At 40.3% G+C, this 113,085-nt stretch overlaps 1 protein-coding gene across 1 annotated transcript; it reads right to left on the bottom strand.

Annotated features, from left to right (window-relative positions):
• Positions 1-4,661: 4,661 nt before the first annotated feature.
• Positions 4,662-74,211, bottom strand: PLPPR1 (phospholipid phosphatase related 1; the record flags this gene model as incomplete). Its single annotated transcript, XM_082782635.1, has 7 exons — positions 4,662-4,811; positions 6,842-6,973; positions 8,569-8,745; positions 15,062-15,312; positions 24,358-24,490; positions 39,288-39,476; positions 74,149-74,211. The coding sequence occupies 7 exons, from the start codon at positions 74,209-74,211 to the stop codon at positions 4,779-4,781; spliced, it is 978 nt and encodes a 325-aa protein (XP_082638761.1). The 3' UTR covers positions 4,662-4,778.
• Positions 74,212-113,085: the final 38,874 nt, after the last annotated feature.

Below are 113,085 nucleotides of genomic sequence, written 5' to 3'. Positions count from 1 at the left end.
ACCTTTCCCTGTATCCCAGCTGGCAGTCAGTTAGCCTTCCTAAATTAAAACAGATCAATTGTTACGAGTTATGAGCACATCTTGTAACAACTGGTAGCTGATTCACGTATGCAACATGTAGAGCCTTATTTTCCAAAACAGTGGAACAATCACTATCCAGAGAAAGAGTCTTTTCATGATTATTCAGTGACAACATTAAAAGCCGTTACATCAGGTGAATTAAATCTGAGGACTTCCTTCCTTAGATAGGAACAAATATAAATTTACTTTATTTAATAGTTAGAATATTATCTTATGCACAATTAGTACGAGCTCTTGAGGTCCAGCCTTTGCCCTAGAGTATTAAAGTTTGCATTTCTAGCTTCTGCAACAATTCTGTGTTTTGTAGCTTGGTAGTAGATGGAGGAAAACAAATGGGACCTGATTGGATGGTAATGATTGCAGTCCATCACTGCATAGCACGTATCATTGATCTTCAAAGTTTTCATGTGATTATTCTCTTTGCTTTGGCTCAACATTCTGGGAGCTGTCCTAAGCCTTGGGTTTGTGCCTCAAGTGAGCTTGGAAGAAATAATGAATTATGAATAATGAAGTGCTTACCAAGAAATGCAAGGTTGCAAATGAGATGGGGCTTGTTTGGATCCATGTGAAATGTGGTCTGAGGTGTCTGTAGCATAAGATGCTGACCAGCACCTGACGCTTTTGAATGAGAGCAGTTTTGTTGGACATGCCCATTCAAGACTGGGGGAGGACAAACACTTTGTACCGGTTTTGGTGAAATGTGCCAATTTACCCTTCATACAGGTACTCAACCAAATCAGAGAAAGGTTGTTACTGATATCGGGTCATGATCCAGAGCCTTTGCCCCGCATGAGACACAACTTACATGCCAGGAGGAGCCAGAACAGTTGTGGGTACAGGAGAAGAGCTGCCTAGGGGACAGAGAGCTCTCTGGAAGGGTCACTTCTGCCCAAACAGACAGTTCAGGCATTGCTGCCAGTATTTATTTTGGGTAATATGTCTTTACGGTAGACTGCAGAAGCCACTGTTGAGTCCCTGTATGGAAGCTGCCTAAACTTCATGGCACACTGAGATAAGTCTGCCTTAGAACAGGAACTGAAAAAAAAAAAAAATCCAAAGGCTGTTTAGAGTCTGATTTTTCACTGGGTCACAGATTCCAGGAGGTGGATACATCGTTCCTGAAGGGAGAAATAAAATGCACTGTTAGGTTTCAGCTGCCCATACAGGAGGGCATCTGTCAACTGGAAAAGGCTGGAGGCACTGTAAATCTCATGTAAGACAGGCCCAGCTTCATCTCTTCAGTCATCCAGAACATAGCTATAAGCATGTGTGTGCCTATGAATCTGCATCTACCTGCAGATTTCTCTAGGAGGAGGCATCTCTATGCATCAGGGCTCGTTTGTTTCACCGTGGAGAGAAGGGGCCTTCTTACAACACTGCACGTTAACTGTAAGGATAAAGCACTCCTTCTAGAAGAGGAAAATCCTGATTCAAATACTTCTTCATCCTTGAGGATGGGGAGGAAACTCAAAAACATATTTTCCATCTTCAGGAAGACTGTCCATGCCATCATGCTAAAGGCTAAACAGTGGAGAATAGCGTCACTACCAATTTTGTTGATGCCATTAACCAAGAATGCAAGATGCACACTATGCTAACAGCACACTCAGGAGACCCATAATGCTGGGCACTACAGCTGTGAAAAGTACACTACAGAGTATAAGAGACTACGGAACAGAAAGAGTAGGCTACAGAACATAAAGAATATAAAAGATATAGTATATTCTTTATTTCAGAGTTTAATCCCACTGGTAACCTCTTGCAGTGTGAACGGACTAGGTGCTGCTGACTGGGCATATTAAATGGAGTGTTCATTGCTGATGAGCTTTCATAATGTCATTATCTTCCTAAAGCAGCAGGACAAGGACAAATTTATTCAGCAGCAGTCTTCCCCCAGTTTCAGTGGAATTTGGATCAAGGTTGTAGTGGGTGACCCAGCACACAATCAGTGATTCCTCATGGTTGCAGAAAGCCTGCATGGCCCAGGTCTGATCTTTATATTCCTAAGACTGAACCAGACATCAGTAGAGTTACAAGAAAATACCAACCTAGAAGAATCACTGCATGTCAAGACATAGACATCCCACATTTTCTTTGTGTCACAGTGTAGTGGGTTTACGTGGCAAGGTTTTGGTAGCAGGGGGCTATAGGGGTGGTTTCTGTGAGAAAGATCTAGAAGCTGCCCCATGTTTGGGAAGGGCCCCATTGTTTTCCAGATCTGAGCCAATAAGCGATGTTGTTTTGCGCCTCTGTGAGAGCATATTTAAGACAGGGAAAAAACGCTGCGCCACACAGCATCTGGGAGAGTCAAGGGAGTGAGAGAACAGCCTTGCACATGTCAAGGTCAGTGAAGAAGGAGGGGGAGAGGTGCTCCAGGCGCCGGAGCAGAAGTCCCCTGCGGCCTGTGGTGAGGACCATGGTGAAGCAGGATGTCCCCCTGCAGCCCATGGAGTACCACTGTGGAGCAGGGTTCCACGCTGCAGCCCGTGGAGGAGACCACGGTGGAGCAGGTGGCCCTGCACCGACGGAGGCTGCCGCCTGTGGAAGACCCCTGCCGGAGCAGATTCCAGGCCGGACCTGTAGCCCGTGGAGAGGAGACCACGCAGGAGCAGGTGACCCGGCAGGAGCTGCTGCCCGTAGGGGAGCCAGGTTGGAGCAGTTTTCTCCTGAGGGATGGACCCCATGGTACGGACCCATATCTAGAACAGTTCTGGAAGAGCTGCTGCCTGTGGGAAGCCCACGCCGGATCAGTTTATCAAGGACTGCATCCCGTGGGTGGGACCCCACAGCACAGGGGACGAGAGTGACTGAGAAGGAGCGGCACAGAAGAAGTGCTGTTGACTGACCATAACCCCCATTCCCCCGTTCCCCTGCGCCGCTCGGGGGGAGGAGGTGGGAGAGGGTATATGGGGGGGAAGGTGCTTTTGGTTTCTTTTCTTTTTTTCTCACTTCTCTAGCTTGTTAGTAATGAGCAATAAATCTTACTATCTCCTTATGCTGAGTCTGTTTTGCCCGTTACAATAATTACTGCGTGATCTTCTCATCCTTATCTCAACCCTTGAGCCCTTTTCACATATTTTCTCCCCATTCCTCTTTGAGGAGGGGGAGTGAGAGAGCGGCTGTGGTGGAGCTCGGCTGCCCACTCGAGCGGAACCACGACACACAGGCAAATAACTGAGACCAGGCTACACATTTTTTTTTTTTGATTTTTTTTTTCATCTGTTTTGGAAAAAATATACAAAAAAAGCCAAGAAGAACCAAAATGGAAATGTGAGGTAAACATTCCAGTAAAAGTACAGACAGAAGCTCCATTCTTTAAAGGAGACACACAGCAGTTATCACCATGCTAGAAGAATGAGATGCAGGAAAAGCCTAGAAACAGTGAAAAGTCATGTAATGAAGCCTTTGCCCCAGTACAAGCCATGGCATATGGGCTCTTTTTTTTTTTTTGTGTGTTTTCCTCTGCATGTGCCCTCCCACCCCCCATTATCTTTTTATTCTTTGAACAACACTTCTGAATTTTAAAATAGCAGTATTGATATAAATTCTGTATGGCAGGATTTACAAAATATGCAGACTGCTATTACAGACTGTGTCAGTTTTAGTATTTTTTGTTTGTTTGTTTTTGTTTTTGATTTGCCAAAGCCCCTCGGTGAAAACTGCAATGTTGGGGCAAAATTGGCTTCTTGGTTATGCCAATCTGACTGCCCGGTTATGCCACTTCGGCGAAGAAGTGGTGTCACTTTTCCTTTGCACCAGTGTTACCAGTTACCCCACAAATCTATGATGAAGTTATGAAACACTTAAAGCGCAGCCTCTGCTCCACAGTGATGGCTGTATATCCCCATAGTCAATTCCTGAAGCCAGGTTTCACTGGGAGCTTTAGCTGGGCCTCAGGGAGGAACAGAGATCTAGTGACATGATATAGTCAGCTCACATGCTATCAGCTACTACTATAAATTTTCACGTCCAGTCTGTCTATATTGCAGACTGAGTACGTCATTTTAGTTATTCTTCAATAACTAGCACAATCACCCACACCAGAACAATCAGGCTCTGATTCAGTAAGATGCTTAAGGATACACTTCCAATTCTGGAAACTGCACGGCTAACAGAAGTTCATAATGCTAAGGGATGCTTAAGCAGCTCACTGAATCAAGGCTGGATGCTTATTACTTGTTGATAGTATCATTTTCATTTGGGTTAGATTCCTGATCACCATTATTTTCATCTGAATTAAATATACGCAATTACTTCAGATCTATGCTGAGCTTACTAAGATCAGAATCTGACCCACTTGTAGAAGCACTTTTTATGGTAAGAAAAGGTAAAAGTGATTTTTTTTTTCCTCAAGATATATAAATTCAAAAATGAAAAAAATCTGTGTACAAATATCACATAACAACACCAACAATTCCATAGATGTAGTTCCTCAGTGCACACTTGAAACAAGAAAAGTTTTTTTTTTTTTTTTTCTTTTTCTATTTTGCTTTTAAATTCTGGCATAATAATATTAAAGCTGACAAAAAATCAGGGCAAGCTACATCACTTCCTCATACAAAAAATGTACAAAACATTAGCCTCTAACTAGACATAACATAATACTGGTCATCACAGTTTGACATTTAGTAACTGTGTGTCTTGAAGTATTGTACTGGAGGGTAATAAAAAATAGCTTCTGTTGCCAGTTGTCCATCTCAGGTTACTTCAGTCATAGAGGCAGAGTGGTTCTGCAAAGAGGAAAATGTGAACACATGAACATTTGTAAACATTTTGTCACTTACATATACTAGTGTGTGAAATGGATGCAAAAACCCTTTGCTAAATGCAAAGGTGTAAAATCTGCTGCCCAACTAACAAAGCACCTTAAAAGCAAGAAATGACTGCAAATATGATGTCTATTCTGAGCTCATGGTAGGAAAGGCTGAAGTTGAGCCCTGCTTCTGGGCTATGAACCCTCACTACCAGGCTTGAAAAAGAAGGCGCCACTTTTTCACTAAGGATTTTCACACCGGACTGGATTCTGTCCAGAGAAATGTGCCACTATAGGTTCAAAATACTACATAGTCACACAACTGATGCCATCTAGTGTGTGTCCTCAGTCACCAAGAGTCTAAAAATACCACGATGTAGTTTCACATAGTTCAGCTTCATGTGATGCGTCCATGTAGTTTGTAGTTCCTATGTTCCATGCCTACTAGGCAACATACAGAGCTTAAAATCATACATGGGTGGGGTGGGGAAGTATGCCAAAACACAGGCAGACACAGATATATTGTAACACAGAAGTCCTCTTTGGATGGAAACTGTGTTGATTCTTGGAAGCCAAAGTCGAGGACTTCATTGGCAGCTCAGGGTCATCCCCGGATCATGCTGCACCTGCAGTGTGTGTGTGTACAAGGTAAAACAAGAGTGGGAACAGATGGATAAATCTGCACAAGAAGGACAGTGCATCCCCTATATCTGAAGAAACACTAATTAGCAGCCACTCTGAAGGACTTATTTATAATAACTTATTTATAACAGTAGGATGACTCTTTTCCTGATCTACTCCTGCATGTATGGCCATTTAGAAACTGATACCCTGAATCAGACAAAATCATCTTCTTGATTATAGAGGACATCAACAGTTAAGGCCTAGTCCCCACCTGTACCTCACAGTCCAGAAGCTATAAATAGCTGATGAGACAAAAATTTCTCAGGGTGTGAATATTTGTATCTCTTCAGCTCTGTTGTCATACGCAGTGCAATGTGAATGCATAAGTAGGACTTAGTTTCTGGACTGTAAGTCCACCTGTGATGTTAATGTTATGTTAAGAACTGTTAGTGTGCACAGTTAAGCAGGATCATTTAAAAATCTTCCAGTAAATCTTTGCTGAAAGTCTATCAAAACTGACTCTTCAATTAAGCATGGTATTTCCAGGTGTTAGAAACAGCATCTTCTCCATTTTTTTTTAAATGCCTATTTTCAGTTAACTTGTCAAAGGGTGTGACAAAAGTTTTAGTATTAACCCTGCCACACATCCAGTACATTGCAATGACATGCCACCCAACACAGGAAGTATACCTTAAAGGAAAAACAAATTACACCAAGGCATTTCCGACAATTCCTCCTGGTTTCCAGAAATTCTTGGCAGGTGGCATTTTCTTAGTTTGCTTAGGGTACAGTTCAGTTGTGCCAACACAAATCATTCAAAATTAGTAGTTTAACAGAAACATGATCAACAATGATGCCCATGGTAGCTTACTTTTTTGCAGACTTCAGAGAATGTTATTAGCATCTTCTCTGATGGCTTAGAGAGTAGTTAGTTATACGATTTCTTCTTATAGAACAATTACTGAACAGTAATAAGAATAAAAAACTAATTACTATTATTTGTTTATCCTCAGGGTAACAAATCTTAAATGTTCCAGACCTCCTCAAAGCATTCTTAAGTGTAATTACAAAGAATTATCTTCACTTTTTTTCTCAATTATCTATTCTCCTAAGCAAAAATTTGTTATTGCACAGGACACCTGAAATTCCTTAGCTTTGGAAGTGCAGAGGGGCATGAGATCTACAGAATTTGTTGGTTTAAAAAGATAAATTAAAAAAAAAAAAAAAAAATCTCCCCTTTGTATCACTTCTGTTCAATGGGTTTAATGTTGGGAATGAAACAAGCTCTCCGTGTAGTTATGTATACAACTAGTTTTTAGTTTTTAGCCTGTCATAACAGAAAATGTGTTTTGGTGATGGCATGAGTGAGTGAATTTACAGCACCTGTGCACTCAATGTCTCCAGCGGACTTTCCACCCTTGGAAAAGCCATGAGTGGCATTCCGCGTGGGTCTTCAGGCTTCGGTTTAGAAGGAGCTCCATGAGTGCCTTTAAAGTTATGGACAACACATATCCCCTGTGTAATGCAGAAGAAAAAAACAAAATGAGGTTAGCATGTTCTGTCCACAGGAGTAACTCAAAGGAATTCCCACCAGGGTCTCTCAGCTGCCAATTTTTGCAAAGAACTTCAGCTGGGGTTTTGGTTAAAGGCATCACCTGTCTCAGCCTTGGGCAACAGGGCATTTAATGATACAGCTGGGTATGCCAGACCATCTCAGTAAAACAGCTCATCTTTCCTGGCTGAACCATCCCCAGCCTTCTTATGTTTTATACAGCGCAGCATCCTACGCTGCTTGCTTTTGCATGCCAGAAACATGGACCATCCTTTTGCACATGTTCTCAGCCAAATATCCCCTTGAGACTCTGACTAACATTTCCAAACAATGAAAAGAGCTCATTTGATGGCTTAATCTACCTCATATCTGGATGCCACCAAGATCCTTCAGCATCATTACTTCATGTTAGCAGCACAACTCCTGCAGAGTTTATCCAACAAGGCCTTCCCTCGTTCATGACCAGACTCACTGCACCCACCTGGTGATGCTGGCATGACCATATGCTGCACATACCTTCTTGGAGGCAGGGTACAAAGCGAAAACAAGGCATGCAGGAGCTCACACATCAGCTGTTAGAGCAATTCCTGCAGCCAGTTCCTCACTGGCTCTTCCTCTTTGTTGCTCTTCACACCTGAGCAAGGAGCAGGCTGCAGCCTGGGTGAGTTTTGTGCTGAGAGCAGGCATCTCACAGCAGTCCTCTCCTCCGTGCTCTGGGGAGACCCCTTCCTCTGCTTGGCCGTGGAGCCTTTGCCACTTGCTGGTGGCAGAAGGGTTGCAGGGCCAAGTTGTGGTTGGGAGCAGGCTGCTAGAAAGAGGTACTGGAAGCACGTGGACTGTCCTGACCAGATGTATGCGGTGACTGTCTATCATATTACGTGGGCTACTCTTAAACTGACTTTCCCAGTGGGAATCAGAAAAAACTGCTCATATTAAAGCCATAGAGATTCATATTACAGGTTGGAGACAAATTTTTATTTAAAGGGAACATGGGGATAAATGATTTGTGAAGGTTTTTTGTTTGGGCAAAATCAGAGAGATTTTATCTTGATCTTCCTTTTTCCTGCTCATCTTTTATGGCTTGAAACAAAATGGAGAATGAGGACCATTGCTTAGAGCTCCATGCAACACCCTGTATCCTACATTTTTGTCCCACAGGCAGCCAGTGGGGCTTTGCAATACAGTGATGTCAGAGAACACGTCTCAAGCATTCCCTTGTTTTGACATTAATTAAAATCTGCACCATCTTCAAAGCATTTTTCCAGGACCGGTCAAGTAAGAGTATGTACAGTAATTAAAATAAAATAATCTTGAAACACTAATGGTAGCAAAAATGTCATCATACTAGTCTTATTAATTAATATCAACCTGATTTCATGTTAGGATTTTCTCTGATGGTACATTGATTAGATGGGGCTAGAATTAGTTCTTAGCAACTGGGTTAATTAGCTGCAGCTGGACACAAGGGAGGAGTAATTTTTATTATTTATTTATTTATTTATTTATTTATTATTAACATCTGCTATTAAAAGGAATGGGGAAGGACTGATAGGCTTACCAGAAACAAAGCTACTGCACTTCCCAAGATGAAGCCTGCAATCACGTCCGAACAGTGGTTCCGATACTCAGAAACTCGGTTTAGCCCAGTGAGGAAGGCAGCACACAGGGTACCCAGACACAGCACAGGTTTGGCTAGCCTGCTACTCTTTGTTTTAATTGTGCTTGTGATGTACATCTGAAAAAAAAAAAAAAAAAAAAAAGGCAAACCAAAAATGAAGAGATCTGCCAGAAATTAATCTTTTGCTATCCAGACATATCATAAGTCAACGAGGATGTGATTCACGGCTCATGAAAAAAAGAAATTGAGAAATGGAGGAAGAGGTTTAAGGTAACTCAGAAAACATTTTTAGGTGAATAAAACAGGTACTGGAAAGCGACATTTCAGGGTACCAAATATCCAATCAATTGCACTTACACTGTACTTTCTGAGCTGCTATACGCAGGCTCAGTTTTACTGATGTCCTAACTTGTGCAAGTGCTTGCTCTTATGCCAGTAAACACACCGAGTGTAAATGACTAAATATTTGCAAAAGGGAGTCGTGTTTTACTCCTGCAGAAACTAATATACATATGATGTATATATATGGACCTAGCGTCCATATGAACTACAGCTGCTCCAGCCTCCTAAGCAGTGTTCAGATTAAGAAACAGATTGTTGGCATTAAGAGAAACCACTTCAGATGTCTTCTCTTCAAGGTAAAATGAAATACAGAACACTAGGAATATTTCTTTCAAAACAAAGTTGATTATGAAATTGTCACTCTAAATCATGAATTTTCATGGTGCTTATAATACTGTTTAATGAACTTTACATGTTTTTGGCAGTTCATATTTTATTTTAAATGCATTTTGACAAAAAGAGTAAAACCATGTGGGTCACAATTAACAGCTATTAGTTTTTAATTCCAGAGCCAAAAATACTGAAGAGCAAGCAAACCAAGTCTGATGACAAAACAATACAATAAAATACTTTTCATCAAGTATAGATGCCTGTAAGTATTCCCAAGGTTTGATAAGCAAAGCAAATACATCAAAACACAGTCTTTTTTTTTTTCTTTTTCCTTTTTTTCCCAATATTGTCTTCATCATGCACAAAGATGACACATCGCCTCCCATATATCAATTTTCGTTTTTTTCTTGTCCATATTTATTTTCCCTTCTCACTGACTGGGCCATCCAATTACCCTATTGCTGGCCTCCTCTCTCTGGCTCAAGTTAGTAATGTCAGTCCCAAAATCATTGCAGTACATTAGCTCTGGAGAAAGGGATGGGATGCAGCAATAACCTCCCGGTAGGTGAAGTGGCAGGCCAGAGCAACTGACCAGGGGTCAGCAGGTAAGCTTGCCTCATGGCCTGTATCAAGGCAAAATTGTAAATTCACCTACCACACCACTGCAGCACTACTCTTAGCAGCTAAATTTGCTAGGTCTCTGCCTGGGCAAGTGAAGTCTTCATCCCTAAATGTGCTGTAGAGCACATGAATTAAAGGTGAATTCAATGCATGAATTGGAATATTATGGTGTGTCATAGCACTGGGAATGGGACTCAGATACTCCAGAAGTTCCTGCGTGCTCCCTTTCCCTTTCCCTTTTTTTTTTCTTTTTCTTCCTTTTTCTTTTTTTCCCCAATATGTGAACACAGCACAGGCCTTGAAAAGACACCTAGCAACTGAGCACTAGGCGGCAATGTTGCCCCAGTCATTGCTGCTAGCGTGGGCTGCGCCTACCACAAAAACTCGGCAAGGTTTTTTCTTCGCAAACAATAGGAAAAAATATTACCGAAGTGGGATGCCACTATGTGAATAACTACTGCCCATCCTTTCACCCTATACATTTATTCTCACAGAGGCCTATGGAGCCGAGCAATACAGAGAAGGATTGCAGTCCCATTCTCCACAACAGCACTGCTGTAATTTACAACACCCAAAGGAAAATCAAAATGTCCTTAAAGTAACAGTGCATCCATGCTGTGACAGCTGCAAACCTGAGCTACAGAGGGTGGCATCCAGTCATGCTTGTTTTCTTAAAGGTATAAGATGGAACTGGATATTTGCGTTTCTCATGTGGGAGAGCTTTCTTTATTACAGATGGGATGTTACCTAATGCATTTGAAGTTTCACACATCTCGGCAGGCAAATGTAAACTTGTAGTAAAGAGAACATTTTTAGCAATGAGGGTAATTAACCATGAAAACAGATTGCCAAGGGAAGTGATACATTCTCTAGCATGAGGAGAGTTTAAAACAAGACAGGCTGTTTTTCCAGAATGTATGCTCCAGTTCATCCATAAATTACAAACTGAGCTCAGAAATAACTGGGTGAGTTTCTTCTTCCTGGTCACTGCAGTTTTTGATCTTCATTGCCATAGCCCTTAAAGCAAAGACATTTTTGAAGATTCTCACAATATGTTTGCCCCTGCACTTAGAGAACATTTTCAAAGCCTTGTGTAAGAGCCCAAAATCTCAGTGGAAGTCACTTATATTTGACTTCCTATCCTCTGCAGATGTTTTTGGAAATTTCCTATGCTGCTATTCATGGGGTAAATTTATTTACAGAATTTTAAGTGTTAAAACCAGTTGTTTGATGGCTGGGAGAAGGAGGGAGGAAATGAATATAAAAAGATGTGAGAAACAGAGAATAAGTCATTACAAAAATAAACTACACAAGATTTATCTATATAAAAAATCTATTTGGATTCTTTACTGCAGTAAAGTTTCTCTTATCAGTACACTCAAGCAGTGTGTTTAGCAATGTGCAATGTGTGATAGTAGCAAACATTCTCTGTGTAACTCCTCTTCCATCTATTCCAGACAAGCAAGGAGTCAAGGAAGCTTTTTTGTTCACAAGTTTAAAATAGACACACACACACACATATATATATATATATATCTCCTACATTTATATATGTGTGCAAACATACGCTTACATGTATTTATAATGTATACTATATCTATGTTGAGGAAGGCAGAGCAAAAGAAGTCTGTTCAGTCCTTTCAGTAGGAGGGGAAGATTTATTTTCACCAGAAAGATCACAATTTCAGCCCAGTACTGGAAAATTCAGTGTCCTACAATTTTTATAGATCTTTTCCTTTTCCACAGAGATTTCTACAGTAAGAGCCACTGACAACAATCTGTGTTGCAGAACATGATGCAGCCTCCTAGATGCTCAGTGAACCTGCCTGAGGTGCCAAAGCCTTGAATTTTGTCAATTAGTCTGGCAGGTGTTAACGCTGAAATGGAGGAAATTGACAGTGGGGTCACAGTGACCTGGGTTGCAGAAGGGCCTTGCTGTAGTGTTCTGTACTATTCAGAATTTCCCATATGTTGAAAGTTTCATGTCTAGATATATTGTAATGCTGTAATCTAGCCAAGAAGCAACCCAGGTGTAAACAACAGATGCCAGGTCGTGATCAACTGTCATGAGGCAGAGGCTTCTAGCCAGATGGAGGTGACAGAAAGCATTACTCGTGGATACTGCTAGGCTAGTGTTCAGCTTAACAATCCTAAAAACATTACTAAAATGTCAATGAGAGTGCCTAATCATAGCTTTTAGCCATAGAGACCCTATTTTGACTGTACAAGAGTTCTCCTTGCTTTCAGCCCAGAGACAAGCAGGAGGATCAGCAAGGGTGTCTCCCTTCACTCTACAATAAGAGGTCATTTAGTTTTACTTAAGAAATACTTCAATTTGGTATGTTCAAGTTGAATATCACCACCTCTTAGATGCCCTTGTCATCGGCTTTTCTATGACCTTTCTCACAAGTGCACGATGTAAAAATTGTTTGAAGACATGTAACTAGGATACCCACATGTAACGTAGGACTTTATCTTTTCTGTTTTTGACTGAAACGTTAATAAACTAAGGAATATTTCCAGCCTATCATCATCATCTCCCTTGGTCAATGTCTTAGCACGTTTTCTAACTGTACAGCAGCTTGTACTCTGTCCAGAGACTGTACTACTTCAGGAAGAGTAATAAAACTGCATTAGATATCATTCTAATTTTGATATAAGCATGGAACCAGGGTTGCTGACCTTTTTTATTTCTTTTTCTTCTTCTTTTTTTTTTTCTCCCTCCCCTGTTTTAGGCATATAAGTTTCATCACTGCCTGAAGAGATCACAAAAGTCTTGCTTTGGGTTTCCAGCGTATTTGGCAGGTGACAAGAAAAAGACTAACTGACTAAATATAACACCCAGATTATAGGGAAAAAAAAAAAAAAAAAAAAACAACAAATCAAATGAACAAACAAATAGAAACAATCAAACAAACAAAACAAAACAAAACAAAAAGCGGCCAAGCCAACCACTGTGGGAGCACTGTCACTAGCAGAATAATGAACAACGTACAGAGACATCTCTACAAGATACTTAAGGATCAGTGATTTGACAACATATTTAGTGCCAGAGGGTGTTTTCAGGCAGAGACCTGGGCTAAAATTGTACTGCAGACTGAAAACTTGTGGCTCAAAAAGAACTCCATATCCTGGCTCCACCTGTTATTTTCCTCTGTGGCCCTTTACAATCTCCTGCATTGGGTGAGTTGCAGGGGCTTCTGTAGCAGAGAGTGGAGATGAAGTGGGTGTAAGAGCTGTGCCTTAAACATTTGATGCAGTCCTCTGTTACTTTAAACATCTGTCCCACTGTGGCTCAGGGGTCTCATCTCTTTGTGTGCCATTCGCTCTCCACCAGAGCCATGGAGAAAGCAGCAGAAGTACTCTTGAAAGCTTAGGGCTGAGAAACATCGAACTACTAGGACCTTAAACCCAAGAAGTAAAAGTGCTATTCCCCTTCTGTAGGAATCAGCTGTTTGTAGAAGACGTGGCTGTCTAGGAACCAAAGGAGGTTGGGCAGGGGAATTCCCTGAAAAGCTTACCAAGCCTGGTCTCAGAGCAGTTATCTTAGAGTACATCATGATGGAAACAGCTTCTACAACAATGCTGACTTTATTAGAAACGTTATTTCACATATGGTTGCTTATTGTTCAGAAGTAATGCATGCAAAACATAATGGGCTTTCCAAGCACTTCTGAACAATTCCTGATCAAAGGAGTTAACGGTTTATATCTCTATCATTATTCACACAAATTTCAATGCAAACAGATGGTAAAAGAAACAGCAGTGGGTGGCCTCTTCTTTTCATAGCAATAATATGGTGTTTTATCATCTGGTACCAAAATCAGGGTAAATACCCTGTCATTAATAAGTTTGAGGTTTTTCTCCAATTCTGATGACCTACAGAGAGAATCTGCCACTCATTTGAGTCAGGCTACTGAGGGAAAATATTCCTAGTTAAGCCATTTTAATGTTGATGAGACAGGGGAAGGGAGAAGAGGTGGTTAAATGCTTACTCCATGGCCTCTGGGAAAATCAGCAGCAAAGACAAGATTAGGACCTCATTCTTCTACATTACACAGTGCTGCAAAAGCAACAAGAATTTGATTTCCTTATGTTGGGTTTGTGTGGCAAGGTTTTGGTAACAGGGGGCTGTAGGGGTAGTCTCTGTGGGAAGAATCAAGCAGCTGCCCCATGTTAGATAAGGGACAGTTTTAGCCAGCTCCAAAAAAAAAACAACCTGCTGTTGGCCAGAGCTGGGCCAATAAGTGATATTGTTTGTGCCTCCAGGAGAGCAGATTTAAGGATGGGAGAGAAGAACTGCTGCAGGTGGATGTGGCCTGGAGGAGGCTGCAGCCCATGGAGAGCCCCTGCAGGAGCAGGCCCAGGGCCGGAGCTGCAGCCTGTGGAGAGGAGCCCACGCAGGAGCAGGGGGTCTGGAGGAGCTGCCGCCCACCCGTGGGGGACCCGTGCTGGAGGAGTTTGCTCCTGAGGCATGGATGGACCCTGTGGTACAGAGCCGTGTGGGAACAGGTCCTGAAGAGCTGCTGCCTGTGGGCAGCCCCCGTGGCCTCAGTTTGGGAAGGACGGCATCCTGTGGGAGGGACCCCATGGGGATCAGGCGCAGAGAGGGACCATGAAGGAGCTGTGGAGACAAAGTGCCAGGGACTGACCGCAGCCCCCATTCCCCTGTGCTGCTCAGGGGGAGGTAGAAAAGTGTGAATGGGGGGAAGCTGGTTTTAATTCGTTTTCTTTGTTTTCCACTTCTGTAGCTTGTTAGAAATAGGTAATATGTCTCTCTAATCTCCCTATGCTAAGTCTGTTTTGCCCGTGACAATAATTGTTGAGTGATCTCCCTGTCCTTATCCCAACCCTTGAGCCCCTTGCATCGTAATTTCTCTCCGTTTCCCTTTGAGGAAGGGGAGTGAGAGAGTGTTTGTGGTGGAGCTCAGCTGCCCAGCTGAGTAAAACCACCACAACTAGCAGTGCTAAAACAGAGACAGAGCAAAGGGGATTTTCCATCACGGGAAAGAAAGAAAGCCGTTCCTGAAACAACCCTCTTTTTCTTAAAAAAAAAAAAGACACTGTAAGACAAATAACCTCATCTAGATGTACAGGCAGAAACCAGTCATACATATCAACAATCATCAGTGGTGCTCACCGTGGCATATAAAGCTGAGTAGATGCTCAAAGCAGCATGTTTGGATGGAAAGGATCTCCTTGCCTTTTCAATCACCTCCACATCCCCGGTGCAGATGTTGCCATTGTTTATGAACTGGTGGTGGGTCCGGCAGTCGTTTCCAGTGTAGTTGGGTTTACACACAGTCAGGAAGTATGGAGCCAAATTCCCAGTCACAACCTGGCCAGCATTTACAAATATATCAGTAGCAAAAAGTCCAAACGCAAACACTCCTGTGAAGAAAGGTTAAAAATAAGTATTATTCAAAGAAGTTTAAAACAGTCTTGGTACCTGAAAGGAAGATATATAATGAGAGATAAAGGAGAAAACTCTGCTGTCATTACCTGGAAAAAAACCCTGTTGACACCAGCAGAGCCCTGCATGGGATTTATGGCATGGAAGACTGCATGCTCAACTATGGCAGGTGCTTAACTCAGTGGCTCCAGAAGGACTCAGAAAAAAGGCTGAAAGTGGTAAGTAAATGCATAGGTACTTGTTTGATTCAAGCTCTGAACAGAACTGTGAGCTACATGTTTCACTGCAAACCCTGCATCTATACTATGCCTGCAATGTTTTCACTATGACAAGGGCTTGCAGCCTGCAATCAAGTGTCATGCACATGAGCTGTTAAGGTGTTTATGAATTTTTACTAAATGTGGGCGAAAAATGTTAATATAATAGCTCTGAACTACAAAATAAAAACCAGAGGAGCAGTGTAGTGCTGAGACACAATTAACCTTACCGTAGCATGTCACATATCTTTTGGATTGTGACTATTCACTATTCTGATATTGCAAAATTAAGATTCTGATCCAGCAATATTTGCCAAATCATTTGGGATACGTCTTCAATACTTTTGTCCAGAAGACCTTTCCATACAGTTGCAGTTCAGCTTATGCCAGTGGGAGCACATACCCTCATACACTACAGCTGAAAGTATGCACTTGAACCCAGAAGCTTTTGCAGGGTTGTGGAGCATCCCTTGCTTGAAACTGCAGTAGTCACATCCTCCAGTGACTCCCCATGAGCATTATCAGTATCTGCTATGGCTGCAATGAACATATAAATTCATAGATCTTTGCGTGCAAGTGCTTGCTACATACCAAAGGACAGAAGAGCAGGTTTGCAGTAATGTCAAACCCAAATGTTTCAAAAGACTAAATCACCTCAATTTTCCTCCTACACATCACTAAATGGGATTAAAGTATCATAGAAATTTAGAAAAAATAAATATTTTACTTATGGTCTGGGAATGCTGGCGGTCATATATTTTTTCCTCCTCTCTCCTACAGCTTTGTAGGCAAAAGTAATTTAAACTTTAACTGAACTGAGATTGATGTATATTTAAGTACAAGCAAAAGCTGGAGCTTCAGGGATATCCACATATCTTAGGAGAGCTGTAAGGGTTACTGTATCTTCACTGCTTACCGTATCTTCACTGCTGTACTGAGTTATAAAATGAAAAAAAGATTGATGTAGTCTGAGAAACAGAAATATCAGGGAGTCAGGAATATAATGCAACTGAAAATGCCTTACCTCAAATTAAGAAGAATCAAAGATAGTTCTGCAGATACTGTAACCCTCCATGTAGATAACAAAAGCAGGAGGGCCATAACTAGCAAGAGTTAGATCCTTTCAAACATGTAGGGCCTGTCTTTACAGAAGACAGTGACATGAAATAAAATCCTTATCTAGCAATGGATTAATTGTGCAAATGTGCAGTGATACTTTCTACTGCTGCTCGCTCACGCTTTGTGAGCATCCACAAGGTCAGGAAGGAGTGTTACCACAGTGAAGAGGATTTTGAGTACCGAGTTTATTACCAAATCTCCAGGCCATGGGTTAGAATCGAGCACTCAAGAAAAGGCACATCAAATCCATGGTGCTGCCTCAAGGAACTGGTGTGTGATCATGGGTTTAAGGAGATGGTGGAGATCAAGGAAGGCAGTAGCCTTCCTCCAGTTCTAGACTGCAGGACTGTCATGTCTTTTTACTGATGTGACAGTCTTCGTCCCCTTTATCATGACTTGCTTTGAACAGTACTGTTTTGATGTGCTGTGCAAATCACGGGGAATGCAATGAGGATTATTACCCAGCCCTTTACAATGCTTACAGGAAACCCAAGAGCCAAGGTGTTATCTGGCCCATGGTCTTTATTGCAAAGTTAGTACAAGTCAAAAACTGAAGTATTTCAGAAAATGCTCACAGGCTTCATAAAGTTATTTCAATCTCTATGCAGTGCACAGTTACAAAGGCAGCCTGGTGTTTTGCTCTGAAAGAAAGAAATTTCAACACCTGTATTTTCTCAATATTCGGCAGCACTGAAAGTGCTTGCCCAGAGTCAGTGCTGATGGCTGTATGCTCTGCAGAACAAGCCATGGTTGAAACCTTTATCATGTTCTCCATTGCGATGTACAGGGATCACTGTAATTCCCCTTCTGCAGCTCTGCCAAATTGTGCCTTATGAAAATTACAGCGATGTGCAGCAACAAATTCAGCTAGCAGGAATTTAACCCTTGCAGATTGATTACACTACATATACTCTCTGGAGACTTTGAAACAGGGTTCGTTGTAATTAATTTAAAGGCTATAACACCAGTGAGCCTTGGTAGCAGTGGAGAGTCAGTCCCATGATAGCTTTTGTACCTCAGGAATCTGTCTATTCAACTGATTTGCTCAATGGCCTACAGCAGCTAAGTTAACTAACCAGAGCATGGGAATGCCGTGAGGTAACTGACAGGTTTTTAGAGGCAGACAAGCCACTGCTGACAGGCTTCATGGGAAGGGTAGCTAGTCCTAGCTCTTTACGGTTATACAGCTGAAATTTGTGATATCATGCCACACAGAGGATGTGAGAGCTTGTACCTCTTGCATACTTTGATGCTAGATTTAGTGGGAGGTGATACCGTCCTGCTAAACTGTGGCACTTTATCATGCTGTGCTCACTCTGGCCTAGAAAACCTGGGAGTGGACTTTAGTCCGGAACTTGACATATGCTGAATAAGGATGTACACAGCACGAGCCACATTCAAAGGAGACCTGTGAAAACACAGCCTGCACAGATGGTTGTCAACACAAAGGATGGATACAAGCTAATTTAAGTTGCATAAAGCCACTCCTTCCTCTCATCCACATGTATCACATAGTCTGGCTGCAGGAGATCTTAAGCAAGGAGCAGAAGGCGTACTATTTCTGATAAGGCATTCTGACTTTTCTTCACTGTCCTGGCTCTCTGCTGTTTTTGTGTGTGTAAGGAGCTGATAGAAAGAAGAGATTGAAAGCAAACCAGTAAGCGCAGTGCAGTTTGGAGACACTCTAATTTAGACCATGGATACAGGGTAGACTTTACTCCCTGCTACTCCCTTTAGCTGCCCCAGATCCCAAGAGGAAGAAATCAAGGCTCAGATCTGAACCTCTCTTCACCTCCAGTGAGAAAGACCAAACAGAACAAAACAAAAAACAAAGAATGACTTTTACAAAAAAAAAAAGCTGAGGACAGACAAATGAACCCTAAGTCCTTCCAACTCCATCTCACCTGACCTAAAACTTGGCTTGGAGGAAGCATCTAAATCTTCAGCAGCTTCAATTTTTAATGCTTCAGTTTTATTTTCTCCATTTACACCCCCCATAAATTGCTGCCAAATAATCCTCCAAGCATGAATCCATAATTGTTGGGCTCTCACTGACACACAGCTCCAATGGTTTTTCTGGTACTAAACTCCCTGAGTGGCTGTTCGTCAGTGTTACCATCTCCAGCTAAGTCTATTGCTACTGCTAACAGAAATGCATGCCCTACAGAAGGGTGTAATTCTCCTCCCTCACCGTTAACATTAGCACTAACTCGTTTTCTCCTGGCAACTCTTGCTCAAGCTCTCTTCTTCCAGCCTGAATCTCTCTGACATCAGTGACTGCAGCTGCCTGCTGACTCCATGGAAACTCTCACTATAACAGACATTTAAAATGCCACTGATTTGAAACAAAACAAATAAATAAACACACACAAAAGGAACCATGGGAGTTGTAGACAAGCTGCTGAAAAGACATTGGGAAGAGAGAAGTGAGAAGCCAGTGGGTGGAAATGAGAATGAGGAGGCAGAAGCCTTTATTAGAGGAAAACCATGAATCCGTTAAGTAAAGTGAAAAAAGAAACAATGCATTGAAGTGCTTGTGGGACATCAGAAGCTGTGCTCTGGAGTAACTATTGTCATGTCTTCCTCAAAGTGTGTTTATTTAGGCACGCCTCCCTCTCCCAAGACAAATGCCCAGACAATTGTCTGAATTTGTCACACTCGACCTAATTTGCTGGGAAAACTTTCATATTACACATGCACGCTCACATTCTCACAACCTCTTTCACACTCCTAAGAGTTGTAAAGAGGATAAGAGTTTCAGTGGAGGAAGTCCTTGGAACAACTTCTGGTTCTACAGAAATGCTGATCTTCAGCCCATCTCTGCAGGTGTTCCCATAATTGCCCGATGCAGCCAATTAAGCCATCCATTGTTAGTCTTGTGACCCAGAATCTGCTAAACCACCTTCCATCATCATACCTGCAAGGGTGTTGTTAAAGGAGATCTGCATCATTTGCCATTTTACAGCTGGAGAGATGGGCATTGCAGGAAAAGGTACTGCTTGTTGCTGTGGCATCAGAAACAGGCTCAAGAGCAAGCTGTTTCTGAGCACTCATAATCTGATCACAGGATTGGTTTTAATCTCCTCACAAAGCCCACTGCTCCAGCTATCTACCACCTCTTACTTCTACCTGCTTCACCTGTGAGTGTCCTGCCTGGGTACTGTTTCTTCAAGACATAAGAAGCAAGATACGTGGTCTGAATACACAAGAAGAAATTCAGTTGCCAGTGCAAAACCACTCCAGAGCCTTGAGCCTCCTCACCACAGGTGTCCATGATTTCTTCCTGCTTTGCTGCTTCATAACTATCAGTTTTCATCTAGGCAACAGTCATCTCAAAGTCCCGCATGAAAGGGAGCAGTAACATTTGATTTGTCCCCAGCACAGACACCTCTCATTGTGGAGGTTCCTCAGTGATAAGAAGTGAGACCTATGGTAGTTCAAGCCTCACCCAAACACAGCTTGAGCCCTCCTGAAAGGCAGCCAGTTAATTACAGAACGTGCATTGTTTCATTATGAAGGCAGACGGAAGGATAAGGTCAGGCAAACTATGTCCTGCAGCTGCACAGGGAATTGACATCAGAGCTCTGGGGTTCATCTATCCTATTACAATAAACTCAATGTGTGTGTAAATCTTGTAAACCTTTATTTGCTGAACTAAAGCCTTAATTTGCCGAAATAAAGCCTTAATTTCATTATTTAGCTGCCCACTGTGAGGTGCCCCCATGGTTTAAATTAAGCTGTCAGCCGAAGCTGATCTGTGCCATTCGTTAACTGCAAATTATGCAGCTCCAAAGTAAAAGCCACTGGTAACAAATTCACAAAGCACGTTGCATTTCTAAATATCTGGAGACAGGCTACTTGCATGTTATCAGAGCTTTGCAGGTATACAACTTAATCACTGGGATTAGAAACCTAATATATTGAAATGCAACAAAATACACACTCCGATCACACTGCCAGACTGAGTCAGTGAGGTCTGAATCCATGATCCTGGGGGTGGTACAACTGCTGTATGTACACGTACTAAATCCTTGACTAAGATCATTCTCAAAATAACACTAAAATAACGTATAACCTCTATTTGGAATACAAATGGTGAATAAGAGCAAATGCAAGATGTTAACAGGGGTACTGATTGGGAAATTGCCACAAGAAAAAGTGAATAAACATACAAAAAGCTGTGTTTTTTCAGGCTGGGTGGCAGGGAGAAGTGGCAGAGGCCCGAGAAATAAACTTTTCTTCCTCACTGGTTTCTCAAAGGTTCAATACAAAACCTGTGAATTTTGGTAGCTTAAGTTCTTAATAAAACTCCTTTGAGGGATGAGGAGGGGAGGGAAGAGTGATGGTGGTACTAAAGAATAGCAGTACAGCACCAATATTTTAGACAGAAAAAATTACTCCAAAGCAACTGCATACCTCTTGTTTGAACTGAAAATCTTTAAAATAAATATCTGTGGAAGGAATATAAAAGATAAAGAGGAAGGTGGAACAAATTGCAACATATATCAAAGTCTGATGTTTCCAAGCTAAGCCAGCTTTATTCCACTGATAAAGGAATTGATTTTCTAAATACAGGGAACACAGCAGATTTCACCTATCTGGGATGCAGTAAAGGACTTGATATACACTGAAGTAAATTGAGAGACAGTTTTTTGCCACTGAAGGCAAAACGTGCAGAATTTATGTTTGGGCCAGGAAGAAAGAAGAAATTTTGCTCCAACTTTCTATGGATGAAGAAGCAGTGAAAAATTTAAGACAAAGCTCAACATTTAAGGACCCCACTAAACTTGCGAGGGGAGAACTCTAGAGACAGACAACTGCTGAGGACTTGAGGAAACAAAGGGCAAATAAGCAGGAAGCACAGCAGGCAAGGTACAAAAATGAATGAAAAGAAATATGGGGCATTGTCAACATCCCAGAAAAGCTATGGGGTTTGATTTTGCTTAATTCTTTGCACGAGCGCTAGAGTAAAAAAATAAATAAATAAATAAAAAGCCTCATTGTGAGGCACACAAAGAAAAAACATGAGGAGAAAAAGCTCAAGTCCAGCAACCAAATCCAAAAAGTCCCATGGTGATAATGTGACAAGCGTGATTATCTTTTACACCACCAAAGATAGTTTGAAGTTACGGAGTAAGGGACAAACAAAAAGTCTCTTTGCCTTTGTAAAATATGGAAATAACAACTCTCAGACACTCTCAGCGATGTGCCTTTCAAGGTCAGAAAGTTGTGTTAATTTTTCCTGAGGCATAAACATCCAGATACACTGAATGGTATTTCTCACCCTTTTGAGTAATATGAACTGTGATGACATGAGATAAAGCATTGTTCCACAGAGCTCAATTGCTATTTTTTGGAGGTACTCACTGAAGGCTCTTGCTCACTAATCTGGGCTAAAAAGGGTTATCAGATGTGGATATTCAAATGAATTTGTACCACGACTAAACTGGTTTTCTTGCAATAAGCCAGTCCACTTGCTAGGATATCTTGGGAGAAAAACTATTTAATATCTCTGTAACCTATGGTCCTCACGTTTAGCATGCGAGGAAATCCATGTACGAGCAACCTGTTGGTCTCTCCATATCCAGGTATCCTCCTTCTGGAGTGTATAGCTGTGTGAAGATAAATTCCCTTATCACCCAGCAGGAGCTACAGCTGGTCAGTCCATTTCACATTTTCAGATGCATTTGGAATTTCAATGAAATAAGTGTGGTTATTTTTAGTTCCTTTTATAAATGATTTCAGTCACTTTTCAACAAGCTCTGCTTCCCTCACTTCATAGCAGAGACAGGGAGGTTTCTGACAAAAACTTGCAATCAGTGGAGTTTAAAATAAGACCAACACTTTAAGCCATTTCTAATAAGGTTAACTTTCTTTTTCTCTGCAAGATAAATAAAGCTGCAAAGCCAAGATTGATTTCTGTAGCAGGTTCATATCCTGCTACTCTCCAACAGTCCACAGTATCATCATTGCTTCCTCCACCAGAAGAAAAACTATAGCATGAATGCCTAAGAATAAAGATAATTAAAATGAAAGCAGGGCAGAAAAATATAATTACAAGAAAACATATAGAGCAAGTGCTTAGCTGCCATGGTTTAAGCTCTTTTAGTGCTGACCCCGCAGGCGAGAGTATTTGATTAGGACTTTGCAAAACATGCTGAATGTGCTGCAACAGCCAAACAGCCCTGAGTGGCCCAGTGGACCTCAGTACCCTGCTTTTCTCCTAATGGCAGTTTACTATCCATCAATATATCCTAGAGGTTATCTGAAGTTCAAGGGTATTTTACTTTAATTACATTCCCATGTCTTTCGTTTTAATGAACAGCACACAGGACAGGCCTGGGTAATGAACCACAGGTGGTTTGTGTCTCCACCCCCAGTGTGGGAGAGGGTAAAAAACCTATTTCACTTCCTAACCTCCATGCAAAAAAGCAGGAGTTACAGAAAAAGGATAGGGAGAAAGAAAACCACAGTTTTTCATCCTATGCAGCATGTATTTTTTTCTGATGAAAACCTGAACAAATTGCAAGAATCCCTGCCTGCAGCCATGGCTACACTCCATGGAAGCCATAGTCACACCAGTCCTTTTGTTTTTTCACATATAAAGCTCAAAAATTTAGTAATGACAGGGAAGATGTGATTCAGATATTTTCATTTTTTTGTTCAGCTGTTTATTTTAACTCACACTGTGAATTCAGACCCAACCCTCCTAAAAGGGGTATATGTAAGGGTGATTTACCTCTGTGAGTACACAGGGAGGGAGGTGCAGAGATGGCCTGTGAATAAAAACTCATGGTCTGTGGAGAGTCATATTTACCACTGTTCTGTGCAGGCAGTGAGACAGCTCTCCCTACTTCTAAATGCTCGAAGGCACAGCTTGGGCAGCCTTAAGTAGCTTTGAACTGAGGAGCCTTCAGAGAGCAGTAAGATCCCCTGTCAGTGCCACAGCAGATATTCAGGCTGTGCTGCTGCTTCTACTCCTAAAGAACCATGAGATGGTCCCCTTGGTGAACGTCTCCTGGGCGTTTTTCCACTGATTAAGCTTTGTGAAAAGGGTGTAGAGGTCTTCAAGTACAATAGAAAGCAAACTCCAAATGGTTTTGTGACAGAATTTTTTCCCTAGTTTCTCAGCAATTAACTCAACAAAATCTCTAACAAAAACAACAGCAACAAAGCCAAACACAAATACAATAAAAATAAGAATGTTATTTTAGTGGGCTCTGGGCTTTTTTATGCTGTGCTCAGCTGAACATTATGTGCCAGAGCTATAGATGTTAAAATTAAACTTGAATAAAAAAATGCCGAAGAGATGGGCTGCTGAGAACCGATTTGTAAGTAAAATGGGTAGCTTACACAGAATAGCAATGATGGAATTATTCATATAAGGATTTGATTGGCATAACCTTTCTTCAAGGGTTCAGAAGAAGCATTAAGCTCAGCAGAACAGGATATAAACCAGGTCCAGACAGCATGACATGGCACATTTCAAACATTACCTTGCAAATCCCGAGGGGGACTATCCCTCTAAGGTGGAAAATGCCTGCGAAGATTTCACAGCTTAATTAATTTTGTACTGTAGTTGATTAGGATCTTTTGTTCTGTGTTAGTGGAAAGAGGGACTAAATTTGCAGTGCTAAAGATGCTTACCTATAAAACGTATTATTCTTCGAAGCAGTGGGTTCAGGTAACAGCACTCTCCAGTCAAAATAGTTTTCTCTTGAATAATTAGGGTTTCTCTGGTTGACTTTATGAAATACATGGATATCTCACCAATAAAAATCTGTCAGGAAAAGGAAAGATATAGAAGGTTAATAATGCAATAAGCAAACTTTAAAACATGTGAGCCAGGTTCCAGCCCACAGAAACTACTACACACCATTGTGTCTTTGGGACGCTGAACTTCCACAGAGAAGCTACACCATTCAGTTGGGATGAACTGAGATAGACCCACCTGCCAGCCAAGAAAAGGATCTGCTGTTCTTACACTCAGCGGCATGACACATCAAGTACGAGGCCTGCTTATACTTACTTCTGGGATACAGGAACAAACAGAGCTTTTACCTTTACCATGTATCACAAAAAACTCCTATTTTTACTGCAATTAGTTTACTGCAATTAATTTGTCATGTTCTTGGTTAAGCATATAAAATTTACTGACAGGATAGTTTTCATGGATGGAAGGCTTCTGCCCATGGAGGGAAGTGGAAGCTAACGCTGCAGACTTCTACCCCACCATTTTAGCAGCAAGCGTTGGCAACACTGGATGCTTTTTACAGCCTTCACAGCTTCTCAAAAATACACTTGTCTGAATCTGCCACAAAGGCAACAGAGCTCCTGCCAACTTTGAAAAGAAATTTGGATGAAGGACATCCCTGCAGTGGAAACTTATCAGAAGTCACAAAACTTTTGAGGAGGTCATTGAAAATTTTGGAGGTCATATGCTGTTATTTGTAATAATGACATAAAAAGTGCCAGGATATGGAGGCAGGACTGGCAATCACCCATGCTGTTAGGTTGTTAGTATGGTCCTTGCCATAGCCTGTCCCAATTTCACAGTTTCTCTGAGCATGCCTGGGCCAATTCCCACGAGGAAAGCTGGCTGCAGCCACTACTCTTTATGACAGAGTTTGGCCACTGATTTCATATGCTTGCCAGTCTGAAGGCCAGAGGATGATTTCTGAACTGTTTTGTTTAATAACTGTACAGTTTTATTTATTAAAACATCAAAATGTAAGTCTCCAGGGATTTACCTATCTTAAATGTGCTTATGTAGTAAGTATTTAGTTTGCCATCAGACCAGTTCTTTTTTGTGTGTTCTCTTTGCCATCAGTTCTTTTCATGAAATATGATAGATGTTCCCCACAGGGGCAGGATCACTATTTCCTAAATACTCGGAATTAATTTAACTCTGTTGCACAGAAGTCTATCTGCCCTAGCTAAAGCTGGACAGAATTTGATCATCAGCTTTAGCAGCAGTGATGGTCCACTCACAGCAAGCACTTCTGCAAATCTCACCTACCATGTTCTGTCAGCAGGCTTTAGAAAATGAAACTGAAATTTTGAAAGACAGAGTTTGTAATGGAAGTCTTTAGGAAAAAAAAATAAAAAAATAAAAAAGCCAGCCTGAAGTGGAAGAAATGAGCTTTTAAGAAGGGAGCACCCAAAAGAATTAATTTAACTTCATTCATAAGACACACAAGAGGAATCCATGATGTTAAGGAATGGTCAAAGAAATGCATTACAAAAGCATGCGCATGCATGCAGGCAGATACAGAGTTGGCATAAACCTCAAGGAGCAAGCCCTAGCTCGCTTTGCTGTAATGGTATGTATGCTGTTTCAAGGGCAACAATTTATCCTTATTAAGCCAGATGAGCATCCTTATTGATTATTGACATTCAAGCCAAGTATGCTCAACCTTTTTATAATTCTAACCGCTGATGGCGAGAGATGTAGAGTTGTAAAATGTATGTCGATAATGGCATCTGTGGGTAGGAGCCGATGCATGGGAGCCACACTGAAATATTGCCTTTATCCCGTTTCACTCCATCTGCTCTTAACAGAATTGGCAAGCAGTTCAATAAGCTCAGCTCACTAACTATGGGGCTGGGAATTAAGAAACAGACCATCTGCACTAAAGCAGTTTAAAAGTGACACTCTGTTTCAAACCATTTATTATATGAATTATGATAATGCTCAGAAGTTAGAGTTAATGCTTTGGCTCTTTGTCTGCCTGGGGCTGTACATACACATTGAGAGACAATTCATGCCCCGAGGAAATCCTAGTTTGTGAAGAAGATGAGTTAGTGGTGACAACACAAACTTTTCAAATAAGAGTTAGGTATAAAACATAGTAATAGCCCTTCTTTAAGAATACATCATTTTTAATTTCCTTTGCATCAAAAGTTGAATGAGCATTTTTCAGTTTTAGTTCCCACCTTCGTTTCCATGAACTTATCTGTCTGGCACACTCCTAGAGACCCTCATGTGGACAGATTAATTCTACTTAGATTCCGGAGTAAATTTTGCCATGAAATAAATCTGTTCAATCTTGTTCCAGTGATTTAATCACCACTATCCCAGATTTCCTCTGACATAGCAAAATTTGACTTTTTAAGTGACCAATTCCTTTGCTTTAAAATAGACTTTAGATATATAATAGTAACTGTATTTGTGAGGTGACATAAGATGATTCATTATAACTGGACTATTCTCATGGTTCTACCTCTTGTACTGAATTTAGTTGCCTGAATTTGAGGGTTTTGCTTCCTTGTATGCTTTATTTGGGCTCTAGAAAGTGGTTCAAGGCCAGGGCATGCTCTAAAAGCCCAAGGTGAGACTGGGAACTTAATTCTCATCTAGCTGTGCAAAATTGAATATGGTCTGAATATTCTCTCAAAAAAAAAGTTTATTTATTTTTTCCTCCAGGCATTTCTCAAATTGAGTAACTCCACTGATTTTCGTGATTTAAAGTGCATGATTCTGCATGAGCAGTGTCCACATGCAGCCAAGTTGTCCAGCTGGTCTCCCAAAATCAATCACTGACACTGTTAAGTGCCTTAGCATCTGCCAGAACAGGATCAGCAACCCGGGAACATGTACAATTAAGTCCTAAATACGAAATCTAAATATAGATACACATATACGGGTGGAAAAAGGAAAAAAAAAAAAAAAAAGAAACAGCAAACTACTACGTTAATGTCCATTTGGGAAAACAATGCAAGGTTCACTAACTACTTTATCATAGTGGTTTAATTATATAGTAGAAATGTCAAGAAAATCACAATGGAGGTTGGGTACTGAAAGCTCAGGTGCTCCACAGTCTGAGGTGATGTATATAACAGGGAAACTAAGGCAGTGTTACTAGATGTGATTTTATGCTCTATTTCATGAATGTAATAGCAGCTTAACACTGAGGTTGTCTGGCCTCTTTTGCTCACATTCTCTTTATATTATTGTTAGGTAAAAGTAATATGATGATGTCCCAACGTCCCCTCCCTAAATCAGAGATATTTACCCAGAGCAGTCATTTTTGCTTCACCGATTCAAGCAATCCGTTGAGAAAACTTCATTCAGTTTTACATGCCTTTCCACTATTGGCAGTGTCCCCATGTACTTGATCCTCAACAATCAGCTCTCAAAAAAACTCTGCTGTGTGTTTGCTTATTTCCTGGCTCCTACTTAGCAAACAGCTGAATAAAATAGTATCTCATGTTCCTCACCAACAGCCTTTTGTCCTTGACTGAGTTGATTTTTTTTCTAGCTGTAGCCTGGAAAAGTTAGTCCTCCAGCTTGTGAACTGACATATTCAGACAGTGAAATATCACATCTTCTCCACACACACACAGAATCACACAGAATTTCTAGGTTGGAAGAGACCTCAAGATCGTCGAGTCCAACCTCTGACCTAACGCTAACAATCCCCACTAAACCATATCCCTAAGCTCTAAATCCCTTCACGTTCTCAGCACAGTAGGAGCGTGTTATCCTCCTTGCACTCCTGAAGAGTTTTGCGTTCGTTAATTTGTTTGATTATCTATTTAATCTATGTAACTATTGATTTTAAAGGGATTTTTTTTTTTTTATCTTTTCTTTTAATCTTTGTTTCTTACAACACTCTATGTTGTGCTCATAGTCTCCTTGCCAAATGATTCTTTGCACTACTTCACAACCACAGCTAGTTGCCAAGCCTCCCTCCATCCAATTTGAAAAGCCTGGCCAACAGGTGAAGTCCCTGGTGGCTGGAAAAGGGAAACATCACTCGTGTTTTCAAGAAGGGTAGAAAGGAGGATGCAACTATAGTCTGGTGAGCCTCACCTCTGTGCCTGGCAAGATCACAGAACAGATCCTCCTGGAAGCAATGTCAAGGCACGTGCAGGACAAGGAGGTGATCCAAGACATTCAACATGGCTTCACCAAGGGGAAATCATGCCTGAGCAGTCTGGTGTCCTTCTGTGATGGAGTGACTGCATCAGTTGGCAAGGAAAGACAAACAGATGCCATCTACCTGTTCTTCTGTAAGGCCTTTGACACGGTCCCACATGACATCCCAATCTCCGAATTAGAGAGATGTGGACTTAATGGCTGGATCATTCTGTGGATCAGGAGCTGGCTTGAAGATCACACCCAGGGTGGAGGTCTATGGCTCTATGTCCAAATGGAGGCTGGTGACAAGTGGTGTACCTCAGGGTTCTCTCCTGGGACTGGGACTATTTAATGTCTTTATCAATGACATAGACAGTGGGATTGGGTGCACCCTCAGTAGGTTTGCAGAAGACACCAAGCTGAGTGGTGCAGTTGCTACAGTAGAAGAAAGGGATGCCATCCAGAAGGACCTGGACAGAGACAAGCTGGCAAAGTGGGCCAGTGAACCTAGTGAGATTCAGTAAGTCAAGAGCAAGGTGCTGCACCCGTGTCAAGGCAATCTCAGACAAGAGCACAGACTGGGATTGATGTTTACCTCAATGAGAGCAGCCCTGCAGAGAACTTGGGGATTCTGGTGGACAAAAAGGTTGACATGAGCCAGCAGTGGGTGCCTGCACCCCAGAAGGCCAACTGCAGCCTGGGCTGCACCAACAGAGGGGTGGGCAGCAGGGGAAGGAGGGAGGGGATTGTGCCCCTCTGCTCTGCCCTGGGGAGGCCCCACCTGGAGTGCTGCGTCCTCCTCTGGGGCCCCCAGCACCAGAAGGGTGTGGGGCTGTTGGGGCAGGTCCAGAGGAGGGCCATGAGGATGATCAGAGGGCTGGAGCTCCTCGTCTGTGAAGAAAGGCTGAGAGAGCTGGGGGTGTTCAGCCTGGAGAAGAGAAGTCTCTGGGAAGACCTCATTGCAGCCTCTCAGTAATGAAGGGGTCTTATAAAAAAGACAGAGAACAACTTTTTCCTCAATCAACCAGATAATGACAAGACAAGGGGGAATGGTTTTAAACTAAAAGAGGGGAGATTTAGATCATATGTGGTGAGGAAATTCTTATATGTGGTGAGGCACTGGCACAGGTTGCCCAGAGAGGCTGTGGATGTCCTGTCCGTGGAGGTGTTCAAGACCAGGTTAGATGAGACCCTGAGCTACCTAATGTAGTTGGTGGCATCACTGCCTATGGCAGGGGGATGGAACTATATGGTCTTTGAGGTCCCTTCCAACCTGAGCCATTCTATGATTCTGTGAAACATTCTATAACTAGATTAGGGGTAAACATCAAGAACAGTTGTTTCTATAATCTGTCCATAAATGGATGTGGGATACAACCATGAGGTGGTTTCAGAAGAGTGGCATCCTGGAGCAACCCTCCTGGAGGAACTATGCTGTGCAGTGATGGTGGGGAGCCTTGTGAAGTTGTATTCAATTTGGGAAATTAATTACTTGATGGTGCAGTTGGGACAGACAAGGATAGGATCAAGATTTAAGACTTGTGTTCCTTTCCTTTTGTTTCTGCCATTCAGTACACTAGCCTTGTACCTCACTTCAGATAAGTCTTCTAGTAAAGGTGAAGGCTCCAACTGTACGCTGAAGTTGTGTGACAGGGACTATGCAGTTTTCATTTCAGCTGCAGTTCCACACAGATACAGGTGGAGAAGCATCAGCCAGGGCACACATATGAGACACAGTGAGCAGAGTTGTGCCTGCAGCCTAGGGATGCCCTTGTAAAATGATAGCCTTTTGCTGCTTCCCATAAAAATCGTACAGCTAATGGCAATTCTGATCACAGCAAGCAGAGGCAGATCCCATATTAGGAAGACTTATTTGAAATACAGACAGGATCTGTGTTTTCTAAGCACAAAGTTTAGATCATTCTGATTTCCAGGAGTTTTAAAGTCTCACAGCTCGTTTGCTTTAACAACACTAACAGCAAAGTCAATCACTGTTAACACCATTTAATACATGAAAACCACACCCAGGGACATGCTATTCCACACAAATATCTCTGTCAGCAAGCAAATCTGTACTCGGCTCTCAGGATATCATCACTCATCTCTGGGCTGGCTTCAGCAAGCTGCATGACATTTCCTGAATCATCTACAAGAATGTGTGTGGCTGCATTTTTAATGTCACAAATAGAAAGAAAGAAATTAATCAAATCCACAGCATTCAAACAGCAGCCGAGGGGAGGAGCAGATATGCGAAAGGCACTGGCTGGGTGACAAACTATGTGCAGAGCACTCAAAAATGGAGAAAACAAGCAGCTGTGGGTTATGGGTACCCCGATCAGCAATTTTCAGAATGACTCCACACAACTCTCCCTGGGAAATGCATGCCTGTCCACTGAAAGGTGACCTTTGCAAAGTGCTCCAGCAGGCATTTCATCAGCACTGCCCTGAGTCGGGCCCAAAGCAATTCTGCCCTTTTGCACTATGGTGTATCTGAGGACTGCATCATCACAGTTGCAGGTCAGTAGGGACACTCCCCAAGTGCTGCACGGAAGCTCTTCCTCCACTCCTCTGCCATCAGTTAAGCAGCAGAACATTTACACAAGCACCACAAACCATAAAGGCTCAGGATCACACAGGGATTTAGCTGGGAAGGAGTGCCAGAGGTCTCCAAGCCTTACTCATAGCAGAGCCAGCACTGAGCAGGGCCTTGAGCAGACAATTTTCTAATGTCTTTGAGACTGGAGATCTCACAGCCTATAGGGGGGCACTGTTTCAATGTCTGACTGCTGCCAGCATAGAAAGATTTTTCCCTAACAAGCACAGTTTCTCTTCTTGCAGCTTGAGTGCCTCTAGTCCTTCAAACAGTCTGGTGGCATCCTTGTAGGCCCCCACTAAGAACATGTCTCAGATCAGCTTTCACTTCGTGTTTCTAATTCCTTAATTCCTTTGATCTCCCTCACATTTAGCCATGGGACTTGCGGGTTATTGATCTGCCAACCTGCCCGCTGCCTACAGAGCTACATATTGATGCTGCACAGCTTATACTTCTTAGTCAAGCCTGGGCAGCAAATGGTAAGCAGCATTCATGCTGAGAAAGACACCTGGGGTGGCGAGCAATCACAGAAGCAGTCACAGCCTTAGCACCCTCTCCCAAAACAGCATTTCTACTGTCTGTGGCAGGACCCTGGCCCAATCCTGCCCAGGAGGGCAGAGGTTTTCCCTAATAATACTAGCACTGCTGCTGCTAATGAGGACCATGGATCAGCCAAGAGTTTTGTCAGATGCTCTCTCAACTTAAATCTGTGAATCTGTGTTCAGGTAATTATTACCTCATTTTTTATTTTTTTTTTTCCAATGAAAGCAACATCAAAGAACAGTTTTAAATAAAAGTTATTTTGCAATAAAAATAAATTTGTTCCTTTCATTCCCCCAAAGTTGATAGGACTGAAGTCCACAATTTGGACTGCCCACAAAACACAATTCTTCAAAAAAGCAATTTGCTGTGGGAAAACTGCCTAAAATAATTGGATTCTGAAACTTCAGTATAATCAAGAGAAGAAATTTCCCACAGCTCTGTGGTATTCCTCAGAAACTGACACGTTGTGAGACCATTACTGAGTCCTGTGAGACACTGGCGGCAGAAGTGCCTGCAAGTGCTAGAACAAACAAACAAGGTGTAATTATTACTTTCCAGAATGGGGTGTCAATGCAAGGATACAAACTTTCACCCAGAGTAATGGGCACACCCTGGCCTGACTCCTACATATCCCAGCTTGCCAATGACAGGACTCAGAATGACAAGCCATGGCTTATGGATGACACCTGCCAAGCCATGAGGCTCTTTCTTTAGCCCAGCCCTGAGCAACCTCAGCTTTCCTACCCAACAGCAAGAGGAAGGAGCTGCAAATGCCCTCGAGTGGAGCTCTCCCTCTGCAGGTAAGCAGAAAGGGAGGTCATCCCTGAAAACTGGGACCATTGGAACATGGTGCGGTACACCTTGCAAGAGGGACATGCCCTCATTAACAAGGCATGAGGGATGCTCCAGGCACTGACAGTGCCCCTTGCTCTCCACTGCTGCCCAGCCTTCTTGCCTAGCACAGGGCAACCTTCTTATTTCTGCCTGAAAAAGCCAGGAAGCGCTGCTGCAAGAGGGCTCTGAGCAGCAGTGGCTGCTCCTGGTTTTCACAGCATCTGCTGCTGAGCAGCCACAGGGGACTCAGCCAACACAGCATGAAATTCCCTGGCTTTCCTTCTAGAAAAAAAAGATGGGAATAACATGGCTGCAATGAACCGAAGACAAGGAAGGGAAGTGGTACTAAGAACAGGAAAAACATCTAAAATAATAATGTTTTTAAAATTTGGGAGGTAAGGGTAAACTCTAGAGAAAAGTTGGAACACTTTCTTTCTGCTTCAGATCAGTTTGATCAACACTGTAATTCATCTTCTAATTAGTAACTGGACCACTGTTTGGCTTGACTGATTCTGAAAACACTATCTTAAAACAGATACTCCTTTGCAGAACTAAATTGCACCAGACAGTTAAAAGCTACCATGTAGGCTGCCACTTCCCTCTTGGAAACAGAAAGGAAGAAACTGAAGAATTGCATGAAAACAGCACAGGCACTTTCCATTCTACTTTAAGAAAATGAAAAATAGTGCCCTTGAAGCTTTCTGCTGCTGTTCCGTATTCATTTCAGTGGGCTGCCTCCATTCCTAAACCTCTCTGTTTCTCTCAAGTGGCCAGACAAATCACACTGGGATGGAGCAGTGCAAGAAGCAGCACTGAACTCTGGAATGATTGTTCAGTACCAGCAGGGCAATTGGCTGATTTGTACTAACCTTGTAATAGCAAAAAGCTAGGCTTGAGGGACACTAATGGATGTGGTTGAGTTGTACCAAAATATTAAAGAAATGGCTTGAAAATTTTGTGTTTATGCAAAACATTTTCCCAATTGAAACATTATTTTAACAAAATTCTCATATTGGCAAAAAAAAAATATTATTTCTCCTGCAAATTGGAATTACTGTACCTGCTACCATTCCTATTTTGGAACTGGTGATGCATTGGAATATTACACTTTTTCTCAGGCTTTGTGAAACATGATGGTGCTGGACAGACAACTTTTAAATTCACCAGACTTGTGATCATGGGACTCAGGTTTCTCTTTCAAGCTGCATTTAATATTTACATTCCCAACCAACCAGGAAGTCAGACGAGTGAAGTGTCTACGCTATGGTTATCTCCAGAAAAGGGTTTGCAGCCTAAGACCTCCTACACTGAAAAAAAAAAATAAATCAGTTATTTTCTTGCTAGTTTCACCCTTCCTTAAATACTTATGATCACCAAAATAGGAGCTGTCCACCGACAAATCTGTAACACGGAAGTCAGCTGTTTGAATGTGTTGCTGTAGGCCACCCCAATGCCAAGAAAAAAGCCTTTTTCTGACTTTCAGGATCTTGTGATCCTTTGAAATTGGCTGAGGCAAAGACCGAAAATCTGTGCTATTTTCCATGGAGGAGCATTTCCATGGTGAAAACGCTCCTTCTCACTCCCCTTCCCTTGTCCACACAGACTGGCTGGCCGCTCCCGCCCAGGTACTTGACACAACAGTCAAGGGACTGCCAGGGCCACCTGGGTTGCCCTGCCTGGAGATGAGGAGGCTGATAGGTGGCCTCATTGCTCCCTGCAGCTTCTGAGGAGAAGAAAGGCAGAGGGAGGTGCTGGCCTCTGCCTCCTGGTCATCCATGGCAGGATGCAAGGGAGGGCACAGTGCTGGGACAGGGGAAGCTCAGGGAAGATCTCTTCTCCATGAGGGTGGTCAGACACTGGGACAGGCTCCCTGGAGAGGTGGCTGGTGCCCCAAGCCTGTCTGTGTTCAAGAGGCATTGGGACAATGCCCTTGGTAACATGCTTTAACTTTTGGTAGTCCTGAAGTGGTCAGGCTGTTGGACTCACTGGTCTCGGCAGGGCTCTTCCAACTGACCTGTTCTGTTCTATTCTGTTCCAAACCACTCCGCTTTACTACGAGACGGGGTGAAGGCATCCTACACCCATCTTAGCATGTAAACAGGACAGCTGGAAGCAACAGTTTTTCAATAACCATCCTCCAATGTCAGCCTGCAAGAAGTGCAAAGTCTCTGGAGAAAAAAATAGGTACTAGAAACAAATGGTAAAAGTCATACAGTTTCACCTTCATCTCATGAAGCTCTTTTTGTCACCAGGACACACTGATAACCACAAGTTCAATCTAAAACAGACAGGACTGCAGTAATCCCATTTTTCTACCTATGCTGACAGCATTAATTTACTACTTGAGTTCGACTGGATGGATGAATGGATGAGGGGAGAACAGTAGATGTTGTCTACCTTGACTTCAGCAGGGCTTTTTACACTGTCTCCCACACCATCCTCCTGGAAAGCTCCAGAAGTGTGGGATCCCCTGGGGGTCAGTACTGGGTCCAGTCCTGTTCAACTTATCCTCTGTGACCTGATGAAGGGACAGAGTGCACCCTCAGCAAGTTTGTGGGAGAAACAAAGCATGGTAGAGTGGCTGACACACAGAGGCCTGCGCTGCCATTCAGAGGGACCTGGACAGGCTGGAGAGGAACCTCATGAGGGTCAACAAGTGCTTACTCTTTTCCATAAGGAAAGACTAAGCAAACTGGACCTGTTTAGCCTAGAGAAGAGGAGATTGAGAAAGGATCTTATCAACCTCTCTAAATACCTGAGGGCACAGTGTAAAGTGGATGGGGCCAAACTCTTCTCAGTGGTGGCCAGTGGTAGGACAAGGGGTAATGTTTCTAAATTGAACTGTAGGATGTTCCATCACCACATAAGGAAGAACTTCTTTATAGTTTGGGTGGCAGAGCACTGTAACAGGCTGCCCAGAGAGGTTGTGGAGTCTCCTTCGAAGATACTCAAAACCCACCTGGATGCAATCCTCTGTAACATGAACTAGGTGACCCTGCTTGAGCAGGGGCTTGGGCTAGATGATCTCTATAGGTCCCTTCCAACCTCAACCATTCTGTACTTCTGTGAATGTGCATGTTTCAGGGGATAAAACACTAAATAAGAAATAAAATGGCCAGATGTTTCTTTACAAATAAAGACAAGTTTGCCCTTTTTTTTTATGTGTTACTTATCACTAAAATGACCATTTCCGTACTGCTTTGCAGCGAAGATGCTAATACTGCCACACTCAGAGAATTAAAAATGAATAAGGCAGATGAAAGCATTTGACCTATTCTCAGTGAAACATTTGGGAGAAAAATGCTTTTCACAGAATAGAGTCAAGCATACATGATTTTAATTTATTTAACAGTATCATCATGAGATTCAGGAATCTGCCCTTGCAAGAAACTCTCATTATCAGAGACTAAAAGGTTATCAACAGGAGCAATAAAAGACTTTTGTAATTCTTAGGTATGATGATTAACTACCCAACTCAGCATAGCAAAAAAACAGGCTGGTCTAATTTATTTTGCTGCTACAGTGCAGGGAAATGCACATACCATGGTACCAAACAACAACAGCACTTCTGAGATGTGTTCTCAGGGAAAAAATAAAACACATATACTCATTTCCCCCCATGGCCACTGTCACAGCCAAATGACTGAGACACAGGGATATTGCAATACATTCACGAAGATGCTCCCTTTTGGCTTTCAAACATTAAAACACTCATAGCTACGCTAAAATCAGGGCTTGGAGCCCAGTTCAGAGCTGTGTACACAGGACCGCACTTAAACATTGCTCATGACTAATCAGAGTGAGCTTGTACAGACTATTAGAGTACTTTCCATAGCTCCAGAAAAAACTATTAACTATAGCCATGAGCTCTTCCCAGCTGCTGCCAGGCTCCTCCCCTTCTCCCTAGCAATAATCACTCCCCTCCTGCCATGAGGTGTCAGAGCAGTGGCAATATGCATGCAACAGGCAAATCAGACTCCCTGCTGTAAATCCTCTCAGGCAAACCAAGCAATTTGCTGTCAAAAAATGAAGCAGCAAGCATCTTATAAAAGAGAAAAACACAATTGTAAAGAGGAACTGGTGTTACCTTTGACTTAAGTCAGCCTTTCACACTGGAGCTGCAGGTTGTCAGTGATTATTCCTGACAGCAAAATGCACAGAGCGAAAGTACTGCTTAGCCCACAGTGAATGCATGCAAACTTCCCTCCCACAAAGCACAGCTGTGTTTTCTTCTTTTGCTCTTTTTATTTATTTATTTATTTATTTTTACTGGAGAGAGTACAATCATCACTGTATAAATAGAAATGGCTGCACTTGCTGCTTTCACTGAAATCTCTGGGACATTCAACTGTATCAGAAATCTTTGCCTAGATTGTGACTGTCTGAATAACAGTCAGCACCCATTTGGGTGCCGGATGACAGGTGTAAATACTCACACTCATACTCAGATTTGTAATGCAATGCAGGGACAGAGCTTATGGAGTCTCTGAGCTCACTTGCTATCTCATTTGCTTTCTATTAATGACCATTGACAAGTCAGTCTGCAGGGGGAAGACAGGGTGAAAACAGGTACCAGCTAAAGCAGAAATTTTAAATTAGCCTGCAAAGAGGGGAAAGTCTCTGAGAAAATGATGGGTATGACGAATAGAGTGAAACTACTTGTATAAATACATTGTGCTGAATACCTGTAAGAAGGACAGAAAAAGACTCCTTTGACATATTCTCTAGTTGAAGATTAGCCCAATACTAAGTATACATGAAATAATTAAATGATGTAATAACAATACATCAAAATAATACAATCAACACATTAAATAACGTATTAATGCATAATATACTAAGAATGAAAAGAAAAGTATTTTCCCAAGAAGTCTGACCTACTGTCTCCTTGAGGCTCTACAAAGAGATCATAACGACACATGGTGAAAAGAGCCCCGCAACATCCCTGACCAAAGTTTTCTCTAGATGAAGTGGTAGATGTCCAGTTCAACAGCAGAGTGTAACCCAAACAGCACTGCTTATTACCTTAGATCCAGCACTGGATCCTGTCACTTAATGTGACTGTTGTACTTCTGGACCCAAGCTGGCATCTCCGTGCAGTTTGTATTGTACAAGATAGACCTACCAGCTCCACATAGCACTTAGCTGAAGGTCTCTGCACCCAAAAACTTTGTTTGATGTTCACTCCAGCCTTTCACTTCCTATGTTTAACATGGTCTAAGGATTTACAAAACCAATGTTGTTCATCTCCCATAGAAGACTCCAATCCAGCTTTTCATAAATAACTAGGGAAAACTTCTTGGGCTTCTGAAGTGAAAGGAAATGTCGATCCAGTAGAGAAAAACCTGAAAAGTTTGCAATCCACTTTGCCAGAGGAAGGCTTTAAATAGAAGATCCGACTAAAGAGCAACATTCTCAATATTGCTTGCCCACCTAATGTTGCATCACTAAAACAAGGGACAAGCCTCCTACTAACTCCGGTGTTACAGCATCTAGGCATGGATACATCACTCGATTTTGCTTTAAAAGCACAGCCTGTGAAAGTTACTGTAAATATCTCTATGGAGAAATGTAGTATTTATTTTTGTCTGTCATTGCAGCACAAAGCAAAGCAAGCAAGATTTAACATTAAACTGAGTTTCAATACAGAAAAAAAGAACGTTACTACAGAGGATTTTCATAAGCTCACGACATAATACATTAAAAAATATTACTCATTTTCGTGAAGTGTCCTGTACAAAAACTGTAGACTCTTATGCAGATCCCTTTCACATTTCCTATCACGTTCTGTGTTAAACTATTTCATGCATTAATATTCATACAGACCAAAAATTGAAACTGACTACGGTCCAGCATTTATTTTTCATGCACAGTTTTCATCAACTTTTGAAAAGGTTGCAAAGCAAAGTTAAGAAAGAAATACTAAAGATAAAGAAATAAGTATAAGAAAACAAAGCATGTAAAGACAGAGTCTGGTAGGAATTTATTAATGTAATTACATAGGTAGGAAAATTAGCTATTGGTGAAATTTGTAACTTTCTACACAGAAAATGGAAAAGGGCCAATGTTTTGCTAATAAGTGACTACAATAACCATCTTGGAATTGCATGTACTCAGCTAATTGTATATTTTCACCTGCTTCAAACAGGTACATTGTAACTGACTGGTTGGATCAAGTAAGAAAAAAAAAAAAAGTTGAGAGGATGTGGCTGCCAAAAGATGAACAGATTCTAAATAATAAGGAAATATCAATCAAGCTTTTCCTCATATTGGTCATCTTTTTGCTCATCTAAGCCTTTTAAAACCCTTTAAATGTCCTCTTAAGATAGCGGCAAATAGTCCCAAATATGCTGCATGTCCAACCCAGGTTTTATTCCAACCTTATCTTTTTTTTTTTTTTTTTTAATATTATTATTATTATTATTATTTATTTTCAGTAATACATCACTTTTGCATTCATGACTCTCTGGAGCCCAAACAATTCACAGCTAATCACTGAACTGGGCAAGCTATTGTAACAGGCTTAACAAGCTCTACCTCTAAATCTTGCATTAAGATTACCTCAGAATAATTACACCTGGAGATAAGCAATGAAGATCATATTAGGCTAAGGCAAAACAGAGACCCAGCTAAGTGTAAATCAATTACAGCTGAAAATAGAGCAAAGGGGACAGAGCTATTACAAGACTGTTGCTCTTATTTATGGAGCGGTAGTGGAGAATTCAAACAATTTCTTATACTTACAATAGCTGTCGGAGTTGAAGCCAGCACACAGTAGAGCACAAGGGGTGAAATGAAGCTCTCATCCTCTGTTCCAGGGTAAGGTTTCATCAAATTGCCATCCTGACAGAAGAAACCTTGGACATGCACTTGAAAAGTATCGGTGCACTCGAAGTAGTAGGCAAGCAGAACAGTCCCAGCCATGATGACAAGCTGAAAATACAGCATGGTGACACAGAGGCATTAGTTGCTTTTTTAACAGATGCAGCTATGCCTTCAAGCTACTCTAGTCCCGCAGACCATCCTCCCTTCATCATCACCCCGACAGTCCTTGCAATGCTGGTGTGTGTGTGTGTGTGTGTGCGTGCGTGTGCGTCTCTGCGTGCCCGCTTTGCAACATCTGTTACATAAACCTTTTGGCAAACGACACTAATGAATGTCTCAGATAGGAGCGGGTCCGTAACGCAGCTTGTAGAGGGACGGGAGCTTTGACAGCTACTTTGTCAAAGGGCATGTGAGTGTCAACGGCAGCAGCGATCAATGGAAACTAGCAGGACAAGGGGCAGCACAGCGAGAGCTGACAGTGACAAGCTAAAACCTGTGCACAACAGTAGGCAGCTGGAAAGGATTGTTGCACGGGATAAAGGAAGCTAAAGCCAAAATGCTTCCTCGCTGCAGCTGCAAGCCCACAACGGGGAACGTGCACCCTATTCTAATCCAGAAGACCCCTCAGTGGGTCAGATGAAGCAGTCATGAGACCTGACAGATCCAGACAGAAATCTGACTCCTGCCACTCACCTTTCCTTTCAGCTGCATCTTACCAGGAAAGCTGTAGAAATCCTCAGAAATCTGTTCCCCCAGACAACTGGCTGGGTCTACTTTGCGTTGTCTGGGGTACAACACTCCAACACAACCACTTCTGGAAAAGGCTCTGGCTCAAGTCTGAGTCTTCACCTTTACATGTATAAACCACAAGGAGCCTTTCTTGTCTCTTTTTGGTAATTTACTGATGACTAACAGGGCTGCTTGGAAAATCTCAGCTATCAACATTTCCGTGCATATTCAGAGTTATTCAGTATAAGCTGTGTCAGTGTCTGTGTCAGCTTCCCAACACATCTCAAAACAACCTCTCCAAGGCTGTCACTAACCTAACCTCTGAAAATTAAGTGGATATGATAGTTCATTGCTCTTGTTCCCTCTCTGCCAGACTGCAAAAGAAATCTCACATCAAAATCTTCAACACTTACAAAAACAGCAATATTGACCTGGATATTATGACAATTCCAGGGTTGGATACAGGATGGTCTTTATAGAGAGGTAATAAGCCACTTACCACTAGTACGAGAGCTGACACATATACAAGTTATTTTAACATGCCTTAGGGGGAAAAAAAAAACAACAAATAAAAACAAAAACAAACAAACAAAAAAAACAAACAAACTAAAACAAAAACAAAAGTGAAGGAAAAAAAACAATTTTTTTTTTTTTTTGTACCATTTTGTCTCCAAGATACCTGCATCAAAACTGTGTTGCTCTGAGATTGTTATAAGAACATACCTTTAACAAATAATTTTGGCAACTTGTTCCCAAAGACTTAAAAGCTATCCATGGACTCCTCAGACTTAACCTTGCATGTAACACTGCTGCACAGGACAGCCGACCAAGTCATGATATCTTTGGGCATGTGTTGGACTGAAATTAGGACAAAAACCAACCAACCAATCAACTGAACAGATAAATCATTCATGAAAGTAGATCCCAGAATATCAGAATGGTTGGAGGGCATTTCTGGAGGTCACCTGGTCCCACCTCCTGCTCAAGCAGGGCCACCTACAGCAGGCTGCCCAGTACCATGTCCAGGCAGATTTTGAAGACCTCCACCACCACTCTGAACAGCCTCTATGACAGATTTAAGCAGACCAAACTGAAGCCAAACCTGAAGACTTCTGAAACCTTTCCCATTCAAACTAATAATACCGTTTTGTAACTAGATTCTGAGGTCCACAGATTAATCCCACCCCTGTAAAATACAACCTGGATTGTTTAACATTTTCAGCCCAATCAATTATCTGTATGGATTCAAACATCAGCTTCTGTGGGTTACAGAATTATGGTACCAACTGAAATTTGCATAGACAAAGTACACAGCCTTTTTTAGAAGTTCAAACAAGTAGTAATCCACATAATTATTTCCCCCAAACATATATATTCTTTCTTTCTCCCACCCTGATTTAGAGAATGAATTTAATATATAAAATGTTAATCAAACACTTGTTTTCTCACAATTTTTGCTTTCTTCTGACAATTCAGTAACTTTAAGATCCCAAACTCTGAAATCTACCACCCTGCAGTGAATTGCAGGTACGCTGACCCTGTACAGTCAGTACATGGTGGTTTCTGTTCTGTTCCTTCCCTCTCACACTTCGCCTGTGTCCTACTGTGGGTCCAGAAGAGATGGCTTGAACTGGCTGGAGAATCAAAAGATTTAGTCTGTGTATTCTTTCCTGTGCAACATCTACCTCTAAAGGTGTGTAAGCAAGTGCATTTTCTTACTTCATCAGGATTATATAATAATAGCTTTAGAATGAACTGCTCTGAGTATTTCACATCTAAAATGTGTACCTGAAGAAGTCCTTCGTTTGTTCAGCTTTCACTATTTATCCTGTTATTTTCAAGACACAAGAACTCCCTCAGTGGATTATTTTTATTTTTTATTTTTTTTACAAATGTAAAGCAATGTGCTATTATTTATATATTTCCCAGAGACCTTTACAGCATCCTGATTGAGTCAGTGGGATTCCCTATAAACAAACACATTTTGGTAATTAAGAGCCTAGAAGACATAAATTTACCTCCCTGTGCAGCTACAGATTTCCTTATCAACCTTGGGCAACTCAGTTTTATAAATTAACACCAGAGGAAGGCAATGACACTATCACTACTCTGCCTGACATAGACATAAATGCAGATTACAGAATACCTGGACATAGAGGCACTGAAGCTCAGTTCCAGCAGTGTCAGTAACAAATTGACCCATCCCCCCTATTCTAAACACACCTCCAAACATGCTTTAGGTTGCCAGCTCCAGCCAGCTTGAAAGCAGACAGTACTATAAGAGACAGGTCAACAGGAGCTGCTTTTCCCCTTGTCAATGGGAAAAGGAGAAAACATGCAAGTTATGCCCTTCTTTGGGTGTCACAGGAAAAAAAAGAATCCTATTTATTTTATTTTATTTTATTTTATTTTATTTTATTTTATTTTATTTTATTTTATTTTATTTTATTTTATTTTATTTTATTTTATTTTATTTTATTTTATTTTATTTTATTTTATTTTATTTTATTTTATTTTATTTTATTTATCCCCAAAGAACCCTCTAGCCAGCAGTTGTACAACTTACTCTGACCTTCCCAGGGCCGAGTATTGCCTCAGTGCTGCATGAAAACACTTCTTGCATATAAAATGCAGCTCTAGTCTGACTTATGTCAATACTGACCTACCACACAGACAACTCAGTAATAAATCAAATCCTGGTCACACTTCCGTTTGTGAGTGTGTTTTGGCCTTTTGAGAAAAAACAAACAAACAAACAAATTTTATCTATCTAATATTATTCAGATATCTAATATTATCTGAAAAAAAAAAAAAAAAAAAGAAAAAGAAAAAAAAAGAAAAAAAAAAAAAGATTGTAATCCTGAGAACAGTAGATACTGGAGGTATTCCCAACGTTTTAGGGAAATAGCAACAGCAGAACAGCAGAAATTAGACCTCCAGTTCAATGGACCCCTCCACAGACCCACTATGACAAGGGATGATATGAGGTACAGAACGGACAGGTCAGTTATTACAACAAATGTGGGCAATCTTTTGCTGGTCAAAGAGTCAGTGAAGTCCTGACCATGTGTGTGGCATATTCCTGTGCTTCATGTTGAGCATTCACTGCTGTCAGCAGGCTCTCCCTTTCCCTTTCCCTTTCCCTTTCCCTTTCCCTTTCCCTTTCCCTTTCCCTTTCCCTTTCCCTTTCCCTTTCCCTTTCCCTTTCCCTTTCCCTTTCCCTTTCCCTTTCCCTTTCCCTTTCCCTTTCCCTTTCCCTTTCCCTTTCCCTTTCCCTTTCCTAAAATGACAAGTGCAGAAATCCCTGATTTTTGTAGTTACAGTCCATTTGTAGCAGATAACTTTCCCTTTTCTCATTATTTTAAGGTTTAGAGTCTTTGAAAGAGGTGTTGAAGAAGAGCGGGTAGGCTGACAAGATAAAGATACAGAATGTCTAGTTACATAATTCAGAAAACTCAGTGCAGCTTAGCACTGACATTTTGTAGGGTTTGCTTATCAATCCCTATTGATACATTTCCTTGAATTTATTTGGAAAAAAAAATGCTCAGCTTAGAAAAGCAGCCAATGAATAGAATTGTCTAAGGTGCTAAATGGCCTTCATTACCACGGTATTTAAGCACATCATAATCCTTAATGTTTATCATCACTACTCCATTGTAAGATAAGAAAATTCTCTTATCACCATTTTACAGAGAGGAGACAAAAGCAGGAGGAGATAAAATGACTGCCCTTAGGTCACAGTAGAAGCTGTGGCATAGTCAAGATTTATCTTTCTGCAGGACTAGATTTTTCTGGTTTAGTCAATAGTATGCACATGAAAAAACTTGATGATGTATGCTCAGATCCTGATTCTGCAGAAGCTCACTCATGATGCAGTTAACAATACACATCATGTGTCTGATAGAGCCCCATTAAAAAATTCCAGTTTGACTTTAGATCAGGCTTGACAACGTGGATTTACACAACTGCTTTGTGTTTCTTCCTCGAAGCCAGCTATTTAAATGGATTAATTCTGTAGTACTTCATTCAACACCTGTCCCTCACCACACCATTAAATTCCGTACCTCTACAAGCCTGCAATGATTCTGTCCTTGCAGACCTTCCCATCACAACACTTATTCCTCTTTAAATTGTGGGGGTTCTATGCAATCAAAATATTACATTCTTAAATGCACCATAAATATGAAAGAAAGCTTGCAGTCTTCTTTGGGAAATCAGTAATTATTTGGTGCGGGTGCTAATCAGGTATTAGTGTAAGGGTGTGTCCTAAGTATAGGGAAACAGCATCTTCAATGTAAGAAATGTGATTCAGGCACATTAATCCCAGGGATGTTGCGATACATCCAGAAATCCTCCCCTTCACCCTAATACTGTGACAGTACAACTCGGAGACCACTGCAAAAACAAAACAAAAAAACTGCAACACCAGACAGTAGGACTCAAGCCCTCAATTTGCACACTCTCTTCATTTACTGCTATCTCTTAATCACAACTGGAAACCTCCATAGGAGTAGCACCTCCTTTGTGCTGCTGTGAACACCAGAGAGGCCACTACTTTGCAAACAAGAAAGCAAGAGGCTAACTCCATTTGGGAAAGGGGCGTAAAGCTATAAAAGACAGAGACTAATGGAAAGAGACAGTTGACAGCAGGAGGCAGAGCTTTTTGATCAGCCTACCCCGTAGACTCCCTAGAGCTCTTAATAAGGGACCAAGAAATTGAGTGAGAAAAGGAAGTGGCTGTAAAAATTTCTCATATACTTTCTAGCCATACAATCCTGTAAGACAAGCATACAGCCACTGCTAAATCTACTTCTGTTGTGTGTACTGAGATACTTTGTCACTCGTATAAATCATAATGCAAAACCATATGAATGAACATAAAAAAACAAAAGCCCTATTGTTCATATCTGGATATGAATAGGTACATTCTTTTCGCTTATCAGTCTTCCCACATGTTACTGATAATATATCTTACAATGCCTTTAATGTGTATGACTGATAATTGGAAAATTGTTCTTGTACATAAATGACACATAAAAGACCACATTTTTATTCCTTCTGAAAGAAGCCTTTCAAACTTTGTATGTTCCTTAGTGGGTAGTCAATCACATAACTACTGATACTCTTGCTTAGTTTATTTGTTTCTAGCAAGCTTCTGTGGTTGTCAGTTCATTAACCAAAACTCACAATATTATGAACAGAGCACCACAAACATGCCTAAGTGCTTTCAACTCGGGACACATGCTGTGGCTCACCCACAGCAGGAAAAGGTTCCAGTCTTTTTAAGCAGATTTTCATCTCCCCTTCCAAACAAGCTCTAGTGACCAATTGCAACACAAAGCCCAAAAAATCTTGTTGTGCTCTTTTAAGGCACCTGGTAAGAGCACATAACTCCCAGAATAGACACACTGGGGCATCTGGCAGACACGGTGTATGTATGTTGTGAAAACAGACAGGTTAACTATGCACAGCACTCCCGTGTTACTGTTGGAAGGAATTGTTAGGAGTGTTATTGCTCTCTACTGGACAGCATCAGTAAAGCTCAACTGTGTGTCCCAGAGCTGGGAGCTCTCGTCCTGCTGCTGCCGTAGAGGGGTGTTAAAAGCACAGACAATTGGAAGCAATCACATACATCATGAAGCTTCAGGACACACTTTCACCCTTCTATAAAAACAGAGCAAGCCTCCATCTAAGAGCTACTGAGACCATTTCCTGAAGCATCCTTATTAGAGTGAAGCCTCAGAAACTCAGACTGGAACAGGGGTCAAGAATTTTCTTTTAAGTGCTGGCTGTATTTATCTGTGGCCAATGGATATCCATTTACTAAATCATCCTTCACCTGATGTACATTTCTTACCTCTTGTGCTTGTGCCTGAAAAAAACCCACAGTATCTCATCACTATAATGTTGTTTTCTTAAATAATCTAGCATCCTTCAAACACTGTCGAAATAATTGTGTTTATGCTACTACATGACAATTTTACATAAACAATTACTTTGACAAGTGTTTTCATAGTATGTCTGGATATTTTTGCAGGATTCATGAAACTGTCTGTAATCCTGACTGTAGCTTAAATAAACTTATATAAACCCTGTCTGTACCTGTAAATACATGGATCCAATTTTTCATGCTGTAGGTGGTAAACTGATAAGGAAAGAGTTAAACAGCTCCCCTCAGAAAAGCCTGTCCGTACACATAACAAAGAAGATGGAGACAACAATTAATTAGAAGTCCATCTGACCCAGATGTGCTAGCAGCTAAAAGGCCTATTCTCCCACTGAGGTGTGAGGGTAATAGGTACATATCTCCCATTAGCATTAATGGGAGTTAGCAGCCTGAATTCTTCAGGGATCAACAAGAGCCTCTACAGCAGTTTGTTAAGCATCTGTTCTATACCCTTTTATCACAATTGACATGCTTTAAAAGTTTTCACCTTGGTACTTCTACAGCACACCCAGGTCTGCAGAAAGAGGAAGAGTGTATCAGGACAGTAAAAGCTCTCATCATCTCTGACCACAGTGAATGGATGGGAAGGTCCTGGCTGACTGCACAATCTTTTAGGCTGCAAAAGGGACTGACTGGATGCAGCAAATCATCTTTACTGTTCATAAAAATATCACAAAGTAAAGTCACAGCTGCTGGAGGAATGCATCATGAACAAATACTTGGAGACAGAAAGAAGAATAACCTACATTGGAATTCCACCTAGTATTAAATATCTCCAAGTGAATGGTTTCATTATGCAGAATAGCCACATATTTTATGCAGTGTCGGAATAAATATGAAGCCAGTGATCTTTCAGAGCTGCCATTCCTCTGAAGTGTTTTCAGTCCCTCACCTGACATAACTGACTTCGCAGTCAGTTTTCTTAAGGAACTGGGGCACACAAGTCACGATGCTCTGAGAGCAGCCAATTTCAGGGCATGGCTTTGTTACAGGAGTTTTTATGTCCAGTCAGCATGGTGACACAAGCTGGGAAGTAGCTCAGAGAGAGTGCTAAAAGCACCCAAAGGCCTTTGAAGCTGGGGCTGTACAGAAAACAGACTGGTCTCTGCAGAGATTCTTGTTCATTTCAAGAATTAATGGCATCATTATAACATTTTGGTAATCAAGTTTGGACTAGCTATATCTTATAAGGCTGAAAAAGACACAGACAAAAAGGGCTTTACATGTTCCAAAGGCATTTGTTTCAGGACAAGAAGTATTGAGAGATTAGCATGGCTTCTAAAAAAACTGACACATGGTTGAAAACAATTCCAGCTTCCTTTTTGTGGCAGAGTCCTTAAAAAATCTCTGTCCCTTTACACTACAGAAACTAGAACTTACCTAAGAGCTGGTCTGCGTATGGAAGTCAGATTACTCCAAACCTAGCTGTGTAGTTAAAGTGGTACGGAACTCTAATGGCAATGGAGACATAATGATGCTATAAGTGGAATAACATTTTTGTTCACAGAAAATCAATTAAACCTCAACATGAGGCAGCTTGATTATCAGGTGTAACTCGTTCCATTCTACACACTGCTCCAAGTCCCTGTTTAAAGCAAGCTTGCAGTCTTCTAATTTCTAGACCCTTATATTTTGCCAGTGATTAAGCCTACTTTCTTTGTTAGGTGACCACAACCTATAGATCACAGGCTGAAACTGAAGCTTAAAGGGAGGAGGAAAGCCTACCCACATGTTGTGCTGTGTATTTTAATAGTATAATAGCTTTTATGAGGCCAAGGTCTGAACATGAACATAAACTAAACCCACAGAACCAAATATTTGCTGAGGTAACAGGTAGGGCAGCAGTAAGTAGAAACACTGGGTCTAGTGTGTTAGAAGGCTGATGCAGTGCTGGCAGATTTCTGATCTCCAGTTACATGGGTCCACTACATCTATAATCTTCTGATGCTCCTATTAAAAAGAACAATATTCTCCTAACATTTTTTTTTTCAGAGGTAATATTTCTCCATATTGACACAAAATTATAACCTGCATATGACTGCCAGTATTATTTTCAATTTCTACTAGAGATGAATTTGCTTGTAATGTTTGATACTTTTGGGACCACTAAGAAAACAGGAAGAAGATCACCTTAATATTCATGGCAGTACTGGGAACTCCTATAGGTATTGCAGTAGTAGATGTAAACATGGGGGCTGTTGCAGGAACTGGGAGAAGAGCTTGGAAACCATCCCCACTCTTCTGAGGGAATAACAATAACATTCTGTGAACAACCACAGTGCCTCCTTGGCTACCTGCCCTGTCAGACTGCTAACAAGGACACGAGAGCATATTCTAACCTTTGGGATAATTCCTCTGATACCAGCTCTGAAGGTGTGTAACCTTTTGAGGAGACAAGGAGATGCATCAAATGAATGCATCACATGATACTGCCCTGTCATAAAACTCAGAGTTGACAAATTTTCGTAGATCCACTGAAATCTGACACTGTCTCTATCAACTAAGAAAGATAAGTAACATCAATTACAGTTTGCCCTCCTCTCTCTATCCTACATACCTTACTTGTTCAGCACAATTCCTGTTCATGGTGGAGCAAATTCAAGAGATGGACATATCTTGTTTCAAATCCTGGGCTGCAGACTATTGGCCATTGAAGAAATACACGTGTAAACATTTGTCATCTCATGCTGTGGTTGTCCAAGAAGCACCTACCTGCTCCCAACCAAACAGTGGACAAATGATTCTGTCCTGTTGTTTTTTAATTCCTTTTATCACTTGCAATTTTCAACCATTGTCTTTGCAAGGAAAAGGCCCAATAATTCATAAAATATTAAAAATGTTTTCTCTAACAATGAAGGATACTTCTTTATAGAACCACCATACTGTTTACTGAGGACACTGGTGATGGTGATGCTAACTTTTCTGTTAAGAGCTGTTGAAGAGAAACACATATGTTGTAGGCCCAAAGTTCAGCTGCCCTATTTGTTTATATGTCCAGGTAAGTGGAATGTGGGTGCTTCCCAGACAGTCCTCCTTTCCTCTCAAATCTTTATGTTAATGACTGAGTGCAAGATGGTGTACACATCTATGTAACTCAAGGTCTGCACTTGCAGCTATTGTGTAGTAATTGAAGCCACAGATGTACTGGGTTTATGCAGCAAGGTTTTTGTAGTTAGATAGAAGCCAGATCCACCTGGTTCCAAAAAGGACATGCTTCTGATCAGGGCAGAGCCAGTGAGCAATGCTGGTTGGGCCTCTGAGAGAGTGGATTTAAGGAACAACCAGAGCTGCAGCCTGTGGAGGAGGTGGAGCAGGTGGATGTGTCCTGAAGGAGGCTGCGGCCCATGGAGAGCCCCTGCAGGAGCAGGCCCTGGGGCCAGAGCTGCAGCCCGTGGAGAGGAGCCCACGCAGGAGCAGGGGGTCGGGGGGGAGCTGCCACCCACCCGTGGGGGACCTGTGCTGGAGCAGTTTGCTCCTGGGGGATGGATGGATGGACCCCGTGGCATGGAGCCATGTGGGAGCAGTTCCTGAAGAGCTGCTGCCTGTAGGCACCCCCTGCAGGCTCAGTTCGGGAAGGATGGCATCCCTGGGAGGGACCCCATGGGGATCAGGGGCAGAGAGGGACCCTGAAAGAGCGGTGGAGATGAAGTGCTGTAGACTGACTGCAGCCCCCATTTCCCTTTCCCCTCTGCTTCTTGGGGGGAGGAAGTGGGAGAGGGTGACTGGGGGGAAGGTAGTTTTAGCTTGCTTTTAGTTCTCACTGCTATAGCTTGTTATTAACTGTCAAGAGTATACATTAATCTTGTCTGTGATGGTAATTGGTGTTTGATTTCCCTTTCCTTATCTCAACCCACATGTATTTTTTTTTTTTCATTGTATTTTTTCCCCTTGTTCTTCAGAGGTGGGGAGATGAGAGAGTGGCCTGGTGGTGCAGAGCTACCTACAGGTATTAAGCCACCACAACAGGCTGACACATGATATGCATCAGATCCGGTACCAGATCCACAGAAGTTTGGACTTGGATAACAATCCTAGTTCTGTTTTTGGTGGTAAGGTGGGGCACCATAGAACAGTGCTTGTCAGTCTTCTCTCATTGATAAGAATCTGTGCTTTAATGCTACAAAATTTACTGGCCTTTTTCCACACATTCTTTATTAATGTCCCCATACTATACCACACTAGCAACAGCATACCACAGTGCTGCATGAAACACTGTGCACTGCAGCAGGCATTTCCCCATCACAATCTCCTGAAATTCCTTCTGGAAGAGAAAAATGCACAGACCTCTGCATTCATATGGCACGGTGTGTGTGAGCTGTTCGCCATGACCGGGAGAAGAGCTGGCATGGGCAAGTACCAGTTTTCCTGCAGGCTACCTGAGGGACAGGGGCAGGACAGGGGCACCAGGACTGCCTCAGCCCCATCCCAGCTCAGCTTTTAGTTGGGGGCTCGTGGGCACTTCATCTTGTAGCATCCCAACTGCTTTCACTGCATTCACCACACTCCTGATGAGCTGGGCTGCTTTGAAAAATCTCCTTACACAATTCCTACCTGTGAAAGGCTGTGCTTACTCCTGTCTCATGCCTGAAAAGGACAGCAGAGGTTTCCTCACTCTCTTCAGAGGGAATGGCACAGAAGGGTGGATGTCCCTACAAACTTTAGGGGGTCAGCTGAAGTGACGGACACTTGCACAAGGTTTTATGCACCTCAGACAGGCAGTGAGATGAATGAGCCAACAGTTAAGGCTCAGCCCCGCAAGCGTTGCTGCAAACTGGAAGAAACACAGTGGTGTTCTTTTAATCACTAACGGCCAAGGAAAAACACTTCCCCCTGTGGCTTAGAGAGGGAGGGAATGAATCCCCAGCTATTTTACGGAATCATGTAATGCCTGTGTTGCCAAATGCAACAGAGTCTGTAAAAATCAATACTAATGATATCTTTTCCTAGCTATAAGATAGATAATAAATGCCATGAAAAGAGCTATCATTTAGCTCCATGTAGTTTAACCCTGAATGGCAATACATCTGCTCAACCTCTTGCAATTTCTTGATTTTGGCAAGCTATATTTTGTTATAATAATCAGCTTACTTTATGGAATTCTAAAGATACCTCCATTCCTTTAAGATTTATTTCCTATGTAGCCATGCTACTTCACTATGTCTTTTTTACTAAACAATAGAAACAAACAGTAGAAAAGGTTTGTGTATGTAAATTATAATGACATTTTTGTTACTGTTTTTCACAGCACAGGCTTCATTATAGAGCATACTTAAAAGCAATGTGATTTATTTAAGCTGAATCCAGTTTTGGTGGGATATATGCTGGATTTCCTCTTTTTTTTTTTTTTTTTTTTTTTAATTTAAGAAAGTATTGATGTACAGTACAGCAGTACAGTTAAATACTGAACATAATGTGCCCCTGCTTCTTCTTAAATCCAAAGTAGATTTTCAAAGGCTTATCAGCAGGGGGCATTAATGCGACATTAAATTCCAAATGCCAAACTAACAAACAACTCTTCAGCTTGTGTATTACATTTTTAATAAGTTAGGTTTCTTCCCTGTATTTTTCACAATATCATTTTATTTTATTATTTTTTTTTAAAGTGTAGCTGCAATTCCAAGTCATTTGCTGACACTGGTAATCTGTTTACCAACTTACTGTAGGTTTTATCCTCATTCTAAAAAAAAAGACTTCGTTGTAGTTTTATGTAGTTTAGAGGAGGAGAACCTGATTTTAGGACCACTATATGTATAGCCAGCATTTTCAAAGGGGATTATATCCAGTACAAAAAAGTGGTAGGTTTGACACATGCAGAGATTACATACTCATGAGCATTGGCTACTCATTGATATCCTTGACATGTGTTGTCATACACATTTGAGGAAATTACTGACAACAGCCCAGTTTCCTAGGCTTGCACTCTAACAGAAGCTACAGACCTGGAGAAGGGAGGTATTTCCATAAGGCAATTTTTAAACAGCACCATTTTCCCCTTGGAGTGCCCATTTCACTCTTGACTGACTACAGAGGGAAAAGTAACCACTGACAATTTAAATGATCAGTTACAAAGAACAAATCTAGGTGCTCATGTTAGCAGGATTTTACCTTGTTTGTTTTCCCACACTAAGAAACAACACAAAGAATATACGTTATTCCCCAAATCTTATAGGAGGTAATTCACAAAACTGCTCTGTCAGACAATCTCGCAGTGAACTGCTGACTGAAGTGTCCAAAGCTAAAAAGGAAGAGAGAACTGGGGCATTGGCTCCATTCACTGGTCTCTCACTCCTGGTTGATCCTTACTCCAGAGCACCGTGACTTAGTGCTTGCTTTGTTCACATTACCCACTGTTAGCATAAAGTTATTGAATCTTGGTTGATCTTCCTGTATTAAGATCTATGTATCTTTTATAATAATCCCCAGTATGGCCATAGACACAAACATTAGCTGATGTTTTTAAATGGAAGTTGAGATTGTCACATCATCACCTGAATATGAGTGGAAATTTTAAAGAAAAAATAATTAAGATATTTAAATACATAGTAACACTGCAACATTTAAGCAACATTCAGATGATACCCACATCACCAATGTGTTCATGCAGGCTGCTTTCTTTGTTAGGGAAAACCTATTTTTTTAATAGTAAAAGTGTCCCTCATACAGTTGTAGTAACAAAGGCCCTCTGGACTGTGTGCAAATTAAGATTCCTCTCTTAGCAAAACATGATGCTTATACTGTAGTTTTCCTTTAAAACCTCAGAAACGTGGAGTAATGTTAGGCCTGATAGCCCTCCTAATAAATGTCAAGACATTTACAGAAGCAAAGAGATATGAGAATTAAACTTCCATCTGTCAAAAGGGATTAATATTTAAGATTTTTTATTTCTGTACATGTAGAAAGCTACCACTACTACTAAGTATTATACTACTATTAGTAAAGTCTCTGAACCCCAAGTATGTAATATGTATTTTCCCTCAAGTAGGTCCCATGAGGCTTTTCAGCAGGTGGCATTAATGCTCCATCCAGTTCCAAATGGCACACAGCCAGAAAACTGCTGCTTTCAGCAATTAACACCTTAAAATGATCAACAAACTATGGCAGAGAGTAAGTACTTGTCTTAGGAGAAAAAGCTTGTGTTAAAATGGCATCTGTTCTAAATTTTATTATTATTATTATTTTTTTTTTTAGCAGCAGAAGCAGAACATAGATGTATTTTGACAACTATGATGTTAAATTTGAAGAAGTCAAAGGCATCTCCCCTCCCCTCCCCTCCCCTCCCCTCCCCTCCCCTCCCCTCCCCTCCCCTCCCCTCCCCTCCCCTCCCCTCCCCTCCCCTCCCCTCCCCTCCCCTCCCCTCCCCTCCCCTCCCCTCCCCTCCCCTCAAGGTATCTGCAGAAACAGCATATTCAAATGAAGAGGTCATGACTAAACAATTTAGTGTTCAGCAGTGTACCAGTTTCAGTAATACCTACACAGTCCCAAAGAAAACAAATGGCACATTTTTTCAGGCATCCCCATACAGGTTTCCTTAAGTATAAAGACTTGCTCTTGCAACTAAGAAGAGCAAGACGAGAGGTAAAGAAGATGTACTCCAGTGGCAGACATGTATGAGCACTTAGGGCTGAGTTATACTCCACAGATGGTTATCCTACATATCCTTGTCCAAAGCAAACAGTAGGAAATCCTGGGATCATTTTCAGGACTTGAAGAAACTCTTAACTGCTGCATGAAATCCAGCACCTAGCACACTACAAAAAGTTTTCACATTTCAAGCATCGTACAGCTGGCTACTGCTAGAAACAGACATTTGAAAGAGCCTTTTTGGTTGGAATACACAGAAAATTTGTTGCTTATTCTTCAAAAGGCAGGCCAAGTTCTGTCCATACCATGAAACTGCCCAGAGAAGGGTTAAAAGAGTTAGGAATTAGAAAACAGTCTGCCAGGATGTTCTCAAAGAATTATTCTCCAAATTATGTTTCAAAGGATTCTGGGTTTGATCCTCTAAAAAGATATATATATATTTTTCTTCTAAAATATCCCTGAGCTCAGGTCAGAACTGACAAATGACTATGGCAAGATCCAGGCTGGTTCCTAGCAATTTAAGTTAAATTAAGTTTATATAAAAAGAATTTTTTTGTTGTTGTTAGAAACCAACAGAGAAAATCATCCTTAGTTTTCACTCTGTCTATAACATATAGTGTTATTGCTTTAAACACAGTAATTTAGATGTACAGCAAAGCTGTTAATTGTTAAAATCAGATCTTTGGTTATAATATGAAGTGTTAGCATTTTGGATTGGGTGAGCAACAATGAACAAGAGGTATGATTCAGCATAATTATGTCTTAAAGCATTCACACAGCGGTGGAACTGAAGAGGGAGCACCAAACGTAAGATACAATCAGCACCTGTTGCAAAGTTCCTCTAACAGCAATCTGAGGCAAGCTGATATTCTCAAAAGCCCCAGTCACTTGGTTGAGGTACTGGTTTTTAATGTAAGTCCTCACAAGATAAAAAAATGCCCCAGCACGTGCAACTCAAAAGATACTTTGGAAAAATATCTCATGAATCCCTATGCCCTCCCCAGAAAACATCTCATCCATCTTTCTCACTAACCACTTGAAATATACATAAATAATTTATAAATCTCTTAGATAATAAAGTTTGGCTTTTACTAGTATGAAACATTATTGCTTAATATGTTAGAGGCTTGGGGAGAGTGACTGCTACAATAACAAAAATGCTTACAATTAGCTTAAATTCTAATTATACATATAAAAAAGTCATAATAGGAAATACTTCTCTTAATAGGAAAAAAAAAAAAAAAGTTTCAGACCCAGGACAGATTCAGATCTAATCACATTCATAACTACTACTTAAAGCCATATAAAACTACTTCAAAGACTTAACTTACTTTTACTTCTTCATAAAAAGAACCTGATTATAATTGTACTTTTGCAACACAACCCACCTGTGAAAAGCAAGAGTTTTGACTATATTCTGTACTTCATTCAGTGCCTGAGAATTTCAGTGCTGGATCCAACAATAAAGTTATGTCCTTGATCACATGAGATAATCTAATCCATTTGGATCTTTTGTACAGTTTCTCTGCTATATTTTTGTGATATCAGTTCAAACTAGCACCAAAGTGTGCTTTAGGATATTACTAACCAAAATCTTACTCAACAAAACATTTAAATATATACTTAAAGCAAATAATCATGTCTAAATTGATAGGTACTTTAGTGCTTTGTTAGCAGAGCCTATATTTGTATAAAATTATACCTTCTTTTTTCATATGTTAAGCAGAACTCCTCAACTCCCTTGTAAATTCACTCTCTATATCTAGAAAATCCACTAGTGGTTGTCTTAATCTTAACTGTTCATATTCCTTTTTTCTTAAATTGCCCTGTCCTTTTTCCTTTCATCTTCTACACATCTGCTACAATTCCTTCTTCTTTACAAAATGTCTTTTTTTCTCTATATACTTTACAGTTCTACTTTTATTTATAATTAAATGTGACAAACTATCACTCATGTGCTTTCCACAATTTTGTGTTGGTTTTCACTAATGAAATGCCTTTCTCCTCAGCCACCTCTGGCATCAACTCAAATGTAAATCATTTTTTTATATGCAAGTACTTACATGTGTAAATATTCCACATCTTTTGCTTAAGACAATACCTGTTTCACTGAACTGGGACTTTAAAAAGTATATATAATCCTGCATTTAATTCAAAAATTACCCCCATCATTGCAATGTAGATACTTATGAAACAATGATTACAGCTAACTAGAATACCCTTACTGTAGAGTTACCTCAGCCTCTGCATCTATCTTCTTTGACAATACTGAACTTAAAATTTTGCCACCTAACTGCCCATAGCATCAATAACACTGATTAAAGAAGTCTGATCTAAAGTAAAAAAAAAATAAAAATCCCTCTGCTTTCATAACCCAACACTTAAATATTCCAGTCTATCTCTGACAAAATGAAATTCCCCATTAAGCCTGTGGTTGTTACATAGAAAGGCAAGATACTCCCTCCAACATCCCTGAGAAAGCTTCACTACCTATTACCTAACATCTTAAAAATTCTTCATAGAGAGACAAAAGTTGCACATGCCATTGCCGTAAGCCCTTCCTATGTCAACAAGATTACCAAGAAGAGGTCTTGTGAGATACAGAATTCCATTTTCCAAAACAAAGAGCTCTGAAGACAACAACTTGCTGTGCATGGCACCTTAGGTTGCAGTGCAGCAAAGCCTAACAACACTCCTGTGACTATGAGGATCACCTACAGCTGCACCCAAATGAGGTATGCACGTGGTGGAGCATTGGGACAGTTGTCCTGTCATGCCATCTTTGCATTGTATGAGGTGTTTTTATGAAAGAGGTGCTTTAGTCATGAATGAGTCACTGTATTCAAAAAATGGGTTTCTGGGTAAAGCTCTGCCATTTGCGTTTCACTGGAGATCAGTCTGGATCTATCTAATGCTCTGTTCCAGCCTCAGAAATCTCTGAATTTATTAAACTTGATGGAATACTTAAATATTACAATACAACAACACAATAAAACTCTTGTAGAATTCAGAGCAACTTCCAAAACATTTGATGAGAATGTGGTCTTGAATTTTGTCCTTCTAGCTTGAAGCAGGATTTGTCTTTTTGTGAAAAGGCTGTTTTATTTGATGCTTTCTGACAGTAGACCTTAACCTGGACTATGCTAACGTGAATCATCCTGTGCATTAGAAACACTGGAAAATCTTGTCATAATTTATTGCCTACCTAATTTCAGTAACCCAACACAAAACTGTGGCTTACTTAGTTTTGAAGTAGCACATTCATACCACACAAAATAAAGATTTGATTGGCACACACACATTATTTGCATAAGTCTGTGTGCTCCAGAATTGTCCAACACAAGGTCCCCCACTTGAAAGCTGAAACCCTGCCCTTGGCTAAAACTATTTCCAAGGTACCATACAAAACTGAGACTGGTTCACTGACTGATGGTGTTTCACTGTACAAATGGCTCATAAAAACTGTTAAATCTGTCATGTACTCTAAAGGCATTTTAGTCTAACGACTATTTTCACTTACAGAGGAGCTGTCGGGAAAATCCATTCCTCACATGACAAGAAGCATCAGATCCTGGCAAGACACAGCATTTTGGTACATCAGACTAATAAATCTCTTCAGAAAGCTTTTCTTGGCTGCTCTGTGGTATCTTTAAGGTGAGCTTTTCACTGAGAGATGCAGAGGTGTATGCTGATTTTTGAAGTGTCCTTGCAAGTAGGGAAGCAAGTATCTTTCTGCAGATTGAAGGGACTGGCAGTGGGAGTATCAGGTAAAAAAGGAAAATTGGGATAAAGTAAAATACAAAGGGAATAGAGATCTGAAGGAAGTGAAAACCAAACCACACCAAAACACAGTCATTTACCTTAACCACACTGAAACACAATCATATATCTTGTGTTTGTTTTCAGACCATAGAACTTAAACATTAATGATGGATCCATTGACATCCCAAAAACAAACAAACAAACAAAGAAAAAACAAACAAACAAAAAAAACCACCACATTTGAGTAAAGTTCAAGGGAAAACACAGTCACAAAGTGCCTTTTGCCAACCCTGACTTCTAGACAAATGCCAAGGTGCACTACAGCAGAACAGCCTTCTGCACTGGAGTATATATTCTCCTCCTGATGAATAAGAGGAGTTCATGTCCAATGTGCATCTTTCTTTTCCTGAAAATCATTCCTAGCTTTTCTGCACTCAGAAGAAAGGGGCCATCTTCCTGCAGACAGCTGCCATAGGGTTGTTAGGCTGCTGCCTCATCCACATACCATTATTCTTCTGGTATTATTCTTCTACCAGAGAAAGTAGAAAAAAATCTCCTCATTAGGCAGACAGACTGAAAAGCTGCTGGGAACACATCTGGTCAATGGAAAGGGAAGCTGTTTTTAATTCCCCAGCATTACTGCCTTGCATGTCCAGAGAAGTATGTGCCCGGGGAGGGAGACCTTACAGAAGAGCCAGAGTAACTATGTACGGTTAGGAAGAGCAGCTCTTTGGAGATCCCATCCTCCTGGCTTCCTCACACTGAGAACCCTCTCCAAATTTGCCTTCTCCTCAGATATTTTTCCCCATGCTTTCATCTCTTTTGTTCTGGAAATGCAGAAGGGCCCCCTGTTCATCTCTATTCATCAATCTGCCTGTTAGGAGACAATCTCAAGTGCAGACTGATCCTGTGAGGTCCTAAACATGTACCCCTTTGGGCAATGCAAATTTGAATAGAAAGAAAACCTAGCTCCAAAGCAAATCAGCACATATCCCCACTTCTATCTTTTAGTGAACACTGCAGGTAGAGCAGAAAGCTGAGGAGCTGAGAGGTTTTGAGGAGCAGCAATAACTTCTGCTTAGTTCTTAGAGAGAATAGAATTAATGTTCCACTGTATTTCACAGCCCAGAAAATCTGAAGGTAAATGTAAAGCCTCAGGGTTTGGCCTATTTCTACTGCCTTTGAAAGAAATGGTCATGCTAACTTTGATTTCAAAAGGTGTTAACAGCAGACCTTTTTCTCTGACAGTTCTATTAATCATAGAAGTGTTGCGGGCCAGTGTTTTTGGTTTCAAAATTTCCCAGAAGTGAACATATATGCAGTGACAAGAGTTGTCTTTCCGCAGATGGGGCTTTCCCTCCAACACACTGGTGGCCACTACATTAGCCACCTTGGGACGATACCAAAAAGGAACACATTTTACTGCTTTTCTCTAGGAACCAAGCTACGATGCACTGGCAGGAAGATTATGACAGGCATGCAGTTCTCTACATTCCTTGTCCTCAGACTGCTTACTCCTGCCTGCCTGGACTGTTCCTTTCCTTCATAAATGAGGCTCTGGTAGTTTCATCAATTACAACAAATGACAGTTTTAAATTCTGTGCCCTGCTGTCAAGTTCTTCATTTATTATTATTAACTACTTCTTGCAGCAGTCTAATATTCTCTCTCCTTTCTTTCCTACAGCAGCATGGCGCTCTGACATTTTAAGCATCTACTTAATCCCCCTTCTTTCCCATATACATAAAAAATACTTTATCACATTTTTAAATGACTAATACTTCAATATTCCTGTTCTGCTACCTGCTGAGGAAAAGAAGAAAGGGAAAGGCTGAGTAATTGTGTTTCTGAGACAGCAGCCCTACAGATGACTGAATTTATTTATTACTAAAATATGTTTTAAAATATTGCACCAGTGTAATGGAGATGTAGCTTGATAAATGTTTAGCTCTATGAGAAAACTGATTTCTTTACCTTTCAAAAATTCTGTTGATAGTGCAAGGCCATTAAAGAAAGGCTTATAAAGAAGGGAAGGAGTAAGTATTCGACTAGGAGCTACTGAAATGCATGTGACAAACCTGAGAGTCATGTCTCAAACAAAAGCAGAAATCACAATTAAAACTTCATATGTAGATGCTGGGATCCTAACACTAGCCTAAGGAATCACTGTAGGAAAGTGTCTCTGTCTCAGTTTTCCCAGCTTTAAAACTGAAATACAGCTATAACTGAAATATAACCCAGCTGTCACAGCATTTATTTCAGCACCAAGGAGACCAAGCAAATGAGAGAATGAGTACATGGGGCCACCACCAGCTACAAACAAGTCTGGATGAGATGCCAGGCAGTGGTCTGTAGTTCAGATAATTGCTGTGGTTGACAAGCACAGGATCCATCCAATCCTTCTCAGTCCCTTTCCTCCTTACTGGCAGTATGGAGAAGACCACTGACTGAGCTCCCATGTCCTACAACACTGCACCAGGAGCCATGTAATACAAATCATGCTTCTTATTCTCCAGTCAACCCTGGCAATATCATCAGTGTCTGGGTGGAAGAGCAGCATGGAGTCTGAGGACAGGAAAAGCCTTTAGACATTGTCCTGCCCCTGAGCCCCTAGCAAGCAGCCAACTTCCCCTGTCAGCAGTCAGGTTGGCAGTCCTTCATTCCCCAGGAGCAGGGATTCTCCTCCTACCACCACTCTCACCTTGTCCTCTTGCAACTTGGTTCAGGTTCAGCTGTCTGGTGTGATTCAGTGGGAAACCTAAACCTAATCCACAGTTGCATGTCTGCAGCCATGAACTTGAGTAATTTTATGGGTTTTATGTCAGGTAATATGCTGGCCCAAAAAAGTGAATCATAAAAACCCAGGGTCTCCAATTTCATCCTAAGTGAGCAAGTGGCACAACACGGGATCTATTAGAAGAGTGAATACACCAAATTAGAAAAGACAAGAAAAAACTCAGTCGCAAACAATCAGTGTCTTTTCGTACAAGATTTCTGACGTGCTGTATTTAGTCATCTTGTGTTCCAATATCCTCATGCTGGACTGCTGTGCCTAGTAAAGTCACCAAGTCCCCCTGTATCATGGCAGGCTGGAATTTGTCATTCCAAAACTGTCTGCAGAAGATGGAAAATCAAATTTAGCTTTACTCTAACAACATTGACCTTATCACCTTCTTAGTTGCCAGTTCTGTTGCCTATTTCTTCCACGTATAAAGGTTTTCCCTGTAAGTTGACAACCTGGGAGGTGATTGGAGCACTGAATCTTTGTCATTAATGGAACAGCTCTCATTAAAATTCATAGAACATGCCTGTGCTTCCAGATTGATGTTATTAAATAGAGCAATGCAGGTTTACAGTAGTTAGACATTGATGAATGCAGCAGTTGCTGCCAAAAGAAACTGTCTGCTGATACCAAGAGTGCAGCATGCTTAGATCAATCAGAAAAAATGAATGGAGACAATGTTTTAAATTAAGTAGGAAAATATCAAAGACACTTTACTTCACATAAATGGACACAGTCTTATTAATATGTATACTGAATTATAAAATCCATTTTATTTGCTTCCAACATTTCTCCAGCTGATTGGGAAACTTTAAAAACAAAAACCAACCAAACAAAAAACATGCAAACAAAAAATTACCTTATCACTTTGAATGGCATTTGCTGCCTCCAAATCATTTTTCGTCTGAGCCAACCACTTAGTACCACTTTTAATCACAATTTATAATCTGATAGTAACGGTAATAAATAATCTGATAGTAGTGGTAATAAAAATAGCATAAAAAGTAGTGGTAATAAAAGTAGTGGTAATAAAAATAGTATAAAAAAATTAACAGTGACCGCTTCTATTTTCAGAACCTGTAATCATCTTGCTAGAGAATTGTGAATGCAGGGGATGGAAGAAGGGAAAACTTGGGTTTTGAAAACTTGCATAAAATCATGAGGTTCTGGTGCTCACTCATGTCTCTTTCTCTTAAAGATCCCATTCTCTTTTCAGCTGTTAGCCCTGTCAAAATAAGTAGAAATATTCACTGCTATTTGCAATGGCCATTTATCATGAAGAAGATTGGGTTTACTCCAAGAATAGTCAGTCTGTTTGAACCTGAATTTAACAGTACTTATGTTCCTCTAGAGTCTCTTTTAACAAGTCTCCACATGAAAGAATGGCATGCCTTTATCTTCTTCAGAGTCTTTCTAAACCAGGGCAGACAGAGCATTAAGATGTACATTTGCTGTTTGTAAGAATATGAGCAGTAGATAGTACGGAGAGTAGTCTGATGGAGACTACTTGGAGATGCAGAGGTTAGGAAGAAGCTGCACATTGCCACCACAGCTCATTGATTTACAAAGCAGACTGATGCAGTAAGGCTTGAAATAGGAGGTTTTATCTTCTGTTAGCGACTACAGTATGCAATTTGGGTAAGCAAATCAACAGATTGACTGTCAATAAACAGTGGTCATTTTCATATCAGGCATGTAAATACCTAGAACAAGTCATTGCACTAAAAGTGGCTGTGCAGACAAAACTGTTTTGCACAACAATTGCACATACCTCTAAAATTCAGGACATTTTTTTAAATGGTTCATTCTTTTACTGCTTTCCTTTGCTCGTCCTCCATGTGCTGCATCCTACCTTTTCTTTTCACTGCCACTGGGCCTCTATTCTTTTTCCTTCACATCAGGTTACATCACTGTATTAGAAAGAACATTAGGACCTTTTTTTTTTTTTTTTTTTTCCCTGTGAGGATCGCCAAAACCCAAACAGGTCGCCTAGTAAGGTAATAGGAAAGATCAACTGGACAAGGTCCAGAGTAACTTAACCAGCTGCTACTCCTCTGAACCATGCTGTGAATAGGGACCTCCAGAACTCTCTTCCAACCTGAATTTTCCTGTGAGTCTACGACCTTTCTTTTAACCCTCAGAAGTGTATACTCAGGTCTCTGACCCACCTGGTTGAGCCTGGCTGCCTTCCTTATACAAATTACATCAACTTTGAGTACTTTCTTCCAAGTCCCTTGATGCTTTTTTCCTTTCATCTCTACTTAAAGATTTTGCAGTAAGAACGAAAAGACTGAAACTCATGATGAACCAGTTCTGGTATGAATTCATATGAGGCCAATGCTGTACAAAGTGCTCCTGTTCCCACAATTAGTCAGCTTGAGAGTTTCAATGTTTCCCACCCTTTTAAAAGAACTGGAATGATTTTTGATTTGTCTGGTTTAAGTGGGCTCATAAAGATCACTGATGACTACTGATTTAACTGGCTCCAAGTCAAACATTAGCAGAATCATAAAACTAATAAAAGTGTAATCTGCTACACAGTCTCTTTGAAAGGTTAATTCACTCCATCATAACTGGAGTTTCATAGCAGGCTACCTAACAAGAAACTTGATTATATTTATGAGCTACATTTACATTTATTTATTTTTTTGCCATTGTTTTGTTAGAAGTGCAGTATTTGTTATAGACAATAAATCAAACAGAAATCTGAACAACAGTTCTACTAGGAAGGACAGAACATCACAATACTCTGATAAGATTTTAAATCTCACTAAATAAAAATAGTATTAAATCCATAACACTCTACTGATGCACAAAATACTCACTCAATGAATTTCTCATTTTAATAAGTTGTGTAAGAAGTATCAATGTATTATTACGCCAGAAAGCAGCTTCCAGGTAGGTAAAGTCCACACTCCAGAAGTAAGCTGCTAAGTGGTGATGAACAATGGATTATTGACTTTTAGTATAGACATGCAGATTTTAATGTCAGATCTGGGAGAAGAAAATGCAGGAATAATTCAGTTAATACATGACCAAATTTAGACATCTTTTAAATTATTGAATTTACCCTATGAAAGTCAAGGACAAAACTGATAGCAACTCCAGTAATAATTTCACTATTATTTCCAAACTGTAATCTGATTGCAGTATGCCTTTGGTAGCCCCTGTCAATAATTACTGTAAATCGTAAAGAGTCATTAATTGCTACGGAATTAGGAAAAGTTAATAAAAGATTCAAACTTATTTTAAATTCATTAGAGCCTATCCTCCCAAGTGTCCCATTACATGGGTTCTCCATTCATCAGCTCATGTGACTAGGTTGGATAGGGCAACAAGAGAAGGAGGCATATACCAGGGTTTTGTGGTGTGCGTAAAGATTTTGAGCCTGGCTTCCAGCACCTCCACCACCTCTTTGCACCAGCCCCAGCCACCAACACGGCTGCTACTGGCCTGCCACCTGATGGGGTGCAGAGGGGCTCCCAGCAGCAATAGTGGAAGCAAACACGCACAGACTGTGCTGCAAGGCTACTAGAGATCACAGACAGCCATGGGTCTTTAGGCAGGTCTGGTGTGATGCTGATGTTAATCCCACTGAGTACTATAAACACATCATCTGAAAGTAAGACTTACAGACCATTATGAACAACCACTTGGTTTCTTGGACTATGTAACAACTCTGTAACAATCGACTAACTGCTTAGTAAAGTATTGATTAATCATTTATCTAACAGTCCTGTCTAAAAATCTATCCGCAATAGAAATCTGTTCCATTAAATCATTCTGCTTCAAGATGAAGATGAGTTTTCTTTCCTGACATTTAAGTTAGATCTGGAGTGCTAAAGGAAGAGCTAATACAATTTATCATTGTACATTTATACCAAAATCACAGATATCCAAAATTTTACCAAGTCTGAAATTGTTAAATTAATCACAAGTATTAATCTAGGCATGGCATCAAGCTAAAAGAAAATTTGTTAAGACCTATGAACTCTAAGCCTGTAGGTCGGCCTCTAATCACTGCTGTAAGCAAACATCATCATGAGTAATGATTTCACGAGTAATGATATAATGTGTGTTAGATTTCAGCACCCATTTAGCATCATTTGCACAACACGTAACAAATTCCTGAGCACCGACTCCCAGTAATACCACTCTTACAGATTTCCTACAAATACATCTGCATATGAAAGATTTTTGTACAGTCTCTTGAATAGCTCCGTGCTGTTCACAGCTGGGAACAAATATAGAGCCAATGCAAAATTACCTATGAGAGAGAGTATATGTCCAGGCTTCAGCAAGTTATCTGAGAACTAGTTGTACTACAGCTTTACTGGAAGCTTTACTTCTTTTGTGAGTGTTATTTGCATGCTGGCAAACAGATTATCCCTTTGTGATTGGAAAGGAGAAGATAGCACACTTTACCAGAAGGTACCACATCTTGGGGAAATTTCATGTTGGTGCCACATCTTAAGTTTGTAAAACTAAATACAAGACTTAGCAGGCTTATTCTTGAAACAGTTATTTAAACAGTTATTTAAACTCTGTTGGAATGTCTAAAGAACTGAAAATGCCAATAATTTTTAAAAGCTAAATTGTTTGTACTCATCTTTTGCTTTAAGACTGGTCTTGCTGACTTCCTTCCCTGTAACACTGCTAAACAAGACAAAACAAAACTCTCCTTTCTGACGTCTGAAGTGGCTGGTCAAGAGACACAAGTGAATTTCTTTGCCAGCCTGGTGAAATTGGACATGATGGTTAAAAAGATCTATTTCACTTTTGAAAAGTCTCCTGATGTCAAAACCATTCCCAGAAACTTTGAATGGGTTTCATATTGCAAAATATTCTTTAAGCATCTGTTTTACTCTGAGATTTCTCAGATCTTTCCTACTGACCTGTACTGGGAAGGCTGGATAGTGTTTAGGGTTACTTTCTGAGTCCCTATTCATTCCTTTGCACTCTTTTTAATGCTTCATCTAACATGCCAAGTAAGTATCATGCTACCAGTGATATCCCCCCAGATTAAAGAAAACAAATATGCTCAGAAATACAGATCATTCGAAACAGTGCAAGGTTGTTATGGCAGAGTCAATGATATGATATGTACTGCATCTACAATGGTTGCCAAATTTTCATACATCTGAGTAAAAAAATATTGTGTGCTTGGGAGAGAAAATATGAAAAATCCTCAGGTCTCTGGAGTATGTAGAAAAACATACAACAACAACAACAAATTCTGCTCTGCCATAATCTGCAACAAACATTATAATCTAAGCATATTTCTGAAAAAAAGGGAAAAAATCAGCATTAATTTTCAATGACAGTAACTCTTTGTCCCCACATGTTACATCTGCCCATGTTACACACTCTGCTCTATTTATTTTCATGTTGATATCTATTTTAACCTTAAAGTTTTCCAGTCATTACTAGAAATACCCTCTAACTTAGAATGCTTCAGCATTGGTTTGCAGAGGTCTGTACATGTAATACAGGAAACTGGATTTAATGAACCCTGGTTTTCTAACTCTTTTTCTCAAAAATTGTATACAAACTATTTTGATTAGTAGTTTTTCTACCACTAATCTCCCAACGCTGTGATTTTTAACTTACAAATTTGCAGTGTGTATCTCTATTTAAAAAGCAAAGCAAATTTAATCTCCCTAGCTTCTGCATGATTGAAAAATAATTCCTTCTCTTAGGAGTTATATAGACCAACATAGTATAAACTGAAGTGGTTCTCAAAAAACATTGGTGATTTTCAGGATGCAGTGAAACAGATAAAGCAGTGTGTCCACTACATTTTTTATCTATTAACGAATATATTTTTTAATCACCCATAAAGGGAAAGAATTTTTGGTATTTTTAATCTATTGCTTAAAAAGCACACCACATTAATTGGTGCAGACCCCAAGACATTACTCAGGCTGTCAAAGGAATTATTTGCAGTGGGAAATTTTCAGGATAAAGACACGGGGATATAAAATTGGGTTCACATGACTGTAAGCAACAATACAATCATTTTTTTCGTCTATGTTTTAAAGAAAAAAAGATGTAAAGCAGTTAATCCATCTTAGGTTGGCTCTTAAGACTAATTTTAAAATGTCCTCAAGAAGCTAAAGAGAATCAAATAGCAATCTGCTTTGTTTTTTTCCTGGGTGCCCATCTCAGCCATGAGTTTTCTGTCATAGAAGGTTTCATATTTTTTGCTTAATTGTGAAAGACCTGGAAGGAATATCTTTTCAGAAAATTAAATTTCATTTTGTAGCTAGCTAACATTAGATCTGCCTAGCAATTCAACAAAACTAATCCAACATTCAGTAGATACCTATTCACTGAGATTAAGCCAATTCTATGGATTCCAACATTATGGAGTTATCTTGTCGTCTGGAACAAAGAAGTATGTAGAAGAAAGTGAAAGAAAGTAGACAGTAAAGAATGACTGGCAAATGCAGAACATAAAGAGGCATTTAGGAAAAGCAGCAAAGAGAAATGGATATATATGCTGAGAGACTAAGAAAAGAAACAAGGAATCCCAAGAAACAGAAATGACTGAAGCATAGGGATTATTCAGAAACATCACCCTGCTCCAAGAGACGTGCCTCCAATTTCACACAGCATCTGTCACCACCAATTCACACAGCCATCTAACTAGAGAATTTAATGATGGGGAGTTTATACAACACCAGCACACGACACGTCCCTTAGGGTATTTTGTCCTCCCGGCATCCCAGCATAACAGACTACTATTTAACCCTTCTTGCAATGCACAGATGGAGAAACAAGGCACTTGGATTGAAATAGCAATGTGCAGGACCATGACAGACACCGATGGCAAGGGGACGCCTTGAACCAACATAGGTGAACCTCTGGAACATCTTTCCTGGCTGCCTCAGTAGGAAACAAGACCAAAAAGCCCCACATGGTGAGTAAATACAGTTGCTGATCATTGCAACTATTTGGAGTTAATTAAATTCCAGATACCTCTTTAGATGGCCATCAAACATCTGCTTGGATTTTTTTGGTGCTTTCTATGAGAACTGGACATTACCTTGCCAAAACTGAAAACTGTATTTCAACTATCCAAAACTGTGATCCTATGATCATATGTCCTTTAAGCACTATATATCATATCATTAATGCTATTATTTATTAAATATAAATCTGCATTAAAGATAAATTTTAACATAAAATCAGTAAGCTTTTCTTAGGGGAGGTTCAAATTTTATTTTTATTTTTAAAAAACACATTATATCTGATGCCTCTTACAAATGTTGCCTCAAGGACCACAGCACACAGAACAAGACTCTTCACAGTGCACTGGTAAATTCTGGCAGAACTTCTTTATCGTCCCCAAACACTCTGCTCAAAAATAGAGAGCACCAGCTGGTACACCCAAATGGGCAAAATTTTTTTGAGTTTTCAGAATACCTAAACAAAAAATTAGAATTAAAAAATGTGCCTCATATGTCATGACTGTTCTAATTTCAGTTATTTTTTTTATAGCTTCCAAATCCCTGATGTGATGCTGATGACAAACAGGAGTTCAAGAGGTACTTGTGTCACACAAATGATCTCAGTATTGAAGGCATTCTCCTGCTAAAGAGCAGTTCAGCTGTTGGCTTGACTACATGGAATAATGTCAGGAAAATGCAGAGAGGCAAAGAAAGAGAACATTTTTTTTCCCTCTATGCCTCTGTAAATTAAAACTCTTTTTTTTTTTTTTTTTTTTTTTTTTTTAATAAATTAAGTTAGAACTGGTATTTGAACATGATTCAATCTGTCCAAAAATAACATTAAAAAAAAAAAAAAGAAAAAAAAAGTAAAGGAAAATTTGCCCTACTGGCTGTGGAGACAAAGATCCTATGAGGCTGTAATACACTTACAGTTCAACTAAAAGTTTGCCTCAGAATACATATAAGACTAGAGCTTTGTATTTTGCAATATTTTTTCTTTTCTTTATGATGAGAGAGAGAGAGAGAGAAGGGATTTTTCTTACAAAATCTTCAGTTCTCTTCAATGCACCATATATTGAGTTGTCAAGAAGAAACAGTTTCTACGTTGTCTGTAAAAGTTTTCCTGAGGGCAGAACAATGGATTTAGCATGAAAAAGCAGGATCTTCAGATTAGAGTCCAATGTTTCAAGTTTTGATGGTTTTGATTATTTGAGTCTGCCCTAACCTACCTTGTCAATGTCAGGATTACAATAATCTACAGAAAAGCACAATGTGACACACACATCAGTCATATTAAAATCACTTGGTATTCTGTAACTCTTTGATCATTCTAAGACAATTTAAATAAATCTGGTGCTGCAAAATTGCTCTGTTTTCATGTGTGAAGACACACCTCTGATGCACCCTTTAGAAGTAAAGGGTAATTTAGAAAAGTAATCCTCATATAACTCCCACCCTAAAACAACTCAAGCCCTCAAACCACTGAGAGAAGGAAGAGGAAAAAGGAAGTAGAAAGTGCCACATCAGCAGAAATTCCTGAACAAATTTCTTCTTTTATTATCTTGAGAGCAATTATAATCACAGCCACTGGTGAATCACAAGAGCTGAGAAGGTCTTATTTAAAGAAAACAACAACTAGGTGCTGCTTGCTTATTACTTCTTTAAAAACTACCAGTCACACAGACAGAATGTCTGAAAAGTCTTTTGCATGCCTAGACACATAAAGTTGTGAGGATGCTGCTTACTCATGGTATCTAACTATATCCCTCCAATATCTACTAAGAGATACAATTGTCACACTGGATTACATTCCCCGTCTCTTATGATGACCATCAAATATGCTGTAGAAGTATAAAAAAGTCACTTTAACCTCACCAAATTCAAAGCCAGACTGTACTCAACTCTCCTATATCAACCTAGCATGAGTTTTGCCCTAGAAAGCTGACACCCAAAATGAGAAGGAAAAGAGAAGAACTAGAGAGCATGGAAAGCACTGCTAGATCAAGACCTCCTGGCAGCTCACCAACCAGCAGGAAGAGAACTGGGATTTGCCAAGCCCTGCACTTCTCCCACCTCAACACCTTTTCTCTCTGCTTACTCATGTAACTGCCTACATCCAAGGATAGCTTGGCTGTTCTGATGATGCATTCTCTGCCTGCAGAGAATCGGGGCACTGAAAACAAACCCATGATGTGATTTTACCTTTCTTCACCATCATCCACCTGTACCCAGGGGCACAAATGCCAGCTCTGAGCACCATGGAAGGCATGTAACAGCAATCTTTGGACCAAGCCCTGCAAGGTGGGGTTGTGAAATGATGAGACAGCTATGCTGAAGCATCATTAGAGATGTTTCTGACACAACTTTTTCACTCATGTTCCAGAGGGTGAAGGAGGGATGGTGAAGGAGGGAGGTTGCCAAAGAGCTTTGGCAACAAATGCCCCTGTAAATTAAATGCATGTGAAAAAAGTATAGTGTGTAGGAGATTATTTTTTCCTTGCTTTCTGGATGCTGCCTCTCCTACTTTCTTTTATACTTGTCTACAACTCTTAAGATCACTTCAGAGATTAGTTTTGGCCATCAATAAATCCTCAGATGAGCTGCTGTGCACTATTTGCACTTGCTAAAATAGATCCATGGCCTACAAACAGCTAAGAGCTCTCCAGCCTTTGCTGCATGCTCTGGGTCCATCATTGACCCCAAAGGGCTCTTGAAGCTACTGGAGTAGGGCACTGTGGAGTAGGGTACTTGTATTTAACAGCCTTCAGCAGCTACCAGCATCAGTCCTTGTGGAGCAGGTTCTCAGCAGTATGCACACCACTGAAAGCAGTGACTACCAGCTGAGGGATGAAATTGCTCCAATCTTGTTGCAGCATCTTACATGGGAGCCATGCCTGGATGAGGCCTTCCTGAAGTCTCCCTTCACTGCTTCTGGCTGCAAAAAATGCTCCAAAGGCAGGAGAGAGCATCAGTCTTTTTCACTTCCTAACCATTTGCTTCCACATTTAACAAAACATAGTATAGCAACTCATCATGGACATTTGGCAACAAATGTCAGACTGCAATGATACCTCTTACGGTACAATAAAGGACCATCTGGAAAACTGCATGCATTATTTGGGACAGGGACTCAGATCTGCTAAGTGGCTAAAAATTAGTTTAATGATTCTGTATTTAGCCTTTAAATCTATACTTAATGTGACATTGTGTTTCTAATTAGGGACTGAGAATGTTCATTTACCATTTCTGTCATTACAGATTAGACTTCACAAGCTATTATTAAAAAGTTCATATTTTGAATATAAAAAGGAATTTGTAGACTCAGACATGGACTGTAAATTCTTATAATGAGCCATTCATCTTCAGGTCAGGTTTTATAATAACTAACTGCTACAAGTTAGTTGGGAGTGAGAAAAATGGAAAGGAAAAAAATGGAAATTATGGAATGGCTTGGGTTGGAAGGGACCTTGAAGATCACCTAGTTCCAACACCAATTTGAATAAACACTAGAATAGTAAGTGTTGCATTTAAACAGGTTGAAGCCTAATTGTATTTAAAATGCCCAAACTGCTTGTGACACATTATTTCCACCTCTGCCACCACAATTTATTTAAAGGCACAATGCATATTGGGGAGTTAGCAAATATATACTAGCAGGGCATCTGACATGACAGCCAAGGCTCAGATAAGAAAATGCCACTCTTTTCTTAACAGCAAATATCTCAAAAATTTTAATTAAAGGAGCATGCTCTATGGAAGATGGTAGGGGAGGCGGCATATTCTGGGAAACAGGCCTGTAAAAATATTTCCTGGCCACCTCCTTTCTTACTGATGATCACCTAAGAGGTCACTGCCAGATTGTTTTAACCATGGAAAAATGTTATGAGGAAAGCAAGGAACATATTTTTAGCTGTCCTCCATGCACCTTTAGCCATAGGAGCCAAGCAATATGCAGCTTATCAATTCTCATGTTGGCTTCAAAGCAACAAAAATGGGGACTATCCTAGGTCAGGTAATACTGCACAGGGCTTTGTGTCTGGCATAGCCCCTCTCAAATGAATTCCTCAGTCCCAGGCATGTGGCAGAATGAAAAGTGCTCTCAGTGTGTTTTAAGATTTACAGGGGCTTTTCAGACAGAATGGCTACTATCAATCATCTCTGCATTCCCTGCAGGAAATTAGATTTCCTGTTGTTTAATGCTACAATGCCCGATAAAAGTCTATGAATGTGTAGTTCCAACAGTGCTACATTAAAAATCTATGCTGTGGACAAAAAGGCAGGGAAAACACATGTTTTCACCCAATATAGCAGAGAGAACATCTTTTTGGACACTACCTCTCTGATTCTGACTGATTTTTCATTTTAAATTACACTTTAATAACGAAGGCAAATATATGAAAGGACAAGTAAAGTATACTTGGAGGGTGAAGAAATCTTTTCCTCCTGTCAAATGATTTATTGTGTTCATGTCAGTCTTGTCTACAGGAAGGACAATTTATAGTTCTGTCACACACTGTCAGCTGGGCTCATCATTCTTACATTTAGAGGATTAAAAATCTTCAGAACAGCTTGCTTCAGGCAATAAATTTGAGAGATCTTATTTCTGGTGGTGTTCATTGTGTTTCTTCTGAGCTTATTGCTGTTTGTTCACCATTTTTAACCTTTCTTCCTCTAGCTGATGGGATGAACTAGTGACCCGTTTCTCAGTAAGAAGAGCCTTTCAGTTTCCTCAGGGAAGGGAGGCAGAGATTCCCCAGAAAGCTGGACATTATATCAATGACAAATCCTTGTGAAGCACTGAAAGGCTCAGCTGGTGTGACTGGTACTCCCTATTCCTGACCCCTGGCAGTAGGGTCAGCACAACCAGCAATAAGGCAAATATCCACAATATGTAAGCGGGCTGTCAGTGAACACCTCTGCCCGCTTCTCTCTTCCCCTCTCTGGCACCCACTGTGTGTGGGGACACCCACAGTCATAGTGATAAAGAGATCAAGACCCAAGTGCTGAGCCACTGAGAGGGTAGGGGGAGCACTGATTGGCAGGGTGGTTAAACCCATCAGTGTTATCAATACACAGGTGCTGGGTGACCAGAGGATGGTGATGCCCGTCCTGGAACAGGGAAGAGCAGTGGCACAGGGAGCACTGTCTGTAAAATCAAGCAGCTACAGACTGAGTGGGACTTAGACTGGAACTGCTGCTGGATGGCAAAACATGCGATTGCCCAGTGGCCAGGGACACCTCCACTGTTGTTTTCTTCCTCCAAGGAGTGAGTGAATGACTCACGTCTTTTCTGTAAAGCCTTAATCTAGGTTATGATCATATTGTGTGCTGTGATTCTATGACTCTAATATAACCCAATCTGCAGAGGGTCTATCTAAGTGTAACTGAAAAGACTGTGTAACTATCTTGACATATATATTTATTTATTTATTTATTTATTTATTTATTTTTGGTGCAATAATAAATCTGTAATTGTAACTGCAAAGCCATGGTCAGTCCTCATTCATCCAAGGATCCCTAAGGGTCCTATGTAGTGTCGGGTAACAGCCACTTTTCGCAACAGCAACTGTGACAGCTGCATCTGGCAATGCCAACCTTTACCACTCTTTGTTATGCTTTTCCTTCATCCTCATCTTCCAATCGGTCAGATTCCTCCTGTAAGTGAGGACTGACCACAACCCTTTCAGGTCAAAAAGAAAACCACTACTGACTTCAGACTAAACACCCATGGATCTTCTGACTGCTTTTGGGGCTAAGCTGGTAGTAGAGAAAGTAGAGAATATGTGTAAGGAAACTTTACCTCCTGTCTGAAGAAGATCCTACAAGAAGGGGACTCCAGGTAGGTAAGGGTTAGAGAGGTCCTGGATATCAGTGCATGTTTTTTCCATCTCCCTGAGGTAAGATCAGCATTCAGGAGCTCTGAAAAGCAGCCATTTTCAATGCCCATTGCACCTGCTGCAGCAGCACACAAGAACCTCTCCAAGATTTCAGCGGGAATGAAATAAGTCTTACAGGACATCCAGCATTACAGTTAGTCTATTGACTGTTCTCAGTGGTTCTCTTGTCAATAAGCATGAGTCACCCCATAATTAGGACCAAAAGGAGAGTATTACATCAAATCTATGTCAGAGAGGTAGTTCTATGGATAGGCAGTCACAAGCAGGTATGTCAATCTCTATCAAAATCTGGCAGAAGTTTTCACCTTCCCTGCAAACCCAGAGGTACACCCTTGCTGAGAAAGCCCTCACTGCCTTTTATATACCAGTTGAATATTTATTGGTTTCAATATTGATTTTGGGCAGTCTGATAGTGTTAGGGTAACGAAAAGAAACACAAAAAAGTCAATTCTACAGAGTAAAATAATGAGCTAATTTAAAAAGAAAACACTTACACCTAACAAAGATGTAGAGCCATATTCCATTGTGGAAACATTCACTCCTGTAACTTCATTGATCATCAATTCACAGACCTTGTGCTAGCTGGCTCCTTCATCAAACTTGAAGGATTATTTTGCCTCACCTACATTTTATGTTGCAGCTGAACTGAAAATGGAGCTGAGCATTTCTTCCTAAGCGTATGAACCATTAGACTGTGAGATCTGACATTTATCTAAATGTCTAGTCCTTGTGATACCTTAAGGTAGCAGGTCTGAAGAGAACAGGAGATTTGAGTAGTCACTTGCTGACCTACACCTGCGGCTATCTCCTTCTCCACCAAATACCACAGGAAAAGCCAGCAAATTGGATGGAGGCAAGTTGAAAACATGGCATCTACTTCAGACCTAACCTCATCTTCATCTACGTAAGATCATACCTATGTCATACCTATGTCATACAGGACAGTTTTCAGGGGGATTCGATGCTACTGAGCATGATGTTGGGTATTAAGGTTATCAAATAAGAAAGCATTCATCCTGACAAAAAATATGACCAACAAGCGACTCAACTTCTGCAGGGCAGAGCTTCCTTCTGTGTAGGCCTTTCTCTGCCCAATGGTTATTTTTTGAGTCAACTGAGTGCTGCACTCACCTCAACAAAGATGAAACAGGGGATGATGGAGTAACTTCTCTGGGTGTTGTTTCCTAAAGCCATTTCTCATCACACTTCTTGGGGAGGCACCGTTCAAAAATATATTATTCTGAAAAAGAAAAGATGAAGATATTTCAGTATGTTTTGTCTTTTTGCAAACTCCACATTTAACATAACAAGGTTCATAACATGGAGCACTGACACATCAGACCATAGATATAGACAAAACAGAGCACAAAGGTCTAACTTGTAGCAGTACAAAATAATGTGAGAAGGCATTCCCTCTGCAGCAAAAAAAGCAAGTAACAGACAGATCACAAATACATTACCAACAGAGCAAAGAGCAATAAGGGATACAACTGTTTTCCTGAATAACAATCCTCCTTCAAGCAAAGGCTTCTTCACCGGAACATATTGTAAAATACATTTCCAGCCTACTAACCTGCCTACAGTGTATTTTGAATCCAGAGGTGGTGGTAATTGAGTTGAGAACTTGCGCTTTAAAATACATGCTTATCATACATTCACTGTACACGTGATCAATGTTTATCTGCGTGAAATGTAAACTACTTGAGAAGACAACACGGCTCATGTACCCAAAAGATAAGCATATACAACAAGAATACAGCGAAGGATTGGGCCAATACTATAAAGACTTTCTGGCCTGCTATAAATTAGCACATTAGCTCACAACCCCCCATCCATTTAGCATTACTTCAGGCTACTGGCTACATTAATTAACATAGTCTTGTAACACTCTGCGCCAAGACATTTAATCTCTGCAGCACAAAACGTAGGAAAGGAGAGAACAGAAGACTAACACAGAGAACCTTTACTGAGAATGTGTGTGCTTTTGTGCATACATGAGGTAACAAACCAAGAAGCTGATGTAAACAATTTAAGAGAGAGGAACAGGTAGTGACCTAGGCTAGGAGGGAAGTAGGTCTGGAAAAGCTGCGTGTAGCTGCCAGGTGTGTGAAACACACATGAAGATGCAAATCATTTGATATCAGTTTAAATGTGAGCACATCAAGAAAGAGCACAAATTTCACAGAATCATAGAATATCCTGAGCTGGAAGGGACCGATGGGGATCATCGAGTCCAGCTCCTGGTTCCATGCAAGGCAACTTGAGTGTTGAACTACATACAGGCAGGTCCAACCTCATTTCCAATAGAAACCAACTCCCTGACAATGAGAATCTCCGTGGGCCAGGGCCATGGGGCAAGAAGAAGGCAAAAAACGGTGTGTTTTCCAGAATCTGCTTTGCACAGCATCTTGTTCCAGCTCTTTGGCCTCACTGGTGTCAGGGTGACAACAGGCCTTGGAATATGGAGCCTGTGAGGTTCACAATGCCTGTCAGTGCTTTCCCACCAGCTCTCAGCAGGGGAACTGGGAAAAAAAACAGCAATTAGCAGAGCATGCAGCTCAGCAGAGGCTATGAACTGTGGAGCTGGGTCAGCTGTCACCAGGTTGCTACCAGCACCAAGCTCCATGTCACTGTGATGCAGGTTCTAGTTTTGCTGCCTATGAACTACTTAGTATGTTTTTCATCTCAGCTTTCCATAATTTGACCCGGAGCTGTAAAATACATAACATATATGAAGGTTTTGGCAATGTGGTTCTAGGCTCAGCACAGCTATACTATCTCCTATGAAGCCACACTGTGTGCTAATCTTGAACTCTTAGCCATTAAAAAGTGCAGTTCTGGATAACACATAATACTCAGGACATGTTACCTCTGACAGGCTCCAGACCCCCATGCTACACTGTATCCCAGTTCTTAAAATACAAATATTCTGAATTTCAAAGTGCCTGTTTTTCGAAACACACTTCAGTTTTACTTAGGAGGTAAAATGGGTTTTATCTTAGAGATTTGTGTTATTATTATTATTATTATTATTATTATTATTATTATTATTATTATTATTATTATTATTATTATTATTATTATTATTATTATTATTATTATTTTAAGACAAGCTAATCCAACTCCATTTGAGTTGTAGAAAAAAATTCCAATCACTATTTTTTTAACACTTTCCACACTGATGGCTCTTGTGCCACATGCCTCTGCTTTTAACCCAGCAAACACATGGTGCTTGGTAGAATAGTAGGTTAAACAGTTAGAGCCGCTTACAGAGATTTACTGTACTAAACTCTTTTTGTGCCCTGGGGATAGACTTTCAGCACCTTTTTTGCAGATCCTGATTTTCAAATGGCTTAGTGTAAAGATGTTAATGCCATAGCACCTTCATGAATGCCTTCCCAGATCAAGCTTTGAAATAAACAAGATTTTTCATAACATTGTTGATGACATAAAGCCCTGCCTGCAGTTCCAACAGCTGTGATTGCTGTGTGTTCCTAACAAAAGCAGAGGGCTGCAAGTAACCCAGGAATTTAAGAAATTTTCTCAACAGATGCATGAAGCAACTGCACAGACTGGCAGAGAAGCTCAAGGTTCTTAGTAGGCATATAAAATTGCCTAATTGAATGCTAAGGGGCTCCTGATGTCATAAATACGTACCACCATGTCTATTCTTTCTTTTTGTGAAAAACTGGTTTAAAAACTGCATTTCCTATGGGAAAGCATTTTGCATGTCAGCTTCTCTGTGATGACACATTTGTGTCAGACATGAGCAACACGAAACCAAACAGTTGCCTGATCAGGCCAGTTAATTCCCACGTTGTGGGAAAACTCCCAGCCAGCCTGTGTTTGTCGTAGCAGGTCTTTTCATCAGCTCAGTCTCCAGAAGGGCAAGGGGGAGGAGCAGTGGCATCCTAGTGGGAGCACATTACCTTTTGTCTCTCTCCAGCTGGCAATGAGTCCTCTAGGGATTCAGAGGACTGTGAAACACAGACCACAGCAATCCCTTACTGCTTCAGTCTGCAGGCAGTCAGAGATAATGCACTTTTGCTGAAAGAATGGGGCAATCGTAGTAAGAAGTAAAACAAGTGTTTAGGTGACTGTCCCATTTTATAATCCATGAGTATCTCTGCACTGGACACATTTTCACAGTACCAAGTGTCTCACCAAAGCAACAGAAAATAACAGCTATAATATCAGCATCAGGTATTGACTTCTTATTTTTACTTTTTTTTTTTTTTTTAATCAATTTGTCTAAATTGTTAAGGAAATCACGCTAACAAATCTATAGAAGGTTTTTAGATCCCACACCCTGTGACCTTTTAACACCTGACACATGAGCACTCCAAAGAGAAAAGAACTGGTTAAATCTAATCCAACTAATTAGGAACCCCAGTATAGGTAATATTAATAGTCTGGAGCTCTGGTATTATGAGACATAATAATGCCTCTTTAAACAATGTATTAGATATTACATTTGTGAATTAATTAACATTAGGTAGTTCTCATCTTTCTCCATTTACCCTACACGCATTTTCAGAAAGACCCTGAACTACAGCGCAGGAGGTTATTATCTGACATTTCCTGGGAGAGCAAGCAGAGACATGGAATATACGTAAGTGAATTGAAAATTAACTAAAAAAGACAGCAAAGAAAGAAGAACTCATGCTGAAGAGATTTTGTAGCCTCTGGGATCCATCCAGGGAAGAAAAAAAAAAAAAAAAGAATGACAGTCAAACAGCAGAGGAAGGAAAAATGTTCTAAAAAAGGCCTTTTCTTATAGGTTACTAACCAGCAGAATTTCTAAAAACCCCATTCAGGTATGCTCTAAAGCTTTTTATTTGAGCATGTGGCACACAGCAAAAAGGATATATGTAGGGTAAATTAGCATTTGCTGAGTCTTTATGGTTTAGCTCCTGCAGCAGACATAGCACACCTCATCATTGTTCCGTGTTACCAGCGCTCAAATCAACAAATTGCAAGTCCGTTTCTCAGAAGCCACCTGTAGGTTTTTTAAGCTTTGTCCTGTGTAGGTGAGAATTAATATTATGGCCTTACATACTTTTACAGCATATAACGAGTACCTGGGCAACAGTGGAAAACACAAAAATCAAAAATCAGGAGAGCTAAATCCCAGAACAGGTACCATTTATTACAGTTTTCAACCTGTCTCATTTTATCAATACCAATTCATGTTTCTTTTGACATTAGCTGAGATTGCCAGCCTGAAATGCAGGATCTGCTCTGAAAACTAAGACACCAGTATAGCCACTGACATGTGCTGGACATCACTTCACTGCAGAAGCCCAAATCTGCTTGGACATGAGGTGAGGAGAGCTACCATTGATACACTTTTCACTTGATCCCAGGATGTGACAATGCACAAAAAACTAGAGTGCATTTCCTGTCCTTCTTAATCTAGTCTGTTTCATGATCTTTTCAGCAGCAGCTAATGCTGTTTTAAAATAAAATTAAAATGTTATATAAGGAGAACACAGATCTGGTATTTCCATAGCAAAATTAGAGACACTTAAAATGCAAGCATTTGGTGGTTTGTAAATTAGTTTAACCTTGCATTAACAATTAGCAACCCTCTGTGGGTAATTGGATTCAAATTATAAACATCTTCATTCTCATTAAAATAAGGATTCTGTTTACAAGTAAAAAAAAAAATCACTAAAACTTCTGTGCCAGTCCATCAAGGATCAATCTGCACAACTGAAACATGAAACTGTGTATGTCAAACCCCCATTCAATTAAGAAAACAAATTCAAACTAATGCCACTGCTCAAGATGATTACCCAAGCCTTTGCGGAGCACTGTGTTGTTGTAAGCATTACTTATTACACTGACTCTTACAGAGAGTCTAAAGCAGAGTCCTCTGTTTCTTGTGGGGCAACAGAGCCAGAGAGAGTTGAAGCAGTTTCCCAGAAGTTACACAGTGACTCAAAGTCTAAGTTGAAACAAGATATATGAATCTCAGACTCCTGTCAAGCACTCCATCCACCTGACTGTGAACACTTCAAATGTATTTGACAATTCCTGCACAAAAACTTTGTAGTTCTGATTGGGCATTTAAGTAGTACAGGTTTCCCTTGGCTTGCTACTGAAACCAAACTGAGTTTTGAGACTCAAAACATGACAGAAAACACATCACAACTCTGCACAAGCACTGACCAAACATCAGTCTGTGGCAGCCTCACATCCACTCTACGCAGCTTCACCCCAGACATGTCCAAAGGCACCTCACTGTCCCCAGAAAAACCACGACATGCACATGCATGTAATTTTAACCAGGTTGTAACAGGATAACAGAGGGTTAAAAAATCTTTCCCAAAGCTCTTTTCAACATAAACCTAATGAATGAATACAAAAGGGTTTAAGGAATTAAGAGCAAGATTTACCTTCAAAAGACAGTCATGGCTGTTCAATGTTTTCTCGGCTGAAATATAGATATTTTTTGTATTTACTTACAACATTGTGTGGTGGCATGAACCATCCCAAAATCTAAACTCTGTAAGGATAGAGACTTGTTTGTGTTTTGGTTTGGATGCAAGGCAGACAAGCATACCACAAGACTGCTGGTTTGATATGAGCACATAAAAAACAGCAAAACTAAGGTAACAGCACCACCTCTGCAACTATTAGAAGGTACCAGACAACTGGCACTCAATTTGCTGTCTCAAAGAGCCAGAACACACTGATTTTGACCTACAACGGGGAAAGCAATCACTGGGATCTGACTGCACTCAGTCTGTGGAAAAGTGTATGTAAACACTGGTGATGTGTGGAGCTTGGACAAAGGGGAAGACACCCACTGAGCTCCAGCTTCCCATCATCAAAGAGCTCTTGAGAGGCAAAGAGCCACCAGAAGCAGTAATGTGCTGTCAGACTGCTGACAGTGTACGGCCACAGCCTGACTAGCATGTCTGAGTCACGCTTAAATTTTACTTGCTAACAGAGAGATTGCCTACTAGCTGATCATAAATGAACATCTGTTTTAAGTTTCAAGACTTGCCAAGCGTCTGCATCCCGGAGCACTCCCAATTTCCTAGTTTGCAAGAACACTGAGAAGATTGGATGAATAGATGAAACAGAAGCTCAGTGCATAGGATCTAAATCTCATCACAGAATAAAAAAAATATTTTAAATTTTCCTAAGAGAATAAATGTCTGGTTTATACTTAAGCTACAGCCATTCAAATAAAACGTCATGTTAGTGAAAGTGCTCTTACCTATTTCTCTACAGAATCAATGATAAGAAACAGATTCTATATCACTAAAGATAGCAGGTAAAAGAGCAAAAAAACTTGCTACCAATACACAAAATAACCCCACACATGTTCACCATCACAGTAGACAATTTTGCAGCATTTGAGTATTAAACCAGAAGAACAGTTTCTCTGGTGTCCCTTTTCTGCTTGCAGAGGTAACATTTTAAGATATGTGCACTCATTAGCAAACCATTTTACACCAAACAATATCACCTACGTATTTAAACTGATGAACTGACAATACCTTGTTACAAAGACAGCTACAGGAACAGCCATCAGGATTCATAAACTACCAATCTCTTAAAAACATGCTGCTGAAACCCAAAGCAGGGTTTGATCTACAAAAGGAAGTAGTACCAGAGATTTTAAGAATTCCTTCAGGGGTATTTTTGCTTGCTACGAGGTTCATGTGGAAAATTGTCCAGCACCTAAGTGATAAGCAGCAGTATAAACTTGATATGCTTTTATCTGATAAGGGATCTGCACCACTTACATCTTCAAGAGAGTTCAAGTGGTATGTCAGCAAGCCAGAGCTCAAAACAACTTCCCACTGCAGGCAGGAAAGTGAAATCCCAGATAAGGACAAAATTTACATCCATGCCACAGGGCTGGAATTTCTTTCAGGGTTATGCTTCACCCCAGAACAGATGCTGCCTTTGTAGAACCCAATACTTGTGTAAATAGCAGGTACATGCGTGCTAATATCCAGAAGGCCAAACAAAATGACCATAAGCCTTATTTTCAACCATCATGCCTTTCCTTGCCCTCCAGGTCTGCAAGTATCACTACAGTTGATCTGTTTCATTTGGTGAATTCCTTGCCAAAATGCTCCGTGTATCATTTACTCGGTGTTACTTTGAGTAATACTTACTAAAATGTGATATCACATCAGCAAACCACATGAATAAAACTTTTATCCTGCTACAGCTGATAACACTTCTGCCTTTCTTGTGGAAGGATTAGCAATGCATGATAAATGAAGTGGAAACCTGATGGAGATTCATTAGGAATTTCTTTACAAATATTGAGCAGTCTGCAAAACAAACCTCACTGAATTTATCCATGCAATTAACAAGACTGATCCTACTCCTAACTTTCAATTAATTAAAAAATGCTAATTTTCTAGCTCTCACTTCATCCCTTCAGACTTTCAAGTGAATCTAAATGGAACAGCCATGCATTATCTTGGGCAAAATAAAAATATTATTTCTGGCCTTTACTCATCCTCCTGAAGGTACTTCATCTTGATTCACATTAACCGGGCTTGTAAACTCCTCTGAATAAATGCAAAAAGTAATTGGTAATTTCTTGTACTTCTAACTGGCTAAAGCTCCATGTATTTCTAAGGACATTTATAGCAATAAAATGGCAGGTATTGTCAGCAATAAGATAACAGTTTGTAGACATAAGGAACTCTGAATTCCAAAGATAACTAACATGATTTGTTTAGTGAAAATATAGCAGTCTGTAGTTATGAAATTAACATATTAAAGACCCAGAACTGCAGTTGACTGATTTCATTAATAACGGGCACAAGACGTGGGTTCTCTGCTTAGATCTGTGCTGATCGTGGGTTTTAAAATGTTGTACAGAGTTCTAATTTCAGTGTCTCATTTGTATAGCCTACAAAAAACAAAACAAAACAAACAAAAAAAAACAAAATACAAAAATAGTCAAGAACACTTTTTGTCTACAGCTGGCAGTCTTACAAAGACTCAGGCTGGAAAGCAAATATTAAACTATGACCTCCCAGATCCTTGGGATAGTACATGAAGGGTTTGTGACTAAATTTCAGCCTACAGAAACAATTCCATTGCACTTGGTACCTCTCCTTGCAAAGCACTGAAAGGCACTTAGGAAATCCAGGACACCTTCAATGGAAAAAAAGACAGATCTGCCTGCTCCTTAGGCTTTTGTCATAACACATGAAAAAAGAGGAAGAATTTGAAGAGAAAGAAGAAAGCAAAAGAAAACAAGGTTGTGGAATACAGAGGGTGACAATGCAAAAGTAGAGGACAATTGAATGTGTGACAGAAAACTGCTACAGGAAAGAGTGCATGCATGAAACCAATCTCAAATTCTGTGGTGATGGAAAACCACAAGCCTGAAAATCCTGTCTACTATAATAAAGGGATATCAGTGTAACAGGTTGTAGAAAATATTTCTCATTTCCCCTCCCAGATTTCTCAGGATTTTGCAGAACAGATTTTAATATGAAGAAAAAATTGTCCAAAGAAACTTCCCTTATTCAGATAAACACATATTTTACTCCAGAAAACATCTACTCTTGTTTGTTTTTGTTTTTTCCTTTCTGCAACACCATTTGTCAACAGTCCCATTGAAATTTATTTAGCTACTCAAAAAACAAACAAACAAAAAAAAACCAAACCCACAAACATTGGTTGCTTATGTGCCAGCAAAACCACAAATAAATGGTCTTTATTTTGTAAGAGGGTTTCACAGCTATGCACAGAAATAATTTGTGGAATCATGATATTAAAAATGTTTTTCAAAAATAGATGCTCCCTAGTCTTTTTATATGCCAACCCTGCTGAGCCTAAGTCCAAGTAAGCCCCTGCTTCACATCTTCATTGTATTTTAATTGGGTTGTTTTAGTAAATGATGCAACTCATCCTCTTATTTGCAGGATTTCATGCTGTGCTGAACAAAGCAGGTCACCAAAGGTCACAGTGCCACCCACAGCAGGAGGACCAGAACCATACTGAAACCTGAAAACCAAACCAAACCAAATCAAACCATACACACTTTCCTCAGTCCCAAATATGGACAGAAGGTAAGTAATTAAAAATACCTACCCAGTGAAATTCAGGTAGAACACATAAATATCTCACTTCATGCTCAACAGAAACGTGTAAATTATACATGGGCAGGGGAACGAGGAGGATCAGGGTGAGGATGAGACTTAGAAGTCCGAACAGCTTAATTTTTTATTTATTTTTTAATCAAAGCTTATAAACATGGCCCATTGAAAGAAAAACATGATGATGTCTAAAGAAGAGCTTCTCCCTCAAATATTTTTGAATCACTTCTGATTTTCTCAGCTCTGGATTTCTGTTTGAATGTAGGATAACAAGATATAGTTTTATACAGAGGTGGTTTTATTCCCCAGTGTTAAGAAGTGCCTCTTTCCCCCTCTATTCTCACCTGCTCCACAGCACACAGTCCAGCACACATTTGAGTGCAAACACGAACAGAGTTATGCCCTGGTTTTGCAGCTTTTCAACTGCAGGAGGAAGTGAACTGGTTAGCAGGGATTTTCCTGCTGCCACAAACAGATGCACTGGAACAGATATAATGCAACCAGTCCCAGTACTGATCTGCCCATATCCCTGCTACCTGGCACCACTGCACACTGGCTTCTTTCCCAAGCAGTCCAACCAATCCAGCTGGCTAAGGTGAAAGAAGAGTCTATGGGATGCTCTGACAGACACTTGAAGGGAGAAGAAACAAACAGCCCTTTCCCTTTTACACCTGCCATTGCAGAGCAAGTGATGGCATATCCATCCCCTTTGTTTGAAGAAGAGGCTTGTGAATGGTGCTAGCGACTCTCAGGCTCCAGATGGAGATCTCCAAGGAAATATCCAGATCCCCCTCTCTCTCCTTCCACTTTCCTACTGCAAGAGTTGAGGAAACCAGTGCTTTTGGAGTGTTCACAAAGGTCATAGCGTAAGCATGAAACAGTGGGAATATCAATGAGCACAGGAATGAACAGAATGAACAGAGGGCACCTAAGGCTGATAGTCTGGAGGGAAATAAAATCAGGTGAGTCACATGTTTTGATTGAATTCCAAACCTTCTTTTTTTTTTTTTTTTTTTTTTTTTTTTTAAACTAGGTGAATGCTGCATTGAAAATTTCAAACCAAAACTGTGGTGAGCTAGTAGTAAACACCAGGCATTTAATAAGCACAAGAGAGTGCACTCTATGAGCAAAAAAATGCATTAATTTTCACCCTTCAAGGCCAAGACAGCAAGACTAAGCAAGTATTGTAAAAGCCCAATTCCTGTAGCTGAGACCACAATGTTACTTCTTAGAGTCTGCTGTGGTTCAAATTGCATTCAGTTAAACTATACACAGTAAACTAGCTGATTGTATACTTTGTAGACACTTACGAGCATATAAATTGGTATGCACTCGAAAACAACATGAACCTACGAAGTGTATCACAGACGATGACTGGAAATAAGCAGAACAGATTCACAATTGCACGTGGTCAAATTATGATTAAACAGTCATCTGAACACTAAAAGCTGACAATTGCACATAAACATGCCTATCCTGCCTTCTGCTGTTTGCTGGCATCCCTTTAAAAACACTATGAAGAACACGGTGTCTTCTTTAATAGCCTTTCATTGCTGATACACCTCTAAAATACTACTATTCTAATTTATTAGAATTACTTCATCAGCCCTTTAAAAATGAAAAAATCCTCTCCAGCAAATTGGAACACTGCATATAGAGTGTTTTGCATCGCAGGGGAACTAGTTTCCACCATCTGTTATTTTTTGCCCAAGAGCCATTGACTTATGCATTCCTGTTTTGAAAAATCCCCAATATATCATAGAAAGATGTAGTCACCCCAATCACAATATTGTAAAGCTATACTTACACAATCCATTGAAAAATCTTTACCATAGGAAACACTCTAGACTTAGCTGATTTACTATTGTTGCTTGCAGTGATATAAACTTTGTGTTTTATAAATGTACAAAACTTCTTTTCTTTATAGATATGTATACACAAGGACTTTCAAACTTTTTTTTTTTTTTTTTTTTTTTTTTAATTACATGTGATACATTGCATTCATATAATAAACTGGTATTAATGATCACTTTTAACAATAGAGTATTTATTCTCACAAAAAGAAGCTTTTCTCCTGGTTTTGAGATCAACTTGCATTTAAATTATACCCACTTTTCTGTCTCCCCTTAGTTTGTTCATGTTTCTCTCTTGCTGTCATATCAGCAATGACAACTGACCTATCCAAAAAACTATTGCACGACTCTCTTCAAATATATTTATATATGATAATACAAACAAAAGAAAAACAGTCAAAGCAAAGCTAAGAAGTGACAAGTTAATATCCACAGCGTTGGAGTGGGTTATATATTCTTCTGTGCTGTGGAAGACAGAAATAGCAAAGATTGTAAAGAACATAAACTACTTCCACACTTGTATCATTTACACTTGCTCCACTTGATTCCTTTGTTTTAGTCTAGCTGATTCCCCTCTGAAAACAAACAGATATTCTTTGCAGACATTTCTACCTTTTCTTCCAAAACCTTCCAGAAGACATGCTGGGGATGTTACAGAGGCACAGACGCTATGCTTCTATTTCTTGTTTCCCTGCCCTGGGGCTCACGCCAGGCTAGAAGCTCCTGCTTTCACACCGTGCTTCACACACCCTCTCTGCAGCAGCCCACTCTGCTGCAAACCGCTGGTTATGGCTAAAGCACTTCCAGTGTACATGTATGTTGCCCACTGCCTGCTCTGCAGCTGCTCCCAGGCTGTTCCTCATAGCCTGTGAGATCAGCCCCGGCAGCACCTCCTTATTCACAGCACCCTGGCTTCTGCTCCTTGTATGAGCACCCCTTCTTTCTCTGTTTGCTCCTGCTGTAGTCAAGTCTTTACCTCTCATCCTGTTTCACTATTTGTTTCCCTGGAAGAGCTGTTCTAATTGCAGATAGCACGGTCTGCACCTTGCTAACCAGTATTTTCTGGTGTATCAATGGCCACAGCAGTACACATCACCTTCTAAGAACTTAACTCTCGCCAATGTTTACTTTGATCAGAACTGCAGGCTTTCCCCGGTGTCCAGAGACTAATTTTGCACGAGCCCCAGAAAGATCAGAGATGGCCGTAGAATGAGACCGAAAGGCTGGGTGCACTTGATGTTACTTCTTTTCATGCATAAATCTCTGCCAAAACGCCCACTTTGACACTTACTGAGGCACTACCCCAGTGAGGCAGTTCCGCCCACAAGCACCATGTTGAGCACAGGCACCGTGTTGTACTGACATGTTGCACCCCTCTGACTATCACGTGCATTTATTTGTAAATTATATGCTTGGACTACTGCAATGATACATGCACGTTATGCAGGAAAACAAATTAAAAAATAATAAGGTAAAGTTGAAATAAGCACTCTTTTTTTCTCCAAAGTTTTATGTACAAGTGGTAGAAAATATTTTCTTCCTACAATCCAGGAGACTTCCTTATGCATCCCCTGGGGTGCCTACACCCTGCTTTAGAGACCCCTGACAATCTTTTCTGACCCAAATACACTTTCATTTGGCATACTCTTTCTTTCTGCATAACTTCTCAGCTTTTTGTATTTCTTTTTAAGCTTGCATAAGCCAATGCACCTCCTCAGAATGATGATTTGTGGCTGCAGGGGCACATCTGACCCAGCTCTTACTGCCACCCACAGAGAAGCTGCAGTGGAAGCTTGCACAACATTTTCTCATGCAGAAATGGTAAAGTAAAATAGTTCATTTTTATTTAAGAAGTCATTCAGTGCACTTATTTTTTTATTTAAAAGACTTAATTTTGGGGTCAAGCCTGTTTACAGTCCTGGGACCACAGTGATAATTTTGTAACAACTTGGTCTGATTCCCTTTCATCCCTTCTTCTTCAGCCTTCAATTTTACAGCAGCAAAGGGTGCTCCAAAATTCACTTTAAAGATTCTCAATAACTCATTAACAGGAGCTCTGTGGCTTGTGAAGATCTGGGTAGAGGATGGGGTAGACCTAAGTCAGAATACAGGCCTCTGTCCAACCCCTCACCCTCCAAAAAACCCTTTTCAAAGAGATTATGCATTATATCAACCAAGTGCTGCTTTTGACATTTTCATGTCAGTTTCACTGCTTGAGCAGACTACAACCTTCTCTCTCAGGACTTGCAACACCCAGACCAGTATTCAGACTGCTGCAGGAAGGTGTGCTCAGTCCTTAATTTTCCATCCTAACTGCCTTTTCTCCTGTCAGGCAGCCTTTAGAGTCTCATTCTCTTCCTGCATTTCCAATGAGAACCAAGGAAGGGAACATTTAGGGAGCTCAGTGTGCAAGCTTCCAAATTCAAGGTACAGAGGTCTTCTTAGAGCTGCCAGTGTGGCCAGGCAGTGTTGCACCATCCCAGATATAAATCTAGGCATCAATCAAGATATGGCCATTGCTCTGCTTACAAGCCACTGTTATCTACATGTATCTGCTTATATCTTTATATGTTACCTGTCTGCTTGAGAAAGCAGCAACTACCATCCATGCGAAGGCTGGCAGCTTGGCCAACAGACCAGGCACTGACCCTCATTCCTCTAAAACCTGCTTTGCTTTAGCCCACATCCACTTCTCCACAGCAGCGTTGCAAAAACACTCTCAAGCCCTGCAGATCAGGCACAGAAGAGGCCTGTGACCCATTCCTTTCACAGCTGGTCCCAACAGCTCATCATTTAAAAGCAGCCAGACACAGATCAACTCCTTGCCCTCCACTGCCCATGACAGGTACATCCACAGGGAGATGATTCTGCTCCTCTTGCAGCCAGAGGCATTAATGAGCTCTGCAGAGAGCACAGCTGCCATAAAAATGGTCAGGGATGAATTTTTGAAAGCACTACTGAGCTAACTGATCAGTTACTGAAGGCAGGGGTAAAGCTCCCATAAAGAACAGAGTTCATCAGCAGCTAGGACTGTGTCTTGGTGTCACTACAAATTCAGATTTCAGTGTGACAATTCCTGGATCAGAGCTCTGTGTCTTGATGCATTGTTCAAGTATTAAGCATGGCTATAATTGGAAATTATTCAAAAGAGCATCACTATTTAACTCTACGTTTGCAAGCCGTGTGCTGAATTGAGTCTTGTCTGACCTCTTGCAGCTTCCAAAAAAACAGGTAAAAGCCAGACTGTGCATGCAGCAAATTCAGCAGAATCACAGTCACAGGCCCACCATCCCACCCTGATGAATTTACCACTGCTTGGCAGCACAAGGCGCACTGATCTGGCATTAACGAGTGTGCAACCATGCTCTCAGTGCTGACAAATAAGAACTGGACCCCGAGGAAGCCTGCTTGTATGAAGCAGTTGAGCTTTTTTACCTGTACCTCTTAGTAAAACTGGAACGTCTCCAAACCCCACCTCCCTGCACATCCTGGCACAAAGGATATAAATCAGCAGGAAATTGACACAGAGATGGATGACAGTAGGGAGGATGAGATCCACTGTAATGAGTTTGGTCCCATGGAGCAAAGCTCACAATAATACTGATTGGCATAAAAGAGTCCCAAGATATGCAATACAACGATTATCACAACAGGAGGTATTTGCTCAGAAGAGAATGACTGCAATGGCTAAATATAGCCGGCTTCCCCAAGCAGTGAGGAACATATGATACTGCTATTCGAGTACCTCGAAAGTATAAATTACTTTAGAGCTCCACTCTCTTGAGAATTACTTGCAAAAGAATCTTTTCATTTCAGGACTCGTTTGCAAAGACGGATTTGAGCCCCAGGATGCAAAATGACGATGAGCCTCCTCACAAAAGCAAGGAAGTATTTAGCATGCTGCTGCTGATGACAGGTAGCAGGATGGAATGTAAGGCAGAGACGTTGTGTGAAGTATCAGATTTAATATACCATGGATTTCTAGCAAGTAGAGCTTTAGAAAGACTTCAGCACACTTTCAGCCACTGCATCTAGCCAACCAGACTAAACTTACTGCACCAAGTCAATGGCTGCTTATATGTACAAGCTAATACCTTTTCCCACCTTTAACTTGAGTGATGTGGTGTGTAGACGGACATCTCTTCAACTCTCAGTGTACATACCAATAAACAGATGAAAAGTAACCATGTTATCATCAATCTTAGAAAGCTGAAAGGGCTGTAAGAGATATCATCTTACCTAACCCAAAGGTGAAGGGCTTACCCTGCCCCAAACGCTCCGCATAATATGTTATAACATTGCAGATTTTTGGAAAGGTGGCTAAATAGATATATGGTGGTTAAGAATCCAGAGTTAATGCAGATGATGATAAAAAATTTAAGATGGTGGGTAAGCCTCCTGCTTCGGGATTTTAGCTGTTTCTTGCAACTGGAGATCAGGATGAGAGCCAGTGGCAGAAAAAGAGAAAAAGGGACACACAGATTACCCCACATTTGCCTGTTAAGGATTCTTTCACCTTTCTCAAGCATCTCTTGCTGGCAGCTGTTCAACATGGGACACCAGACAAAAAAACCTTTCTGAATAATACTTTCACCATGGCAGTATCCACATAAACTGCAAGACAAAATGAGCACCACGACCATTACAAGCCATCTAGAGATTCACTGTCCAAATCTAACACTTGAGACTGCTTTTGAAAATGATCCTCTCCCTATCAGTTGTGGATATAGTAGGACTTAGAGAAACCCAGAAAAACTTTTGAGATGTTGGAAGAAGGAGTTCCATAACTTCTGCATCTGTTGTGCGGACAGTCTGGCCACTGCCAGTGGCTGCCTGAGACTTCAAGTGTGTGGGATTTCTTATTTGTTTTTTGTCAAGTCATTGCTGTCAGAGGACTAAATTCATTCCACTGTTAAATTGGCATGCTGTCTATCACCAGGCAAACATTTATAAGAGATAGAAAAAAGCAACTAAAAAGTCAACTGGATTTATATTTCTCTCTGTTCAGGACTCTTCTTGTAGGAAGTTCCTACTCTGTACAGTCTAAAAAGCAATAGTTTAGGGAAAATATTTGCTTACATATAGCTGCCTTAGATGACCTCCTAAGAGCGCTATCACAATTTTAGCTGAGCATTCTCATGTGCAAATACCATAAAAAAAAATCAACACAAATGATACCAGCAGGCTGTCTTCCTTTGAACAAAGCCTCCGACTCTAAGTTTGCAGTCTGAACCTGCCAGACACAAAACATATGCCCAACTTCACTCTTAGACCATGTCTAAATTGTCCTTCATGGTACCATCCATACTGTCACAGCAATGAAAGTGAAATTTTACTGATACAAACATGCCAGAAAAGTTACACAGCATATTCAGTTGTGTACATTGCCATATCTATGTTTCTGACAGCACACTTGAATTTGCACATGGGCCATAGGAATGAACTATAACTAACAGAAATCTGGATTTCTCCATGTACCTTGTATAGCTTGAATTAATCTAGCAGACTGTTGCAGTCGAGGTAATCTGCCAAAATAATTCACTACCACTAACCCAAATCAAATTAAGGGCACTCAGGGCAGCACAGGAAACAACTGCACATTTTTACTGAAGACAGAAGTGAGTCTTGTAGCGAAACCACGAGTGAACTCCAGGTTAACACACTGACTAATGGATTTAACAACGTTAGTCTGAGTGCTTGGATTGGTTTGACTCTTGTGACATTGATTTCATCTCTGCAGGCATCAAGGTCAAGCAGAGACCTGTCAGCAGAGAATATTTACAAAAAGCTAGAGATTTGCAACAGAACTTTTAAGATTTGCATGAAGAAAGTATGAATGGAAGCAAGTGGGGTGTGGAAGAGTCAGGCAGGGAAAGCACTGGAAGAAATAACAGAACAAGGGTTGAAAAGAAAAGTACGCATTAACTGCCACAGAGCACTGCAAGCATGGTTTCATTCAAATAGAAAAGGTAAGCTGATTCGAAAGTGAAGAACCTATCTGGAGACACAAAATACCCAGAAAAGGAAACAAAAGAACTGTGAACTTCACTAACTTTTCCCAAGACTTAAAAGAAGGTTTAGAAGGGTGAAAAAAAATCTTGAGGTGGAAAATCTAAAACTGCGACCTGCTCCAAAAAATTATAGAAGAAAAGCAGGTCCAAAACCCATTCACCATTGCCAGTCAAGCAGAGCCCCAGAAACGCAATGGGACTCAGAAGCCAGCGTCCCAGCTGGGCTCCGTGCCTGGCTGACACTGACCCATGCTGCTTAACGCATCCATCAACATGACACAAACGTGTCAGCCATAACAGAGAAAGGGCTCTCCCATTAAACAGGGTGAAAACATTCACAGTTCTAATAAACACTGCTGATTCTGGTATGAGTTATAACACGCATGAAATGCACCTGAAGAATTTTTCAATAAATCTGTGAGTTTTGAGGGATCCGGTGAATACAGGACTATAAACCTAACAGGCAGCTTGAAGAATAAATTCAGTAAGGTAGAATTACAAAACTGAAGGGAGAAGCATAGCCTTATAAATCTGATATTGACATCACCAGTGACTGGCCATGGGCTTTGTATGAACAGTGCAAAGGCCTCAAGCCCTGTCTACTGTCTTGGCTGGCCTGCAGTTTTGATTTAGATCATATAGCTGTTGCAGCACTTGTCTGACAACCAGGTAACTGTTCCCCTGATCCACTTCAGCTCAGCTTTGTGCACTTGTGAGATGAAATGCTTATTGCTACAATACTTTTTATATATTTCTGCAACTAAGAGTCACACTATAGAACTATCTGTGACCCTGGGATACAACCACTACATAGCATTGATCCAAAATTATATTGGAGGTTTCAGAACTGTGAACAATGCACTAATAATCATGTATTGGCCACAAACGCAATAGTGTGGAAAAAAAAAAAAAAAAGAAAAAAGTTTACCAGAAATACAAGGGAACAAAGAAGAAACATACCAAAGACTGAAATAAGATGTAATGAGAAATTGTGGACCAATAAAGACCATAACTATTTGCCTGTCTCTGGACAAACATGAAAACAAATAAACACAAGTAAACCCAAGACAAAAGAGAAAGAAAACCCCACCATCAACATCAGTGTCTTCCTTTCATCAGAGACCTGAGATATGGGTGGCTTACCATCACCTCCCTTCTTCTTGATGAAGACCAGTACCATTTACCAAAGGATTCAAAGGCAGCATTGGATGGGCTAGTATAACACAGGGGAAGGGACAGGAACCGGGATGTGTATACACAACAGTTCAACAGTTTTACCTCTGTTATTAAAGGGAATTTCTTTAAAAAACAAAACCAAAACAAAACACACACACACACAAAACAAAGGAAAAACCACCAACAACAAAAGTAACTTGGTCTGCTAGTATAATTTCAACCAGAGCAATAACAGTTTGCTGCATGGTGACTAAACAGTTAGGACACCGATTAGAAAATAAATTATTGTCTCTGCATAGAAGTTACATTTCTTTAACCTACGAACTACAGACTAACATAAGAAAGCATCCAATATCTGATGAATTAAAAAAAGGAAAATCCTATCAACCTGATACAGTTATTTCTTTTAAATCTTTTTTCCTAGTTACAAGTCACAGAATATTTCACTAAGAGGTGCTAGGGTTTGGTACTGTCCAGTGCTCTGTATTTTTTTCCCAAGATACTTAAACATTTTCTCACCCCAGTAATTTCCATCTTTGATTTAATTTTCTCTACTCTCCAATACATTTTCTACACCACTTTCTGTATTATTTCTTGATTTTTGTTTGTAAATTATGAAGCCTAACCACTATCCAGAAATCAAAATATTTGAGAACAATTTTGAAATGGGATAAAGGAAAATGGGTCCAATTTCAGAACCCTTAGGTAAGAAATGACAAATTACAACCAAGCATTCTAAAATAACAAGTCAGGTACTCATGATTTACTATACTTACTTGAAAATCTCTTTTTTTTTTTTTTTTTTTTACTATAATAACCTTTTATTTTTCTTCTGGTTTTGGAGCTTTTGGAAGCTTAGTAAGGACTTAAAAAACAAGGGAGAGAGAGAGATAAAAAAACAAGGGGGAGAGAGAGATTATGTAACCACTGGATGCTGGCATCGAAGACTTAAGACAAGCATGAAGTATAACTCTGCAAATGCATGGTGTATAACCTTATCATCAATACATATGTTACACACACAGCCGTCAGAGGCTGAAGGATGACTGGAAATGCCTGTATTTTCTTGTGGAGGCTAGTAGATCTCTTTCAGTGGATGTGATGGGGGAAGGCATTTCATTTTCCAGGCATAGTAATACAATCAGAAGTATTTCTGTTGGAGCTCATTGGCTTTGACCAGACCCACAGGTTCGGTGGGGGTGCACACACAGACGAATAGCTCTGTTTAACATCACTCTTTCACAAATGACATTTTTTTTTCTGAGACACGGCAGAAGACAGCTCAGGATATGAGCTGGCAAGAAGAGGCTGCCTAGCTGATTTAAAACCACTGGAGTGAAACATGATTATTTTGTTTATCCCCATACAAATCAAATTCCACCATTCTTTCATCCACATTTACCAAAAATGCATCTCGCTAATAAAACCTGCTGTCCTCTAGTTAGGATGATAATCAGGAAGGTCTAACTGGTGTGTGTATGTTTGGGAGGTACAAAATGTCAGTCCAACCTGCCAGTACAATATTGCAGCAGAATGAAAGATGGAAAATAAGTTCCATTATCTGGACAATATTATAAAATTATCCTTTTTTTTTTTTTTTTTTTTCACACACAGACCCACAAATCTAAGGTGTGAAGGGAAATGTATTTTGTTAAAATCAGTACAATTTCTATGTACTTGTTGCCTTTATTTCATCTTCAGGTTAGATAAACTTAATACAGTTTTAAAAGTCCTATTTTCTAAGCCAAAAGAAACAAAAGACATGTAGAAGTGTGTCACTGTCATAACCTCCACTGCCCTATAAGAAAGGGACATCTCAGGCTGAAGGCACTGACCTCTGTTCCTTCAGATAACGAGCTAAAGGGTGCAGGGTCAAACAGTTAATTGCCTCCCACACCAGCAGAGTTGAAAAAAAGGTGGCACAAACTGATTGTCAACACCAAACTTCCACCAGCTACATTTTCTTGACATGTCTTTTTTGTCCTTTTAGGTGTGAGCACAGGATACGTGCAAGTGTAGGCTTGTACACTGTAGGCTGTGAAACATCCTCCCAGAGGCCACAAGAAACCTTGCCTAACATTAGAGGGGGTAAAACTGTACAGAAATGTACAACAGTGCCACTAAGGTCAGCCAGAATTTAACTCTGAAAAAGCATTATTTTCAAAAACATAACTTTTCAGCAGAAGGCTATTTGGGCTTTTAAAACCCTTTTTACTATTCTGAGTTGAGGGACAGTGTGTCATATATATGCTTTCCAGAAAAAATAGAAGAAAGAGCTGCAAGGAACACAAGCCCCTGGAAGTGTTTGTTTTCAAGATAGATCAGACACTTTTAATTTTCAGTTTGAACATTTTGTAAGTTTACTATGGATAAAAGCTTTTTTATTATTTATTTATTTACTTTTTTATTAGCAAAAAAAAAAAAAAAGGCTGAACAAGCTCTAACTTTCAAAATGCCAGATAAACAAATAAGCACAGTTTTCCTCTCCCTTCCCTGTTCTCACACATTCCTCTCGAGAGTTTATGAATTTTATTTGTGGATCAACAGTGTTTTCTGAGTGTGTCAAGCAGCATTTTTTTCACATTTCCCTTTGTTACTTTTGTTTTAAATATTTATGACACTGTATATTCTAAATGATAGGCATAAGCTTAGGAATCCTTTAATTGGGTTGGTGAATGTGCCTTCTGCCTAACTTTAGCATGAAGATTTTACCATTCCTATTCACTTCAGTTCTACGAAGCAGAGGGAGGGCTGTAAAACACAAAACCAAAACAAGCACAAATAAGCCTTAGGATAACTTATTAGAAGGGAAGAGTAAGTTGATCTGCAAAGTAGGTTTGACTAATGGAGGTGTGTTCTTGGCTGGTGTTTGCAAGTATACCACAGTGCCCCAGAAGTCAGTGAAAAGGACCGACTGTTGAGCTGCTGTGCATCACGGCAAACAAAACAACTCACTTCTCCCCACACATCCTGTATTTCCCCATGCTACTCCCTAATGAGTGAGATGGAGGCTTTGTACCTCTGGGACCAGATTTTAATTCTCTGCTTGTTCTACTCCTGTTACAGTTCTCCTCTGGGAATTCGATGGGTAAATCCAGCAAGAGAAATGTTTTAACAAAAACAAAAACAAAACAGAAAAAAAAAAAAATCCTCTTTCCATACATCCTGGTCTTCCTAAATACTGTTTGCATTACATCTTATATTCATTCCTATTAATGTGAATCCTGTCTCACTTGGAAATATGTATCCTGTCTTCTGGCTTTTCCTCTCTCCTTCTGTCCCTCCCTTCTCTCCATCCTTCTTTCATTCAGACAGAACAAGCAAGACACCAGCCTGTCCCACCCACAGTGATATCCAACTTCAGGACAGTTTGTAGATTTTGCCTGTGGAGAAAGAAACAATAAAAGCCCAGCTCCCTTTATCCATTCACACTCTCTCACAGAAGCATGACCTCAGATGACTGCTAACTCTGCCTTGTAGAAATGGTTTTTGAGCGTAATGATGAGCCAGAATCCAGATCAGACCTTCTCCAGCATAACGCATGCAGGTGATTTCTCCACTCAGAAAATGACATAACCTTCCTTCCCAGGCTACCTTCCAATGTCCTGCCTGCTTTGTTCTCTGTTGTGAGCTACCATGTTGCTCCAAATATCTCCTTACTAGAAAACAGACCACTTAATACAGCGTGTCTTCACTGAAGCTATCACATACACAGCAATCTTTAGCAATTTACTGTTGCAGCCTCTGGAGCTGGGGAAGAGTGAAAGATGAGGTGATTGATCATAATTTTTGCTTTCTATATAAGATTTGTGGTCCTCACAACTGGACAGAGACACATCCCTCAAATATACATGTCCAAAAGTGAGTAAAAGGTGTCTTTTGGAACAAGTGGAGAATAAAGTTGTTTCCCACATTTTTTCAGTCCTGCAGTTAGTTAACATTCTGATTTCAGATTTTTGAATCATGGAGGCTGATACCTGTTATGGTCATATTTTGGATAATGTTCTTAGTCTTTGGAAACCAAAAATCTTTTAAAAGCAGTTGCTGCCCATTCATGATAATGAACTGTCAGGAACTACATTTTGGATAGCATATCTATCCTAGGATCCAGGTTTAGTTTCAGACTCAAATGGAACAACAGACTATACCTAATTCTACCCTAGTTACACTAAAACCAAATTACCCCCAGAGTTAGTATCAGCCAAGCTTTATGCCCTTTTCCAACTTAGAGGTGTGTAGAGACCTTCTTGACTTCAGAAGTTCATGTAGTCAGAAGTTAATTTGGCCAATGTGGCATAAAACAAATGATGGGTCATGTGGTGTGAAAAGACAGACATTGAGACAATGTCAGGAGGACCTGCAAGAACTCAGCATTATTTCATCTCTGACCCTCAAAATGAAATTCAATCTCCTTCCAAGTGAAGAAAGAACCTCCTCTACTGGCTCTTCCTCCAGAGCAGACCTGTAATCAAAGAATAATCTTAAAAATAAAGCTCTGTAATAGAGAAAACTGCCAAACTTTCAGGATAATGAAATTGCAACCTGCAAGTCTTTAACTTCCTCAGGTTCTCCTTGTAATTATCACTAAAAAATTCCAAGAAGAATTATTTACAGACAGAAAGGTTGGACTCTTTAGGCTCAATGGCTTGCATCCTATCTGATTTGGTCTAAACCAGGTATGACATCTTTGATGAATTACTGACAATGGACTGTTTTAGAAGGAATAATAGGTAAAACTTGAAACACCTGAAGCTAACTGAGAAAAATGATTTGATGTTAGCAGTGTTTGCTCAGTCCCAGGAGTGACTGAAAGGGCAAAAGCAACAAGAAACAGGAGAATATTAAAATGTCTTTTACAGCAGATTTGAGAAAATCAGTACAGGGGCTTACTTGTCTTATGAACTGTCTAACGTCACATACTACTAAGCAATGGAAATGAGATTAAAGATACTGCTGATAGACTCTAGAGCCTTCAGTTTTGCATGTAACAACTGCTGCATACATACAAGTTCCTGTATGCTTCTTTGGATAACTTAAATGGTCTTACTTTTGCTCCATTTTCCCTCATGTACACAATCAAAACTTCTAAACTGAAAAGTACTTAAAAACACAACAGAGTCCTTATTCTAAAAAGACTTTTTTGTTCAAGTGTTTGTCATTACAGTCAAGAATTAAAGAACAGTAATCCAAGATTCTGTTGGAGTGTGATTTCTAAATGATGTTCATTTGCCTGCCATCAGCAATGGCATTCTTTCTACTAGCTTCTTTTCATTACCCTGTAATCATTTCTTCAAACTTCATGCCCTCAGTACTATTTCTGCATCTACCGTATTCAGACTGAGCAACATTATTTGCCTGAAGAAGGCAGAAAGGCAGTGAGGTAACAAAAAAAAGCAGAGACTGCATCCCAGAAACATCCTCAGCCCTACCTGTTTTAAACAACCAGGCAAAGTCTCACACTCTTGGAAAATACAAAACTTGCTCCCAAATTATATTTTCACTTTAATTCATCAGATTGTTCATTGAAGCCAAAACCACAACTTCGTCTTTCTGTGTGAACTGTAGCACCATTGTAGCCCCTGTTCTATAGATGTCATTCAGACCTGCACCACATCACTATGATGCCAGCCAGCTGACACCTGCAGTTACTCTGTGTTTACACCAATGCGTTGAAGGGACAGGATGTGATGTTTCATGAGCAATTGCACCTCTAATGCCATAAATGGTACAAAAAGATTACATACTACCTAGGATAAAGCAGGCCTTTATACACCCTGTGGCATATTAATGAAAGCAATGTGGACTTCTCTTTAGCTGCCACCCCAAGTTTTACAGCATGCTGTAAGAGTCTAATAAAAGTAATTGCAAGTATCACTAACTTTTTCTTGCCTTTTTTTTTTTTTTTTTTTTTTTTTTTTTTTTTTGCTGTGAGTATGCTAACCACTGCCTGCTGCATTGCTGATTTCTGACACTCATGAGGACAGTGAAGGCACCAGCTGACTTCAGACTTCAGATGGTCTTCAAACAGCAAAAGATTTCCATGTGTGGGAGATATTTTTACATCTGTATGAAGACGGACTTTTCACATGAGACAGAAAAACTCATTTGAATCAGAGGCTTCATCACCCCAAAGTTTTTCACAATGAAATCCAGCATGGGAGTTAATGGATAAGGTTCAATAAGATTAGCTCTTACCCATATGTTTCAAGCATTTAGCCTGCAATAAACTGAAAAAAAAGTACTTCCGAAAGTCAGCATTACAACTTTATTTTCAGCATTTGACATATTTTTCTGCATTCAATTTAGTAGAGGAAGGAGAAAAACAGCCCATAAAATTTTCTTTTTGAAATTGAAAAATCCCCTGAAACAATGACCCAAAGCAGAAATAATGCACCTCCCCAGGAGGGTCAAACTGCAGAACAGCTCTGCATCAAGATTTGGTTAGAAACTTGCAAGGACCATGATGAAGAAGAAGCCACTTTACAATTAAAAAGCAAGCGAACAAAAAAAGTGCCAGAGTAGATGAAGTATCTCAGATGAAGTATTTCTCTCCTAATTTTACAGGTTTATAGGCTCTAGAGAAACTCATCAAATCACAACAGTAGCAACTAAAAGTCTTCATTTTTGAATAACAACCCCCAGTAGGACACCTCTAAAGGCTTTACAATATTGTTATCCTTATTTTAGCAAAGAGGACATCAGGAGGCTGTCAGGAGGTGAAAAGACCTGCAAATGGTCACTCACAGCTGCACTGAGCTGCATGGTGAGTAGAAGCCTTGCCTGCTACATCCTAGTCCAGTACTCTTCTGCTACACTAACTGGAAAATCAGACCAGAAAAAATATCATAAGCCTGTTTCTAGATGTATTCACCTTTTTTTGGTTCTGCTGATATAGCTGAAAGTGCAGCACACAGTCTTGTAAATGAAGATGTGGAGACTTCAGAAATCAAAGCTGTAAAATGCTTTCAGAGCTTCAGGCATAGCACACTGTTAAGATACCATGCTCTGCAAAACTCTTGCTGAGAGAGGGTTATGCCATGAGAAACACCACAAGAAAGTGCGGGATGAAGGAGGGGAGAACAACTGGGTCAATTTCCCAAGGTTCTGATTTAGAAAAATTGAGAAATGGGGCAGTAATTGATGAGCTGACATAGCTGTGGGACAGCCAGCAGCTAGACTGAGCAGATTGAACTGTGGAACAGCAACATTAAGATTGATATAAATGGCATAAAAGTGTAAATGTGGGAGTCTGAAAGGGCAGAAATAAACAAAAGAAGACCCTCCCCTAGTCAGAGCAGACAAAAATCCCTGGAGTAAGACGGGGGAAGGCATACTTTTGACGAGTCCAGAAGGTTGCACCTTGACACAACCACATCAACCACCTCCATCCCCACATCAGGAAGGTGGCAACAGATCTGAAGAGCATTGCCTCTGCCGTTAATTATTCCAGTAACTGAAGAATTTCCTTCCAACAGCCTACTACAGAAGCAGAAAAGTATTCCAAACAAACAAGGCTCCACACAATGAGCAGCAACCTTGCTTGACATAATGAAACCAAAGGAAGCAAGACCCTGATGCACAGCATGATTCTATGGTACCCACAGCCTCCTAAATGTTACCACAGACCTGACAGGTTGCTCTCCCCAACCCAGAAGGATAGAAGGATCCCAGGGACACAGCGAGACTCTGACATTTGGAACAGGTTTTCATTGAACATACCTAATTTTTCCACCTGAAATTTGAATGCCTTTTTTTTTTTTTTTTTTTCCTGGTATGAAAAGAAATTACACACTGGGCAATTTTACCTAACAGTTCTGAGAAAAATGCATTCCACTTGTCAACATTTTGTTTAATCTTTTCCACCTTTATTGTGGATTCTTTCTTTCAGTTGCAGCTGTCTAGTAAAGCAAAAGAGACAACAATGGAAAATATACAATAAATACAGTGGCTGGGAAAAAAACAGCAACTGAAAATACATTGAATGTCATTCAAAATTTGTTCTTATTTCAGGTGAAATTATGAATCTTTCAAACAAGAGACAAGTTGAGATTTTTGGTATTAATTCCTGTAACAGTGAATATGCGACCTACCATTCCACCCCATGCGTTCTTACCACCGATTTTGCTTCTGACAGATGTAATTAAGTAGATTTCAGCAAATAATAAACATTTTGTACAGATTTCATTACAGCAATGGAGACATAAGATTTTTCATCCTAATGATTCACTCATCAGCTTAAGTTACCATCTGTAAATTCCAGGAATCAACTTCAGAGGTAGTTGTTAGGCAATCAAGTGACAAACACTATCCCACTTCTTTCAAATTACTACCTTCATTTGTAAGCCACATAGCTACTGTCCTCTCTTCCCACCCAGGACATAGAAGGTGCAATAAACAAACTTATATTAGTCAGGCAGTAGGAAAACTGAAGGGGGGGAAAGAGAAAAATGAATTTTGACTTCTACCAGCTACACTTTCAGTCATCTCACCACCACAGAAATCACTGGACACACTTAATTAGATGCAGTGGAGTCCATAAACGTGTGTTCGTTTTCTACAAAATTCAGAGAAGTTGCACAAGTATGTTCACACACCTGAAGAATTGCTTCTCAATATGGCAACATGCTGTCCCTTTTATGGTTTTAAGCCATTTCATTTAGAAAAGTCAGATAATCATTTCTAAGTGGAATTTCTGAACAAAAAATCTATTCTTTTCCATTAGTTAAGCAACCGTATTCAGAATACAAACAAAGGTCTGAAACAGACCCTGGCATTTTGAAAAGGATGCCATTGATTGTACAGGTCATTACACAGCAGATATTTCCTGAGCCTGCTGAAATCAGTTGGAAAAATATCCATAACAACAGTTCTATATTCAGTACAACAATACCATGGCATGAGGCTCTTTCCTCTGTATAAAATGCGTATAACCTGATGAGATTATTCTTGATCTAGGTATCAGCCACATCCAGTCAGATCCTAAATACATGGTTCCAGAAAAAAATGCTTCCAGTGGTGTGGAGCTTCCCAGAAATGTTTCTTTCTCACATCACAAGAAACACAGCAGAAAGCATGGAAATTTGATAGTTTACAATTTTAAAATACAGATTTTAAAATAATGTGTTAATATATTCTTCACCTGGAATCTATGCTTTCCAGTTTCACTAGACAGCTCAAGCCTCAGGAGTAGGATGATATTAAAGGTTCATTACTTTGAATTAACTGTAACCCCTTAACCACTCCAACACAAAACTGAACTCAGATGGCACAATCCTATATGAAAATATGTACACTAAGCAAATCTTACTCTTATTTCTTCTGACTAATTACAGGATTTTCATATCATTAAGAAAGCTAGGATGGATGATACTTCTGAAATTTTAAGTTGTCCTGAAAACCAAAAAGGTCTGAAAATACAGTTACATTAATAATCCCAACAAGAAGCTATCAGTTTGAGATCTCTACATATTTTTATTTCATTTATATTTACTTCTGAATTACTCATGGCAGTTTCTGCACAGAATGAAAACTGCATAGAACTTTTGTATTACATTTCACATCTTTTCTGTACTAGCATATTTTCTATGTCAAATCCAGATTCTCCTTCCCTCTCATCAATACAGCAAAGAAGGATGGCTAGGATTCTCTAATATCTATGCACTAGATCAAGAAATAGCTGCCGAAAGCATGGAATGTGTCCTGGCAAACAATAGATTTGTGGACACATAAATTTGTGGTTTTATTCTGCACTGGAAAGAAAAATAAACCTTTTGCAGGACAGAAATACATATTTTTCTTGAAATAGACCATATTCAGGTCCAGAAGAAGTTCAGGATCATGTTTTTACTTAGAGGCTTTTTTTTTTTTTTTTTTTTTTTTTTCCTAGATCCCTACTTGGAAGTGACCATCTGTAAAACATACCACAATAAAAGCTTAATTGGTGCTAATGTAGATCCTGAAACATTTCAGATTTAATATAGCAGGATACTTGTTAGCTCACTGGAATCTGTTTGTTTCCATAAGCAGAGAGACAGTATGCCTGTGCCTTCTTTAGAAGAAATGTCTTCTCCATGTGTGAAAGAAACACCAAGGGAAATATGTTAAACATCACACTCTTCAGTTTTGCGTTGTTCCTTGCAACACAAAAAAGAGGATATATATTTAGAAAAACAGCTCTACACCTCACGAAAGAAAAGGAGTACAGGAGTACATCATCTGTACACATTTGACCCCTGATGAAGAAACTCCTGAATGCATTTATTTACCACTCCTTTGTTACTCTCAAGGCCTCTGTCTTCTGACATAGTCTGTCATTCCACAGAAGCAGTTGAGACGGCACATACTCTAAAAAACTTCAATTAAAAACTCACTTAATTAATGAATGTGACCGAATATCTCCACACTTAGATTGTTTTTTTTGTTGTTTTTCCAGCAACAGTAGCCTCTACTACATGCTGCCTGCCCCGAATCCTCCTGTCTTTGCATGTGCAGGACACCCGATACCAAAAAATGAACACAAAAGGCTTTCACCACTGCAGGGAGAGGTCAATACTCTCAAGATCTATGCTATGTACTCCTTCTAAAAAACCTACTTATTCCACATATTTGGGATGCCAGACTGGGACTCTAGAGACACAGAACCTGGCATTACACAGGTAGGGGATTTCATGCAAGTGAAATGAATTCATCTCTGAGCTTCATAACTTTTTTGTTTTCCACAATTCAGCATTTATAAGTCTAAAGAAATTTGTACAAAGAACTCTGTGAGCTAGATACTACACAATTATCCCTCAGCTCAAATGAGAAAGCGTGTTACAACTGCTAGGCTATAGGAACTCAACACTCAGCAAAGTGCAGCAATGCATTTCTTTGTGTTGTGTCACCCTAAAAAGCTACCAAACTCTTTTTCTTCACTACAAACCTCTTAGAGAATGGCAAGATATTTTTTCCCCTCCAAGTTATTTTAGTAGCAAATGTCAACAATGCTATTGCACCACATGGCTTCTCGTGACCTGGGGTGACACTGCTGAAACAAAAACAGCAGAGGAAGCAAGTCCTCTGCAGCCCTGCTTATGTGACTGCTTCTATCTTGTCTGACACGCTGGAGACAACTGCCAAAGTTAAAAGGCTAAGTTGTGACAGCACGAAGAGAAACTCTCACTCAACCGAGAGAAGTTCATACCACACTGAGAAAAAACATGGATGTGCAGCATACACTTTGTACTGCACTAGCCTCTTAAGTTGCAGTCAGATTTTCTATGTAAATGCACAGACTAGCTTCTATCCAACACCCTTGAAAAGGACCCTCAAAACCACCTTCTGAGGGAGGAAGGAAAGGGATGGAAAGGAAGGAATCCCAGATAAAAGCCCACCCCACACAGCTACTTGCACTTCCCTGGAACAGCTAAATTTACCCCTCTACTTGTGTCAGTAATGTATTTATTCAGCTCACGGAACAGCACTCTTTTCTCTGTGTTTCTCCTCAGAGTTACATGACCAGGACTCATCTTACTCCTTATCTGAGCCACTGAACTACAGGCGAGCAACAGTGCAGGGTAGGTTACACTGGCATCCAGGTGCAAATGCAAATTTCACTGTACTCTAAAATTATTGTAAATATTCATGTCAAACCAGGTAATGGCCAGATTGTGACATCCTCCACAGAAGATCTTGATGGAACCTCTCCTTGAGTAAGATACTGACAAGAGTGACTAAGAGGCATAACATCAATAGGTTTGCTTAAATCACTTCGGATTATTTTTTTCCAAAGACACCTTCCCATATATTAGAACAAAACCTAATTTCTTCCTGCTCTGTTACAGTTACATTGTTGCATTCTCCAACAAATGAAGGACAACAAATCTTCACAAAGTGTACAGTACATAAGGGCACTGCCACAGTAACAGTTTATTTTTCAACCAGACAAGAGTTCAGATTAAATGTGACCGACAGTTGCTGTTAATTGTTAAAGGTCAGCAACTTTCTGCACTCTAAAAAAAGTAATCCTGTAATTAATGAAGAACATAAAGCTCGATTCTAGTTAAGAACAAGAACAAAACACAGAGACTCATAGCTATCGTATTAACTGAGTGAAACTGCTGGATTTCAATCGATGTATTCTAATCTGTTCTGTTCGAAATCATGGCCTTATTAAAACACCTGATAGTTCACTGGTGTCAGATGCTTTGTTGTGTTTCTTTTTTACTTCTTCTATACAGACCCACTTCTAATAATAGACTTTTTTTTTTTTTTTTTTTAATTTTTCTTTCCATTATGGCATTACAAAGAAAGTCTGCAATAACGCCATCATCTGCTAGTGTTTTTGCACAATTTAATACCATGAACCATATTACTACATTCAAATAACAACACATGCTAAATTTCATTTGGCATGTGGGAAAATAAAATGAAAGGATGAGTTCTGAAACATAAACAGGATCAATAGATAGGACTCTACTTCATCATACTGAATAATTACATCCTGGCATGGTGCCCAAAGCATATTCATCGTGAAGAGACTACAGTGTACAGTGCACTGCTGAAGTCTGACTTCCTCAGACAAAGGCTGTAAGACTGACAAATCAGCAGGTCTTACAGATTTTCTTGCTATTGCTGCATCTAAGGTTCCTGGAAATCGTTAAACCAAAGCACTGCAGTTCATTAGCAAGGTCCATAAATGCAAGAGCTTTTAATTACACATTGTGTAAGAGCTCACGTTGCACTGACTGCATTCCCCACATCTCACAGCTTGCAGTGGGTTGTTTCCCTTTCGGGGATGCTCCTCAGCCTGGGTGAAAGGCTGAGGAAGGCTATCCCCGGCATCTGCACCATAATGAAACACCATATTGTTCCCACCCTGCTGCTGATGTGAGGCTGGGCCATATGCTCATCTCAAAATAAAAAAATTTACACTAGGAGACCTACGTTTTCTGTTGCTTTTTTACTTTGGAAATATGCTTTACTTCTGGCATTGCCTAAACAACTTTATTCTGGTCTACAGGAAAAATTTTCAACGCTTTACCTTATTAAAAACAAAACAAAACACACAAACAACAAAAAAACAAAAGCAGCAAACACGCAATGCATAAACCATGAAAGAGAAGGTTTCACTTCCTGGTTGTGAGAGCTGCTTTGTCAGTCCTGCAGCAGATGTCATTGTTGGCTGCATTTGCTTGCCTTGCAGAGGTTGCCAAAGAGGAAATAAAATTTGTCATTTGCAAAATTTTTGCTTTTCTCAGAACCGTCACCCTGCTGTACGTTATCCTCCTGCCATAACACCATTTATCCACCCTGTCAAAGGTATTTTACCCAACTTCCCATGGAGTACCAACCACAAGCTCTACTGTACAATGTCCATACTAATTATACATAACTATACAAAATACTATTTTCACCACTTTTTTTTTTTTTTTTTTTTTCAGTATAACAGTCATGGCTTAGAATGACTCTGCTTAAACCTGATCATGACAGCCAAACCCACAGTAAAATCCCTCATTTCTCTAAAGCAGGAACAAGACTGAAATGTGCTCATGGCATTACCCCAGGCAGTTAACTGAGGTACTGCATTGACCAGCCCCCAAACAGGGGCCAAGAGCCACCAAGGAGTTCACAGGAGAGCAAGGGGCTTGCACTACCTTTCCTGGGGAACAAGGTTAGCACAGAGGAGTGCATTTTGAGATGTCCTTTCTCCTTGTGGCACTCCAGCCAGGGGTGGCACTCATGACAAGCTGTATGGGATATGAGAGGGAGCCATGAGGCAATTGGCTCTGAATCAAAGAATGGTGGAATGCCATGAAATGGGATTTCCTGTGGCAGTAGTGAGGACAAACCTCATGCATATGCATTATTCATTTCTTAGTAGACCTTGGAGAGATTTCTTATCCAAGGTCTTCCCAACAGGCAGTAAGCAGAGCTGATCTGCTGCCCAGTTGTTGCACTTCCAAAGGGAAGATGAAAAAATTTTTCAGTCTAGTGCCATACCATCACAGAATCATTAAGGTTGGAAAAGACCTCCAGGATCATCTGGTCCAACCATTCCCCTACCACCAATGTCACCCACTAAACCATGTCCCCAAGCACCACGTCCAACCTTTCCTTAACATCCCCAGGGACGGTGACTCCACCACCTCCCTGGGCTACTCGTTCCAGTGCCTGACAGCTCTTTCTGAGAAGAAATGTCTCCTCATTTCCAACCTAAACCTCCACTGGTGCAACTTGAGGCCATTCCCTCTAGTCCTATTACTATTTACCTGTGAGAAGAGATAAACCCACACTTCCTCCTTCTCTATCAAAACCAATTTATTCTTCATGGAAGACCACAAAGCATGTAGCTTTACTCTTTCTTTCTACTGATACTCAAGGACTTTTCCAATGTGATTGCCTGTTCTGAAGTTTAGCAATGTAAGCATTTCTGAAAATTAAGTAGACAGCTTGGACAAAATGAGTGTTTCTTTCCTGACAACACATAGACACACACAGAGCAGCTCAAAACTGCTCATTCATATTACAGGAACTGCATAGTGAGAAAACACAAAGACCAAATGGTCAGTCAAAGATCCAACTCTTTCTTGCCTCATCTAGGTACTTGACTGGAAAATATTTAAACTACAAGTGCAACCCTATGCTAGTTGCTAGTTGCACTGTATCTCTTTCATGATAAGAAGGCTTTGGTTTTATGTAAGAGGAAGAGACTCATCAAAGGCATGGCACTCTGAAGAACTAGAAGGCATACCTTCATTATTTCATAGATCCATTCTTTCATAACTGAGATTTTTAAGTTCAAAAGCTTGTCACCATTACTAATTCTTTATGTGACAGAGCTGAACAAGAAGAAAACGTTCCGCCTATTTAAGGCAACGTGAAGAAAAAGGCAAATTTCTCTTGTCCAAAGCACAGGAACTAAGTGGTTATTTACATTACTTTGGTTTACTTTGATGGGACAGTAACTTGAACTAACCATAGTCAGTTACTGTGCTGACATAGGACAAGATTAACAGGACTGGTACAGGGCTTTTTGTAGGCAGTCACCTACACCTCCACATAGCATGACTATAAACTCACTCTTCTCAGGTCAGATACCTATCAGTTACTGTATAAAACACCCCCTAAAATCAGTGACAGCTTCACAGAAATAACCAGCGTTATACCTGGATCTCTTAACACATATAGTAAAGGTCGAAGCTCTGTTTGCTCCAGTCTAGCACATATCCAATACGTACCACTGTTCACTGAAAGGAAAAGAAAATGTTAAAGATAATACAGAATTTTTAAAAAGCTTTTGGCAAGGGCAACTGTTTTTATATTTATGCTCTAATGGAGGATTTGAAAGTGGTTTGTCGTTTTTTTCAAAGTTTGAACAAAAGCAATGCAACAGGAGTACTATTCTGTGGACACTATGTGAATGGACTCACAAATTCCTCAAAGCTTGAAACGTCTCTTTTGAATGCAAACAAAACTAGAAAGAAGAAAGGCTAGTACTCTAGTTACGAATGTGCTGGAGTACTATTAATGATAAGAACAAAAATATTCAGTTCCCTAGCCCTTTGAAAACATAATAATACTTTGCTCCTAACCTGGCATTATGCATTACTCCTTCCCAATAGAAACAAACAAAACAAACAATCAAATAAAAAAATACTATAAAATTGCATATCTAATTATAATGGCAGTTGACTATAACTATTTCCTGTTGCCATTTAGAAATCATGGCAATTTTAAAAGACATCATACTTTCATAGAAATTCTGAACTTCGCTGCAGCATTGTTGAAAAAAATGGAATATGAACACAAAGAGACTTTTTAAGGTGCTCTGCTGGTCTCCCAGATATAAAGCTAAAAAAAAAAAAAAAAAAAAAAAAAAAAACACATAATTTTACATCCCTGTCTGATTCTACCTTCTCAAACAGGCAAAAGCATCTCCACATGGAGCCAAACTTTCCTTTAACGACAGAAGGATAGGGTAGGGAAAGGTGCCTTGGCATTTGAAGGCAAGCAAAATCTGAAGATGAAGAGTGACCCATTTAAAGCACATTCCATTTTAGGTCTGAGAAAGCATTACCCCAGTCTGACAGCAGGGGATCTGTTTTGAAATTTGAAATGGCTTCATCTTTAGCTCAGCAAGGGTGATGAGATGAAAGGGATTAGAAACCTGAACTGCGATTGAGACTAGAATCAGTTTCTATTTTCTAGCAGCTTAAGAAGACAGCTTTGTCCTATTGCTATTCCTTTACAACATCTGCAATTTACAGCAGTACTGCTCTTCTTTTTGTCTCTCAGTGAAAACACTTCTATCATTATTGTGTTTAAAGAGCATTTGCTGAGAGATGTTTAACAGTCGCATTTGAACTCTCTGGATTGAAACACTATTATTGTCATCAGCTATCAAGAAACTTTGTACCTCTTCTGGAAATTCACACTTTGATAGAGGCTGTCAGCAGATTTGTGTGTATATGTGCAATGTGAGGAATGAGGTATTTCACAGGGTTACACAAAAGCAATGCAGAGTATGACAGCAGCTTGTAGATGACTATACAAGCAGGCAGACTGGCAGAGAACCCACACCTCTCAGTAGGATTATGTACTGCATCTAATTCCACCTGCAAGCTCTGAGACTGTCTGTAATTGACATTGCAAAAGGACACTCCATGCAGCCAAAGGGTAAATGGGAGAGACTGCAAAGCCTGCATTTAGACATGCATCACTGCCTAAATCAAGATCTATTTACAGGCCTCCTATGGGTGCAGAGTAACACTATCATTAGTGTCTGTCTGTTGTTCTCTAGCACAGATAAGAGGTTGACCTCTAACCAGGACATAGCCTCAATGACAGATCCAGGTAGGCAAGAATTAATTGCTCCGAGCAAGTATATCTTTAAAAAGTCACTGTTCACTTTGTGTCTCACAATGTATTGTAAAAAGAAAAAATCCACATTTAAAAGTCTCTTCTGATTTCAGTGTGTTTTACTTATTAATTGGGATATTAAATAAACACATATAAAAGTGTTCTTTTTCTAAGAAAAGAAAATCAGTAGCAAATATATTATGAATCAGTTACACAAGTGTTACTCCCCAGGTGTTAGCAGAGTGCTGAAAGAGATCGTATGGGGTTGCATGGGGCCATGGCCAACATGGTCTAGTGGGTGGCATCCCTGACCATGGCAGGGGGGTTGGAACTGGGTGATGTTTAAGGTCCCTTCCAACCCAAACCATTCTGTGATTATATAATTGGGATGTACCTGGTCAGAAAGTACAGCCTGTTCCTGGAAGTGACCTTATGACCAGGAGAATTTGAGAATTGCTGTGAGATCATGAACTGTTTCAGAAAAAAAACATATCTGTCCCTCTAGCCCCAAAACTTGCAGTATCTTTAAGCACTTTTGAAGAACAGTTTCACAGAAATCAATAAAAACAAGTCTTTTTTGCACAGAGACACAGTCAACCTCTAGTCACATGCATTTTTTCACAGCAGTTACTTGCTTTATAGTTTTTTTTTCAAAGACCAGGGTAGATTACTGAGATCAGCTACTCTAACTTTCCTCATTCAGCTGATGAGAAAACTATATTCTCTGGGTCTTGAGTAACGACTGAGCAGTGTTATGCTTTGTTAAATTAGTATGTGTTTTTCCCATTAAAGAGCATCAGGAATCATATTTTTGTAGTACCCTAACAGAGCTCAAAACTGAAAAAAAAAAAAAAAAAAAAAAAAAAAAAAAGGTTTTAAAATATTATTTATTTATTTTAAAAGAATAAGCTGTTTCCTTTGTAGAATATGGTGGAGAGTTAACCTTGGCTCAGGGGCAGACTCTTGCCCAGCTCCTCAATCACTCCTGGAGAGCGGGAGAAAATCAGACAAGAAAGAGTTGAGACAAAGGGAGATTGCTTAGCAATTACTGTCACAGGCAAAATGCCCTCAATTTAGGGAAAATTAATTTCATTGACAGGTAAAAGAAACCTAGATAGTAAGAAACAAACAAACCACCACCTGCCCTCCTTTGCCGAGGCCTAGATCCATGCCTTCACTCCAGAGTTTGCTGTGCTCTGGAGTTGGTGAGGAGGTCGATCAGGTCCGCGGTGGACTGCACTCCTTCCCTCTCTACCCGTCCCCCTCTGGTTCTCCCCACCACTGTAGCTCCTGTCAGGAAGGCTCTGAGCCCACCTGGGCTCTCCACACAGACTGCAACGGGTGCCAGCTCCAGGGCCATGCAGCTGCTGCTACTCCTCTGGCTCCCTCCATGCTCTTCCCTCTGCTGTGTCACACACTTTCCTCCTCACTCCTCCACCTGTCCAATATTTCTGCCATGTCCTCAGCATGCTTTGACAGAGGCTCCGCAGCTGTAGCTGACTGGCCTGAACCATCTGGCACCAGCAGTGACCAGCACAGGGCTGCCCCTGGCCGCTGCTCGTGGAGCTCTGCGGCCTGCAGCCAGGGCACGGACATTTTGTTGGTCCCAGTTCAGGTTTCACACACGGCTGACACAGAAAAGCCACTTTGAAACCTGTAATTTGTTTAGGATGTGACGTGTGTGGAGAGAAAAAATAAATCAAGCTGACTGGTGCAAGACTTGTTTGCAAGGGATTTAAACCATTTATTTATTTATTTATTTATTTATTTCAGCTACAACGCACAATGCTTTTTGCTTAGGTCTGGTCCCAACAGGAACAGAGGAGGCAACAGTCTCATATGTATATATTTCAGTCCTATATTTCAAGAGCAGCAGAGTGAATTGACTCATTTTGACTTTGCCCATCCAGGCAAGGGAAGGACAGACAGAAACCTGGGCTGGGGAGCTGGCCTGGCCCAGCTACCTTCACCTCTGCCAGTGGGCAAGGACCTCTAGAAGCATATAATAATAATAATAATAATAATAATAATAATAATAATAATAATAATAATTTTATTATTTTAATATATAATAATAATAATAATAATAATAATAATAATTATTATTATTATTATTATTATTATTATTATTATTATTATTATTATTATTTCAGAAAGGAAACTGCAGTAAAAGATGGCATTCATACTGTTTCACCGTGAATTCCCTTCTTCTGTTTCCCCCATCAGCTGTGCTCTAGAAATCCGTGGAAATCTTCCCCAAAACTGAAGATTTTACAGTTTGACAGCCTTGCTCTTCTGGAGCTCAGCAAAGTGAGAGAAATAGCACTACTCTTCCATAAGGTCTTTGGAGAACCAGGTGAATTGTCTGGAAAGCACAGAGATAGCAATAATTTTCTGTTTACACTGAATATGCAAGGCGTTAAATTTCACCTGTATTTGACAAGAAAACAAAACCAAACAAAAATATTGAAAAGTTACATCTCTGTTAGTTAAAGAAGAGACATTTCCTCAAATCATTGCACTGCTGTTGGATTTGACAAAGGGATTCCAGCATAAGCGAGCTGGTAAACAAAAGCTACAGATTCACAAAAGAAGGTAGAAGTGGCCAAAGTAAGGGCCGCAGTGACAAGGTAGCTGCTGCATCTGACTGCTATAATGCCTGTGCTGCCTCACTGAGCACTGCAAAGGCACCTGGAAGTTTTGCCCTTGATTTCGCTCACTGCCATCAAGGGAATCGGTGTCTCCTACTCAGGATTCACACTGGAGCAGGCAGCCTTCTTCACCTTCTAACAAGCACTTCCTTTAAAACCCAAGGAATAGATTAACACTGTGGCTTTATTCACAAAAGACTCTTGTGCAGTATTAAAGACAAAGATGATTTATAATATAATCTTATGGAGCACCTGGATTGATCCCAATAGCAAGACTAGCCCTACCCTAGTGAGTGGGGGTTGACCTGAAGAACTCTTCATTCAAACCACATCCAGTTTTCAGCCAGAGCTACGGAAGATTAATAAAAATAAAGTATCTCAACATTACTCTCATAAACAAAAGGCATCTAAAACTAACAGAAAGTGATAGCACTATCCTGGTGTTTTGCTAACTCTCTGTTAACAAATTGGGATTTGTTATTCAAGAAACTAACATTCTTTTGTTCCACTTGCTTGAATTCATTCTTTTGTTGTACTTAAGTTCTGTGACACTATCACAAAGCCTAAAGTTAGGATGTGTTAAAGTAGTTTGTTAAAATTCATATACCATTTGCATCTCAATATGCTGTACTCCAAACACCACAGTATTTATGCTATTACTTGACAGCGTATAGCTTTTGCTGAAGGTCTTCTGACAATACCGTGTTGCTATTGCATTTATCATGCAGGGATTTCGGGTCTCTCTCTCCACTCATTATTGTGATGTCTGAGTGCATGGTTCAGTCTTCCTTTACAAATGGTAAAGAATCAGACAGTCTAATATGACAGTGACAACACTCCACTATTGTGATAATACTTCTCTGAATAGGATTTTCTGCAGCACTCAGCTTATACTCACCCTTCATTCACTGTCATTCATACAGTTTTACCATTGGTTGCTATGGGAGGAAGGTTAGGCCAAGGCTGAATGCTTCAGAAAACCTTGCCCACAAAGTACTGGCCCATGTTCAAGTGACATCGTCATAAGTAACAGCAAGTACTCCAAAGCATTTTTTTTTGCTACTGTACAGTTGAGGTGAAACACTGCTTCTGATGCTATAGGCCAGCTTTTGCATTCTCATGTGGCTGTTAATCTGCAATAAACAGCGCTTCTAAATAGATTTTGATTCTTATCATTTATCAGAAAAGACTGGCTTTATACACACGTGGCTTAAAAAGTCTTTCAGACATACTGGTGTTTGAATAAAGGACAAAAAACATTTTTTGTCAACCCATTACTACTGCCAACACAAACCAGAAACTGGTTAGGCATAAAAACAGAATAAATGGTGCTCTATTACGGGGCTTTGGTCTTGGGCTATAAATCAGGCTGGTGCCAAATAATTTGGGATTTGTTTCTGAGACTATCACATTAGAGATGCTTATATACTCCTGGCTTACAATGACA

This window comes from Aythya marila (assembly GCF_965140915.1).
Source record: "Aythya marila genome assembly, chromosome: Z".
Taxonomy (NCBI): Eukaryota; Metazoa; Chordata; class Aves; order Anseriformes; family Anatidae; genus Aythya; species Aythya marila.
The sequence above is the reverse complement of the archived record's forward strand: the minus strand, read 5'-3'. Positions and strand labels throughout refer to the sequence as shown.